Source organism: Arachis hypogaea, chromosome 1 (genome assembly GCF_003086295.3).
Source record: "Arachis hypogaea cultivar Tifrunner chromosome 1, arahy.Tifrunner.gnm2.J5K5, whole genome shotgun sequence".
Lineage (NCBI taxonomy): Eukaryota > Viridiplantae > Streptophyta > Magnoliopsida > Fabales > Fabaceae > Arachis > Arachis hypogaea.
The window spans coordinates 86,583,055-86,727,233 of record NC_092036.1 but is presented as its reverse complement, the minus strand read 5'-3'; the positions used below and the strand labels follow the sequence as shown (position 1 = coordinate 86,727,233).

General features: G+C 38.4%; 1 non-coding gene across 1 annotated transcript; it reads left to right on the top strand.

The window, feature by feature from the left end:
- Nucleotides 1-10,895: 10,895 nt before the first annotated feature.
- Nucleotides 10,896-11,002, top strand: LOC112715479 (small nucleolar RNA R71). Its single transcript, XR_003159715.1, has one exon. It is a non-coding gene; the product is annotated as a small nucleolar RNA R71 (small nucleolar RNA).
- The last annotated feature ends 133,177 nt before the right edge of the window (nt 11,003-144,179 follow it).

Genomic DNA, 144,179 nt, shown 5'->3' with positions numbered 1-144,179 from the left:
ACAGCTGTCAGAAAAATTACTGAATCAATATTTCCCTCCAAAACGATGACACAGCTAAGGATGAACATCCAAGGCTTTAAACAAGGAGATAATGAATCCCTTTATGATGCCTGGGAGAGATACAGAGAGATGCTAAGAAAATGCCCCTCTGAAATATTTTCAGAGTGGGTACAGTTAGACATCTTCTATTATGGGCTTATAGAGAAAGCTCAGATGTCTTTGGACCACTCAGCTGGTGGATCTATACACATGAGAAAGACAATTGAAGAAGCTCAAGAGCTCATTGATATAGTTGCCAGAAATCAGCATCTGTACCTAAGTAGTGAACCTTCCATGGAAAAAGAGGCTAAAACAGTAACAGCTGAACCCAATCCTGCAGAACAAGTTGCTGAATTTAATCAGCAATTAGATTTTCTAACAAAATAGCTAGTCGAATTCAAGGAGATACTACAAGAGACAAGAATGGTTAATATGAATATGGAAGTACAGTTGAAGCAAACAGAATAGCAGTTATCAAAACAAATAACAGAAGAGTACCGAGCAGTTCAATTAAGAAGTGGGAAGACATTAAATACCTCACTTCAAGGCAGCAGGAAGCCAAGAAATGAACAAGCTGCTACCCAAAATCCCTCTGAGGATAGTAAGAGCCCAGAGAGGAATAATTCTGGCACTCAAACGCCAGAAAAGGGTGTAGAACTGGTGTTAAACGCCCAATCCATACTCAGTTCTGGCGTTCAAACGCCAGAAACAGGCAAGGAGTTGGCATTGAACGCCCAAAGGAAGCTCAGTTCTGGCATTCAGATGCCAGAAACAGGTAAGGAGTTGGCGTCTAACGCCACTCCAGCTTCCACCCCTGGCATTCAAACGCCAGTGAGGGATCAGACACATACAAGTGCTGATAGCAACCCCTCTAAAAAGGCTTCTCAACCCACATTTGTAGGCAATAAACCTGTAGCAACTAAGGTTAAGGAATACAAAGCTAAAATGCCTTATCCTCAAAAACTCCGCCAAGCAGAATAGGATAAGCAATTTGCCCGCTTTGCAGATTATCTCAGGACTCTTGAAATAAAGATTCCGTTTGCAGAGGCACTTGAGCAAATACCCTCTTATGCTAAGTTCGTGAAAGAGATCTTAAGTCATAAGAAGGATTGGAGAGAAACTGAAAAAGTTTACCTCACTGAAGAATGCAGTGCAGTCATTTTGAAAAGCTTACCAGAAAAGCTTAAAGATCCCAGAAGCTTTATGATACCATGTACATTAGAGGGTACTTGTACCAAGCAAGCTCTATGTGATCTTAGGGCAAGCATAAATCTAATACCTGCATCTACTATCAGAAAGCTTGGTTTGACTAAAGAAGTCAAACCAACCTGGATATGTCTCTAACTTGCTGATGGCTCCATTAAATACCCATCAGGCGTGATTGAAGACATGATTGTCAAGGTTGGGCCATTTGCCTTTCCCACTGACTTTGTGGTGCTGGAAATGGAGGAGCACAAGAGTGTAACTCTCATTCTAGAAAGACCTTTCCTAGCAACTGGACGAACCCTCATTGACGTTCAAAAAGGGGAATTAACCCTGAGAGTCAATGAGGACGAGTTTAAGTTGAATGTTGTCAAAGCTATGCAGCATCCAGACATCCCAAATGACTGCATGAGCATTGATGTTATTGACTCTCTAGTGAAAGAGGTCAATATGACTGAGAGTCTCGAGTCAGCGCTAGATGATATCTTTAAAGACGCTCAGCCTGATTTGGAGAAACTAGAGAGAATAATAAAACCTCTGAAAATCCCTCAGGAAGAAGAGAAACCTCCTAAACTCGAGCTCGAACCATTATCACCATCCATGAAATATGCATTTCTGGGAGAAGGTGACACTTTTCCTGTAATCATAAGCTCTACCTTAGAGCCACAGGAAGAGGAAGCACTAATCCAAGTGTTAAAGACATACAAGACAGCTCTTGGGTGGTCCATCAGTGATCTTAAGGGCATTAGCCCAGCCAGATACATGCACAAGATCCTATTGGAGGATGACGCTAAGCCAGTAGTTCAACCACAGAGGTGGCTAAATCCAACCATGAAGGAGGTGGTGCAGAAGGAGGTCACTAAATTACTAGAGGCTGAGATTATTTATCCTATTTCTGATAGCCCCTGGGTAAGCCCTGTCCAAGTCATCCCTAAGAAGGGTGGCATGACAGTGGTTCATAATGAAAAAAATGAACTGGTTCCTACAAGAACAGTTACAGGGTGGTGTATGTGTATTGATTACAGAAGGCTCAATACAGCTACCAGAAAGGATCATTTTTCTTTACCATTCATAGACCAGATGCTAGAAAGACTAGCAGGTCATGAATACTACTACTTCCTGGATGGATATTCAGGTTATAATCAAATTGCAGTAGATGCCAAGGATCAAGAGAAAACAGCATTCACATGTCCATTTGGAGTATTTGCATACAGAAGGATGCCATTTGGTCTGTGTAATGCACCTGTAACCTTTCAAAGGTGCATGCTCTCTATTTTCTCTGATATGGTGAAAAATTTTCTGGAAGTCTTCATGGATGACTTTTCAGTATTTGGAGACTCATTCAGCTCCTGTCTTGACCATCTAGCACTTGTTCTAAAAAGGTGCCAAGAGACTAACCTGGTTTTAAACTGGGAAAAATATCACTTTATGGTGACTGAAGGAATTGCCCTTGGGCATAAAATTTCGAACAAGGGAATAGAGGTGGATCAAGCTAAGGTAGAGGTAATTGAAAAATTACCACCACCTGCCAATGTTAATGCAATCAGAAGCTTTCTGGGATATGCAGGATTCTATAGGAGGTTTATAAAAGATTTTTTAAAAATTGCAAAACCTCTGAGTAATCTGCTAGCTGCTGACACGCTATTTATCTTTGATAAGGAGTGTCTGCAGGCGTTTGAGATTCTGAAAGCTAAGCTGGTCACAACACTAGTCATCTCTGCACCAGACTAGACATTACCATTTGAACTAATGTGCGATGCCAGTGACCATGCCATTGGTGCAGTGTTGGGACAAAGGCATGACAAGCTTCTGCATGTCATTTATTATGCCAGTCATGTTTTAAATGACGCACAGAAAAACTACACAACCACAGAAAAAGAGTTACTTGCAGTGGTTTACGCCATTGACAAGTTCAGATCTTATTTAGTAGGATCAAAAGTGATTGTGTACACTGACCATGCTACTCTTAAATATATACTCACAAAGTAGGATTCAAAACCCAAACTCATAAGATGGGTGTTACTTCTGCAAGAGTTTGATATAGAAATAAGAGACAGAAAAGGGACAGAGAACCAAGTAGCAGATCACCTGTCCCAAATAGAACTAGTAGAAGGGGCATCCCTCCCTCTTACTAAGATCTCTGAAAACTTTTTGGATGAGCAACTCTTTGCCATCCAGGAAGTACCATGGTTTGTAGACATTGCAAACTACAAGGCTGTGAGATTCATACCCAAAGAGTATAGTAGGCAGCAATCAAAGAAATTGATCACAGATGCAAAGTACTATCTTTGGGATGAACCATATCTCTTCAAGAGATGTGTGGACGGAGTAATCTATAGATGTGTGCCTAAAGAAGAAGCACAGAAGATCCTATGGCATTGCCATGGATCACAATATGGAGGACATTTTGGAAGTGAGCGAACAGCCACAAGAGTCTTCCAATGTGGCTTCTATTGGCCTACTCTCCATAAAGACTCCCGAGAGTTTGTATTTAATTGTGACAGTTGCCAAAGATCTGGCAATCTGCCTCACAGTTATGCCATGCCTCAACAAGGGATCTTGGAGATTGAGTTGTTTGATGTATGGGGTATTAACTTCATGGGGCCTTTCCCACCATCATATTCAAAAACTTATATTCTGGTGGCAGTGGATTATGTATCCAAATGGGTGGAAGCTATTGCAACACCCACTAATGATACTAAGACAGTGCTGAAATTCCTCCAAAAATATATTTTCAGCAGATTTTGTGTCCCTAGAGTACTAATCAGTGATGGGGGCACTCATTTCTGCAACAAACAACTTTACTCTGCTATGGTTCGATATGGAGTCAGCCACAGGGTGGCAACTCCATATCATCCACAGACAAATGGGTAAGCTGAAGTCTCTAATAGAGAACTTAAAAGAATCCTGGAACAGACTGTGATTAACCATAGAAGGGATTGGGCAAGAAGCTTGGATGATGCTCTGTAGGCATACAGAACAGCATTCAAGACTCCTATAGGGACCTCTCCATACCAGCTTGTGTATGGAAAAGCCTGTCACTTGCCAGTGGAACTAGAACATAAGGCCTACTAGGCAACCAGATTCCTAAACCTTGATGCCAAGTTAGCTGGAGAAAAATGATTGCTCTAGTTAAATGAGCTAGAGGAATTCAGACTGAATGCTTTTGAAAATGCAAAAATTTACAAAGAGAAAGCAAAAAGATGGCATGATAAGAAGCTGTCATCCAGAGTCTTTAAGCCAGGGCAGAAAGTTCTGTTGTTTAATTCTAGGCTCAGATTATTCCCTGGGAAATTGAAATCCCGGTGGAGAGGACCATATATGATTACAGGTGTGTCACCATATGGATACGTAGAGCTTCAGGATAATGATTCTAACAAAAATTTCATTGTTAATGGACAGAGAGTTGGTGGACGAAATTGTGATCACTACAACTTCACACAACTAACCAGCAAGTGTACTGGGTCGTCCAAGTAATAAACCTTACGCGAGTAAGGGTCGATCCCACAAAGATTGTTGGTATGAAGCAAGCTATGGTCACCTTGTAAATCTTAGTCAGGCAAACTCAAATGGGTATGGTGATAAACGCATAAAACATAAAGATAAAGATAGAGATACTTATGTAATTCATTGGTAGAAATTTCAGATAAGCGTATGAAGATGCCTTCCCTTCTGTCTCTCTGCTTTCCTACTGTCTTCATCCAATCCTTCTTACTCCTTTCCATGGCAAGCTCAAGCAAGGGTTTCACCGTTGTCAGTGGCTACCTCCCATCCTCTCAGTGGAAATGTTCAACGCACCCTGTCACGGCACGGCTATCCATCTGTCGGTTCTCGATCAGGCTGGAATAGAATCCAGTGATTCTTTTGCGTCTGTCACTAATGCCCCGCCCTCAGGAGTTTGAAGCACGTCACAGTCATTCAATCATTGAATCCTACTCAGAATACCACAGACAAGGTTAGACCTTCCGGATTCTCTTGAATGCCGCCATCAGTTCTAGCCTATACCACGAAGACTCTGATCTCATGGAATGGCTGGCTCGTTTGTCAGGCGAGCACTCGGTTGTCAGGCGATCAACCATGCATCGTGTATCAGGAATCCAAGAGATATTCACCCAATCGAAGGTAGAACAGAGGTGGTTGTCAGTCACACGTTCATAGGTGAGAATGATGATGAGTGTCACAGATCATCACATTCATCAAGTTGAAGAACAAGTGATATCTTAGAACAAGAACAAGCGGAATTGAATAGAAGAACAATAGTAATTGCATTAATACTCGAGGTACAGCAGAGCTCCACACCTTAATCTATGGTGTGTAGAAACTCCACCGTTGAAAATACATAAGAACAAGGTCTAGGCATGGCCGAATGGCCAGCCTCCCAATGATCTAAGATAGCATCAGAACAAAGATAACTACCCAGATATCTCAATACAATAGTAAAAGGTCCTATTTATAGAGAACTAGTAGCCTAAGGTTTACAGAGATGAGTAAATGACATAAAAATCCACTTCCGGGCCCACTTGGTGTGTGCTTGGGCTGAGCAATGAAGCATTTTCGTGTAGAGACTCCTCTTGGAGTTAAACGCCAGCTTTGGTGCCAGTTTGGGCGTTTAACTCCCATTCTTGTGCCAGTTCCGGCGTTTAACGCTGGGAATTCTGAGGGTGACTTTGAACGCCGGTTTGGGCCATCAAATCTTGGGCAAAGTATGGACTATCATATATTGCTGGAAAGCCCAGGATGTCTACTTTCCAACGCCGTTGAGAGCGCGCCAATTGGGCTTCTGTAGCTCCAGAAAATCCACTTCGAGTGCAGGGAGGTCAGAATCCAACAGCATCTGCAGTCCTTTTTAGTCTCTGAATCAGATTTTTGCTCAGGTCCCTCAATTTCAGCCAGAAAATACCTGAAATCACAGAAAAACACACAAACTCATAGTAAAGTCTATAAAAGTGAATTTTAACTAAAAACTAATAAAAATATACTAAAAACTAACTAGATCATACTAAAAACATACTAAAAACAATGCCAAAAAGCGTACAAATTATCCGCTCATCACAACACCAAACTTAAATTGTTGCTTGTCCTCAAGCAACTGAAAATCAAATAAGATAAAAAGAAGAGAATATGCAATGAATTCCAAAAACATCTATGAAGATCAGTATTAATTAGATGAGCGGGGCTTTTAGCTTTTTGCCTCTGAATAGTTTTGGCATCTCACTCTATCCTTTGAAATTCAGAATGATTGGCTTCTTTAGGAACTTAGAATCCAGATAGTGTTATTGATTCTCCTAGTAAAGTATGATGATTCTTGAACATAGCTACTTATTGAGTCTTGGCCGTGGCCCAAAGCACTCTATCTTCCAGTATTACCACCGGATACATACATGCCAAAGACACATAATTGGGTGAACCTTTTCAGATTGTGACTCAGCTTTGCTAGAGTCCCCAATTAGAGGTGTCCAGGGTTCTTAAGCACACTCTTTTTTCCTTGGATCACAACCTTATTTCTTTTCCTTTTCTTTCTTTCTTTTTCTCTCTTTTTCGATTTTTTTTTTGTATTCACTGCTTTTTCTTGATTCAAGAATCATTTTTATGATTTTTCAGATCCTCAGTAACATGTCTCCTTTTTCATCATTCTTTCAAGAGCCAATATTCATGAACCACAAATTCAAAAGACATATGCACTGTTTAAGCATACATTCAGAAAACAAAAGTATTGCCACCACATCAAAATAATTAAACTGTTATAAAATTCAAAATTCATGCAATTCTTTTCTTTTTCAATTAAGCACATTTTTCTCTCTTTTTTTTTTTAAAAAGGTGATGGATTCATAGGACATTCATAACTTTAAGGCATAGACACTAAGACACTAATGATCACAAGACAGAAACATAGATAAACATAAGCATAATTTTCGAAAAACAGAGAAATAAAGAACAAGGAAATTAAAGAACGGGTCCACCTTAGTGATGGCGGCTCTTTCTTCCTCTTGAAGATCCTATGGAGTGCTTGAGCTCCTCAATGTCTCTTCCTTGTCTTTGTTGCTCCTCTCTCATGATTCTTTGATCTTCTCTAATTTCATGGAGGATGATAGAGTGTTCTTGGTGCTCCACCCTTAGTTGTCCCATGTTGGAACTCAATTCTCCTAGGGAGGTGTTTAGTTGCTCCCAATAGTTTTGTGGAGGAAAGTGCATCCTTTGAGGCATCTCAGGGATCTCATGATGAGTGGGGTCTCTTGTGTGCTCCATCCTCTTCTTAGTGATGGGCTTGTCCTCATCAATAGGGATGTCTCCCTCTATGTCAACTCCAACCGAATAACAGAGGTGACAAATGAGATGAGGGAAGGCTAACCTTGCCAAGGTAGAGGACTTGTCCGCCACCTTATAAAGTTCTTGAGATATAACCTCATGAACTTCTATTTCTTCTCCAATCATGATGCTATGAATCATGATAGCCCGGTCTATGGTAACTTCGGACCGGTTGCTAGTGGGAATGATTGAGCGTTGAATGAACTCCAACCATCCCCTAGCCACGGGTTTGAGGTCATGCCTTCTCAATTGAACCGGCTTCCCTCTTGAATCTCTCTTCCATTGGGCGCCCTCTTCACAAATAACTGTGAGGACTTGGTCCAACCTTTGATCAAAGTTGACCCTTCTAGTGTTAGGATGTTCATCTCCTTGCATCATGGGCAAATTGAATGCCAACCTTACACTTTCCGGACTAAAATCCAAGTATTTCCCCCGAACCATGGTAAGCCAATTCTTTGGATCCGGGTTCACACTTTGATCATGGTTCTTGGTGATCCATGCATTGGCATAGAACTCTTGAACCATTAAGATTCTGACTTGTTGAATGGGGTTGGTAAGAACTTCCCAACCTCTTCTTCGGATCTCATGTCGGATCTCCGGATATTCACCCTTTTTGAGTGAAAAAGGGACCTCGGGGATCACCTTCTTCAAGGCCACAACTTCATAGAAGTGGTCTTGATGCACCCTTGAGATGAATCTCTCCGTCTCCCATGACTCGGAGGTGGAAGCTTTTGCCTTCCCTTTCCTCTTTCTAGAGGTTTCTCCGGCCTTGGATGCCATAAATGGTTATGGAAAAACAAAAAGCAATGCTTTTACCACACCAAACTTAAAATGTTTGCTTGTCCTCGAGCAAAAGAAGAAAGAAGAGAGTAGAAGAAGAAGAAATGAGGAAGAAGGGAATGGCTTTGTGTTCGGCCAAAGGGGGGAGAAGTGGTGTTTAGGTTGTGTGAAAATGAAGGAGTGAAGGAGGGTTTATATAGGAGTGGGGAAAGGGTAGGGTTCGGTTAATGGAGGGTGGGTTTGGGTGGGAAAGTGGTTTGAATTTGAATGGTGAGGAAGGTGGGGTTTTGTGAAGGATGGATGTGAGTGGTGAAGAGAAAGATGGGATTTGATAGGTGAAGGGTTTTTGGGGAAGAGGTGTTGAGGTGATTGGTGAATGGGTGAAGAAGAGAGAGAGTGGTGGGGTAGGTAGGGATCCTGTGGGGTCCACAGATCCTGAGGTGTCAAGGAAAAGTCATCCCTGCACCAAATGGCATGCAAAAATGCGTTTTTAGCCATTTCTGGCGTTAAACGCCGGGCTGGTGCCCATTTCTGGCGTTTAACGCCAGCTTCTTGCCCTTTTCTGGCGTTTAACGCCAGTCTGGTGCCCCTTTCTGGCATTAAACGCCCAGAATGGTGCCAGACTGGGCGTTAAACGCCCAACAGCTAGCCTTACTGGCGTTTAAACGCCAGTAAGTTCTTCCTCCAGGGTGTGCTGCTTTTCTTCCTGTTTTTCATTCTGTTTTTGCTTTTTTCATTGATTTTGTGACTTCTCATGATCATCAACCTACAAAAAACATAAGATAACAAAGGAAAATAGTCAAAATATAACATTGGGTTGCCTCCCAACAAGCGCTTCTTTAATGTCAGTAGCTTGACAGTGGGCTCTCATGGAGCCTCAGAAATGCTCAGAGCCATGTTGGAACCTCCCAACACCAAACTTAGAGTTTGAATGTGGGGGTTCAACACCAAACTTAGAGTTTGGTTGTGGCCTCCCAACACCAAACTTAGAGTTTGACTGTGGGGCTCTGTTTGGCTCTGTTTTGAGAGAAGCTCTTCATGCTTCCTCTCCATGGTGACAGAGGGATATCCTTGAGCCTCAAACACAAAGGATTCTTCATTCACTTGAATGATCAACTCTCCTCTATCAACATCAATCACAGCCTTTGCTGTGGCTAGGAAGGGTCTGCCAAGGATGATGGATTCATCCATGCACTTCCCAGTCTCTAGGACTATGAAATCAGTAGGGATGTAATGGTCTTCAACTTTTACCAGAACATCCTCTACAAGTCCATAAGCTTATTTTCTTGAGTTGTCTGTCATCTCTAGTGAGATTTTTGCAGCTTGTACCTCAAAGATCCCTAGCTTCTCCATTACAGAGAGAGGCATGAGGTTTACACTTGATCCTAAGTCACACAAGGCCTTCTTGAAGGTCATGGTGCCTATGGTACAAGGTATTGAAAACTTCCCAGGATCCTGTCTCTTTTGAGGTAATTTCTGCCTAGAGAAGTCATCCAGTTCTTTGGTGAGCAAAGGGGGTTCATCCTCCCAAGTCTCATTTCCAAATAACTTATCATTTAGCTTCATGATTGCTCCAAGGTATTTAGCAACTTGCTCTTCAGTGACATACTCATCCTCTTCAGAGGAAGAATACTCATCAGAGCTCATGAATGGTAGAAGTAAGTCCAATGGAATCTCTATGGTCTCATTTTGAGCCTCAGATTCCCATGGTTCCTCATTGGGGAACTCATTGGAGGCCAGTGGATGTCTATTGAGGTCTTCCTCAGTGGCATTCACTGCCTCTCCTTCCTCCCAAAATTCGGCCATGTTGATGGCCTTGCACTCTCCTTTTGGATTTTCTTCTGTATTGCTTGGGAGAGTACTAGGAGGGAGTTCAGTAATTCTCTTGCTCAGCTGACCCACTTGTGCCTCCAAGTTTCTAATGGAGGATCTTGTCTCAGTCATGAAACTTTGAGTGGTTTTGATTAGATCAGAGACCATGGTTGCTAAGTCAGAGGTATTCTGCTTAGAACTCTCTTGTCTGTTGCTGAGAAGATGATGGAAAAGGCTTGCTATTGCTAAACCTGTTTCTTCCACCATTATTATTGTTGAAACCTTGTTGAGGTCTCTGTTGATCCTTCCATGAGAGATTTGGATGATTTCTCCATGAAGGATTATAGGTGTTTCCATAGGATTCTCCCATGTAATTCACCTCTTCCATTGAAGGGTTCTTAGGATCATAAGCTTCTTCCTCAGATGAAGCCTCCTTAGTACTGCTTGGTGCATTTTGCATTCCAGACAGACTTTGAGAAATCATATTGACTTGTTGAGTCAATATTTTGTTCTGAGCCAATATGGCATTCAGAGTGTCAATCTCAAGAACTCCTTTCTTCTGACTAGTCCCATTGTTCATAGGATTTCTTTCAGAAGTGTACATGAATTGGTTATTTGCAACCATTTCAATCAGCTCTTGAGCTTCTGTAGGCGTCTTCTTCAGATGAAGAGATCCTCCAGCAGAGCTATCCAAAGACATTTTGGATAGTTCAGAGAGACCATCATAGAAAATACCTATGATGCTCCATTCAGAAAGCCTATCAGAAGGACACTTTCTGATTAATTGTTTGTATCTTTCCCAAGCTTCATAGAGGGATTCTCCTTCCTTCTGTCTGAAGGTTTGGACTTCCACTCTAAGCTTACTCAATTTTTGAGGTGGAAAGAACTTTGCCAAGAAGGCATTGACTAGCTTTTCCCAAGAGTCCAGGCTTTCTTTAGGTTGTGAGTCCAACCATGTCCTAGCTCTGTCTCTTACAGCAAAAGGGAATAGCATAAGTCTGTAGACCTCAGGGTCAACCCCATTAGTCTTGACAGTGTCACAGATTTGCAAGAATTCAGCTAAAAACTGATGAGGATCTTCTAATGGAAGTCCATGGAACTTGCAATTCTGTTGCATTAGAGAAACTAATTGAGGCTTAAGCTCAAAGTTGTTTGCTCCAATGGCAGGGATAGAGATGCTTCTCCCATAAAAGTCGGGAGTAGGTGCAGTAAAGTCACCCAGCACCTTCCTTGCATTGTTGGCATTGTTGTTGTTTTCGGCTACCATAGGTTCTTCTTCTTTGAAGATTTCTGTTAGGTCCTCTACAGAGAGTTGTGCTTTGGCTTCTCTTAGCTTTCTCTTCAAGGTCCTTTTAGGTTCAGGATCAGCCTCAACAAGAATGCTTTTGTCCTTGCTCCTGTTCATAAGAAGGAGAAGGGAACAAGAAAATGTGGAATCCTCTATGTCACAGTATAGAGATTCCTTTAGGCGTCAGAGGAAAAGAAAAGTAGAAGACAGAAGTAGAAAATTCGAACTTATCAAAGAAGATGGAGTTCGAATTTTGCATTAAGGAATAGTGTTAGTCCATAAACAGAAGATTTTGAAAACATTTTTGAAAAACACTAATTGATTTTCAAAAATGAAAGTGGAAAAGAAATCAAGTGATTTTTGAAAAAGATTTTGAAATTAGAAATCAAAAAGATTTGATTGAAAATTATTTTGAAAAAGATGTGGTTAAGAAGATATGATTAGTTTTAAAAAGATGTGATTGAGAAGATATGATTTGAAAAACATTTTAAAAAGATTTGATTTTGAAAATTAAAAACTTGGCTAATAAGAAAAGATATGATTCAAACATTAAACCTTTCTCAACAGAAAAGGCAACATACTTGAAATGTTGAATCAAATCATTAATTGATAGCAAGTATTTTTAAAAATAGAAAGAAATTGATTTTGAAAACATATGATTGAAAAGATATGATTTGAAAAAGATTTGATTTTGAAAAAGTTTGAAAACTGAAAAAAAATCTGCATTAAAAACAAAATCTTCCCTCTTGTGCCATCCTGGCGTTAAACGCCCAGAATGGTGCACATTCTGGCGTTTAACGCCCAAAACTATACCCTTTTGGGCGTTAAACGCCCAACCAGGTACCCTGGCTGGCGTTTAAACGCCAGTCTGTCCTTCTTCACTGGGCGTTTTGAATGCCCAGCTTTTTCTGTGTAATTCCTCTGCTGTATGTTCTGAATCTTCAATTCTCTGTATTATTGACTTGAGAAGACACAAATTAAAAATATTTTTGGATTTTTAATAATAAGGAAAAATCAAAATGCAACAAGAATCAAATAACAATGCATGCAAGACACCAAACTTAGCAGTTTGTATACTACTGACACTAATGAGAATGCATATGAGACACACAAAACACTCAAGTCAAGAGAATTTAAAGATTAGAGTAAGAAATCATCAAGAACATCTTTAAGATCACTAAGACACATGAATGAATGCATGCAACTGACACCAAACTTAACATGAGACACTAGACTCAAACAAGAAATATTTTTGGATTTTATGACTTTGTAAATTTTTTTTTTGTGCTTTTCGAAAATTAAGTGGAAAAAGAAGATAAAGGTATCAAAATTCTTAATGAGAACTCCAGGAATCATGCAATGTTTAGTCTAAGACTCCGGTCCAGGAATTAGACATGGCTTCACAGCCAGCCAAGCTTTCAAGGAAAGCTTCGGTCCAAAACACTAGACATGGCCAATGGCCAGCCAAGCCTTAGCAGATCACTGCTCCAACAGCAAGATTGATAACAATCAACAAGCTCTTGTGATGATAAGTTGAAACCTTGGTCCAATGAAATTAGACATGGCTTCACAGCCAGCCAGACTTCAACAAATCATCATGAAACTCTAGAATTCATCTTCAAGAATTCCGAAAAAAAATACCTAATCTAAGCAACAAGATGAACCGTCAGTTGTCCAAACTTAACAATCCCCGGCAACGGCGCCAAAAACTTGGTGGACGAAATTGTGATCACTACAACTTCGCACAACTAACCAGCAAGTGTACTGGGTCGTCCAAGTAATAAACCTTACGCGAGTAAGGGTCGATCCCACAGAGATTGTTGGTATGAAGCAAGCTATGGTCACCTTGTAAATCTTAGTCAGGCAAACTCAAATGGGTATGGTGATAAACGCATAAAACATAAAGATAAAGATAGAGATACTTATGTAATTCATTGGTAGGAATTTCAGATAAGCGTATGAAGATGCCTTCCCTTCTGTCTCTCTGCTTTCCTACTGTCTTCATCCAATCCTTCTTACTCCTTTCCATGGCAAGCTCAAGCAAGGGTTTCACCGTTGTCAGTGGCTACCTCCCATCCTCTCAGTGGAAATGTTCAACGCACCCTGTCACGGCACGGCTATCCATCTGTCGGTTCTCGATCAGGCCGGAATAGAATCCAGTGATTCTTTTGCGTCTGTCACTAACGCCCCGCCCTCAGGAGTTTGAAGCACGTCACAGTCATTCAATCATTGAATCCTACTCAGAATACCACAGACAAGGTTAGACCTTCCGGATTCTCTTGAATGCCACCATTAGTTCTAGCCTATACCACGAAGACTCTGATCTCACGGAATGGCTGGCTCGTTTATCAGGCGAACACTCGGCTGTCAGGCGATCAACCATGCATCGTGTATGAGGAATCCAAGAGATATTCACCCAATCGAAGGTAGAACGGAGGTGGTTGCCAGTCACACGTTCATAGGTGAGAATGATGATGAGTGTCACGGATCATCACATTCATCAAGTTGAAGAACAAGTGATATCTTAGAACAAGAACAAGCGGAATTGAATAGAAGAACAATAGTAATTGCATTAATACTCGAGGTACAACAGAGCTCCACACCTTAATCTATGGTGTGTAGAAACTCCACCGTTGAAAATACATAAGAACAAGGTCTAGGCATGGCCAAATGGCCAGCCTCCCAATGATCTAAGATAGCATCAGAACAAAGATAACTACCCAGATATCTCAATACAATAGTAAAAGGTCCTATTTATAGAGAACTAGTAGCCTAAGGTTTACAGAGATGAGTAAATGACAAAAATCCACTTCCGGGCCCACTTGGTGTGTGCTTGGGCTGAGCAATGAAGCATTTTCGTGTAGAGACTCCTCTTGGAGTTAAACGCCAGCTTTGGTGCCAGTTTGGGCGTTTAACTCTCATTCTTGTGCAAGTTTCGGCGTTTAACGCTGGGAATTCTGAGGGTGACATTGAACGCCAGTTTGGGCCATCAAATCTTGGGCAAAGTATGGACTATCATATATTGCTGGAAAGCCCAGGATGTCTACTTTCCAACGCCGTTGAGAGCGCGCCAATTGGGCTTCTGTAACTCCAGAAAATCCACTTCGAGTGCAGGGAGGTCAGAATCCAACAGCATCTGCAGTCCTTTTTAGTCTCTGAATCAGATTTTTGCTCAGGTCCCTCAATTTCAGCCAGAAAATACCTGAAATCATAGAAAAACACACAAACTCATAGTAAAGTCCAGAAAAGTGAATTTTAACTAAAAACTAATAAAAATATACTAAAAACTAACTAGATCATACTAAAAACATACTAAAAACAATGCCAAAAAGCGTACAAATTATCCGCTCATCAAGAGTCAAACATTATCTTGTAAGCAATTTTGAGCAAGAATGCTCAAAACTGAGACTTGATTAAACCTCAGTAATAGTCAAACTAAAGACAATAAAGAAGCACTTGCTGGGAGGCAACCAAGCCATTTTGTTAATTAATTGAATTTTACAGGTTCATACTAATTATCTTCAAGGTAAAATAGCAATTGCATGAGTTCACAGAGTTACAGAAGGATTCAAAGGATAAAATAGCAAAAAGAAGCTCACTGGTGCAAAAAAGCCACTAAGAGCTGTTTTAGGCGTTAAACACCCAAAAGGAGCATCTACTGGGCGTTTAACGCCAGTAGAGATAGCCATCTGGGTGTTAAACGCCAGAAAGAAGTAATTTCTGGGCGTTTAATGCCAGATTTGCAACATCCTGGATGTTCAGAAAAACGCCCAGTGATAAAGGATTTTCTAGTGTTTAACGCCAGCCAGATGCTACAGCTGGGCGTTAAACGCCCAGGAGAAGCTACAAATGGGCGTTAAATGCCCAAAACATGCAGCGTTTGGGCATTTAACGCCAGGATTGTGGGGAGGAGGTAAATTCATTTTTCACTTTAAATTTTTTCCATTTTTCATGTTTCAATTCATGATTTCTTGCATAAACATGTTACAAACTCTCATCTTCCAACTTCAATTCCAAAAATTTTTAATCCTAAACATGTTTCTTAATTTTTCTTCAAAATCTTTTCAAACCTTTTTCAAAACTCAATTATCTTTTTGAATTCCTTTAAAATCCTTTTAAATTTTTCTCAAATCTTTTTAAACTCATCATATCTTCTTTTCAAAATTCAGATTTATCTTTTTCAAATATCTTTCATAACTTTTCAATTTTAAATTACATCTTTTTCCTATCATACTTATCTTTTACAAATCATATCTTCTATCTTATCTTTTTCAAAATTTTCGAAAACCCACCCCTCCCCTTTAAATCCACGTTCGGCTTCCCTCCTCTCCTCCACAATTCGAAATTGGCTCTCCTTCTATCCCTCTCCTTTCCTTTCTTTTGCTTGAGGACAAGCAAACCTCTAAGTTTGGTGTGTTTATCCGTGATTACTAAACCAATACCCACTAAGATCATGGCTCCTAAGGGAAAACAAACCACTCCAAGAGGCAAGAAAGAGAATATTCCAAAACCACTTTGGAATCAAGGGAAATTCTTAACCAAAGAATATTCAGACCATTACTACAAAATAATGGGTCTAAGGTCAGTGATCCCAGAAGTTAAATTCGATTTTAAAGAAGATGAATATCCGGAGATCCAAGAGTAAATTCGAAACAGGACTTGGGAAATCCTAGCTAATCCTGAAACAAAGGTGGGAAGAAACATGGTTCAAAAATTCTACTCTAATCTGTGGCAAACAGACAGGTAGAGAATAGCTGGAACCGCCTTCTATGACTATCGGACGCTGGTCAGAGGGAAGATTGTTCACCTCCACCCTGACAAAATCAGGGAGATCTTGAAGCTACCTCAGCTGCAAGATGACCCAGATTCCTTTAATAGGAGAATGATGAGAATAGATAAGAGCTTGGACAAAATTCTAGAGGACATATGCCTCCCTGGAACCAAGTGGACAACCAACACAAAAGGAGTTCCAAACCAACTCAAGAGAGAAGGTCTCAAACCAGTCGCCCGAGGCTGGTTGGACTTCATTGGGCATTCTATACTGTCCACTAGTAACCGCTCTGAAGTCACCATCAAAAGAGCAGTAATGATCCATTGCATTATATTGGAAAAAGAAGTAGAAGTTCATCAGCTGATCTCTTGTGAACTTTACACAATTGCAAACAAGAACTCTAAAGATGCCAAATTGGCTTATCCAAGCTTAATCTCTATACTATGTAAAGATGCTGGGGTAAAGATGGGAGTAACTGAGTATATCTCAGTTGAGTGACCAATCACCAAAAGGTCAATGGAAGGACAACAGTGCAGGACGACCCCATCAAGAGGAAAGCACAGGAGTTCCTCCGGGAAATCCCTCAAATTGAATATTTCTGTAATCCCTAGTAACTATGGAGCAACTAAAGGAAGAATAGCAAAATCAAAGTAGCATGCTTTGAAAACTACTTAGGGAACAAGAAGAGCAAGGGTGTGAACTGAAGCAACTGAAGCGCCAGAAGCTGTCTTTTGAAGGGCCTAGCACCCCACAGATTAAAGGAGCATCTACCTCCTAAAATAAAGGTTGTTGAGTCCTAATCTTAGCCTTAACTCTGTGATAATTGTTCTTATTAGGAATTTACCTTAGAAGTTATATATGAGTAGTAGTAACTAGTATATCTATTTTGATTTTATCTCCAATTGAGCTATACTTTATTTTTCTCATCATCATCAAACATAAATAAAATAGCAGATTTTTAGAATAAGGAGGCAATATTTTTTCGAGTTTTTAATGATGAAAATTTTAATTATTTATATGTGGTGGCAATACTTTTTGTCTTCTGAACGAATGACTGAACAGTGCATTTTTTTTATATTGAATTTTATGAATGTTAAAATTGTTGGCTCTTGAAAGAATGACGAATAAGAGAAATATTATTGTTGATCTAAAAAATCATGAAATTGATTCTTAAAGCAAGAAAAAGCAGTGAAAAAAAGAGAAAGAGAAGTGGAAAAAGCCAATAGCCCTTTAAACCAAAAGGCAAGGGTGAAAAGGATCTAAGGCTTTGAGCATCAATGGATAGGAGGGCCCAAAGAAATAAATCCAGGCCTAAGCGGCTAAATCAAGCTGTCCCTAACCATGTGCTTGTGCCATGCAGGTCCAAGTGAAAAGCTTGAGACTAAGTGGTTAAAGTCGTGATCCAAAGCAAAAGAGTGTGCTGAAGAACTTTGGACACCTCTAATTGGGGACTTTAGCAAAGCTAAGTCACAATCTGAAAAGGTTCACCCAATTATGTGTCTGTGGCATTTATGTATCCGGTGGTAATACTGGAAAACAAAGTGTTAGGGCCACGACCAAGACTCATAAAGTAGCTGTATTTAAGAATCAATGTACTAAAATAGGAGAATAAATAATAATATCGGAATTCTGAGTTTCTATGGATGCCAATCATTCTGAATTTCAAAGGATAAAGTGGGATGCCAAAACTATTCAGAAGCAAAAAGTTGTTAGCCCCGCTCATCTAATTAGAATCTGAGCTTCACTTGAAACTCTTGAGATATTATTGCTTCTTAATTTCTTTTTATCCTATTTTATTTATCTAGTTGCTTGGGGACAAGCAACAATTTAAGTTTGGTGTTGTGATGAGCGGATATTTTATACGCTTTTTGGGGGTAATTTCATGTAGTTTTTAGTATGTTTTAGTTAGTTTTTAGTATATTTTATTAGTTTTTAGGCAAATTTCATATTTCTGGACCTTACTATGAGTTTGTGAATTTTTCTGTGATTTCAGATATTTTCTGGCTGAAATTGAGGGAGCTGAGCAAAAATCTGATTCAGGCTGAAAAAGGACTACTGATGTTGTTGGATTTTGACCTCCCTGCACTCGGAATGGATTTTTTGGAGCTACAGAAGTCCAATTTGCGCGCTCTCAATTGTGTTGGAAAGTAGACATCCAGGGCTTTCCAGTAATATATAATAGTTCATACTTTACTCGAAGATAAATGATGTAAACTGGCGTTTAACGCCAGTTCCATGTTGCATTCTGGCGTTGAACGCCAGAAACAGGTTGCAAGTTGGAGTTAAACGCCAGAAATAGGTTACAACCTAACGTTTAACTCCAAAAATAGCCCAGGCACGTGAGAAGCTCAAGTCTCAGCCCCAGCACACACCAAGTGGGCCCCAGAAGTGGATTTCTGCACTATCTATCTTAGTTTACTTATTTTCTGTAAACCTAGGTTACTAGTTTAGTATTTAAACAACTTTTAGAGACTTATTTTATATCTCATGACATTTTAGATCTGAACTTTGTACTCTTTAATGGCATGAGTCTCTAAACTCCATTGTTGGGGGTGAGGAGCTCTGTAACGTCTCGATGAATTAATGCAATTATTTCTGTTTTCTATTCAAACACGCTTGTTTCTATCTAAGATATTCATTTGCACTTCAATATGAAGAAGGTGATGATCCGTGACACTCATCTCCATTCTCAACCTATGAACATGTGCCTGACAACCACCTCCGTTCTACATTAGATTGAATGAGTATCTTTGGATTCCTTAATCAGAGTCTTCGTGGTATAAGCTAGAATCCATTGGCAGCATCCTTGAGAATCTGGAAAGTCTAAACCTTGTCTGTGGTATTTCGAGTAGGATTCAGGGATTGGATGACTGTGACGAGCTTCAAACTCGCGAGTGTTGGGCTTAGTGACAGACGCAAAAGGATCAGTGGATCCTATTCCAACATGAGTGAGAAACAACAGATGATTAGTCGTGCGGTGACAGCACACCTGACCATTTTCACTGAGAGGACGGATGGTAGCCATTGACAATGGTGATCCACCAACACACAGCTTGTCATAGAAGGAACCTTGCGTGCGTGAAGAAGATGACAGCAGGAGAGCAGAGATTCAGAAAACAAAGCATCTCCAAAACTCCAACACATTCTCCATTACTGCGTAACAATTACTAATTTCATGCTCTTTTACTTTTTACAATTGAAACTAAAGAACCCTATTGGTATCCTGACTAAGAATAATAAGATAACCACAGCTTGCTTCAAGCCAACAATCTCCGTGGGATCGACCCTTACTCATGTAAGGTATTACTTTGACGACCCAGTGCACTTGCTGGTTAGTTTTGCAGAATTACATAGTGTTAGTGTAATTTTCGTGCATCAGTGCCGGAGTTCATTTCCCCTTTCTCCTTTGCTGGAACTAAACTTTGAACTCTAACGCTAGATGCAAACTAATTTTTGGCCCTGTGTGTCGAGAGCTAGTCTTATTTTTTTTTTCAAACGTGTTGAGCGCTGACAAGAGAACTATTGTATAGTTTGGAATCAATCAAAACCAGAATCAAATCATTGGAAGCACAGTCCAAACCAACAATGAATTCTCTTAATCAAATGTTAAATTTAAATTAAAGTAACTGATATCGAGAGTACTTCAACCTCGGGTCATTCTCCCTAGGAGTTGCAATGAAATGTACATTTATTGGCTATGGGAGAGAGCATGGGGACTTGGGAAAGCAAGAAATCAAGAAATCAAGAAATGTAAATAGCAAGGAAGCAACATTAAAAGAATGTAAATGGCAACTCTTGGTGAGAATTGGGTAATCAAGGATTCCTATCCTAGTTATGGACCACAAACATGGCAATTGTGTGGAATCAATCCAAATTAGTCAATCCTCCTTGAGAATTAGTCAAAAGAGTGTAATTAATCTCAATCCATAAGTCCTAGTTAACTCACTAATTACTTAGTGAAAGACTAGCGTCAATGGAAACCAAACCAATTAACTATTCTCACACAATGCGGAATAGACATCCACAACTCAATTCCACCAAACCACCCAATTTCTCAACCAAGAGTATGAAAAGTAAACATGCAAGAAATTAAATGAAAAGCAATAAAGGTCAAAGCAATTAAATGCAAGGAAAGGAAACTTCAAATGCAAGAAAACATCTTGCCATGTAATTGAGAGCTAAAGTTATCTATCCTAGTCATTGACCACAAACACATGATGATTATGAAGAGTTAATCCTACTTAGTCAACCTTACATCGAAGATAAGTCAATTAGGCATAGTTGATTTCAATCCCTAAGTCCTATGTCAACACTAATGGGTCATATAGAGTCAAGGGAGACCAAATCAACTAACTACTCTAATGTATCAAACAAGAATGGACATCAATGACTCAAGGATCACCAAAACCAACAATTTCAAGCCAAGAGTGAAGAAAAACTAAGTAGAAAATAAGCCAAGCATTTTATCAAACACTTGGTGTGCATAGAAATAAAATAACATTAAATTGTATTAAAAATAAAAGCTAACTACCAAAAGCAAGAAAATGACAATAAGAATTAAAGAAAGCATTAAATAAGCATAAAACATAAATTGCATTAATTGAAAATTAAAATAACAAGAGTGTGCATAAACATGAAAATGACAAAATAAAGGAAAATAACAAGAGAAATGAAGAAGAACAAAGATGCAATAACAATAAATGACAAGGAAAAGTAAATGAAAACAAGAATTAAAAATAGAAATTACAAGAAATTAAACTAAAGAACCCTAATTCTAGAGATATGGGGGAGCTTCTCTCTCTAGAAAACAATCTATATAATGCTAAACTAACCCTAATTTCTCCCCCCTTCACATGGAGTGAAGCCCTCTTAGATATAGGAAGAATCCGCTTCAAAAAGTCCAAAACTAGGCTCTGGAGGCCTAGAAATCACCCCCAGCGATTTCCATTAAATGAGTCACGCGCTGGGACCTGTGCGTACGCACAGGTGTGTGCGCACGCACACATGATGATTTTTCTCTTGTGCATACGCACGGGACGTTGTGCGTGCGTACACATGGCTTTGTACTTCTTGTGCGTACGCATAGTAGGTTGTGCGCATGCACACTCCAATGTGTGCTTCTCCTTTGTTTTCTTCATGTTTTCTCCCTTTGTACATGCTTTCTTCTACTTTTGCCTTGCCAAACTTGCCTCTAGGACCTAAAATCACTCAACAAACATGTATCGAATGGCATAAAAGTGGGAATAAAATCACTAATTTAAGCTCAAAATAACATGTTTTTATAATTAGGCACAATTTAGAGAGAAAACACAAAAGCATACTATTTACATGAATAAATATAGGTTTATGTGATGAAATCCACGCAAATCAAACCAAAATATATCGTCAAATATGGATTCATCAATTCTCCCACACTTAAACAATAGCATGTTCTCATGCTAATCACAATCAAAGGAGAAGGATAAAGGGGGAAAGTAGTTTATTCAATACAACTAACTACATGCATGCAACTACACTAACTACTATCTATCTATATGTACAATATGATTTCCCATGGAGTTTGGCAAAAACAAACAAGTGATTCCAATCAATCTAAAATAAACCTTAGGGCCAAGGCAAAGAGTCAATACCCTATGATCAAAATCCAAAGAATTGAATTGAGATTTTCAAAACTAACCAACAAACAACATGCAAGAAGATACAATATAAGGCACAAGAACATAGAATTGAGCGATCGAACCCCTCACCGGATGTGTATTCACTCAAATCGCTTAGTGTTTAGGGCTTAATCGCTCAATTCTCCTTTAATCATGTTTCTCAAAGATTTGCAAGTCATCTAACAATCAACAATTATTTAGTGCATGCATACAAATATCAAGAGGACTTATCCACGGGTTGTAATGGGGCTAGGGTCAAGGTAAGATTGTATTTGGTCAAGTGGGCTAGAATTTGAATCTTTGATCAACCTAAGCTTCCCACCTAACCTATGACAACTTGTACAATTCAAAGCTAACCTAACTACCCATTATTCAATTTTTCACACACTCATGTATTTTCTTTTTGATCACCACACATATGCATTGATTCTTATTTGAATTTCACTTTGGGACATTTTGTCCCTCTTTTTTTCTTTTCTCTTTTTTTTTTCTTTTTTTATTTTCTTTTATTTTCTTTTTTTTCTCTCTTTTTTTTTTCAATTGAACTAAAATATATACAAGAACATCAATGCATATAGTTTAACATTCAGTGCATGAGTATGTACCCAATTCCCAATATTTTGACAAAAATATAAAAACGCCCTTTTATCCCAACCAATGTTCCCAAACTTTCCAAACTTAAATGATAAACACATTCACTAGCCTAAGCTAATCAAAGATCCAAACAAGGGACATTTTTTTTTTTGCTTAAGGTTTATAATGTGTTAAAATTAAGAACAAATGGGTTTAGCATAGGCTCAAAGTTGGCTAACAATGGAGGATAAAGGGTAAGCTATTTGTGTAAGTGAGCTATTTAAAACAATGGCCTCAATCATATACATGCATGTATATACAAAATAATGGACATATAGAATCAAGCAAATCAAAGATTACACTCATAAAAGGAGTTTATCACATAAGAACAAACTTTATGGTTGGAAATGTACAACCATACAATTAAGGCTCAAATCTCACAAAGTTTGTTGTTCTAGCTCTTTTTCTATGTTCTATGAAAAAAAAAATACTTCAAGCAAGTTTGAAAAACAATTTCTCAATTCAATCAATGGCATGCCTTAAAAGGGGTTTCATGAAAATTTCTTGTTGTTTTACAAAACTTATTCAATCTAACACGCACATGCAAGTATTCTCTACCATAATACTATGAGCATTAAAGAAATATATACAAACAAAACAAGAAAAGTGCAAATAAGAACAAAACTACTCAAAAATTGAAGAAAAAGAACAAAAAGAATATTGCAAAGTGTCTAAGAAAAGGATTTTACCCCCTTGAAGTTGGTGATCCTCCCCCACACTTAAATTATGCACAGTCTTCCGTGCATGCACATGATCCGGAGGATGAAGGACTATGAGGCTCCACCTTCAGCTGGTGGACTCCGGGGGCTCCGGTTGCTTTGTAAACAAATAAACAACAATTGAGAAAAAGTAAGATGTGTGTAGTATGATAAAAAGCAATGTGTATATTCTAAATGCACGCACAATTTAGAACACAACACATTGGCTAAGCGAAAAATAAACCACATATCAAAAGAAATGATATGGTCCTCAATTAAATAGCCTAGGTTGCAAGTAAAGAATAAGCAAAACTTAAGACATAAGCAACCTTAGGTAACCACAAAAGTGAATTGAGTATTTGATATTGGTTATTGAAATTGTGCAAGTGAAAGCGAAAAAATTGGTATAAAATAGCACAATACATAATAACCAATCCATTAATGAATGGAAACTCCTTATTCATCATGAAACACAATGAAAAAGTCCCATGGGAAGGTACTTGTTACAAAAAGTGATAAGTTTGATAAGAATCAAGATAAGTCACCAAACAAATGCAAAGCATTAACAAGGAACAAGTACCAGACATGTGATGAATTTGATATGCAAATCAAGATGAACAAGTAATTTCAACTCAAATCACTTAATCCAATGCACTTATGTAATTTTTCCTAGTGGTACAATCAAAATAGGAGTATCCAAACCCACTAGGTACTTGGTAAATTAAGGCAAAGTATAAGTGCATTGGTGGAAACTTCAAGCAACAAGCAATCCAATCAATAAACAAACACTTGCAATTTATTTAATGAATAAACTACCAAACTAAAACTAATATAATTACTAAAATAATAATGAAATGCAAGAAAAACAAACAAGAACAAGTAGTAAATAGGGTGAAAGGAGAAGAAGAGGGAGGAAGAGAGAAGAAGGAAAGAAGCATAAAAGTGAGAAAACAGGGGCGTGCGTACGCACACTATGAGGAAAAAGAAAGGTGTGCGCTCGCACACTCTAAGCGAGCGCTCTTGGCAGAAGAGGGATGAAGAAGTGTGCATGTGCACAAGAGTTTGCGTGTGCACAAGAGTGTGCGCGCGCACAGAAGACTCTTGTTTTGGCATGAAGGATCATGTGTGCGCGCGCACACAGGTCCGTGCGCACACATAGAAGCAAAAGGGCTGGGGTTCACGTGCACAAGCCATGCCAACGCTCCCACCAGAGGGGTTGCGTATTGGCGTGCGGACGCACATGTCTATGCGGCCGCATAAAAAGTGCAAGAAGGGAGATGCGTGCGTACGCACACAGCAGTGTGCACGCATAGGTCAAAAAATGGAGGGAGGTGTGCGCGCACAAGTTGTGCTAGCACTGCAAACAGAGGACATATTCATTGGTGTGTGTGTGAACAGGTCGATTCGCATGCACAGGACGCTGAAAATTGAAGTTCTGTGCGCGCGCACAAATGCCCTATTTTCCAAAAAAAATTTCTTCAAAATTCTAAGGTACCAAGCCTTAGTTCAATCAAAATCTCAACACCAAACATGCAAGAACCCATAAATTCATGATCTAAACCAAAATTAACTTACAAATATCAAAATTAAACTAATTTGAAGCTAACCAACCAAATAAACATGCAATAAACCAAAATATATACAAAAAGAGAAGAGTAGGAACAATGTTACCAAACACTTTTATTTAATGTCTTTAAGTTAGACAATTGGGAGAGCCCCTTGCTATGGTGGCTTGTGCTTGACTTTCCCACCAAAAGCTAGAATGTTCAATGTCCTCCGGGATCCCAATCCTAACCATCAACAAAAACAAAAGATAACCAAAGAGAAAACTATTTACATATTAACATATATACAATAGCCAATAACAATACCATTGCAACTCCCTGGCAACGGCGCCAAATTTGACAAGAGAACTATTGTATAGTTTGGAATCAATCAAAACAAGAATCAAAATGTTGGTTGCACAGTCCAAACCAACAATGAATTCTCTCAATCGAATGTTAAATTTAAATTAAAGTAACCGAGATCGAGAGTACTTCAACCTCGGGCCGTTCTCCCTAGGAGTTGCAATAAAATGTACATTTATTGGCTATGAGAGAGAGCATGGGGACTTGGGAAAGCAAGAAAGCAAGAAATGTAAATAGCAAGGAAGCAAATATACAAGCAAGGAATGTAAATGGCAACTCTTGGTGAGAATTGGGTAATCAAGGATTCCTATCCTAGTTATGGACCACAAACATGGCAATTTTGTGGAATCAATCCAAATTAGTCAATCCTCCTTGAGAATTAGTCAAAAGAGCGTAATTGATCTCAATCCATAAGTCCTTGTCAACTCACTAATTACTTAGTGAAAAACTAACATCAATGAAAACCAAACCAATTAACTATTCTCATACAATGCGGAATGGACATCCACAACTCAATTCCACCAAACCACCCAATTTCTCAACCAAGAGTGTAAAAAATAAACATGCAAGAAATTAAACGAAAAGCAATAAAGGTCAAAGCAATTAAATGCAAGGAAAGGAAACTTCAAATGCAAGAAAACATCTTGGCATGTAATTGAGAGCTAAGGTTACCTATCCTAGCCATTGACCACAAACACATGATGATTATGAAGAGTTAATCCTACTTAGTCAACCTTACATAAAAGATAAGTCAGGTAGGCATAGTTGATTTCAATCCCTAAGTCCTATGTCAACACTAATGGGTCACATAGAGTCAAGGGAGACCAAATTAACTAACTACTCTAATGTATCAAACAAGAATAGATATCGATGACTCAAGGATCACCAAAACCAACCATTTCAAGCCAAGAGTGAAGAAAAACTAAGTAGAAACTAAGCCAAGCATTTTATCAAACACTTGGTGTGCATGGAAATAAAATAACATTAAATTGTATTAAAAATAAAAGCTAATTACCAAAAGCAAGAAAATGACAATAACAATTAAAGAAAGCATTAAATGAGCATAAAACATAAATTGCATTAATTGAAAATTAAAATAACAAGAGTGTGCATAAACATGAAAATGACAAAATAAGGAAAATAACAAGAGAAATGAAGAAGAACAAAGATGCAATAACAATAAATGACAAGGAAAAGTAAATGAAAACAAGAATTAAAAGTAGAAATTACAAGAAATTAAACTAAAGAACCCTAATTCTAGAGAGAGGGGAGAGCTTCTCTCTCTAGAAAATAATCTACATAATGCTAAACTAACCCTAATTTCTCCCCCCTCACATGGAGTGAAGCCCTCTTAGATATAGGAAGAATCCGCTTCAAAACGTCCAAAAACTGGGCTCTGGAGGTCCAGAAATTGCCCCTAGCGATATTCATTAAATGAGTCACGCGCTGGGACCTGTGCGTACGCACAGGTGTGTGTGCTCGCACACATGCTGATTTTCCTCTTGTGCGTACACACGGGATGTTGTGCGTGTGCACACATGGCTTTATACTTCTTGTGCGTACGCATAGTAGGTTGTGCACACGCACACTCCAATGTGTGCTTCTCCTTTGTTTTCTTCATGTTTTCTCCCTTTCTACATGCTTCCTTCCACTTTTGCCTTGCCAAACTTGCCTCTTTGACCTAAAATCACTCAACAAACATGTCATGGCATCGATAACATGTTTTCACAATTAAGCACAATTTGGAGAGAAAACACAAAAGCATGCTATTTACATGAATGAATGTGGGTTTATGTGATGAAATCCACTCAAATCAAACCAAAATATATCGTCAAATATGGATTCATCAAGCGCCAAGCTTGGCGTTTGACTTTGGACCCTTGGGAAGTGGACATTCATTGAAGTTGGGCGCCCCGTATAATGAAAAACTTGCTGAAGTTGGGCGCCCATGATTAAAGTTAGGCACCAGGCTTTAATACTCATTCGCATGATCTTAACTTCAATGTCTGAATTTATACTTTGGTTGCTAGCGCTGGACTTCAGCTGTTGAAGTTAGGCGCCAGCTTCCTTTCTTTTTCACTAAGCGTTTCAACTTGGGTTCTTTTAATAGTGCCTTCTCTATTTGCTTCTTTTCACCTGATTTTTTAGAGAATAATTCTGAATACACAATAATTCTAAAACAACTCCAAATGTGTAGATTAGCTATAAAAAATTCAATTAAAACATAAAAACTTCAATGTAATCATAAGAAAACTATTTAAAAATATATGTAAAAATCCCTTAAGATGCCAAGGCATCACCACGATTTATATTACAATAAAATCTTCTTATACGCACGCATGAGATTATTGCAAAGGAAAAAATATCACAAGTCAATGTTTTTTGGCCAAATGGCAACTAAAAGGTCATATCCTCATACTTTAAATTTGACTTATGTTAGGTTTCCCACCAAGTTTGTTTGAAAAAGAGGATATTTCTCAAGTGAAAGGTTGACCATTGATGAGCGGATATTTTATACGATTTTTGGCATTATTTTCATATAGTTTTTAGCATGTTTTGTTTAATTTTTATTAAGTTTTCATAGGTTTTAGTGTAAAATTCACATTTTTGGATTCTACTTTTAGTTTGTTTGTTTTTATGCAATTTCAGGTAATTTCTAGCTAAAATTGAAGAGCTGGAGCAAAAGTCTGATTCAGAGGCAGAGAAAGCATTGTAGATGCTGTCCGGATCTGACCTCCTTGCTTTCAAAAGAGCTTTTCTTGAGCTACAGAAGTCCAATTAGAGCGTTCTCAATGCTATGGAAAGCTAACATCCAGAGCTTTCCAGCAGTATATAACAATTTATACTTTGCTTCAGAATTGAAGGCCCAAAACTGGTGTCCAACGTCAACCTCCTACCCTATTCTGGCGTCTAGCACCCAAAGGAGAATAGACCAGCGTCCAACGCCCATAAAAGACCCCCAAGCCAGCGCTCTAGAGGCCTCCTAACACGTGGATCTCAATCAAGCCCCGCCCAAACACTCACTAAATGGGCCTCAGAAGTAGATTTTAGCACTAAAAGACTATTTTACCCTTCTTAATGTAATCATTCGTCATTAGTTTAGTATTTAAGGAATTTTACACCTCTCATCAAGAGGAGGACACACCTTTACATGTTTTTACCGTTATATTTTCTATCAGTATGAGTTTTCAAACCTCGAAGGTTGAGTGGAGGAGCCCTACTGAGTTTTATGGATTAAGAAAGTATTATTGTTTCTCCTCAATCTGTGTTTGATTCAATTCTAAGATGTATCTTCGTTCTTCAACTTGATGAATGGGATGACCCATGACAATCTTCTTTGTTCTTCATTCTAAAACCGCGTGCCTGACAACCACCCGTGTTCTTCTTGGGTTCATGTGAATACGTAATTGGAAAGCATTGAACCACTAGCTTGATTATACATCCCTTAGACGGCTAATCCATTACTTCGTTAGGGACTTCTCGAGACACCAGTTCAGTCGAGGTATGGGGAGGTTAGGGTCTCTGTGCTAGAGGCTAGAATCCAAAGGCACAACATTCTCTGATCTGAAAGATTCGACCTTGTCTGTGGCGTTTTATGTAGGATCATTAAGGAGAATGGACTGCAAAAGCTTCACCCTCAATCAAATGGATCCACACTAACCTTGGGGTTTAGATCTGGAGGAGTATTGGCGACCTCTCAAGAAAGGCATTGATCACAAACAGCCTGCCATTGAAAAAATCATTCACAGTTGAAGAAGACAGTAAGACCAGAGTTAATCAAGAAGGACCAAGCATCTCCAAGCTTTAACTATCTTCTTATCATTGCAAACATATCAACCTAGTTAAGATCTCTTTATTTCCTTTTATGCAATTAAACAAAATACCTATTTCATCTATTCACCTGACTAAGATCTACAAGGTAACCATAGCTTACTTCAAACCACAATCCTCGTGGGATCAACCTTGACTCGTTTAGGTATTACTTGGACGACCCAGTGCACTTGCTGGTTTGGTTGTACGAAGTGGGGGAATTTGTACGGCTACCAAGTTTTTGGCGTCGTTGCCGGGGACTGTTCGAGTTTGGACAACTAACGGATTATCTTGTTCCTTAGATTAGGTATTGTCTTTAATTTTGTTTGAGTCTTTTTATTTTCTTCTTCTTTTTTCGAAAAACATTTAAAAATTTTTCAAATTTTTTTTCTTTTCTTTGTTTAATCTTAGTTCTTGGTTTGAGTCTTTCTTTCAAAAAAAATTTCAAAAATAGTTTCTTTTGTTTAATCTTGTGTCAATCTTTAAGTTTGGTGTCTTCTTGTGTGTTTTCTTTAATTTTTTGAAAATTGTGTGTTTAGTTTTCAAAAATTTCAAGTTTGGTGTCTTTTGCATGTTCTTGTGTTCTTTGAATTCTTTGAGTTTTATTCTTGGTGTTCTTCTTGATCTTCAAAGTATTCTTGTTTTTCATTTTGTTTTGATCTTAAAATTTTTAAGTTTGGTGTCTCTTTGTGTTTTTCCTTCTAATTTTCACATAGTAGGTGTCTTAGATCTAAAAATTTTACGTTTTGAGCATTTTTGTTATTTTTCTCTTTCCTCATTAAATTCAAAAATAAAAAATATCTTTTCTTATTTTAATGAAATTTTCGAAAATCCCATCATAAATTTCAAATTTGATTTCAAAATCATTATCTTATCCTATCATTATCTTATCCTATCTTAATTTCAAAAATCAAATTTCAAATTTTATCTTTTTATATCTTATCATATCTTTCTCTTAATTTGATTCTTTCTTATCTTATCTTTCTTTTAAATTTTAAAATTCAAAACTTTTTCAAATCTTATCTTATCTTTTGTTATGTTTCATTAAGTTTCAAATTATTATCATATCTTATCTTAAATTTGAATTTCAAAATCAAATCTTTTAAAAAATTAAATCTTTTTCGAATCTTTATCTTATCTTGTTTTAAAATTTAAAAATTTAAAAATTCAAATTTTCAAAATCTTTATCTCATCTTAAATCAATTTCAAATCTCAAAATCAAACCTTTTTCAAAATTCAAATTTCAATTTCTTATCTTATCTTAATTCAATTCAATTTTCAAAAATTCAAATTTCAAAATTCAAAATTTAAAATCAAAATTTCAAAATTTCAAAATTCAAGTTTTCAAAATTCAAAATTTTAAAATTTCGAATTTCAAAATCAAATCTTTTTCAAAATCTTTTCAAATCTTATCTTATCTTGGTTGACTTATTCTTTCAAATCCTAATCTTTCTTTAACGTTTTTTAATTCAATTTTCAAAATTAAATCTTTTACTTTATTTTCAAATCTTGTTGATTAGTTATTTACTTATCTTATCTTATTCTCTTTTCTACTCTTCTTTCTCTTTCCTCTTTTTCAAAACATCCTCACTAATTTCTCTTTCTTCTTTTTCAAAAATTCTTATCTCTTTCTCCCTCTTCTATTTTCGAAAATCATCTACTTCTTTCTCTGTCTTCTTTTTCGATAATTCCCTCTTTGATTTTAAATCTTGTTAGTTAATTGGTTGTCATATCTTTTCTTGATCTTTCCTTTTCTTGTTTTTTTTTTCGAAATTTATTAATTATTTCTTTTATTTCCGAATTAGTTTTCCATTTTTATTTTATTTATTTATTTAATTTTCGAAAAAAATTTATTTTCAAAAAAAAATTTCATCTCTCTCCCTCTACCTCTATTCTTCTTGTCCTCTCAAGACATCTTACTGGAAGTGCTCTATACTCTGATATAGAGACACACACCTTCCCACTTCCTTGTTTACTGACTGAGTGTACAGGAATAGAAAGAGTTCACCATGAACCCGAATGAGGATGAACAATTCAGAAGAACTTTGGGGTCTTATACAGCCTACACTCCTGACTTCTATGGAAGCAGCATTAGCATACTTCCTATTGGAGTAGCTAACTTTAAGCTCAACCTACAGTTAATCATTCTAGTGCAGCAAAACCGTCAATTTCATGGACTTCCACAAGAAGAGCCCATGGAATTCCTTGCAAAATTCCTGCAATTAGCTGACACAGTATACACTGAGGGAGTAGACCAGGATGTCTACATATTGATGCTTGTTTCCTTTGCTGTTAAAGACCAGGCAAAGAGGTGGATAGATAACCTACCCAAGTCTAGCTTGAAAACATGGAATCAGCTGGTGGACAAGTTTTTAAATCAATACTTTCCTCCATGGAAGCTGACCCAGTTGAGGTTGGACATCCAAGACTTCAAACAAGGAGATAATGAATCCCTTTATAATGCTTGGGTGAGATACAAGATGATACTAAGAAAATGCCCTACTGAAATATTTTCAGAATGGGTAAAGTTAGACATCTTCTGTTACGGACTCACAGATATGGCTAAGACGTCATTAGACCATTCTACTGGTGGTTTAATCCACATGAGAAAGACAATTGAGGAAGCTCACGAGCTCATTGAGACAGTTACCAGCAATCAGCATCTGTACTCAGCTGTTGAGACTTCAATGAAAGGAGATGTTAAGACAGTATTCACTAAGTCAGACCCTCCTGAGCAAAGTGAGTCATTAACCTAGGAACTACACTCCATTGCACAACAAACGTTGAAATTGCAAGAGATGTCACAAAAAGCCCGAGCCTCTAACAAGATTATAGAGGCACAGTTGAGTCAAGCTAGACAGCACTTGTCTGAACAGATAAGAGAAGAGTGCAAGCTCTTCAATTAGGGAGTACCTTGAACACCCAGCCGTAGAACAGTAAGAGGAAGGGAAAGGAAGAAATGGCAGCAGATGAACAAGCTGCAGCCCAGGGTACCATTAGGGGCATTGAACGCCCAGAAAGAGATGGCAGTCAGGGCATCCAACGCCTAGAAGGTGACAGCCCAGGCATTGAATGCCAGCCCAAGGGAGACCAAACACGTGTAAATGCTGGGAACTCCTTTCCTAAGCAGGTTGGTGACCCTTCTTTAGGCACTATGGACACTCACCCTGCACCACTCATGGCCCTTGAGTACAAAACCAAGTTACCATGCACTCAAAGACTCCAAAAATCAGAAAAGGATAGGCAATTTTCCTAAGCAGGTTGGTGACCCTTCTTTAGGCACTATGGACACTCACCATGCACCACTCATGGCCCTTGAGTACAAGACCAAGTTACCATGCACTCAAAGACTCCAAAAAGCAGAAAAGGATAGGCAATTTGCCAAATTCTTAGAAGCTTTTAAGAAGCTGGAGATCAAAATTCTCTTTGCAGAGGCTCTTGAACAAATGCCTTCATATGCTAAGTTCATGAAGGAAATACTAAACAACAAGAGGGATTAGAAGGAAGTAGAGATAGTAGCTCTTACTAAGGAGTGTAATGCAATCATTCAGAGGAACCTTCCTCAGAAACTACAGAGACACCCTAACACTGGGAACACCTTTCCTAAGCAGGTTGGTGACCCTTCTTTAGGCACTATGGACACTCACCCTGCACCACTCATGGCCCTTGAGTACAAGACCAAGTTACCATGCACTCAAAGACTCCAAAAAGCAGAAAAGGATAGGCAATTTGCCAAATTCTTAGAAGCTTTTAAGAAGCTGGAGATCAAAATTCTCTTTGTAGAGACTCTTGAACAAATGCCTTCATATGCTAAGTTCATGAAGGAAATACTGAACAACAAGAGGGATTGGAAGGAAGTAGAGATAGTAGCTCTTACTAAGGAGTGCAATGTAATCATTCAGAGGAACCTTCCTCAGAAACTACAGAGACACCCTAACACTCTTCTCAGAGACATAGAAGTGAATCCAAGAGAAGAGTGTCTGGCCCTCATTAGTACCAAGGAGGTTGAGCCTCAAATGGTACACACTGTTGAGGAACTAAATGAAGAAGGAACTCAAGAAGAGGCTGGGAGCACATTGTGCACACCCCTCTTATGGGAAGAAAGCCTGAAGTACCACACTCTCAGATGCCCCAAAAGGAGACCTAGGATGAGCAATGCTCACAATCCTTAGAAGGCTCTGAAAAGATTCAAATCAATATTCCTTTTGTTGAAGTTGTGGAACACTGGTCTCTATCTACTGGAAGAAACCTCTCTAATGCTGAGAGAGGAAAATTAGTTATGAGGTTACAGAAGGATTACATGGTTATCAAGTTCCTTCAACCTCCAATACCCCCTGACAAAGGATGTACTTCCATGTAGAGTACAATACTGGAGACTCCTCCCCTGGTGAAAACACATACAGTTTCTCCAGACATCAAACTTAAGTTTAGTGTTGGGTAGTCGTAGCTGATGAGCGGATAATGTGTACGCTTTTTGGCATTGTTTTTAGTATGTTTTTAGTATGATCTAGTTAGTTTTTAGTATATTTTTATTAGTTTTTAGTTAAAATTCACTTTTCTGGACTTTACTATGAGTTTGTGTGTTTTTCTGTGATTTCAGGTATTTTCTGGCTGAAATTGAGGGATCTGAGCAAAAATCTGATTCAGAGACCAAAAAGGACTGCAGATGCTGTTGGATTCTGACCTCCCTGCACTCGAAGTGGATTTTCTAGAGCTACAGAAGCCCAATTGGCGCGCTCTCAACGGCGTTGGAAAGTAGACATCCTGGGCTTTCCAGCAATATATGATAGTCCATACTTTGCCCAAGATTTGATGGCCCAAACCGGCGTTCAAAGTCACCCTCAGAATTCCCAGCGTTAAACGCCGGAACTGGCACCAAAATGGGAGTTAAACGCCCAAACTGGCATAAAAGCTGGCGTTTAACTCCAAGAAGAGTCTCTACACGAGAATGCTTCATTGCTCAGCCCAAGCATACACCAAGTGGGCCCGGAAGTGGATTTTTATGTCATTTACTCATCTCTGTACACCCTAGGCTACTAGTTCTCTATAAGTAGGACCTTTTACTATTGTATTTTCATCTTTGGATCATTTTAGATCTTTTGATCATCTTTGGACATCTAGTTCTTAGATCATTGGGAGGCTGGCCTCACGGCCATGCCTAGACCTTGTTCTTATGTATTTTCAACGGTGGAGTTTCTACACACCCATTAAGGTGTGGAGCTCTGCTGTACCTCGAGTATTAATGCAATTACTATTGTTCTTCTATTCAATTCTGCTTGTTCTTGTTCTAAGATATCACTTGTTCTTTAACTTGATGAATGTGATGATCCGTGACACTCATCATCATTCTCACCTATGAACGTGTGACTGACAACCACCTCCGTTCTACCTTCGATTGGGTGAATATCTCTTGGATTCCTGATACACGATGCATGGTTGATCGCCTGACAACCGAGTGCTCGCCTGAAAAACGAGCCAGCCATTCCGTGAGATCAGAGTCTTCATGGTATAGGCTAGAACTGATGGCGGCATTCAAGAGAATCCGGAAGGTCTAACCTTGTCTGTGGTATTCTGAGTAGGATTCAATGATTGAATGACTGTGACGTGCTTCAAACTCCTGAGGGCGGGGCGTTAGTGACAGACGCAAAAGAATCACTGGATTCTATTCCGGCCTGATCGAGAACCGACAGATGGATAGCCATGCCGTGACAGGGTGCGTTGAACATTTCCACTGAGAGGATGGGAGGTAGCCACTGACAACGGTGAAACCCTTGCATAAGCTTGCCATGGAAAGGAGTAAGAAGGATTGGATGAAGATAGTAGGAAAGCAGAGAGACGGAAGGGAAGGCATCCTCATACGCTTATCTGAAATTCCTACCAATGAATTACATAAGTATCTCTATCTTTATCTTTATGTTTTATTCGTATATCACCCATATCCATTTGAGTTTGCCTGACTAAGATTTACAAGGTGACCATAGCTTGCTTCACACCAACAATCTCTATGGGATCGACCCTTACTCGCGTAAGGTTTATTACTTGGACGACCCAGTACACTTGCTGGTTAGTTGTGCGAAGTTGTGTTTATGCCATGGTATTGAACACCAAGTTTTTGGTTTCATTACCGGGGATTATTTGATTTGTGAAAAGTATTGATCACAATTTCGTGCACCAGTAGCCCACTAAGGAGGAAGGTCCCAAGAGGAAAATGCATAGGGGATGGAGAAACAATACAAGCCCTACCCTAACAAGCAATGAGAATCAAGCTCATCACACTAAAAGAAAGCTTGTTAGGAGAAATTCAAATCTGAGGGCACTAATCTCCTCCTCTTCTCCCATGGAGTCATTTCTGTTAACTAACTGGAAGAAGAGGAAGAAAGTCAGAAATCAAGTGTCAAGCTAATGACATTAAAGAAGCGCTTGTTGGGAGGCAACCCAACCATGAGTAAAGAATTTCTATTCTTATTTCTTTTGTTTATTTTCATTTGAGTTTATTTTAGTTTATTCTTAGAGATTTCCCTTACTTTTTAATGATTGTGATCATGTGCAGTGATGAGCGGATAATTTATACGCTTTTTGGTATTATTTTTACATAGTTTTTAGTATGTTTTAGTTATTTTTTAGTATATTTTTATTAGTTTTTATGCAAAAATCACATTTCTGGACTTTATTATGAGTTTGTGTGTTTTTCTATAATTTCAGGTATTTTTGACTGAAATTGAGGAACTTGAGCAAAAGTCTTATTTCTATGCAGATGCTGTTGGATTCTGACCCTCCTGAACTCGAAATGAATTTTTTAGAGTTACAGAAGCCCAATTGGCACGCTCTCAATTGCGTTGAAAAGTAGACATCTTGGGCTTTCCAGAAATGTATAATAGTTCATACTTTGCCTGAGATTTGACGGCCCAAACTGGCGTTCAAACGCCCACCAAAGACCCTTTTTTGGCGTAAAACGCCGAAACTGGTATCCAAGCTGGCGTTTAACTCCAAGAATGGCCTATGCACGTGAAAGCTTCAAAGCTCAGCTCAAACACACATCAAGTGGGCCCTGGAAGTGGATTTCTACACTATCTACACTTAGTTACTCATTTTTTGTAAACCCTAGTAACTAGTTTAGTATAAATAGAACTTTTTACTATTATATTAGGGAGCTTATGCCATTTTGCACATTTGGGAGGCTGGCCATTCGGCCATACTTAGACCTTTTTCTCTTATGTATTTTCCAACGGTGGAGTTTCTACACCTCATAGATTAAGGTGCGGAGCTCTGCTGTTCCTCATGAATTAATGCAAGTACTATTGTTTCTCTTTCAATTCACGCCTACTTCTTCTCCAAGATATACTCTCGTTCTTAATTCAGTTAAGTCAAAATGAAAGGGTGACCCGTGACAATCACCCACTATCTTCATTACTCGCTTAGCCAAGATCCGTGTGCCTGACAACCAAGTGGTCTACATGATGTTCAACATAGTCATTGGACGACAGCCGGAGTATAATCTCTTGGGTCTCTGATCCACAGATTTAACTCGCCTCTCCTGACAACAAAGCATTCGAATCTGTGCGATTAGAACCTTCGTGGTATAGGCTAGAACCAATTGGCAGCATTCCTGATATTCGGAAAGTCTAAACCTTGTCTATGGTATTCCAAGTAGGATATGGGATGGGATGACTGTGATAAGCTTCAAACTCGCAAATGTTGGGCGCAGTGACAGTGTGCAAAAGGAGAGAGATCCTATTCCGACACAAGTGAGAACCGATAGATGATTAGCCTTGCGAAAATGTACTTGGACCATTTTCACTGAGAGGACGGATGGTAGCCATTGACAACGGTGATCCACCAACATGTAGCTTGCCATGGAAGGGAGCACACATGATTGGATGAAGACAATAGGAAAGCAGAGGTTCAGAAGCAACAAAGCATCTCCAAACGCTTATCTGAAATTCCCACTAATGAATTACATAAGTATCTTTATTTTGTTTTATGTTTTATTTATCTTTTAATTATCAAAACCTCATAACCATTTGAATCCGCCTGACTAAGAATTATAGGATGACCATAGCTTGCTTCAAGCCGACAATCTCTATGGGATCGACCCTTACTCGCGTAAGGTTTTATTACTTGGACGACCCAGTGCACTTGTTGGTTAGATATGCGGAGTTGCAAAAGTGTGATTGCAATTTCGTGCACCAAGTTTTTGGCACCGTTGCCGGGGATTATTTGAGTTTGGACAATTGACGGTTCATCTTATTGCTTAGATTGGGTAATCTTCTTTCTTGTTTGAGTCTAGTGTCAAATTTTAAGTTTGGTATCAACTGCATTTTTTTAATTTAAGTTTCTTAAAATTTTCGAAAATTCATGCATTATGTTCTTCTTTGATCTCCAAGTTGTTCTTGATGATTTTCTTTGTTTAATCTTATGATTTTCTTGTTTTGTGTTTTATGTTGTTTTTCATATGTATTTTCGAATCCATAGTGTCTAAACATTCAAAATTTCTATGTTTGGTGTCTTGCATGTCTTTCTTTTCTAAAAATATTTTCAAAAATATGTTCTTGATGTTCATCATGATCTTCAAGGTGTTCTTGGTGTTCATCTTGACATTCAAAGTGCTCTTGCATGCATTCCTTGTTTTCATCTTAAAATTTTATGTTTTGTTTGATTTTGTTGTTTTTCTCTCTCCTCATTAAAAATTCAAAAGTAAAAAATATCTTTTCCTTTTTCTTCTCATAATTTTCGAAATTTTGAGTTGACTTAGTCAAAAAAATTTTAAAATTTAGTTGTTTCTTGTTAGGCAAGTCAAAATTTCAAATTAAAAAAAAAGAGCTCACTGGTGTTAAAACGCCAGTAAAGAGGCACTTTGGGCGTTAAACGCCAAAATGGCTATCATTCTGGGTGTTTAACACCAGTAAGGGTATCATTCTGGGTGTTAAACGCCAGAATGGGCAGCATTCTGGGCGTTTAATGCCAGAAATGGCAGCATTCAGGGTGTTTAGAAAAACGCCCAGTAAAGAAGGATTCCTGGCGTTTAACGCCAGCCAGGGTATCTAGCTGGCCGTTAAACGCCCAAAGAGGCAGCTAAGTGGGCGTTAAACGCTAGAATGGATAGCATTCTGAGCGTTTAACGCCAGGATGACACAAGGAAGGTAATTTTGTTTCTAATTCAAATTTTTTTTCAATTTTTCATGTTTTAACTCAACTTTTTGCATCAAACATATTTTAAAACGTTCATCTATCAATTTTTTTTATGTTTTCAAAAATTTTAAAACTAATTTTTCAAAACTTTTTTCTTAATTTTATTTCATATTTTCTAAAATCCTTGCTAACAATTAATGCTTTGATTCAAAAATTTCAAGTTTGTTACTTTCTTGTTAAGAAAGGTTCAATCTTTAAATTCTAGAATTATATCTTTTAGTTTCTTGTTAGTCAAGTCATCAAATTTAATTTTAAAAATAAAATCTTTTTAATTTCTTTTCAATTCTTTTAGTTTCTCTTTTTAATTTTAAAAAGTTTACTATTTTTTATCTTTTTCAAAACCACCTAACTATTTTTCCACTTCTAATTTTCGAAAATCACTAACCACTTTTCAAAAATCTTTTAGTTAACTAATTGTTTTAATTTTTAATTTTTTTTATTTCTTTTTCAAATTTTCGAACTTAACTTAATTAATTAAATAAAAATAAAAATATTTTTCTTTTTCCTCTTTTAAAATTTGAATTCTCCCTCTCTCATCTCTTTCTATTTAATTGCTAACACTTCTCTCTCTGTGTTCAAATTTTTCATCTCCTCTCTCTTCTCATTCTTCTATTCTTCTATTCTTATACTCAAATAAAGGAATCTCTATACCGTGACATAGAGGATTCCACTACTCCCTTTGTTCTCTTATTTTTCATATGAACAGAAATAGGTATAAAAACATTCTTGTTGAAGCTGATCCTGAACCTGAAAGGACTCTGAAGAGAAATCTAAGAGAAGCTAAACCACAAATACTATAGAGAGGACCTTACAGAAAATGTTGAAAAAGAAGTAGACATGGCAGCCGAACCCAACAACAATGCTAGAGATGCAAGCAAGATGCTTGGTGACTATACTGCACCAACTTCCAACTTCTATGGAAGAAGCATCTCAATTCCTGCCGTTAGAGCAAATAACTTTGAGCTTAAGCCTCAATTAGTTTCTCTAATGCAGCAGAATTGCAAGTTTCATGGACTTCCATCAGAAGATCCACATCAGTTGTTAGCTGACTTCTTGTAGATCTGTGATACTGTTAAGACCAATGAGGTTGATCCCGAGGTCTACAGACTTATGCTTTTCCCCTTTGCTGTAAGAGACAGAGCTAGGATATGGTTGGACTCACAACCTAGAGAAAGCCTGAACTCTTGGGACAAGTTAGTCAGTGCTTTCTTGACCAAATTCTTTCCACCTCAAAAGATGAGCAAGCTTAGAATGGAAGTCCAAACCTTCAAACAGAAAGAAGGTCCCTCTATAAAGCTTGGGAAAGATACAAGCAATTAACCAAAAGGTGTCCTTCTGACATGCTTCCAGAATGGAGCATCATATGTATATTCTATGATGGTGTATTGAGTTGTCCAAGATGTCATTGGACCATTCTGCTGGTGGATCTCTTCATCTGAAAACACCTTCAGAAGCCCAGGAACTCATTGAGATGGTTGCAAATAACCATTTCATGTACACTTCTGAAAGAAATTCTGTGAATAATGGGATGACTCAGAAGAAAGGAGTTCTTGAAATTGATACTTTGAATGCCATATTGGCTCAGAACAAAATATTGACTCAGCAAGTCAATATGATTTCTCAGAATCTGACTGGATTGTAAGCTGCATCCGGTAGTACTAAAGAAGCTTCCCCTGAAGGAGAAGCTTATGACCTTGAGAATCATGGAATGGAAGAGGTGAATTACATGGGAGAACCCTATGGAAACACCTATAATCCTTCATGGAGAAATCATCCAAATTTCTCATGGAAGGATCAACAGAAGCCTCAACAAGGCTTCAATAATAATAATGGTGGGAGAAATAAGTTTGGCAATAGCAAGCCTTTTCTATCATCTTCTCAGCAATAGACAAGGAATTCTGAACAGAGCCCCTCTGGCTTAGCAAACATAGTCTCTGATCTATCTAAGGCCACACTCAGTTTTATGATTAAAACAAGGTCCTCCATCAGAAATTTAGAGGCACAAGTGGGTCAGGTGAGTAAAAGAGTTACTGAAACTCCTCCTAGTACTCTCCCAAGCAATACAGAAGAGAATCAAAAGAGAGAGTGCAAGGCCATTAATATAACCAAAATGGCCGAACCTACAGAGGAGGAAGAGGCAGTGATCTCCAGTGAGGAAGACCTCACTGGACATCCACTGACCACTAAGAGGTTCCCTAATAGGGAACCAAAGGAATCTGAGGCTCATATAGAGACTATAGAGATTCCACTGAACTTTCTATTACCATTCATGAGCTCGGATGAGTATTCTTCCTCTAAAGAAGATGAAGATCTTGTTGAAGAGCAAGTTGCTCGGTATCTAGGAGCAATCATGAAGCTGAATGCCAAGTTATTTGGTAATGAGACTTGGGAGGATGAACCTCTATTGCTCATTAATGAACTGAGTGCCTTGGTTCATCTGAAAATACCTCAGAAAAAACCAGATCCCGGAAGGTTCTTAATACCTTGTACTATAGGCACCTTGACCTTTGAGAAGCTCTGTGTGACTTGGGGTCGGGTATAAACCTCATGTCACTCTCTGTAATGAAGAAACTAGAAATCTTTAAGGTACAAGCTGCAATAATCTCACTAGAGATGGCAGACAAATCAATGAAACAGGCTTATGTACTTGTAGAGGATGTCTTAGTGAAGGTTGAAGGCCTCTACATCCCTGTTGACTTCATAATCATATACACTGGGAAGGAGGAGGATGAATCCATCATCCTTGGAAGACCCTTCCTAGCCACAGCAAGGGCTGTAATTGATGTGGACAGAAGAGAGTTAGTCCTTCAATTGAATGAGGACTACCTTGTGCTTAAGGCTCAAGGATCTTCCTCTGTAAACATGGGAAGAAGCATGAAAAGCTTCATCCAATTCTCTCCATACAGAGTCAAGCAGATCCTCCACACTCAAACTCTAAGTTTGGTATTGGGAGGCCACAATCATGCTCTGAGCATCTCTGAAGCTCTGTAAGAGCTTCCTGTCAAGCTATTGACATTAAAGAAGCGCTTATTGGGAGGCAACCCAATCTTATTTATCTATATTAATTACTTTCTCATTTTATTTTCCAGTGTTAGCCTATGTTTTCTTTAGGTTGATGATCATGTGGAGCAACAAAAATAGCTGCAGAATTAAAAAAGCATAAAAAATAGCACACTTTGGAGGACAGGCTTACTGGCGTTTAAACGCCAGTAAGGATAGCAAAATGGGCATTTAACGCCCAGTCTGGCAGCATTCTGGGCGTTAAACGCTAGAAATGGCACACAGACTAGCGTTTAACGCCAGATAGAGGCATCAGCCTGGTGTTTAACGCCAGAAATGGTACACAGAGGGCGTTTAAACGCCAGAAAGGTGCAGGGATGAGAAATCCTTGACACCTCAGGATCTGTGGACCCCACAGGATCCCCACCTACCCCAACTCACTCTCTCTCCTCTTCACACCTTTCCATAACACTTTCCTCCAAACACCATTCACCTATCAAATTCTACCCTCTTCCCCATAATCTCTCCACCACTCACATCCACCCACTCTTCCCCAAAAACCCCTCATAAAACCCCACCTACCTCACCATTCAAATTCAAAATATTTCCCTCCCAAACCCACCCATTCTCACACGGATTCCCTCTCTCCTTCACCCCCTTGGCTGAACCACTCATACACTTCCATCTCCTCCATTTATTCTTCTTCTACTCCCTTCTTTCTTCTTTTGCTCGAGGACGAGCAAACTTTTTAAGTTTGGTGTGGGAAAAAGCTCTACTTTTTTATTTTTCTATAACCATTAATGGCACCTAATGCCGGAGAAACCTCTAGAAATAGGAAAGGGAAGGCAGTTGCTTCCACCTCCGAGTCATGGGACATGAAAAGATTCATCTCAAAGGTCGATCAAGACCACTTCTATGAAGTTGTGACCAAGAAAAAGGTTATCCCCGAGGTCCCTTTTGATGAGGGAAAATGATTCCACACAAAACTCACCGGCAAGTGTACCGGGTCGCATCAAGTAGTAATTACTCACATGAGTGAGGTCGATCCCACAGGGATTGATGGATTGAGCAATTTTAGTTAGGTGATTAGTTTAGTTAAGCAATCAGTTGATGATTTGAGTGAATTGTGATCAACAGAAGCTAAATTGTATGAAAATAAAAGGGAGAGGGGAAATTGACAGAAAAGTAGAGTGAAGAAGAGTAAATTGCATGAAACTTAAAGTGCAAGAAAGTAAAAGAGCTGAAAATTAAAGTGCAAGTAATGTAAATGACTGAAACTTAGAGTGCAAGAAATGTAAATAGCTGAAGCTTAAAGTGCAAGAAATCTAAATCACTAATTCTAAATTGCTAAGGAACTTAAATTGCTTAAAGATTAAATGGATTTGGGTGTTGGGATTCAGAATTTAACAGGAAAATGTAAAGTGCAATCAATCAGAGAAGTAAAAGACGAAATGAGTTACAGAAAATCTAAACAAAAAGGAAAAATTGCTTGAAGAAACAAAACAGAAGAAAACTTAACTCAATTGTGAAATCTGAAAGAGAAATTGAATATCAAAGAGTTGCAATGAGATTAGATAACAAATCTAGATCTCAATTTCTCCCTTGAATAAACAGAAAATAAATTGCAGAAGAAATGTAAATGAAATAGCAAATAAAAACTCAGATCCAATTCCTCAATTCTCAAAATTATGCAGAATAAGAACAAAGATGAATTTCAGATCAAGAATTGAAACAGAATTTCTTCATTCTCAATCCAAAATTCAAAACAGAAAGTAGAAGTTGCCAAAGCAAGAAAAATCAGAAAAGAAAACTAGATCTTGATCCCAATTCCCAAATTCAAAGACAAAATGAAAACTAAAAATGAGCTAAAGGTAAAAGTGAAAGTAAAATTCAGCAAAAAAAGCCTTTTCAAATAAAAAAAACTCCTATTTATACACTTTCTATTTTCGGGATTCAGAATTTGGAATGAGTTTTTCAAGTTGGTGAAGAAGTGGATCCAAGATGGCTTTTGATTGAAAAGTGGTCCAGGGGCTAGCTCCACTGGAGCGCTCAGTTAAGTGAGGTAACGCAGTGCTCACTAGCCCCCTTGTGTGCCTTCAATTTGTCTCGTGCCAAGCTCACATAGCACTCAGTGAGTTGTTTTAACGTAGCGCCACTTGCTTCCTCTTGTCTCCCTCTTCGAATCTTAGCTCTCCCATTTTATCCAAGTTCCTTGTGCAACTAGTAGCGCTCAGTGAAAGGCTTCAACGTAGCGCCCTTCTTTGATTACACAAGGTCCCTATTTCGAACATTGCTGGCTTCATTTGCTAGCAATTTCTTTGTGATGTAGCGCTTTCTCTATGCCTTGTGTGCATGGTTCGAACCTTGGCTGCCCAATTCATGAGAGTGTCGCGCCTTGTTTTTTTTATGGGAGCCCGATAAAGTTAAACAAGTTAATAGAGCACTCCTTGTTTGAGTGCCTCCTTGTAGCGCTCAATTACAAAACTCAATGTAGCGCCCATGGCCTTGTGCCTTGGTGTTGGCGCTCGTTCCTAGCGCTCGATTAGAGAGCGCTATGCTTGGTTCCTTGAGTGCTACGCCTTGCTTCCTTGGTTGAGCGCCACGCTTTATTTTCAAAAGCGTGATCTAAGGTCAAAAGTGTGCTCTAAGATTCCTTTTTCCTTTTTTTCATCATTTCTTCACGTACAAGTAATCAAAACAACCAATCAAAGCATCACCAAATTCACAAGATCTCTAATTTATTCAGAAACCAACTAATTCTAACTTAAACCTTATGATTTTGTGTCAAATAAATGATGGTTGATTGAATTGACATAACCATGCAAATCCACTCCAAATTACTTACTTATAATGCAAGAAAGTGCATAAAACCTAATGAAACAAGTGAAAAATGCTTGAAAAGCTAGCATAAGATGACTTGTCATCACAACACTAAACTTAAATCTTGTTTGTCCCTAAGCAAGCACTAAACATAAGAAGAAATGAAATGAAACAGAGAAGCATACTTGCCCTTATTTAGTAGATAATTGAACTTGGTTCATGGGGTTTGATGCAGACAAATGTAGCTTACTTATTCTTTGCTGATAGATAAGAAATGTTTCCTTAAAGGTTCACTAGAGTTGCTGCTATACTGCCTTGCTTTTCGATTGATCCCTTGCTAGCTTTTTCTTTCTCTCTTTTGCTTTGAAAGATTATTTGTTAATGAAATCTTGGTGCAAGTGTTGCACCAGCCCTTTTTGGCTCAATTTTGCTCAACACTTCTTCACCGCAGACACGTGGCTCACAATTTCTTCCTAGGAACATTGATGCCCAGCATCTCTTTGGATTACTAAATGCTTTGTAACTAGGTTGCTCTTGATAATGGACTTTCGGTTGGCAATCCCGGATTAGTTAATCCAAGTGGCCAAGTTTTAAAATACTCATCAGAACCTAATTGTCCAAGCATATCCTAGTACAAAAACAACACAGGCATATGTCCTAAGGTCCAAGCTATTGGTGCCTAGCCTTATTGTTTGTTTCTTTGCCACTTCTTGGCTTTTCTTTTTCTTTTTCTTTCTTATTTTGCTTTATTCTCAAGGGATATTCATTGATAAAAGGTTTTATAGCAGTAACCTAATTCACACTTCAAAGGACATTTTATTATGCAGCTTTTATCATTGAGCTAATCATTAAATCAAACAAGTACCACCACTGAATTTCATTCTAATTCCTACAACATTAGACAATCACTTCCTGTTTAAAACATTTTTCTTTTATTCATGCAGAAGGGAACAAACTAGAATTTAGGCTAATGAGTAATGACAAGCATAGTATGCAGGTTAGCATCCTTAGCAAACATTTACACTTACACCTAATTGAATACTTCAGCAAGACAAATATGAATCTTCAAGTTAAAACACAGCAAAAGGATTAAGTGTCAATATAACCTGTTGGGACTGTCTCTTAGCTTTTTCTTCTGTCATCATTATTTCTCTTTGTTGTACTTCTTTTGGACAATGATGCAGACCCCCCTCCACAAGTTGAATATTTTCCTGCATAATCCTTAGAAGTTGCTTGTTTCTCAAGCCCTTAGGCAAATGGTTAGCATGCACGATTTTTTTTGCGGGCTTTTGAACTTTCTTTGGTGGTGAACACCAAACTTAGTCCCTTGCCAATGCTTCTTATGCAACAAGTCAACTATTTAACTCTTTACGCAGTTTCATAATGTTCTTCACCAACAATCCGAGGTTGGAGCATAGTTGACGATAGGCCTCCTATCCTGCTGTAAGGAAAGGCCCGCTATCCAATTCCATCAATGACTGCCATCTTGTACTGATGTTTTTTAGTAGGTTAGTGATGGGTTTTTTCTAAATGCTTACGAGACAGAGAGGAGATACGCTAGTGAGATGCGCAGGTGTATGAGCTCTGAGATGTGTAGGTAGAAAGAGAAGAAGCCGTTCCAACTGGTCCTATAATCCTCCTTAGCAAGAATAGTTTGCGAGCCAGTTGCAGTGTACTGCAACTGAAAGCCAGGGTATCTTACCATAAAAGGAAATGAATATTGTGTACGCTGGAGCTGAAACAAGAGCTTTCACGGGTGACCTATGACTTGTTCCCAGAAACCTGCCCTAGAAAATCTTTATTTGACCGATGCAATGAAGCAGGTCAAGGATCGATGCATGGCTTTGAAATAAGTCAATCTAGGCAATGATCAGGCGATATCTACCAACCACACCGGTTTGTTTGGCGGTAGGATTGGGGCGAAGAAATCCCATGTCCTTGTAAAAGCCCTAGTGAGCCGATAGGTGGGAGCGGGAGGGTCGAGCACAAACCGTAGGCCAATAGGCTCGTGGTACCAGCTGCCCAACCAGCCTCCTCTGCTTTGAGAACTGTGTGAACGGAGAGTCAATCAGAATCAGAAATAGCTGTCTTCCGATGATTCATTATTCCGAAAGAGAGGGCTGCGCTAAACCTTACGTAAAAACCAACCACTTAGAAGAGAAAAAGGAGTGCTTAGGCGCATATAGATATGGCTCCGCATGACTTGCCGCTCTGTCATTGTCTGATTTTTGGTTGTCTGATTACAGTCGAAATTATGTATCTACTTATCGTCTTTTTGCCCCTTATCGGTAGTTTCGTCACTTCACCATAGCAGGAACCTCGCTAACCTTACTCTTCCTTATCCAGTGAAAGATTCATTTTTTGAGTTAGATCGAGTGCCGAGAAGAGGTGCCAATCCAGGGCTTCTTCCTCGAGTCCTGTCATGATCGCGCACTCGACGAAAGAGCTTTACAAGCGGCATTGCCCTCAACGAGGTTTATTGCCAGCGATGCTCAAAGACGAATCGTTCCATCCTTGGAGCGAGCCTATAAAAAAATGAAAGTGAATTCAATGAATAGATAGAGTACTAGAAAACAAATAATGGCCAAGTAGTTTCTCTGATTGCTTGGAGCTAGCAACTATTTATGCAGAAGGTGAAAATGTGTTCTCAAATGAGATTTTTTTTGTTGGAATACCAAACTTATCATCCTTCATTCTCCCTTAAATTATTTTTGGTGTGCACATCAAACTTAGCTCTATGCAATATAGATAAAGCCACTCAACCCGTTTTATTGAAATAGTTAGGAAAAGAAAACTACCTCTGGTTGGGTTGCCTGCCAACAAGCGCTTCTTTATTGTCACTAGCTTGACATGTCATCCTTTGATCATAGGGGTTGAAAATCATAGTGCCTCAGCTTTTCTCCTCTTACTGTGAACTTCCTTCTGGTCTCCTCTTTGATGATCTCTAGGTGTTCAAGTGAAAGGACCCGGTTCACAGTGTAGTATTCAAATAATTGTGGAGACACCTTCATTGGTTGGGTGTTTAACACCACTTTATCCCCTGGTGAAAAGCCTTCAGTAGGGATCTTCTTGTTTCTCCACCCCTCTTAGCCTCTTTTTCTTTTCTTTCTTAGAAGATAATCCATGCCTTGGTGGTTCTTTATCTGGGGTGTTGAGTTTCTCATCTGGGGGTTTTGGATCTAGTTCTTCCTTGATTTCTTTGGTCTGTTTCACCATCTCTACTTCTTTCAAGCATGGATTTGGAAGTCTTGGAGTTAACTCATTGACTACCTCCTTCAAGCTTTGATCTTTGGTCTTATCCTTCATACAATCTTCTTCTTGAGTGGGCTTATGCAGGGTTTTAAAAACATGAAATGGTAAGTACTCATCATGCACTCTTAGCAATAATCCCCTTTTTCAACATCTATCAATGCTCTGCCCGTAGCCAGGAAAGGCTTCCCCAGGATGATGGGAGTGTCAGGGTCCTCCTCCATATCCAAGATGACAAAATCAGATGGGAGAAAGAATTTTCCCACTTTTACCAGCATATTCTCTACAACTCCAAGTGCTTGCTGAATGAACTTGTCAGCCATTTGAAGAAGTATTCGTGTGGATTTCAGCTCAAAAATTTGGAGTTTCCTCATTAGAGACAAAGGCATCAAGTTTATGCTTGCACCAAGATCACAGAATGACTTCTCAATTGTTATGTTTCCTATGGTGCAAGGTATATAAAAACTCCCAGGATCATCTTTCTTCTCTGGCAACTCTCTTTGGAGAATAGCACTACATTCCATTGTCATCTCGACAATTTGTCCTTCTTTTAGGGACTTTTTCTTTGTCAGCACTTCCTTCATAAATTTAGCATACAATGGCATCTGTTCAAGTGCTTCTAAAAAAGGAATATTGATGCTGAGTGTCTTGAATATGTCCAGGAACTTTGAGTATTGCTTATCCTCGTTTTCTTTTATGAACCTCTGAGGGTATGGAAGTTCGGGGATATATGGCTTCACCCCTTCCTTCTTCTCTTGTAGCTGTGGCTCAAGGATGTTTTTGTCTCTCTTTGAGATTTGTGCCTTCTTGATTTTCTGATCATCTTCACTTCTCCCCTCTATCTCTTCTTGTGGAACTTCTCTGTTGTGTTTTTCCTTATTGATGGCTTCCTTCTTCATAGTCTTCTCACTTCCCACTGTGATTGCCTTGCACTCTTCCCACTTTGTAGCTTTTCCTTTGCCTCTTGGGTTTTCTTCAATGGCATTGGGGTAGGTATTTGCTCTTTTCTTACCTATTTCTGAAATTTGCTTAGCCATTTGCTCCATATGCCTCTCAAGATTTTTGATTGAAGCTTCTTGGTTTTACTTGTTATGGCTTGATCTTTTCTTGCTATTTCTTGATCTTGTCTGGCCATCTCTCGAGTTTTGATGAGTTTCTCCATTAATATTTCTAAGCTGGAGATATTTTGAGAGTCCGGATTTGGTTGTGATTATGTGAGATGAGATTATTGTTGCTGAAAGTTGTTTGAATTATGTGCGGGGATATTTTGTGGGTAGAATGTGGATGTGGAAAAGTTATTCTAGTGGTTTTGTGAGTTGTTATGAGGTTGGTGGTATGTGTTTTGTGGGTTTTTGAATTGGTTAGTATTATTGGATGAATGGCTTTGGTTGTTTGTGTTGCTAAGGCTGCTATAGTTGAAGTCCCTTTGTCCTTGATTCTGGTGCTCACCCCACCTCATGTTAGAATAATTCCTCCAGGATGGATTGTGTGTATCAACATGGAAGTTGTGTTGGAACGAACTTGAGGTGTTATTCATATATTGTACCTACTCAGGGCTTTATTGCTCATAATTGAATGTCCCAAAACCTTCTTCAGATTGCTTCCACCCATGTGAGGTTTGAGATTGGCTTTGTGTATTTACTGCAGCAATTTGCAGTCCATTAATTTTCTTGGCCATCATTTCCATTTGTTGCTGAAGTTGTTGATGCATCTGTTTGTTTTGTGCCAAGAGAGCGTCAACACCTTCAAGCTCCAAGACATCTTTCTTGGGAGTTGGTTGGCATTGCCTTTGATGATTATAAAAGTATTGATTATTTGCCACAGTGTCTATGAAGTTCTGAGCTTCTTCAGCTGTTTTCATTAGTTGTAATGAACCTCATACGGAATAATCAAGGGCCTCTTGGGCTTTCAGAGTCAAGCCCTCATAGAAGTTTTGAAGTCTGTCCCATTCACTAAACATCTCAAGTGGACACTTTCTGATCAGGGCCTTGTATCTTTCCCAAGCCTCATAGAGTGAGTTTACATCCATTTGAGTGAGTGTTAGCACTTTTGTCTTCAATCTAATGATCCTCTGAGGTGGGTAGAATTTGGCTAGGAATTTGCTCACTAAGTCTTCCCAATTATTGTTGCTTTCTTTGGGAAATGTCTCTAGCCATTGAGAGGCCTTATCCTTCAGAGAGAATGGAAACAGCAGCAGCTTGTAGATGTCTGGATGCACACCACTTGTTTTGATAGTTTCATAAATCCTGAGGAAGATGGATAAGTGTTGGTTTGGATCTTCAAGTGGACCTCTTCCATAGGAGCAATTGTTCTGCACCAGAGTAATAAGTTGAGACTTCAACTCAAAGTTATTTGCATGAACGTTGGGAGTGAGTATGCTACTCCCGCAGTTTCTTGCATTGAGGATAGTGTAAGAGGCCAACACCCTTCTTGCAGGTTGAGCATTGTTGCTCACTCCCTCTTCACGCACCTCAGCCTCCATGACTTGCAAAAAATCACAAACAAACCAAATGAAACCTGGACATTCTGATGCTAGAATGTGGTTAGAAGGTTAGGTGACACAATGTGTCAAATAGTTAATGTGCTTAGTAAAAATAAAAAAGAAAAAGTGCTTAATCTAGATTATCACCCTACTTAATCATTGTCAATCTAGATCAATCCCCTGCAACGGCACCAAAAACTTAATGAGGGAAAAATGATTCCATACAAAACTCACCGGCAAGTGTACCGGGTCGCATCAAGTAGTAATTACTCACATGAGTGAGGTCGAAACCACAGGGATTGATGGATTGAGCAATTTTAGTTAGGTGATTAGTTTAGTTAAGCAAACAGTTGATAATTTGAGTGAATTGTGATCAACAAAAGCTAAACTGCATGAAAATAAAAGGGAGAGGGGAAATTGACAGAAAAGTACAGTACAGGATAGTAAATTGCATGAAACTTAAAGTGCAAGAAAGTAAAAGAGCTGAAACTTAAAGTGCAAGTGATGTAACTGACTGAAACTTAGATTGCAAGAAAAGTAAATAGCTGAAGCTTAAAGTGCAAGAAATCTAAATCACTAAATCTAAATTGTTGAGGAACTTAAATTAATTGAAGAGTAAAGGGATTTGGGTGCTGGAATTCAGAATTTAACAGAAAAATGTAAACTGCAATCAATCAGAGAAGTAGAAAATGCAATGAGTTGCAGAAAATCTAAACAGAAAGGAAAAATTGCTTAAAGAAACAAAATAGAAGAAAACCTAACTCAATTGTGAAATCTGAAAGAGAAATTGAATATCAAAGAGGAGCAATGGGATTAGAAAACAAATATAGATCTCAATTTATCCCTTGATCAAACAGAAAATAAATTGCAGAAAAAAATGTAAATGAAACAGCAAATAAAAACTCAGATCCAATTCCTGAATTCTCAGAATTATGCAGAAGAAGAACAAAGATGAATTTCATATCAAGACTTGAAACAAAATTTCTTCAATCTCAATCTAAAATTCAAAATAGAAAGTAGAAGTTGCCAAAGCAAGAACAATCAGAAAAGAAAACTAGATCTCGATCCCAATTCCCAAATTCAAAGATAAAATGAAAACTAAAACTGAGCTAAAGGTAAAAGTGAAAGTAAAGTTGAGCAAAAAATGCCTTTTCAAATCAAATAAACTCTGATTTATACACTTTCTATTTTTGGGTTTCAGAATTTGGAATGGGCTTTTCAAGTTGGTGAAGAAGTGGATCTAAGATGGCTTTTGATTGAAAAGTGGTCTAGGGGCTAGCTTCAGTGGAGCACTCGGTTAAGTGAGGTAACGCAGCACTCACTAGCTCCCTTGTGTGTCTTCAATTTGTCTCGTGCCAAGCTCACATAGCGCTCAGTGAGTTGTTTTAATGTAGCGCCCCTCGCTTCCTCTTGTCTCCCTCTTCGAATCTTAGCTCTCCCATTTTAGCCAAGTTCCTTGTGCCACTAGTAGCGCTCAGTGAAAGGCTTCAATGTAGTGCCCTTCTTTGATTGCACAAGGTCTCCATTTCGAAAATTGCTGGCTTCATTTGCTAGCAATTTCCTTGTGATGTAGCGCTTTCTCTATGCCTTGTGTGCATGGTTCGAACCTTGGCTGCCCCATTCATGAGAGTGTCGTGCCTTGTTTCTTTTGATGGGAGCCTGATAAAGTTAAACAAGTTAACGGAGCGCTCTTTGTTTGAATGCCTCCTTGTAGCGCTCAGTTACAAAACTCGGCGTATCGCCCTTGGCCTTGTCCATTGGTGTTGGACGCTTGGTGTTGGCGCTCCTTGCTAGCGCTTAATTAGAGAGCGCTGCGCTCGATTAGAGAGCGCTATGCTTGGTTCCTTGAGTGGTACGCCTTGCTTCCTTGTTGAGCGCCACGCTTTATTTTCATGGGTCACGCTTTTCAAAGTGTGGCCTAAGGTCAAAAGCGTGCTCTAAGTAATCAAAACATCCAATCAAAGCATCACCAAATTCACAGGATCTCTAATTTATTCAGAAACTAACTAATTCTAACTTAAACCTTATGATTTTGTGTCAAATAAATGATGGTTGATTAAATTGACATAAGCATGCAAATCCACTCCAAATTACTTACTTATAATGCAAGAAAGTGCATAAAACCTAATGAAACAAGTGAAAAATGCTTAAAAAGCTAGCATAAGATGACTTGTCATCACCCTTCATGCTCAAAAAGAGTGAATATCCGGAGATTCGACGTGAAGTGCGAAGAAAAGGTTGGGAAGTTCTCACCAACCCCATCCAACAAGTCAAAATCTTAATGGTTCAAGAGTTCTATGCTAATGCATGGATCACTAAGAAACATGATCAAAGTATAAACCCGAACCCAAAGAATTGGCTCACAATGGTTCGGGGGAAATACTTGGATTTCAGTCCAAAAACCGTGAGGTTGGCATTCAACTTGCCAATGATGCAAGGAGATCCTCATCCTTTCACTAGAAGGGTCAACTTTGATCAAAGGTTGGACCAAGTCCTCATGGACATCTGTGTGAAAGGAGCCCAATGGAAGAGAGACTCTAAAGGCAAGCAGGTTCAACTGAGAAGGCATGACCTCAAACCCGTGGCTAGAGGATGGTTGGAGTTCATCCAACGCTCTATCATTCCTACTAGCAACCGGTCCGAAGCAACTGTGGATCGGGCTATCATGATCCATAGTATCATAATTGGAGAGGAAGTGGAAGTTTATGAGATCATACCCCTAGAACTATACAAGTTGGCTGACAAGCCCTCCACTTTGGCAAGGTTAGCCTTTCCTCATCTCATTTGTCTCCTATGCAATTCAGCCAGAATTTTCATAGAGGAAGACATCCTCATTGAAGCAGACAAGCCCATAACTAAAAAGAGGGTGGATCAAACAAGAGAGCCCACTCATGGACCTCAACAAGAGCATGAGGAAGTTCCTCATCAAGAAATCCTTGAGATGCCTCAAGGGATGCATTTTCCTCCACACAACTATTGGGAGCAACTTAACACCTCTTTAGGAGATTTGAGCTCCAACATGGAGCAACAAAGGATGGAACACCAAGAGCACTCCATTATCCTCCATGAAATTAGAGAGGACTAAAGAGCTATGAGAGAGGAGCAACAAAGGCAAGGAAGAGATATCGAGGAGCTAAAGCACTCCATAGGGTCTTCAAGAGGAAGAACTAGCCGACGTCAATAAGGTGGACCTGTTCTTTAATTTCCTTGTTATTTGTTCTTTTGTTTTTTCGTTTCCTATGCTTTATGATTTGACTATGTTTGTGTCTTCATTACATGATCATTAGTGTTTAGTGTCTATGCATTAAAGCTATGAATGTTTCATGAATCTTTCACCTTTCTTAAATAAAAAATGTTTCTATTTGCAAAAGAACAAGAAGTACATGAATTTCAAATTTGATCTTAAAATTAGTTTAATTATTTTGATGTGGTGGCAATACTTTTTGTTTTCTGAATGAATGCTTGAACAGTGTATATTTTTTATAGTGAAGTTTATGAATATTAAAATTGTTGGCTCTTGAAAGAATAACGAAAAAAGAGAAATGTTATTGATAATCTAAAAAATCATAAAATTGATTCTTGAAGCAAGAAAAACCAGTGAAAAACAAAGCTTGTGAAAAAAAAAGAAAAAAAAAGCGAAAAATAAAAAGAAAGAAAAAGAAAAAGAAAAAGCAAGCAGAAAAAGCCAATAGCTCTTTAAACCAAAAGGCGAGAGCAAAAAGGTAGTAACCCTTTAAACTAAAAGGTAAGGGTAAAGAGGATCCAAGGCTTTGACCATCAGTGGATAGGAGAGCCCAAAGGAATAAAATCTTGGCCTAAGCGGCTAAATCAAGCTGTCCCTAACCATGTGCTTGTGTCATGAAGGTCCAAGTGAAAAGCTTGAGACTGAGTGGTTAAAGTCGTGATCCAAAGCAAAAAGAGTGTGCTTAAGAACTCTGGGCACCTCTAACTGGGGACTCTAGCAAAGCTGAGTCACAATCTAAAAAGGTTCACCCAGTTATATGTCTGTGGCATTTATGTATCCGGTGGTAATACTGGAAAACAAAATGCTTAGGGTCACGTCCAAGACTCATAAGTAGCTGTGTTCAAGAATCAACATACTAAACTAGGAGAATCAATAACACTATCTGAATTCTGAGTTCCTATGGATGCCAATCATTCTGAACTTCAAAGGATAAAGTGAAATGCCAAAACTGTTCAGAAGCAAAAAGCTACTAGTCCCGCTCATCTAATTGGAACTAAGCTTCATTGATATTTTGAAATTTATTGTATATTCTCTTCTTTTTATCCTATTTTGTTTTTGGTTGCTTGGGGACAAGTAACAATTTAAGTTTGGTGTTGTGATGAGCGGATAATTTATATGCTTTTTGGCATTGTTTTTCATAGTTTTTAGTATGTTTTAGTTACTTTTTAGTATATTTTTATTAGTTTTTATGGAAAAATCACATTTCTGGACTTTACTATGAGTTTGTGTGTTTTTCTATAATTTTAGGTATTTTCTGGCTGAAATTGAAGGACCTGAGCAAAAATCTGATTCAGAGGCTGAGAAAGGACTACAGATGCTGTTGGATTCTAACCCTCCTGCACTCGAAGTAAATTTTCAGGAGCTATAGAAACCCAATTGGCGCCCTCTTACTTGTGTTGGAAAGTAGACATCTTGGACTTTTCAGCAACGTATAATAGTCTATACTTTTCCCGAGATTTGACGGCCCAAACTGGCGTCCAAACTCCCACCAGAGACTTTTTTCTGTCGTAAAAAGCCGGAACTAGCATCCAAGCTGGCGTTTAACTCCAAGAATGGCCTATGCATGTGAAAGCTTCAAAGCTCAGCCCAAACACACATCAAATGGGCCTTGGAAGTGGATTTTTGCACTATTTGCACTTAGTTACTCATTTTTTGTAAACCCTAGTAACTAGTTTAGTATAAATAGCACTTTTTACTATTGTATTAGGGAACTTATGCCATTTTGCACATTTGGGAGGCTGGCCATTCGGCCATGCTTAGACCTTTTTCTCTTATGTATTTTCCAATGGTGGAGTTTCTACACCTCATAGATTAAGGTACGGAGCTCCGCTGTTCCTCATGAATTAATGCAAGTACTATTGTTTCTCTTTCAATTCACGCCTACTTCTTCTCCAAGATATAATCTCGTTCTTAATTCGGTTAAGTTAGAATGAAGGGGTTACCCATGACAATCACCCACTATATTTGTTGCTCGCTTAGCCAAGATCCGCGTGCCTGACAACCACAAGCGGTCTATATGATGTTCAACGTAGTCATTGGACGACAGCCGGAGTATAATCTCTTGGGTCTCTGATCCACAGATTTGACTCGCCTCTCCTGACAACAGAGCATTCAAATCTGTGAGATTAGAACCTTCGTGGTATAGCCTAGAACCAATTGGCAGCATTCCTGAGATCCAGAAAGTTTAAACCTTGTCTGTGGTATTCTGAGTAGGATCTAGAATGGGATGACTGTGATGAGCTTCAAACTCGCGAAGGTTGGGCGCAATGACAGTGTGCAAAAGGATAGAGAGATCCTATTCCGACACAAGTGAGAACCGACAGATGATTAGCCGTGTGAAAACGTACCTGGACCATTTTCACTGAGAGGACGGATGGTAGCCATTAACAACGGTGATCCACCAACATATAGCTTGCCATGGAAGGAAGCACGCATGATTGGATGAAGACAATAGGAAAGCAGAGGTTCAGAAGCAACAAAGCATCTCCAAACGCTTATCTGAAATTCCCACTAATGAATTACATAAGTATCTTTATTTTGTTTTATGTTTTATTTATTTTTTAATTATCAAAATCTCATAACCATTTGAATCCGCCTGACTAAGAATTACAAGAAGACCATAGCTTGCTTCAAGCCGACAATCTCTGTGGGATCGACCTTTACTCGCATAAGGTTTTATTACTTGGACGACCCAGTGCACTTGCTGATTAGTTGTGCGGAGTTGCAAAAGTGTGATTGCAATTTCGTGCACCATGCAGTAGTCAGAATAGAGAACAGAAAGGTTCAATAATGAAAATAGAACACTCTGGATGGAGTGTTTTGCTGGCATTGAATGCTAGCCAGGGGCAGACCCTGGGCGTTCAACACCCTAATTGGCAGCAATGCTGGCGTTGAACGCCAGCCAGGGAGCCAGGTTGGGCATTCAACCCCCAAGAAAGAAGAAGACCTAGTGTTGAACGCCAGGAAGGAGTCCCTCCTAGGCATTCAACGCCACAACTGGGAGGAAAGCTAAAGTTGAACGCCAGCCATGGGGTAGTAGCTGGGCGTTCAACGTCCATATAGAGGGCAGGGAATTCAATTGCCCTAGCCTCTCAGGACCAGTAGGTCCTACAGAATCTCCACCTACACCACCCTCTTCTACTCTATTCTTCCCTATTGTTCATATTTGCTCGAGAACGAGCAAAACTCTTAAGTTTGGTGTTGTAAAAGCTTTGCTTTTTGACTTCTACCACTCCTAAGTATGGCACCAAAGACTTGTAAAACCTCAAGGAAGAGGAAGGGAAAGTCACTTGCCTTCACTTCCCTCACCTCATTTGTCACCTATGCAATTCAGCTGGAATTGTCATAGAAGAGGACAAGCCCATCACTAAAAGAAGGATGGAGCATGTTAGAGAGCCGGCACATGGACCACAGCAAGAACATGTGGAGCTGCCTCAATAGAAATCCTTAAGATGCCTCAATGGATGTATTTTCCTCCCCAAATTTTTTTGGGATCAACTGAATACCTCTTTGGGAGAGTGGAGCTCAAACTTGGAGCAACTGAGGTTGGAACATCAAAAGTCCTCCACCATCCTCCATGAAATAGAGAAGATCAGAGAGCTATGAGGAAAGAACAACAGAGACAAGGGAGTGACATTGAAGAGATCAAGCACTACATTGGATCCTCAAGGAGGAGTAATAGCCGTCATCACTAAGGTGGATTCTTTCTCTTAATTCCCTTTTCTCATGTTACTTTTTTCTGTTTTCTATTATGTTTTATTATCTGTTCTCTTGTTCTTGATGCATGATCATCTATGTCTTAAGGCTATAAAATGTTCCATATATCCCTCACATTGTTTAAAAGAAAATTTTTAATTGAAAAATAATTAAGAAATACATGAACTTCACGTTATATAATAAGAATAGTTCAATTATCTTGATGTGGTGGCATTGCTTTTGTTTTCTGAATGTATGAATGAACAGTGCATATTTGAAATTGAAATTAAGAATGTTGGCTCTTGAAAGAATGATGATAAAAGAGAAGTATTATTGGTAATTTGAAAAATCCAAAAAAAATTGATTCTTGAAGTTAGAAAAAGCAACAAAAAGAAAAAGAAAAAGCCTGTTGCAATAAAAGAAAAAAACATATATATGCATACAAAAAAAAAAGTGGCGAAAAAAATAAATAAATAAAAAGCAGAAAAAGCCAATAGCTCTTTAAACCAAAAGGCAAGAACAAAAAGCCAATAACCCTTTAAACCAAAAGGAAAGGGTAAAATGATCCAAGGCTTTGAGTATCAATGGTTAGGAGGGCCTATAAAGAATAAAATCCTGGCCTAAGCGGCTCAACCAAGTTGTCCCTAACCATATGCTTGTGGTGTGAAGGTGTCAAGTGAAAAGCTTGAGAATGAACAGTTAAAGTTGTAGTTCAAAGCAAAAAGAGTGTGCATAAGAACTCTGGACACCTCTATCTAGGAACTCTAGAAAAGCTGAATCACAATCTGAAAGGGTTAACCCAGTGAAAGTGTCTGTGGCTGATAAACCACTATTTTACGGTTTATTTTGTACTGAATTCAGTGGATTTTATCCATTATTCTCACACTTATTCATAGAATTCTCATGTTTTACATTTTTCTTCCTAATTTTGTGCTATGATTGAAAACATGCTTCTTTGGCCTTAAATTTGCTAATTTAATCCTCTCTTATTACCATTCGATGCCATGATATGTTTGTTAAGTGTTTTCAGGGTTTATAGGGTAGGAATGACTTAGAGGATGGAAAGAAAGCATGCAAAAGTGGAAGGGACACAAGAAATTGAAGGAATTGCTAAGTTGTCAATCCTGACCGCTTCGTACTAAATTGATCATAACTTAAGCTACAGAGGTCTGAATGAGGCGGTTCTAATTGTGTTGGAAAGCTAACAACCGAGGCTTTAAAATGATATGTAATTTTCTATAGTTGCCTTGCAGTTAGGTGATGCATACGCATTGCCCATGCGTGCGCGTCACAAGATCAATGTGACCAGTGCAAGAGGCAGTCGACGCGTACGCGTGGATGACATGTACGCGTGGCTGACGCGTGCGCATGACAGAGCGTCATGTGCTGCAATTACAAAAAACTCTGGGGGCGATTTCTGGGCCACTTTTGACCCAGTTTCAGGCCCGAAAATACTGATTAGAGGCTGCAGACTGAAGCTGGAAGGGAGGATTCAATCATTCACACTTCATTCACATAATTTTAGGTTTTTAGATGTAGTTTTCTAGAGAGAGAAAGGCTCTCTCATCTCTCTAGAATTTAGGGTTTTTAGTCTTATTTCTTCTCCAATTTAGATTTCCATCTTGTTTTAACTTTGTTTATCTTCTACATTCTATTATTCTAGCATCTTAGTTTATTTTTTCTTGTTGATGTCTTTATTTTCCCCGTTTAATTTATGAATTCTTCATGTTAGATTCTATTTCTTTATTAATTCAATTTGAGGTATTTCATATTTATTGCTTCTTTCTTCAATTGTTATTATTGATTCCTTGCAATTGTTGGTCTTAGATGTTACATTCTCTTATTGCTTTTCTATACTTTTATTTTGTGCCTTCCAAGTGTTTGATAAAATTCTTGGGTGGATTTTAATTTAGCTTTTTGTATTCTTAACTTGGATTGAATAATTTGGAGACTCTTGAATTGTCAAAGTCTCTTGTTGGTTGGTGATTGAAAGTTGCTAGTTGGCTTGGGCATCACTAACTCTAGTATTTGATTAGGACTTGTGAACTCAAGTTGATTTACTCACTTTACTTTTCTTCAATTGTTTGAGGTTAACTAAGTGAGAGTATTTTGCTGTTACCTTCACAATTGACAATGATAATGAGGATAGGAATTCCGATTCTCAACCCTTGCTAGGACTTTTCTTAGTTGTTAGTTTATTTTCTTGTCATTTACATTCCTTGTTCAACATTTAAAAAAACCCCAAAAATATACTTTCTCATAATAATAAATACACTTCCCTGCAATTCTTTGAGAGATGATCCGAGGTTTAAATACTTCAGTTAATTTTATTAGGTTTGCTTAAGTGACAAGCAATTTAAATATTGATTGAGGTTTAATTGTCGGTTTAGAACTATACTTGCAACGTGATATTTTTGTAAAAGTTTTTACCGACATTTTTTCTCCGTCAAATTTTTGGCACCATTGCCGGGGAATTGCAAATGTGTGCATTACTATTGGTTATTGTGAATATTGTGAATATGTTTGCCTTTCCGTTACTTTGTTAGTTGTTTCTAGTTTTAGGAGTTTATTTTCATTATTTCTTATTACTTTTTGTTTTTGTTTTCTCTCGTTACTATGAATTCTCACCCTTTTGGCTGAGTTTGGTTCAAATTATGTTGTAGGGAATGGAAGCTACAATGAGAACATGCATCAAGGATGGGACAATCAAGGATGAGAAGAGCCACAAGGATTTGATCAACCCTTTTGGCAACAACTTCCTCCAATGTACTATGAGCAACAACCATTCCATGATGCATACCAAGACAATGGTTATGGTGGACCTCTTCGTGACAATCAACAACCACCACCATATACCTATAAACCCCCTCCTCAATATTGCTCTCAACCACCATACTCAGAAGTCCCATTTTACCAAACACCTTCATATGACCCTAACCCTTATCCACCATACCAACCACCACATGAACCATATGAAGAACCACCACCACCTCAATATACACTGATGAGCGGATAATTTGTACGCTTTTTGGCATTGTTTTTAGTATGTTTTTAGTATGATCTAGTTAGTTTTTAGTATATTTTTATTAGTTTTTAGTTAAAATTCACTTTTCTGGACTTTACTATGAGTTTGTGTGTTTTTCTATGATTTCAGGTATTTTCTGGCCGAAATTGAGGGACCTGAGCAAAAATCTGATTCAGAGACTAAAAAGGACTGTAGATGCTGTTGGATTCTGACCTCCCTGCACTCGAAGTGGATTTTCTGGAGCTACAGAAGCCCAATTGGCGCGTTCTCAACGGCGTTGGAAAGTAGACATCCTGGGCTTTCCAGAAATATATGATAGTTCATACTTTGCCTAATATTTGATGGCCCAAACCGGCGTTCAAAGTCACCATCAGAATTCCCAGCGTTAAACGCCGGAACTGGCACAAGGATGGGAGTTAAACGCCCAAACTGGCACCAAAGCTGGCGTTTAACTCCAAGAAGAGTCTCTACACGAAAATGCTTCAATGCTCAGCCCAAGCACACACCAAGTGGGCCTGGAAGTGGATTTTTATGTCATTTACTCATCTCTGTAAACCCTAGGCTACTAGTTCTCTATATATAGGACCTTTTACTATTGTATTTTCATCTTTTGATCACTTTAGATCTCTAGATCATCTTGGTTCTTCTGGTTCCCTCTCTGGGGCCGAAGCCAATGATCACTTTTGTTCTTATGTATTTTCAACGGTGGAGTTTCTACACACCATAGATTAAGATTGGGTGGATATCTCTTGGATTCTTTAACCGGAATCTTCGTGGTATAAGCTAGAATTGATGGCGACATTCAAGAGAATCCGGAAGGTCTAAACCTTGTCTGTGGTATTCTGAGTAGGATTCAATGATTGAATGACTGTGACGAGCTTCAAACTCCTGAAGGCTGGGCGTTAGTGACAGACGCAAAAGAATCACTGGATTCTATTCCAACCTGATTGAGAACCGACAGATGAATAGCCGTGCCGTGATAGGGTGCGTTGAACATTTTCACTGAGAGAATGGGAGGTAGCCACTGACAACGGTGAAACCCTTGCATATAGCTTGCCATGGAAAGGAGTAAGAAGGATTGGATGAAGACAGTAGGAAAGCAGAGAGACGGAAGGGACCAAGCATCTTCATACGCTTATCTGAAATTCCTACCAATGAATTACATAAGTATCTCTATCTTTATCTTTATGTTTTATTCATCATCCATAACCATTTGAGTTTGCCTGACTAAGATTTACAAGGTGACCATAGCTTGCTTCATACCAACAATCTCTGTGGGATCGACCCTTACTCGCGTAAGGTTTATTACTTGGACGACCCAGTACACTTGCTGGTTAGTTGTGCGAAGTTGTGTTTATGCCATGGTATTGAACACCAAGTTTTTGGATTCATCACCGGGGATTATTTGAGTTGTGAAAAGTATTGATCATAATTTCGTGCACCATACACCATCTCCATTTCCTTTTCAAGAAGAACCACCTTCATATTATGAGCCCTTTCTCCCAACAAATGAACCCTCCTATCCATCCTAAGCTCCTATAGATGATACCTTTAGTGTTATTCGCCAAGGGCAAAGAGAGCTTCAAACCATATTTACCTCTACTCTCAATGGTCTCACCTTTACTCTCCAATCTCTTATATCACGTGTGCATCCACATAATGATCTCTTCATCCCACCACCACCCTCCATGAAAAAACACCCGTGTCCATCAATCCAAGAACAACATTATCCCTAGTATGCTAGTGACATGGAAAAAGAGAGAAGGGATCGTCTTAGGGACTTAATGGATTGGATTCACACATCCATACTTGAAGAGAAGTAAGAGGAGGCCCAAAAGGTAGAGGAGGAATGTATACACTCTCCAACACATGACTTGATCAATGAGGAAGAGTTAGAAGAAGTTAACAAGAAATAGGGAATTGAAGAAAGTTGTCAAGACGTGGAAGTCATCAAGGAGGAGCTGGATTTTGTACTAGAGAAAGTGAAGAAAGCCGAAATTATAGAAGAAGAGGAAGTGGTTGAAGACTTAGGAGATGCGGAACCTCCATAGAAAACTCAAGTCATAGAGCCTCCTTCCAAGACGTTTGAATTTGATGTTGAGGAAGGTGTACAACCTCCAAGGCATATCATGGTTGAAGACTTTGAGGAGGTTGATCATGAGATGGATTCAATAATTCATGAGTGATGATTGGATTTTTGTGTGGTCTATAATTTTACAATAAATTCTTGTTGAAAGTATAGCTTCTAAACCAAGAATAATCCTTTCACACAAAAGTTTGGTTGTCACAAGTAACAAACCCCTTAAAAATAATAACCGAAGTATTCAAACCTCAGGTCGTCTCTCAAGGAATTGCAGGGAAGTGTACTTATAATTGGTTATGGAAAAGTGTATTTTTGGTGTTTTGAATGAGAAACAAGAAAAGTAAATTGCAATGGAATTTAAATGATAAAACGGTTTTGGCAAGGTTTGGTGGTCAAGGATCTCTATCCTTATCACTAACCACAAGATGAGAATTGGCAAGGATCAATCCCATTAATTCACCCCCTAACTAGTAGTAAAGAAAAGTTAAATGAGTTATATCAATCTAAGTCTATAAGTCTCCACCGATTCAATTAATGAGAACTAGAGTCAATGGCTACCAATCGTCAATTACTTGGACATTAGTAACTCAAGAGTTCCTACGTTACCATCCCAAGCCAAGAACATAAAATCTACTCTAACATCCTTTCAAGAATTTTATCAAACACTTGGAAGGCATAAAATAAAAGCATAGAAAAGTAATAATAGAATATAAAATCTAAAACTAACAATTGCAAAATCAATGATAACAAATAATAAAAGAGGCAATAAACATGAAATAATTCAAATTGTATTAAAAGGAAGTTGAATCTAACATGGAGTTCATAAACCAAATTGGGAAAATAAACAACTTAACAAGGGAAATAGATAAACCAAAGTACTAGAATAAATAAAAGTAGAAGAAGAACTAAATTAAAGCATAATAGAAATCTAAAATTGAGAAAGACTAAATCTAAAATCCTAAAACCTAGAGAGAGGAGAGAGCCTCTCTCTCTAGAAACTACATCTAAAACTTAAATTGTGAATAATGAGAAGTTGTCTTTCTGATTCTCCCACTCTGCAGCCTCTAATAAGTGTTTTTAGGCTTGAAACTGGGCCAAATGCCTCCCTGAAATCGCGGGGTGTGATTTCATTAAGGGTGTCAGCGTGGGTGTCGACGCGTATGCGTACATCGCGCGTACGCGTCCCTGGCGTAGTGCACGATCCACACGGAAACGTCTTGTATGTGCACACGTCCGTAGGGTAGTGCGCGATCCATGCGCACGCATGCTTGGCGCGCGCGCGTCCATAGGTGCGTCCCAAATCCTTGACTTTTCATGATTTCTCCACTTTGCATGCTTTCTCTTCACTCCTTTGATCCCTTCCTAGCCCTTTTCAATCTGAAACCATTAACAAATACATCAAGGCATCTAGTGGAATCAAAGGGAAATTAAAATTATCAATTGAAGAGTCTAAAAGCATGTTTTCACACTTAAACACAAATTAGGGGAAAATCACAAAACCATGCTATTTCATTGAGTAAATGTGAGAAAAGGTTGACAAAACATTCTAAATTTAACACAAGATAAACCTTACAAAAGGGATTTATCAACCTCCCCACACTTAATCCTTAGCATGTCCTCATGCTAAGCTCGAGAGAAACTATAAGAGTGAAGAGGAATGGTAGAAAGTATGAAATGCAACATATCTATATGAATTCAACTACATGCAAAATGTTTCTACCTACTTGGTTAAAAGTAAACAAATCCTTCAAGAACAAATATAAACTGGATTTTACTAATTCAAATCATAAAAATGAAGTACAAATAGACTTGCAGAAGAAAATAGCTCATGAAAGCCAGGAACAAAGAATCGAGCATCGAACCCTCATCGGAAGTGTATATACTCTAATCACTCTAGTGTTTAAAGTTCGATTCTCTCAATTCTCTACTAATCTTGCTTTCTAAGACTTGCTCTTCATCTAACAATCAACAAAGAATTTAATGCACAAATACATAAATCAAGAAGTCTTTTAAGGGTTGTAATGGGGTCAAGTGGACTAAAATCTGAATCCTTAATTAACCTAAACTTCCCACCTAACTTAGGACAATCCATATAATCAAAATGCAAAATCTAACTACCCATTAACTATGTTTTCCACATATTCATGCATCTGAATTTGAGTACAACTCATATGCATTGCTATCATTTACTTTGGGGCATTTTGTCCCCTTTTTATTTATTTGCTCTTTTCGTTTTCTTTTCTTTTTTTGTATTATTTTTTTCTTTGTTTTTCTCAATACATATGATTAAGGTATTGAATGCATAAACATGTCCTCAACATTCTTTTTCACATTTTCACAAGAATATACAACACCCAATTCTCAAACCAAATGCTCCCAAACTAATTTCCCCACACTTAAATCATGAGCATTTTCACTAGTCTAAGCTAACCAAGGATTCAAATTAAGGACATTATTGTTTTCCGCTTAGAGTTAGTGATGAGCTAGAGTAAAGAATAAATGGGATAGGTACGCTCAACATTGGTTTACAAAGGATAATGAAAAGGTTAAGGCCATATGAGTATGTAAGCTCAGTGAAACAAGACCTCAATCATATAAGTGCATGCATACATCAAATAATGGAAATATAGATTCAAGCAAGACAAAGATCACAATTTTAGAGAGAACAATACACACCAAAACTAAAACATTGGTTGATAAAATGCAACCAATCAATTAGGCTCAAAATCTCACGGGTTTTGTGTGTTCGAGCTCTAAACCATGTTCCAAAATAAAATTTCTTGAAACAAGTTTAACAAAAGTTTTAATTCAAGTTATTGAAATGCTATAAAAAAGTTTCTTGAAAAAAAATTTATTACTTCAACTAAGTAGTGGTAAAATATGCACAAAATCAAACAAAAATGCAATCAATCATGTAAATGCAACAATGAACTAACAAGGGAAATTAAACATTGGTGTTGAGAAGGAACTATCTAACCCGTAGAAGTCGGTATCGACCTCCCCACACTTAAAGATTGCACCATCCTTGGTGCATGTAAAGACTTGCAAGTGGGCGGGGGATGTGAGCTATGACGAGAGGACTTTTGCCGGTAAAGAATTTCACAAAAATAATCACATTGTAAGTATAGCTTCTAAACCAACAAAAATCCTTTTGTACAAAAAACTTGTTTGTCACTAAAGCAAACCCAGTAAAATTTATAACCGAATTATTTAAACCTAGGGTCATCTCTCAAGAAATTGCAGGGAGGTATGATTTATTATTAGTTATGGAAAAGTATCTTTTGAGTTTTTTGAAAAGTTTGAACAAGGAATTTATATGGCAAGAAAATAAATTAATAACTAGAAAAACTCTTGGCAAGGTATAAGAACTGAAAATCCCATCCTAGTTATCCTTATCAGTTGTGATGAGAATTGTTTATTGCTCCCACTTAGTTAACCCTTACTAAATAAAGGAAAGTCAAGTGGACTAATCAGTTTGATTCCTCAAATCCTAGTCAACTCCTATGGAAAGACTAGCGTTAGAGGAATCCAAATCAATCAGCAAATTCCAATTTTCAATCAGCACCGAGTTTGATAACTCAAGTGTCACCAATTACTCAACCAAAGCTAAAGGGGAAAATCCAAATTATTTATATCATAAATAAAAGAAAGCAATCATAAATCTGAAATACCTCAAATTATATTAAATATAAAATCAAATCTAACATGAGAATTCATAAATCAAAGTAATAGAATAAATAAAAATAGAAGAGAAACCAAAATAAAGTAACATTGAACCTGAAATGAAGAAGCAGTATACCTAACCTAAGAGAAATCCTAAATCCTAAAAACTAAGAGAGAGGAGAGAGCCTATCTCTCTAAAAAAAACTACATCTAAAACTAAAATTGTGAATAATGAATGATGTATCTCTCCATGAATGGATGCATTCCTCCATTTTATAGCCTCTAATCTGATACGTCCAGCACGCGGCAAAGTCACGCGTACTCATCCACGCGTACGCGTGGATTGAGTTTTCTCCAGGTCACGCGTATGCATGATCCATGCATGCGCGTCACCTATATTCAGAGCAACTATAGTAAATTATATATCGTTGCGAAGCCCCCGATGTTAGCTTTCCAACGCAACTAAAACCGCGTCATTTGAAATTTTGTAGCTCAAGTTATGGTTGATTTAGTACCAAGAGCTCAGGTTGGACAGCGTTAGCAGTTCCTTCAGTTTCTTGTATTCCTTCCACTTTTGCATGCTTCCTTTCTATTCTCTAAGCCATTTCTGCCCTGTAATCTCTGAAAACACTTAACACACATATCACGGCATCGAATGGTAATAAGAGGGGATTTAAACATAGTAAATTTAAGGCCAAAGAAGCATGTTCTCAATCATAGCACAAAGTTAGGAAGGGAAAATGTAAACCATGCAATTTACATGAATAAGTGTGAGATTAGTGGATAAAATCCACTCAATTAAGCACAAGATGTACCACGAAATAGTGGTGCATCAAATCTCCCCACACTTAAACATTAGCATGTTCTCATGCTAAGCTCAAGAGAAGCTATAAGAGTGAAGAGGAATTGTAGGATGTATGAAATGCAACCTACACTACATGAAAAAAGGCCTATGGCTACGCTTTTTTCTTGCCACGCTTTAAAAGCATGGCCAAAAGTGGTCAATGGCCACGCTTTTATGAGGGTGACGAATGATTAGAGATTTGGCTACAGTTTTTTTGCTACGCATAAAAAGCGTGGCAAAAAGGGTCTATGGCCACGCTTTTATGAGGGTGGCAATTGATTAGAGATTTGGCCACGCTTTTTTTGCCACGCTTAAAAAGCGTAGCCATAGAGAGAAACAGGCACGCTTTTAAAGTGCGGCAACAAAGTTTTGTTTTAGTGTCATTTTAAAAACGTGGCCGTTTCTTACAACTCTTTTGGCACGCTTCAAAAGCGTGGCCAAAAAGTCCTTTTAAAAATAAAACGCTGTGTTCCTTTATAAATCAAAAAGCTGCGTTCTCTCCTACATTATTCGAAATTAAAGAACCCCCTTTTTCTCTTCAAAGAACCCATAACCAGAAGTTAGCAATTGACCCATTGTTACATAAATAATTCTCTTCAAATAACAATATATGAAATTAAAGAACCCTCTTTCTCTTTCAAAGAACCCAGAACCCTAAAAGCTTCGAAGAACCGCAGCCCTCCACGAAGAACCCCAGCCCTCTGAAGAACCCAGCCCTCGCAATGCCTCCGCCATCACTCTCTCTTTCGGAACTCCCACCATGGCAGCAGATCCGTCAACCGAACCGCCTCGATAATCTTCTTCAGCGCCTTCAAGTCCTCATAACACCGTTGTAGCGCTCCGAGAAGCTGTCGTCTCTTCTCCGCCACTGATTCCGCCGGAGTAGCTTCCGTTGCTTCGTCCAGTCCCATCAACCTCGCCACCAAAGCCGGTGAGCGACTCTCCGCAGTCGGTGATTGAGGCTTTGTCGCACGAGATCGGCGAATCTCCACGGGTAACGTCGGGCTTCTCAGCACCTCGCACGGCGATATCGATTTCTAGCCGGCGGCAACTTCGGAAGTCTTCTCCTTTTTTGATATTTCTCCAGTGGCGATAAAGGAAATGGCAGAAAAAGAATTATTCTTAGGATTCTTCTTGTTACCTGATAATGAGGTGAATTAAAAAAGAAAAAGAAATGATTAGTTATGTGAAAGATCGAAAATTTAGTGAAGAATGAAAAGGATTTTGGTGTTTTACAGGAGAATGTGAAACGGACCGAAGGTATAATTAATTTTTTTTATCTTTGTATTAATTTAGGGAGGACCTTCTCCTACTCTGGTCAAGGCTGAGGTGCCATGGTCCACTAGAAGGGGAAATCTCTCTGAAAAGGATAGTGTCCTGAAGACTTTTAAAGGGTAACATTTTTTTTATCATCTTAATATTTATTGATATTTGAGTAGGTATCCATTGATGTTAACCCGATGTATATTTTTTAATTGTAGAGTATGCATTACTGTTAACTTTCACACCTCGGTAATAGTAGTTTGAACGGTAATTTGAACCAAGGAACAATTTGAGCGATAATCATCATATATTAAATGGAAACAAATCATGTTTGATGTTTGTTAGTTGTGATAATTTTATTTACTTTTCCTTATTTCCTGCTTAAACTATAGAATTAGCTTCTGAGCATCGTTATATTTTCTATTTTTATTTTAATCATGTACACAAACTTTGTTTGGAGTTCAGAATGTGTGGCTTGTGCTACTACTTACTAATGTTGTTAACTGTTTCATAGAATACTAAATAAGTTGACTCCTAAGAAATTTGACCTTCTAAAGGGTCAGTTGATTGATGCAGGCATAACATCAGCTGACATACTCAAGGTGTTTTTTTATTATTTTTAATTTTGCTGTTGTAATAACATTTTATGTTTCCTTGTTCCTAATTAACTTTGTTTGTAAATGCAGCGGGTCATTTCGCTTATATTTGATAAGGCAGTGCTAGAGCCAACATTTTGCCCCATGTATGCTCAGCTCTGTTTTAATCTTAATGAAAATATGCCTCCTTTCCCATCAGATGAACCTGGTGGGAAAGAAATCACTTTTAAGCGAGTACTCTTGAATATCTGCCAGGAGGCATTTGAGGGTGCAGATAAGTTGAGGGTAGAATTTAGGCAAATGACTTCTCCTGATCAAGAGATGGAGCGCCGTGACAAGGAGAGACTGTCAAGCTTCGTACCCTTCGAAACATCCTCTTAATTGGAGAGCTGCTGAAGCAAAAAATGGTTCTAGAAAAGATTGTCCATCACATTGTTCAGGTTCTAGCATGACTTGAGACTTCACTGATGTAATATTATTTCTTGTTTTGGTGTGTAATATCAAGTTTTATTTGATTGGTTAACTGTGATTTGGAACAGGAGCTTCTAGGACCTCCTAACAGCAAGATGTGTCCAGCTGAGGAAAATGTTGAAGCTATATGTCAATTTTTCAACACCATTGGTAAGCAGCTCGATGAAAGTCCAAAATCACGGTAGAAAAGCTAAGACCATTACTGAAATTCATTCCGAGGCCGAAAAGAATCTTGGTCTGCGTCCAGGTGCTACTGCAAGTATCAGAAATCCCCGTGGTGTAGTTTTTGGTGTTCTTGGAAATACCAACCCTGGGGGATTCCCCATTGCCCGACCTGGCATTAGGGGATTGATGCCTGGGATGCCTGGGATGCCTGGGACAAGGAAGATGCCTGGGATGCCTGGAATTGATAATGACAGTTGAGGATGTTATTAATTTTTATAACTACTTTGTCTATAAGAAATTGATATAGCTAATTTGGTTTGAATTCTACTAATGTAATACTAATTTTTATTGATTAATTTTTAAAAATAATATTCACATATTTTTGTTAATGTTTTTTATTGTTTTTAGAGTGTATTAGAGTACATGTAAAAGTATATACTAGGATTTTTTTTTAAATTTGATAAGGATATTGGCACGCTTTTAAAGCGTAGCCATATGTAATTCTATTGGCACGCTTTTAAAGCGTAGCCATATCTGGCACATATGGCCACGCTTTTAAAGTGTAGTGATATTTAAAAGCATGGCGATAGGTTACCAAAAGCGTGGCAATAGAGCAACCGGCACCCTTTCAGACATGACCCTTTCAAAAGCGTGTCAGTAGCTCAAAAAGCATGGTGAAAAGCTATCACTACGCTTATTTCAACTTTTCGCCACGCTTTAAAAGCGTAGCAAAAGACGTGTTTTCTTGTAGTGCTATTTATATGAATGCAACTAAATACAAAATGCTTTTACCTACTTGGTTAAAGGTAAATAAATCTTCAAGAACAAAAATGAACTTGATTCCACTAATTCAAATCATAAAAATGAAGTAAAAATAACTTGAAAGAAGAAGATAGCTCATGAAAGCCGGGAACAAAGAATCGAGCATCGAACCCTCACCGGAAGTGTATACACTCTAATCACTCAAGTGTTTAAGGTTCGATTCTCTCAATTCTCTACTAATCTTGCTTTCTAAGGCTTGCTCTACATCTAACAATCAACAAAATTTAATGCACCAATACATAAATCAAGAGATCTTTTGAGGGTTGTAATGGGGTTAGGGTCAAGGTAGGATTGTATTTGGCCAAGTGGACTAAAATCTGAATCCTTAATTAACCTAAACTTTCCACCTAACTTAAGACAATCCATGTAATTAAAATGCAATATCTAACTTCCCTTTAATTGTGTTTTTCACATATTCATGCATTCTAAATTTAAGTACAACTCATATGCATTGATATCACCAATTACTTTGGGGCATTTTGTCCCTTTTTTTATTTGCTATTTTTCTTTTCTTTTTTTTCTTTTATTTTTCTTGTATAATTTTTTTCTTTTCTTTGTTTTTCCCAATGCATATGATTATGGTATTGAATGCATAAACATGTCCTCAACATTTTTCATATTTTCTCAAGAATATAGAACACCCAATTCTCTAACGAGATATTTTCAATCCCAATTTTCCCACACTTAATTCATGAACACTCTCACTAGTCTAAGCTAACCAAGGATTCAAATTAAGGACATTATTGTTTTCCTCTTAGAGTTAGTGATGTGCTAAAGTAAAGAACAAAGGGGTAAAATAGGCTCAAAATTGGTTTGCAAAGGATAATGAAAGGGATAAGGCCATATGGGTATGTAAGTTTAGTGAAAGAAGGCCTCAATCACATAAGTGTATGCATACAATAAACCATGGAAATATAGAATTAAGCAAGACAGAGATCACAATTTTAGAGAGAACAACACACACAACAAAACAGAATATTGGTTGATAAAATGCAACCAATCAATTAGGCTCAAAATCTCACTAGTTTTGTGTGTCCGAGCTCTAAACCATGTTCCAATATAATACTTCTTCAAACAAGTTTAATAAAAGTTTTAATTCAAATTAGTGAAATACTATAAAATAATTTCTTGAAAAAGAAAATATTACTTTAACCAAGTAGTTGGTAAAATATGCACAAAATCAAACAAACATGCAATCAAACATGCAAATGCAACAATGAACTAACAAAGGAAATCCCACATTGGTGTTGAGAAAGAACTAACAAACCGTGGAAGTCGGTATCGACCTCCCCACACTTAAAGATTTCTCCGTCCTCGGTGCATGCTGAGATGCGCAAGTGGGTCGGTTACTCCAACTGATGCTCTTTCTCTAATGGATTATGCAGATGGACTTGTTGTTCGCCCCATTTAAAAGCTTTTCCTTTTTCTTTCTTGATGGCCATCCTGAAAGAAGAGAGAAAGGAAGAAGAGTAACCCACAAACAAAGATAGGAAAACAAATAGAATATGGGTGGGTTGATGCCAAATAATGAGGATCTCAACTACATGGTAGCTATAACATGCAAGTGAGAAAACAGTAGAAGCAAATGGCATATGAATAGTGCAAAAATTGCAATAATGGGTGAGATAGTGTGGGTAATGAAAGATAATATAAGTGCGTATCAATGCAAATGGAATACAAATGTCGTAAAAGATTAGCATTGACATATAGATAATATTACCCAACAATGGAAACAAGTCACGAAGCACCAAAAGAAGGCAAGAGAAGTGTAACATTGGAATAAGAAAATTTAACACCAATAGAAAAATAATAAACATAGAAAAGAAAATAAAAACATGCATACAGTTAAAATGCAATGAATGAAAGTATGTAAATGAAATGAGAAAAAAAAATGAGAGGGAAAAGGGAGGAGATGAAAGTAGGAAAAGAGGAGGAAAGAATGCGAAAGGAGAGAGAAAAGTAGAAGAATGGAATCTGCGAAGCAATGCGTAAGCGTCGCCCATGCGTATGCGTGGGTGTTCAAAAGAGAGTCGACACGTAAGCGTCGTCCACGCTTACGCGTGGGTGAGCAAGAATCCAAGTGATGCGTAGGCGTTGGTCACGCGTACGCGTGACCATTGGTTGTGCTAAATGCACAACACCAGCACCAAGGCAGCACAACTCTCGGCCAAATCACCCATTGACGCCGATTTTCCATCCACACGTACGCGTTGCTAATGCTTACGCGTGGTTAACTAAAATACGGGTGACGTGCATGCGTCGCCCACGCGTACGCGTGGGTTGGCTTGTGCGCAAGGCACCCTTCCTGCACAGCTCCCGTGTAACCTTCTGTAAGGTTTAGCGTCGCATGTGACGCGTGTGCGTGGTCCACGCTCACGCGTGGAATGCACTTTTCTCTTGTTTTTATGCAGAATGCAGGGGATGAATGCAGACTATATGCAGTAATAATGAGAAGAATCAATAAAATGAAACTAAGAAGGGAGAAAGGAATGATCATACCATGGTGGGTTGTCTCGCACCTAGGACTTTTAGTTAAAGTCCTTAAGTTGGACATTCGGGGAGCTCTTTGTCATGGTGGCTTGTGCTTGTACTGATCCTTGAATCCCCACCAATGTTTGCAATTCCAATAACCTCCAGGATCCTAAACTAGGCGCATACAGCCGTCAAGCAATCTAAAGTAGGTGACAAGGCCCCAAGAGTGTTGATTGCTAGAATAAATTCTAGGGTCCCAAACCTTGCTTTTGCACCCGTCTTCTTGTTAACCATCTTTGTTCCAACCGGGTGGTAAGCAATCCGAATTCTCACTGAGGCATCTAAACAGCTTTCCAGACCCATACAATTTAGTATTCTTACAACCATGATAATTCAACCATGAGCTTCCTACAACAATGAACCTAGGATTGTGTTGCCAACCACTAACCTTCTCCCTCTTACTCTTATAGCCACAAAGAGCTCTAAGCTGCCCATCCATCTTAAGCAAAACATATTCAAGTAGGCTAATTAAGTTTAGAGATGATAGATTTACCCACTTGAATGAAGGGATGTATGGTGATGGCTTTGGGGGAAAGGTCTCCGGTAACCTTGGCAAGGTGATTTTGCCTCCATTCTCTTGGGCTCTTCTTTGACAACTTCCACCTCTTTGCAAGCCTCTTCAACTTCAACTGCTTCCTCTTGGTAGCTTTCTCCCAATTCAATCTCTTCTGCATTGCCTACCAAGAGCATGGGAGGCTGTGCTTCTTCTTCTTTAATCTCCAACTCTTAATCAACCTCTACAAATTCTTCAACAATGATCTGCCTTGGAGGTTGTACGCCCTCCTCAATATCAACATCAAACACCTTGGAAGGAGGCTCTATGACTGGACTTTCCAATGGAGGTTCAGCATCTCCTAAGTCTGCAACCACTTCTTTCTTTTCAATAATTGCTGCTTTGTCTAGTTGTTTAAGTATAAAATCGTACTCCTCCTTGATGATTTCCTTTCCATGACAACTCCCTTCAACAACTCCTTCATCTTCAAGGGTCTCTCCTACCTCCACCTTTAGGGCCTCCTCGAGCTTCTTATGAAGTATGAATTCATGAAGACGATTCCTTCTCTCTTGTTCCATGTCAATAGCATAATTGGGATCATCTTGCTCTTGGATTGATGGATGTGGGTGCTCTTCCATTGAATGTGGTGATGGGATTTAAAGATCATTATGTGGTTGAAGAGGAAGTGCACTAGAGCTTGAGAGTTGAATATTAGAGGTAGAGGGTTGGTCCATGCGGGATATAAGATGTTGGAGTTTAGAGGTGAGACCAATGAGAGAGGTAAGTGCGTTCTCCATGGAGGTTTGGGATGGATAGGAGGGTTCATTTGATGGGAGAAAGGGCTCATAACACGGAGTTGGTTCTTCTTGATAAGGATATGGAGATGGTGAATATTGAGGTGGTGGTTCTGGGTATGGTTCATATGGTGGTTGGTGTGGTGGATAAGGATTAGGGTCATATGGAGGTGAATGGTGGAAATGGGCTTGTGATTATGGTGGTTCAGAGTTATGTTGAGGGGGTGGTTCATAAGCATATGGTGGGGCTTGTTGGTAACTACAAGGGGGTCCACCATATTCATCATCTTGGTACGCTCCCTGGAATGGCTCTTGACCATAGTAATTTGGTGGAGGTGGGTTGTCACGAAGAGGTCCACCATAACTATTGTCTTGGTATGCATCATAGAATGGTTGTTGGTTATAGCGCATTGGAGGGGGTTGTTGCCAAGAGGGTTGATCAAATCCTTGTGGCTCCTCCCATTTTTGATTCTTCCAACCTTGATACATGTTCTCATTATAGCTTCCATTCCTTATAACAACATTGGAACCAAACTTAAAGCCAGAGGGGTGAGAATTCATAGTAGTTAATAAAAATTGAAAACAAAAACGAAAACAAACAAACAAGCAAAAGCAAATATTTACAATAACCAATAATAAGGCACACGTTTGTAATTTCCCGGCAACGGCGCCAGTTTGACGAGAGGACTTTTGCCGGTAAATAATTTCACAAAAATAATCACGTTGTAAGTATAGCTTCTAAACCAACAAAAATCCTTTCGTACAAAAAACTTGTTTGTCACCAAAGCAAACCCAGTAAACGTTATAACAAAAGTATTTAAACCTCGGGTCGTCTCTCAAGGAATTGCAGGGAGGTATGATTTATTATTGGTTATGGAAAAGTATCTTTTGGGTTTTTTGAAAGGTTTGAACAAGGAATTTAAATGGCAAGAAAATAAATTAATAACTAGAAAAACTCTTGGCAAGGTATGAGAACTGGAAATCCTATCCTAGTTATCTTTATCAGTTGTGATGAGAATTGTTTATTGCTCCCACTTAGTTAACCCTTACTAAATAAAGGAAAGTCAAGTGGACTAACCAGTTTGATTCCTCAAATCCTAGTCAACTCCTATGGAAAGACTAGCATTAGAGGAATCCAAATCAATCAGCAAATTCCAATTTTCAATCAGCACTGAGTTTGATAACTCAAGTGTCACCAATTACTCAACCAAAGCCAAAGAGGAAAAAGTATAAATTATTTATATCATAAATGAAAGAAAGCACTCATAAATCTGAAATACCTCAAATTATATTAAATATAAAATCAAATCTAACATGAGAATTCATAAATCAAAGTAATAGAATAAATAAAAATAGAAAAGAAACAAACGTAAAGGAACATTGAACCTAAAATGAAGAAGTAAACCAAACCAAAGAGAAATCCTAAATCCTAAAAACTAAGAAAGGGGAGAGAGCCTCTCTCTCTAAAAAAAAAAACTATATCTAAAACTAAAATTGTGAATAATGAATGTTGTATCTCTCCAAAAATGGATGCGTTCCCCTACTTTATAGCCTCTAATCTGTGTTTTTTGGGCCGAAAACTGGGTCAAAAACAGCCCAGAAATTGTTCTCAGCAATTTCTAATACGTCCAGCATGTAGCAAAGTCACGTGTATGCGTCGTCCACGCGTACGCGTGGATTGAGTTTTCTCTACGTCATGCGTGCGCGTGATCCATGCGTGCGCGTAGCCTATCTTTGAGGCAGATATGGAAAATTATATATTGTTGCAAAGCCTCAGATGTTAGCTTTCCTACGCAACTAGAACATCATCATTTGGATCTTTGTAGCTCAAGTTATTGTCGATTTAGTACCAAGATGTCAGGTTGGACAGCTTTCACAGTTCCTTCAGTTTCTTGTATTCCTTCCACTTTTGCATGCTTCCTTTCCATTCTCTAAGCTATTCCTGCCCTGTAATCTCTGAAAACACGTAACACACATATCACGGCATCGAATGATAATAAGAGGGGATTTAAACATAGCAAATTTATGGCCAAAAGAAGTATGTTCTCAATCATAGCACCAAGTTAGGAAGGGAAAATGTAAAACCATGCAATTTACATGAATAAGTGTGAGATTAGAGGATAAAATTCACTCAATTAAGCACAAGAATGAAGAAGAAAGAAGAAAGAAGATAGAAGGAAGAATTAGTATTGAGAGAGAATTAGGATTTGGGGGGTGGAAAGAATGAAAACTGGTGGCGCTGGGATTTAGTGGTGCCGCGCAACCGACGCGCACGCGTATTGCATGCGTCCGTGTGGGTTGCGCAAAAGGAGAGGGATGCGGAGGCGTCCAGTACGCGTACGTGTGATCGAAGCAGTGCCTCTAGCGCGAATCCATTGCGAGGCCAGCACAACTTTCGGCCAAAACACTCAATTACGCCGATTTCCAGGGGCACACATGCGCGCCATGGGTCGCCGAAACTGCGAGGGACGCGTACGCGTCAGGTACGCGTCCGCGTGGGTGAGCTTGTGCGTTGGGCATGCTTCCTGCACAGCTCCTACAGAACCCTCTGTAACTTGGGCATTAATTCTATTCCCCCAAGGATGCGTGCGCGTCATAGACGCGTAAGCGTCGAAGGATCTCTCTTTTTTTTGTTATTATGAAGAATGCAGATGATGTAGAACTTTTGAATTAACACTGATAGAAATAAAATAAAATAAAACTAAGAATAAAAATGGACGATCATACCATGGTGGGTTGTCTCCCTGGTGCACGAAATTGTGATACACAGTGGCGCCAACAACTTGGTCGCACAATTATAATCTCACTTCTTTGTCACAACTTCACACAACTAACCAGCAAGTGCACTGGATCGTCCAAGTAATACCTTACGTGAGTAAGGGTCGATCCCACGGAGATTGTCGGCTTGAAGCAAGCTATGGTCACCTTGTAAATCTCAGTCAGGCGGATTCAAATGGGTTATGGAGTTTTAATAATTAAAAGATAAATAAACAGAAAATAAAGATAGAGATACTTATGTAAATCATTGGTGGGAATTTCAAATAAGCGTATGAAGATGCTTCATCCCTCTTGAATCTCTGCTTTCCTACTGCATTCATCTAATCCTTCATAGTCCTTTCTATGGCAAGCTGTATGTTGGGTTTCACTGGCGTCAATGGCTACTTCCTGTCCTCTCAGTGAAAAAGGTCCTTTATGGTTTTCCGCATGGCTAATCAGCTGTTGGTTCTCAATCGTGTAGGAATAGGATTTACTATCCTTTTGCGTCTGTCACTACGCCCTACAGTCGCGAGTTTGAAGCTCGTCACATTCATCCCTTTCCAGATCCTTCTCAGAATACCACAGATAAGGTTTAGACTTTCCGGATCTCAGGAATGGCTGCGATAATTCTAGCTTATACCACGAAGACTCTAATCTTTCGGAATGGAGACTAAGAGATACACGCTCAATCTTAAGTAGAACGGAAGTGGTTGTCAGTCACGCATTCATAGGTGAGAATGATGATGAGTGTCACGGATCATCACATTCATCAGGTTGAAGTGCGAGTGAATATCTTAGAACAAGAATAAGCATGAATTGAATAGAAAACAGTAGTAATTGCATTAATACTCGAGGAACAGCAAAGCTCCACACCTTAATCTATGGTGTGTAGAAACTCCACCGTTAAAATACATAAGAACAAGGTTCAGGCATGGCCGTGAGGCCAGCTCCCAAAATGTGATCAAGAGATCAAAAGATGATCAAAAGATGAAAATACAATAGTAAGAGGTCCTATTTATAATGAAACTAGCTACTAGGGTTTACAGAAGTAGGTAAATGATGCAGAAATCCATTTCCGGGCCCACTTGGTGTGTGCTTGGGCTGATCATTGAGCTTCACACGTGTAGAGGCTTCTCTTGGAGTTAAACGCCAGCTTTGGTTCCAGTTTGGGCGTTTAACTCCAACTTTTATGCCAGTTCTGGCGTTTTGACTTCAGAATAGGGCAGAGAAGGGGCGTTTGAACGCCAGTTTGCATCATCAAAACTCGAGAAAAGTATGGACTATTATATATTGCTGGAATGCGCTGGATGTCTACTTTCCAACGCAATTAAGAGCGCGGCATTTAAAATTCTGTAGCTCACAAAAATCCATTTTGAGTGCAGGGAGTTCAGAATCCAACACCATCAGCAGCCCTTTGTCAGCCTCTGAATCAGATTTTTGCTCAGGTCCCTCAATTCAAGCCAGAAAATACCTGAAATCACAGAAAAATACACAAACTCATAGTAAAGTCAAAAAATGTGAATTTTGCATAAAAACCAACAAAAACATCTCAAAAAGTAGCTAGATCCTACTAAAAACTACTTAAAAACAATATCAAAAAGCATATAAATTATCCGCTCATCACAACACCAAACTTAAACTGTTGCTTGTCCACAAGCAACTGAAAACAAAATAGGATAAAAAGAAGAGAATATACAATGAATCCCATAGTATCAATGAAACTTAGTCCTGATTAGATGAGTGGGGCTTGTAGCTTTTTGCTTCTGAACAGTTTTGGCATCTCACTTTCTCCTTTGAAATTCAGAATGATTGGCATGTATAGGAACTCAGAATTTTATATAGTGTTATTGATTCTCCTAGTTCAGTGCGTTGATTCTTGAACACAGCTACTTTATGAGTCTTGGCCATGACCCTAAGCACTTTGTTTTCCAGTATTACCACCGGATACATAAATGCCACAGACACATAACTGGGTGAACCTTTTCAGATTGTGACTCAGCTTTGCTAAAGTCCCCAATTAGAGGTGTCCAGAGTTCTTAAGCACACTCTTTTGCTTTGGATCACGACTTTACCACTCAGTCTCAAGTTTTTCACTTAGACCTTCATGACACAAGCACATAGTTAGGAACAGCTTGATTTAGCTGCTTATGCCTGGATTTTATTTCCTTGGGCCCTCCTATCCATTAATGCTCAAAGCCTTGGATCCTTTTTACCCTTGCCTTTTGGTTTAAAGTGCTATTGGCTTTTTCTGCTTGCTTTTTCTTTTTCTTTTCTCTTTTTTTGCCATTTTTTCTCTCTCTTTTTTTTCACTGCTTTTTCTTGCTTCAAGAATCAATTTCATGATTTTTCAGATTATCAATAACATTTCTCTTTGTTCATCATTCTTTCAAGAGCCAACAACTTTAACATTCATAAACAACAAGATAAAAAATATGCACTGTTCAAGCATTCATTCAGAAAACAAAAATTATTGTCACCACATCAAAATAATTAAACTAATTTCAAGATAAAATTTGAAATCCATGTACTTCTTGTTCTTTTGTAATTAAGCACATTTTTCATGTAAGAGAGGTGAAGGATTCATGGAATTATTAATAGCTTTAAGACATAGACACTAGACACTAATGATCATGTAGTGAAGACACAAACATAGATAGAACATACAGCATAAAGCCGAAAATAGAAAATAAATAGACAAGGAGATTAAGGAATGAGTCCACCTTAGTAAGGGTGGCATCTTCCTCTTGAAGGTCCAATGGTGCTCTTGAGCTCCTCTATGTCTCTTCCTTACCTTTGTTACTCCATCCCTAGTGATTTTGGTGCTCCTATCCTTAGTTGCTCCCAATAGTTGTATGGAGAAAAATATATCCCTTGAGGCATCTCAGGGATTTCTTGATGAGGAACTTCTCCATGCTCTTGTTGAGTGCCATGAATAGGCTCTCTTGATATGCAGTCAAATGCTCTACTACTGAGCTATGGACCCTAGAGATAAATCTCTCCATCTCCCATGACTCGGAGGTGGAAGCTTTTGTCTTCCCTTTCCTCTTTCTAGAGGTTTCTGCAGCCTTAGGTGCCATAAATGGTTATGAAAAAACAAAAAGCAATGCTTTTACCACACCAAACTTAAAAGGTTTGCTCGTCCTCGAGCAAAAGAAGAAGAACAGAAGGGGAAAATGGAGGAGATGGAAGGTGTATGTGTTTCGGTCAAGGGGAGGGGAAGGTGTGTATGATGTGTGAAAATGAAGGAGTGAAGAGGGGTATTTAGGGAAGAGATATGGAGGTGATTGGTGAAGGGTATTTGGGGAAGAGTGTTGTAGCAAGGTGTGAAGAGGAGAGAGAGTGAGTTGAGGTTGGTGGGGATCCTGTGGGGTCCATAGATCCTGAGGGCTCAAGAAATTCTTCATCCCTACTCCAATTAGGCATTCACAACGCCTTAGAGTGCAATTCTGGCATTTAAACGCCAGTTTGCTGCCCTGTTCTGGCGTTTAAACGCCAGTCTGGTGCTCTGTTCTGGCCTTTAAACGCCTAGAAAGGTGTCAGATTGGGCGTTTAAACGCCCTTTTTGCTACCCTTACTGGGGTTTAAACGCCAGAAACGCCAGTAAGTCCTTCCTCCAAAATGTGCTATTTTCAATGCTGTTTTTGATTTTTTTTCTTTATTTTTGTAATTGTCTTTGTGACTTCACATGATCATCAACCTTAAAAGAAAACAAAATAATATAGATAAAATTAAAATAAAATTGGGTTGCCTCCCAATAAGCGCTTCTTTAATGTCAATAGCTTGACAGTGAGCTCTTATGGAGCCTCACAGATGATCAGAGTATGGTTGAGATCTCTCAACACCAAACTTAGAGTTTGGCTGTGGCCTTCCAACACCAAACTTAGAGTTTGAATGTGGGGACTCTGTATGACTCTGCATTGGGAGAAGCTCTTCATGCTTACTCTCTATGGTTACAGATGGAGAACCTTGAGTCTTTACTACAAGGCATTCTTCATTCACATGAAGGATCAACTCTCCTCTGTCAACATCAATCATAGCTCTTACTGTGGCTAGGAAGGGTCTTCCAAGGATGATGGATTCATCTTCATCCCTCCTAGTGTCTAGGATTATGAAATCAGCCGGGAAGTAAAGGCCTTCAACCTTCACTAGCACGTCCTCTATTAGTCCATAAGCCTTTTTCATAGATTTATCTACCATCTCCAATGAGAATTTGGCAGCCTGTACCTCATAGATTCCCAGCTTCTCCATTACAGAGAGTGGCATCATGTTTATCCCTGACCCCAGGTCACACAGAGCTTTTTCAAAGGTCATGGTGCCTATGATACATGGTATTAAGAATTTACCAGGATCCTATTTCTTTTGAGGTAAATTTTGCTGAACCAATGTATGCAGTTCATTGGTGAGCAAGGGAGGCTCTTCCTCCCAAGTCTCATTACTAAATAGCTTGGCATTCAACTTCATAATTGCTCCTAAATATTGGGCAACTTGCCCTTCAACAATGTCTTCATCCTCTTCAGAAGATGAATAGTCATCAGAGCTCATGAATGGAAAAAGGAGGTCCAAGGAAATATCTATGGTCTTTGTATGAGCCTCAGATTCCTTTGATTCCTCATTAGGGGATTCCGTACTGACCATTGGACATCCCCTGAGGTCTTCCTCATTGGGATTCACATCCTCATCCTCCTCTAAGATTTCGGCCATGTTGATTATATCAATGGCCTTACACTCTCCTTTGGGATTCTCTTCTGTATTGCTTGGGAGAGTGCTAGGAGGAGTTTCAGTAACCCTTTTACTCAGCTGGCCCACTTGTTTCTCCAAATTTCTAATAGAGGATCTTGTTTTAGTCATGAAACTAAGAGTGGCCTTAGATAGATCAGAGACTATTGTTGCTAAGCTACAAGGATTCTGCTCAGAATGCTCTGTCTGTTGCTGAGATGATGATGGGAAAGGTTTGCTATTGCTAAACCTGTTTCTTCCACCATTGTTATTATTGAAGCTTTGCTTCTGTTGATCCTTCCATAAAAAATTTGGATGATTTTTCCATGAAGGATTATAGGTCTTGCCAAAGGCTTCACCCATGTAATTCACCTCTGCCATTGCAGGATTCTCAGGATCATAAGCTTTTTCTTCAGAAGATGCTTCTTTAGTACTGTTGGATGCATTTTGCAATCCATTCAGACTCTGAGAGATCATATTGACTTGTTGGGTCAATATTTTGTTCTGAGCCAGTATGGCATTTAGAGCATCAATTACAAGAACTCCTCTCTTTTGAGGCGTCCCATTACTCACAGGATTCCTCTCAGAGGTATACATGAACTGGTTATTTGCAACCATTTCAATAAGTTCCTGAGCTTCTGCAGGTGTTTTCTTTAGCTGAATGGATCCATCTGCAGAGTAGTCCAGTGACATCTTGGAAAATTCAAACAGACCATCATAGAATATATCTAATGTGGTCCATTCTGAAAGCATGTCAGAAGGACACTTTTTGGTCAGTTGCTTGTATCTTTCCCAAGCTTCATAGAGAGACTCACCATCTTTTTGTCTGAAGGTCTGAACATCGACTCTAAACTTGCTCAGCTTTTTAGGAAGAAAGAACATGGATAAGAAAGCCATGACCAGCTTATCCCAAGAGTCCAGGCTATCTCTAGGCTGTGAGTCCAACCATATTCTAGCTCTATCTCTTACATCAAAAGGGAAAAGTATAAGCTTGTAGACTTCAGGATCAACTCCATTGGTCTTAACAGTATCACAGATCTGCAAGAACTCAGTTAAGAACTAATAAGGGTCTTCTGATGGAAGTCCATGAAACTTGCAGTTCTGTTGCAGTAGAGAAACTAATTGAGGCTTTAGCTTAAAATTGTTTGCTCCTATGGCAAGGATTGAGATGCTTCTTCCATAAAAGTTCGAAGTTGGTGTAGTAAAATCACCAAGCATCTTCCTTGCATTGTTGTTTGGTTCGGCCATAATTGTTTCTTTTGCTGCTTCTTTTTCGAAAATTTCAGTGAGGTCCTCTTCAGAGTTTTGTGCTTTAGCTGCTCTTAGCTTCCTCTTTAGAGTCCTTTCAGGTTCAGGATCAGCTTTAACAAGTATGCCTTTATCTTTGTTCCTACTCATATGAAAGAGAAGAAAACAAAGAAAATATGGAATCCTCTATGTTACAGTATAGAGATTCCTTGAGAAGTCAGAGGAATAGAAGAAGGAGGTAGGTAAAATTTCGAACACACAAAGAGAGATGGAGTTCGAATTGACAATGGAGGAGGAATTTTCGAAAAAACCTTATAACTAAAAAATGAAAATTTAAAAGAATTTTGAAAAATTGGTTGTGGTTTTCGAAATTGAAGTAAAAAAATATGATTAGGTGATTTTGAAAAAGATGAGAAATAAATTTGAAAAGATAAGAAGTTAGAAAAAGATTTTTGAAATCAAATTTTTGAAAAAGATATGAATTGAAAAAGATATGATTAAAAAGATATGATTGAAATTTATTTTGAAAAAGATTTGAAAAGGAAATTAAAAAGATTTGATTTTTGAAAAAGATATGTTTGAAAAGATTTGATTTTGAAAAAGATATGATTGAAAATATTTGATTTGAAAAAGATTTGATTTTGAAAAAACAGAAGATTTGAAAAAGATTTGATTTGAAAACAAAATTCCTCTCCTTGTGTCATCCTGGCATTAAATGCCCATGAGCTGCATGTTTTGGGCGTTTAACGCCCAATTGCTGCATGGTTTGGGCATTTAAACCCCCAGCCAGGTACCCTGGTTGGCGTTTAAACGCCAGTTTTCCTTCTTCACTGGGCGTTTTGAACGCCCAGCTTTTTCTCTGTAATTCCTCTGCTTTATGTTCTTGAATCTTCATTTTGCTAAATCCTTTATTCAAGAAGATATGTTTTCAATTTTGAAAAACAACAAAATGAGTCGAAACATATAATTCTTGGATCAAAACACAAGATATATGCAAGAACATTATGAATGTCAAGATGAACACCAAGAACAATTTTGAAGATCAAGATGAACATCAAGAACTCAGTTTTCAATAAAAGAAAACATGCAAGACACCAAACTTAGAATTTTCTCATGTTTGGGCCATATGCTTTGCAAGAATGCACATGTAAAACATCATGCAGTGCAAAACAAGAAATCATGAAGATTAAACAGGGCAATTCATCAAGAACAGCTTGAAGATCATCAAGAACACGATGAATGTGTTTCGAAAATTGCAGGACAATCAAAATCATGCAATTAACACCAAACTTAGAATTTAGCACTAGATTCAAACAAGAATCATGAAATATTTTTGGATTTTTTATGATTTTATGAATTTTTTTTGGGTTTTTTCGAAAATAATTTTGGAAAAACGAAAAAGAAGAAAAATTTTAAAAGATTTTTGAAAACTTTTTGAAAACAAAATATGAAGAAAATTACCTAATCTGAGCAACAAGATGAACCGTCAATTGTCCAAACTCAAACAATCCCCGGCAACGGTGCCAAAAACTTGGTGCACGAAATTGTGATACACAATGGCGCCAACAACTTGGTCGCACAATTGTAATCTCACTTCTTTGTCACAATTTCGCACAACTAACCAGCAAGTGCACTGGGTCGTCCAAGTAATACCTTACGTGAGTAAGGGTCGATCCCACGGAGATTATCGGCTTGAAGCAAGCTATGGTCACCTTGTAAAACTCAGTCAAGCGGATTCAAATGGGTTATGGAGTTTTAATAATTAAAAGATAAATAAGCAAAAAATAAAGATAGAGATACTTATATAAATCATTGGTGAGAATTTCAGATAAGCGTATGAAGATGCTTCATCCCTCTTGAATCTCTGCTTTCCTACTGCATTCATCCAATCCTTCATACTCCTTTCTATGGCGAGCTGTATGTTAGGTTTCATCGGCGTCAATGGCTACTTCCCGTCCTGTCAGTGAAAAAGTTCCTCTACGGTTTTCCGCATGGCTAATTAGCTGTTGGTTCTCGATCGTGTAGGAATAGGATTTACTATCCTTTTGCGTCTGTCACTACGCCCTACAGTCGCGAGTTTGAAGCTCGTCGTAGTCATCCCTTTCCAGATCCTACTCGGAATACCACAGATAAGGTTTAGACTTTCTGGATCTTAGGAATGGCCACCAATAATTCTCGCTTATACCACGAAGACTCCAATCTTTTGGAATGGAGACTAAGAGATACACGCTCAATCTTAAGTAGAACGGAAGTGGTTGTCAGTCACGCGTTCATAGGTGAGAATGATTACGAGTGTCACAGATCATCACGTTCATCAGGTTGAAGTGCGAGTGAATATCTTAGAACAAGAATAAGCATGAATTGAATAGAAAACAGTAGTAATTGCATTAATACTCGAGGAACAGCAGAGCTCCACACCTTAATCTATGGTGTGTAGAAACTCCACCGTTGAAAATACATAAGAACAAGGCCCAGGCATGGCCGTGAGGCCATCCCCCAAAATGTGATCAAGATATCAAAAGATGATCAAAAGATGAAAATACAATAGTAAGAGGTCCTATTTATAATGAAACTAGCTACTAGGGTTTACAGAAGTAGGTAACTGATGCAGAAATCCACTTCCGGGCCCACTTGGTGTGTGCTTGGGCTGAGCCTTGAGCTTCACATGTGTAGAGGCTTCTCTTGGAGTTAAACGCCAGCTTTGGTGCCTGTTTGGGCGTTTAACTCCAACTTTTATGCCAGTTTTGGCGTTTTGACTTCAGAATAGGGCAGATAAAGGGGCGTTTGAACGCTAGTTTGCGTCATCAAAACTCGAGCAAAGTATGAACTATTATATATTTATGGAAAGCCCTGGATGTCTACTTTCCAACACAATTGAGATCGTGCCATTTAAAGTTCTGTAGCTCCAGAAAATCCATTTCGAGTGCAGGGAGTTCAGAATCCAACAGCATCAGCAGTCCTTTATCAGCCTTTGAATCAGATTTTTGCTTAAGTCCCTCAATTTTAGCCAGAAAATACCTAAAATCACAGAAAAATGCACAAACTCATAGTAAAGTCCAGAAATGTGAATTTTGCATAAAAACTAATAAAAACATCCCTAAAAGTAACTAGATCCTACTAAAAACTACCTAAAAACAATGCCAAAAAGCGTATAAATTATCCGCTCATCACTTCCACCTAGCACTTTTTATTAAAGTCCTTAAGTTGGACATTTGGTGAGCTTCTTTTCAGGGCGGCTCATGCTTGAACTCTTCCAGGAATCCCCACCAATGCTTGCAATTCCAATAGCCTCCGGGATCCCAAACTAGGCGCATAACGCCTTCAAGCAAGTTGAAGCAAGTGACAAGGCCCCTAGAGTGTTGATTGCTAGAATAAATTCTGAGGTCCCAAACCTTGCTTTTTCACTAGTCTTTGTGTTGGTCACCATTGTTCCAACCGGGTGGCAAACAATCTGAATTCTCACTGAAGCGGCCAAACAACTTCCTAGACCCATTCAATCGAGCTCTACACCAACCTTTGCATTTCAACTTGGAGCATACAACCATATTGAACCTTGCTGACAACTCCAACAACTAACCATCTTCCTCTTACTCTTAACGCCATAAAGAGCTCTAAGTTGACCATCTGTCTCAAGTAACCCATATTCAAGTGGAATGAGAAAGCTAAGGAATATGAATTTTACCCACTTGAATGTTGTGAAGAATGGTGGCGACTTAAGGGGAGGGGTCTCCTACAACTTTGGCAAGGTGATTTCAAGCTTCACTCCCATGTGTTCTTTCTTGACAACTTCCACCTCTTTGCAAGATTCTTCAATATCAACCTCTTCCTCTTGGTAGCTTTCTTCCAATTCAATCTCTTTTTCATTGCTCACCAAGGGCTTGTGAGGTTGTACACCCTTCTCAACATCAATTTCAAACTTTTAGAAGGAGGCTCTATGACTTGACTTTCCCATGGAGGTTCCGCATCTCCCAAGTCTTCAACCACTTCTTTCTTGTCTTTATTAATCATAGGTTCCTTCAATTGTTCCAATCTCTCCTTCATGCTATACTCTTCATTTGATTCCCCACATGTAGCCATCGGGGCACTTTAAGTGCTCAAGCATTAGGAGGCTAATTGATGCACTAACTCTTCCAAGGCGGCGACGGATTCTAGTGCCTCTCTTTGGATTTCTCTTTGTTCTTGAAGTAGCAAAGAGAGAGAATCATCAATTGGGGTTTGGGGTGGATAGAAGGGTTCATTATTTTGGAGGAAGGAGTGATGATTAGATTTTTGACGGTTTAGAATTTCACTAATGAAGTCACATTGTAAAGTATAGTTTCTAAACCAAACAATAATCCTTTCATACAAAAAGTTGTTTGTCACTAGTACAAACCCCTAAAATTTATAAACCGAAGTATTGGACCTCGGGTCGTTCTCCCTAGGACTTGCAATGAAGTGTCTTGTTATTGGTTGTGAGTTATTTTGGGGTTTTTATAAGAAACATGAAAGATAAATGGCAATGGAATTTTATTAACAAAACGGTCTTGGCAAAGTTTGGTTGTCAAGGTTTTTCATCACTATCACTAGCCACAAGTATGGTAGTTGCAAGGATTAATCCCACTTAGTTATCCTTAAATCAATTAACAAAGGAAAGTCACGTGAGCTATATCAATCCTAGTCCATAAATCCTAGGTTCTCATTAATTGGATTAATGAAGGCTAGAGTCAATGGCTATCAACTATCAATCAATTGGACACTAGTAATTCAAGAAATCCTAAGTTACTTTCTCAAGCCAAGAACATAAAATTCTATTCTAACATTCTCCCGAGCATTTCATCAAACACTTGGAAGGTATAGAAGAAAAGCATAGTAAATCACAACAAAAATGAATTCTAACAACAATTGAATACAAAGAATTAACAACAACAATCAAGGAAATCACAATTATCATGAATTACCTCAAATTACATTATTGAAAAGAAAAATAAAGGAACAACAATCTATCCAAAACAAAGTGAAGAATCACAATCATCAAAGCACATAACTAGAAAGAGGAAGATGAGGAAAGTAAGAATTGATATAGGAGAAGTGAATTAAAGCATGAATTAAACCTAGATCTAAGAAGAGAGATTAACCTAAACCTAATCCTAATTCTAGAGAGAAGTGAGAGCTTCTCTCTTTAAAAACTAACTAATCCTAATCCTAATGATGCTAAATGATAGATTGATGCCTTCCCCTTCATCCTTGGTCCTTTTAGTTCATTTTGGCGCCAAAATTGGCTACAGAGACCCCCCAAAATCGCCAGGCACGTGTTGCTTTAATGAGATCACGTGTGGACTGCGACGCGTGCGCGTCCCTGGCCGATTCTGCAATGTGCGCGCGAGCGCCTTGTGTGCATGCGCGTGCTTGGCTGATTTCACTTCTTTGACTTTTTATGCTTCTCTCCACTTGTATGCTTCCTTCCTTGCTCCTTTGATCCATGCCTAGCCTAATCCAATCCTGGAATTACTAGCAAACACATCAAGGCATCTTATGGAATCAAAGAGGAATTAGGATTCATCAAAATAAGGCTTAAAAGGAATGTTTTTACACTTAAGTACAAATACGGGAGAGATAATAAAACCATGCTAATTCATAGGTTAAATGTGAGAAAAGGTCATCAAAATACTCTAAATCCAATACAAGATAAACCATCAAATTAGGGTTTATCAACCTCCCCATACTGAAACCTTAGCATGTCCTCATGCTAAAATAAGAAGGAACTAAGGGGTATGACATTTATTAAATGCAACTAAACTATATGAACCTATCTAAATGCAACTACCTAAAGTGAATGCAAATGCTTGGTTCAAACAAATCAATTCCAAGGAAACATGTGTAAGCACAAGAACTAGAGCAATAGGAATCAAGTCCAAACCACAATTGTATTGAAACTATCAAAAGAAATTCAAGCTTGAAAGAATATAGATAATATGAGTGAACACATGTGATTGAACTTTTGAACCCTCACTGGATGTGTATCCGCTCTATTCACTCAAGTGTTTAAGGGTTAATTCACTCAATTCCCTTCTAATCATGCTTTCCAAAATTTGATTTTCTTATAACAATCAACACCTATTCAATGCATGCATACATTCATCATGAGATCTTTCATTTAGGTTGTAATGGGGTTAGGGTCAAGGTAGGATCATTTACGGTTAAGTGGACTAAAGTTTAGACCTTTGATTAGCATAGACATTCCCACCTAACCTATATAATGACCTATACAAGTTCAAACTATTCTAACTACCCATTCTTCACTTTTTCTTACATATTCATGCATTCTATTCCTTGATTCATAACACTTATGCATTGATTCCCTTTTATTGTGCTTCACTTCGGGGTGTTTTGTCCCCTTTGGTTGCTTTCTTTTCATTTTCTTCTTTCTTTTTTCTTCTCTTCCTTTTTTCTATATTTCTCTCTTTTTTTTCTTTTCATTTTATTTTTCTCTTCTTTTTTTCTTTTCTTTTTATACTTTGTACAAGGACATCAATTGCATAAGGTCTTATACATTCAATCAATACATGAATATATTCCCAATTCCTAAATATGGAAGTGTACTACCTTTTTTATCCCATCCAATGTTCCCAAGCCTTACCAACCTTGAATAATAAGCACTCTCACTAGCCTAGACTAATCAAAGATCCAAGCAAAGGACTTTCATTGGTTTTCCGCCTTGGACTTGTAATGTGCTAAAATGAGAACAAGTTAGTTAAGCATAGGCTCAAAATTGGCTAACAATGGAGAGTAAAAGGTAGGCTATTTGGGTACGTGGGCTAATGAAATAATGGCCTCAATCATACAAATGCATGAATACAAGAAATAAATGGACATATAGAATCAAGCAAATCAAGGATCACAATCATAGAAAGAGAACAATTACACATACGAATGGAAAATAAGTGGTTATAAGATGTAACCACATCAATAGGCTCAAGTCTCACAAGCTTGTTTTCTTAGTCCAATACATGTTTTCACAAAATATAGATAATTCAAGCAAGTTACCTAAAAATATTTTTTTCAATCAACTAGGTTGGTGTCCTATAATTAAGTTTCTTGGAGAATCTCAATATTTGACTAAACATTGTTGTGATTGAGAAATTTAAAAAAAATTTCAAAAATTTCCTTAGTTTACCCTTTCCTTTTTCACTTAAAACCAATTTCTTATGCGAAAAGGGTGACTAAGTTTTAACAATTCCAAACATGGTTTCTAATCACAACCACAAACTAAAAAGAAAGGTATGTAAACTAAAAAAAAAAGATATGCAAAAGTGTATAAAGAAAAATCCAACTAAAAGCATGGAATCTATCATCCAAAACATCTAAAAATATCCAAAAGCATCAAAATATCTAAAATATCAAGTATATACAAAATGAGATAACTAGGCAGCATAACTAAAGTGTTCACCGGTCTCCTAAAGGTGCCACCGGCTACCTCTCCACACTTAAGATCAAGCATCGTCCTCGATGCTAATCCTGAGGATCAGGGGTAGGTACACCGGTAGGTGCTGACTCTAGCTGAGGCTGTGGGACCGGCTCCTCATGGGACTGCTGAATCTCTGTGGCGGCAGGTGCAGCTGGAGGCGCATCCTGCTGAGGTGGTGCATCAACATCCTCCTCCTGATGATCCTGCTCATCGGAGGCTAGAGAATCTGGAAGCGGAGGTAACTCAGTGCCCAGGGAGATGAGCGCCTGATCCATCTGATCCAGGCGGTGCATGATCTGGCGCTTTTCGTGCTCCAAAAATCGAAACAGACGCTGAACCAGTAGGTAAGTCGGCTCAGGTGCTGAAGAAGGGGCTGTCGAAGAAGATGGAGCTGCTGCTGTAGAAGAGGATGGGGCTGCTGTCGAGGCTGAAGGTCCAGCTGCCCCTACAACTGCTCTAGCCCTAGATCGGCGTCTAGTCGGGGGCTTCTCGTGCACCCAGCCAGCCCAAGGAATAGTAACCTCCTTGTCATCGTTATTTGGGGGTGGTGGTACCGCATCATCATCCAACCAGGGGACCTCGGCTAATGCGGCCATACTGGTAACCAAGGTGGGAAACGGAAGTAGGTCACGAATATGTGCTCGCCACATACACTGTCGAACCAATCGAGGAAAATAAACCTCCTTACCCTCCATAACACAACCAATCAGAAGTAGCATCTCTATAGGGATCTCAGAAAAGTAAGTGGTGGGTAAGACATAGTGGGCAAATATCATCTGCCAAGTCTTGGCCTCTCTAGTCAGATGAGCAAAGAGCATCCCTTTAGGCTTAGTGTTGTTCGCATCCATGACCCAAGGAGCATCTGGGAAGGCAATCACGCGCTTAAGCGCCTCATAGTCAAAGGTCATGCAGTGGATAGCGACCTCAGCCTGCTGATGAGCGCAGGTGCCCTCAAAAAGATGGCGGCACTGCAATGCCTCCTCAATAGCAGTCTTGGTAATCATAATCTCTCTTCCCCGTAGCTGTACTGAATCCAGAGTAGGACGGAAGAAGTTGCAATAAAACTCCTTGACCCATGAGACATTGATGTTTCCCAAATCCCTATCAAGAAAGTCCATACCCAACTCAAGAATACGAGAGGTGATAGCACACCTCACATCATTGGGAGGGACAAGATTCTTCTCCATATTCAATTTCTTCGTCCGATACTTGGGAAGGCGAAGCTCACAGTAAAGGTTGGGAAATTTTTCTGGCTCATTGGAAGGTAGCAACTAATTTGCCTTATCAATTTCATTTAGTGGATTCTTAGCATAGTTCGCATAGGGGGAAGGAGTGGAGGTCTCAGAGCGTTTCCTTTTCCGGGAGGTAGCGGCCTTGGCCTTTCCCTTGTCTGACATCCTGAAAATAAGGGTAGAATAGAATATAAGCAATTAAGCACGTAGCACGAAACAAGTAAACAATGTTCAGGATGTAAGATAGACAGCAAGCAAACATGATAAGAGTGAAACTTGAAAACTTGGATAGCAAGTAAGAATGGAAAACATAGCCATAAACCAAGAATTCAATGCTCAATAAAATCAACAACTCTTACTCATTAAGCAATAAAAGCATCATACCTTGAAAGAATGGTGAAAGAGGGGTAAGTGTAAGTAAAAGTGAAGTGGTGAAAGGAATTAGCGAGTTAGGGAATTTGGAAGTAGAGATTGATGGTATGATGAAAGATAAGCCGAATAAAGTAAAGGTTGTAACTAAGCATATAAATCATGTTCACAAAGGTTAATGCAAATTCTGGGAGTAAAAATGAAACGGAAAGCAGCCCAAATTTGCAATAGAGATTAGAAATGAAAATAGTTTCTTGAAAATTGGGCAGCATTCCGGCTTGAAATTGGACGTTCCCGAATAGCAATATAGCACAAACAGCATGGTTACAGTCTCATTTAATCACAGCAGCAATGGTATAGCATTCAGGCAACACAAATTGAACATAGAGCGGTCCAAAATCAGCATACAACAGACAGGTAATCAAACAGAGAATGACCACAAACGGAGCACTTATCAGGCCTAGAATCCTCTAACCACAACCTAGCTACCTAACAACAGTTATTTCTAACTAACCTAACATGCAAAATTCAAATACTAACTAACTAAAATTAAGCTAACAGTAAGGAAAATTAAAGGAAACAGAGTTGAAGCATGGAACCTGGGAGCAGAGTAAAAAGAAATGGAAATGGAACTGGGAAGTAGGGGCGGCAGAGAAATGAGCTGGACGCAGGACGCCGCCGCGGAGGGTGGCGGTTACGGCGGTGGTCACAGACGGTTGGCGGAGAGAGTGAGGGTGAGTGGTTGTGAGAGAAAGGGAGCGAGTGAGAGGGTGGATAGGGTGAGGGTTAGTGATGTGGTGGCAGCGATGGACGGCCGCTGTTGAAAGGAGAGAAGGGACGGAGATGGTGAAAGGGGGAGAAGAAGAGATGTGCGCTGCTGCGCAGTAGTTCTTGCATAATAGGGTTATCCATTTCTTGAATTGACGCGGGCGCGCACCGTGCGCGTCCGCGTACATTGATGAGATTGGGGACCTATGCGTGCGCGTACGGTGCGCGCACGCGTACAAGGAGTTGGGCTGGAGGCTTAGAGTGGGCTCAATACGCGCCCAACTCTCTGGACGAAAGCTGGGATGGTGGCATCAGCCAGTGGACGCGCAAGCGGTACGTGCTCTTCCGCATACATTGGCAATTTATCTTAAAGCGGGCAGGCGCGATGCGTGCGCTCGCGTCCTTTCCTCCTTTTGTAGATGGGCGCGCACGCGACAAGTGCGCGTCCGCACGAGGTGAGTTGGGCTGGGGGCTTAAAGTTGGCCCTGATCCAGTGCAACTCTCTGGATATTGGCTCAAAAGTTGCAGCAGCAGATCGACGCGGACGCGGCAGGTGCGTGTCCGCGTGCATTTCCTTATAGCTGTATGGACGCGCACACACATAGTGCGCGTCAGCGTGTAATGAGTTGGGCTCGAGGCACAACGTTGGCCTAGGAGAGGCCAAACTCTATGGAATTTGGGTAATGATGCACCTACTCAGGGACGCGTGCGTGTACATCGTGCGCATGCATCCACCTCTTTTTTTATTGCTCTTTAAGCAGAAAAATTGTGCTCAGGTGCTCCCTATACTGCTCACAACTCTTTATTCAATCAACCATCATACAATTCACAAAAAATGCAATTTGATTTTATTCATCTACTACTAAACACAACATACATGTGACTATACTAACAATGAAGTTGTACAAACAAATCTATATGAAACATCTACCTACAATGGCAACTCAAATCACTTATTAAGCAAAATTAAAAGAGAATGGAAAGAGTTTACCATGGTGGGGTGTCTCCCACCTAGCACTTTTATTTTAAGTCCTTAAGTTGGACATGTTGAGAGACTCATTATTATGGTGGCTTGTGCTTGTACTCATCCTTGAATCTCCAAGGGTCTTTGCTTCTCAATTGGTTGACAGAATTTCCAACCATCTTCATCAAGCTTGGGTAGAGTTCCACCCAAGATATGAGTCCCCATAGTTGATCGTCATATGGCGAACCGGGATCCCATATCTTGTCTTCACACCCATCCGTGAGTTTAATTTCATGACTATTCCATACGGGTGGTTGACTTAAATGTGGTTGACACGTAGAATCCTCTTTAGTCCACCAATGCTTCCTTCTAGACCCATACAAAGTGATTCTTGTCTCAACATCATCCTTATACCTTGAAGCCTTGACCTTGATGAGCTTAACACCGAAATTCCAACCACTACACAACTCATTCTTACTTTTAATTCCACAAAGAGCTCTAAGATGACCATCTGTTTCAATCAAACCATATTCAAGTGAGAAATTAAGGCTTAGGGATAGAGATTTTACCCACTTAAATGTTGTATTGGATGGTAACTTGGGAAGGGAGACTTCCCCACACTTAGACAATGCAAGGTCCACTTCCTTGCGCTCTTCTTTGCGTATTTCCACCTTTTGACAAATTTCTTCAATTGCAACCTTTTCTCTTTTACTTGGCTTGGTGTTGTCTTCAAGAGCTTCGGTTTCTTGCCCGATGAGAGGTGATTCGATATTGGTTAGGAATTCATTAATGAATGAATCCATCTCTTGATCAACCTCTTCATATTCTTTAATTTCAATATACATCGTACCAACATTCTCTCCCTTGTGGATCTCCTTCGGTTTATTCTCTTCTTCATTGTTTACCAAGGATATGGGTGGTTGTGCACACTCTTCTATTATCCCAATGGAGGGGGATTTAATTGTAGATAGAAATTCCTCCATGATTGAATCTATTTCTTGAGTAGCCTCCTCATATTCTTCAATTTTGATATGCTCCGGAGGTTGTTGGGATTCACATGGGGGTTCCACATCTCTTAGATCTTGAACCACTTCCTTCTTTGTTTTAATAACCGTGGGCCTCTCCAATTGTTCTATTACTACTACCGATTTTTCCTTTTTCACCGTATTCTCCGATATCTTCTTCACGCTTTGCTCTTCCTTAGGTTTTCCCCATGTGGCTACGGGGAGAACTTGAGTATTCAAACATTGGTGGGCTAAGGCATGCACCACCTTGGTCAAATTGGTCACAAACTCAAATGTGTCCCACTTCATGGCTTCTTATCCTTGAAGTAACAAAGTGAGAGAATCGTCTATTGGGGCTTAGGGTGAGTATGAAGGTTCATTGTTTTGGAGAGAGGATTCATGGTAGGAAGGTGGTTCTTCTTGGTAAAATTGTGGAGGTGGTGTGCATTGAGGTGGTTCTTGGTAGTAATCTTGATAGGGTTGTGGTGGTTCTAAAGGTTCTTGCTCATAATGGTCATAAGAGTATGGCATGAATGATTGGTGATATGGTGGATATGGATCATAGGAAGGTGCTTGATGTGGGAAGGCTTGTGAGTATGGTTGAGGTTCATGTTGAGGATAAGATTCATAGGTATATGGTGGTGGTGACTGATTATCACAAAAAGCTTCACCATAGCTATTGAATTGACATGCATTAGGGTGAGAATTATACCTATAAGTGTCCGGAGGTTGTTGCCAATAGGAGTGATCAATTCCTTGAGGCTCCCCCCATCTTGGAGTGTTCCATCCTTGGTACATGTTATCATTGAAGTGCACATTTCCTACAACACAATTAGAACCAAACTCATAGCTAAAGTGAGAATTCATTATGGAAAAACAAAATAAAACTAACAGAAACTAGAAAACAAGCAAAAGACAAGCTATTCACACTATTCACATATGCACAATAACCAATAACATAACACCATTGCAACTCCCCGGCAACAGCGCCATTTTGATGATTAGATTTTTGACGATTTAGAATTTCACTAATGAAGTCTCGTTGTAAAGTATAGTTTCTAAACCAAACAATAATCCTTTCATACAAAAAGTTGTTTGTCACTAGTACAAACCCCTAAAATTTATAAACCGAAGTATTGGACCTCGAATCGTTGTCCCTAGGACTTGCAATGAAGTGTCTTGTTATCGGTTGTGAGTTATTTTGGGGTTTTTATAAGAAACATGAAAGATAAATGGCAATAGAATTTTATTAACAAAACGCTCTTGGAAAAGTTTGGTTGTCAAGATTTTTCATCACTATCACTAGCCACAAGTATGGTAGTTGCAAGGATTAATCCCACTTAGTTATCCTTAAATCAATTAACAAAGGAAAGTCAAGTGAGCTATATCAATCCTAGTCCATAAATCCTAGCTTCTCACTAATTGGATTAATGAAGGCTAGAGTCAATGGCTATCAACTATCAATCAATTGGACACTAGTAATTCAAGAAATCCTAAGTTACTTTCTCAAGCCAAGAACATAAAATTCTATTCTAACATTCTCCCAAGCATTTCATCAAACACTTGGAAGGTATAGAAGGAAAGCATAGTGAATCACAACAAAAATGAATTCTAACAACAATTGAATACAAAGAATTAACAACAACAATCAAGGAAATCACAATTATCATAAATTACCTCAAATTGCATTATTGAAAGGAAAAATAAAGGAACAACAATCTATCCAAAACAAAGTGAAGAATCACAATCATCAAAGCACATAACTAGAAAGAGGAAGATGAGGAAAGTAAGAATTGATATAGGAGAAGTGAATTAAAGCATGAATTAAACCTATATCTAAGAAGAGAGATTAACCTAAACCTAATCCTAATTCTAGAGAGAAGTGAGAGCTTCTCTCTCTAGAAACAAACTAATCCTAATCCTAATGATGCTAAATGATAGATTGATGCCTTCCCCTTTTATCCTTGGTCCTTTTAATGCATTTTGGCGCCAAAATTGGCTGCAGAGACCCCCCAAAATCGCCAGGCACGTGTTGCTTTAATGAGATCACATGTGGACTGCGACGCATGCGCGCACTGTACGCGTGCGCGTCCCTGGCCGATTCTGCAATTTGTGCGCGAGTACCTTGTGCGCGTGCGCGTGCTTGGCTGATTTCACGTCTTTGACTTTTTATGCTTCTCTCCACTTGTATGCTTCCTTCCTTGCTCCTTTGATCCATGCCTAACCTAATTCAATCCTGGAATTACTAGCAAACACATCAAGGCATCTTATGGAATCAAAGAGGAATTAGGATTCATCAAAATAAGGCTTAAAAGGAATGTTTTTACACTTAAGTACAAATACGGGAGAGATAATGAAACCATGCTAATTCATAGGTTAAATGTGAGAAAAGATCATCAAAAGACTCTAAATCCAATACAAGATAAACCATCAAATTGGGGTTTATCAAGGAGTCATAATAGGAAAGTGGTTCTTTTGGTAGGGTTGTGGCGGTTCAACACTCTCCAATGTTTCCACTTGATGCACAACACACTCCACGGTTGCTCCTCCACGCTCATCCTTGAACATGTTTTGCTTGGGGCATGAATCCCATTGATGGATGGTTGCTTGAAGCCAGTCCATTGTTTCCTTGAGCGCGTTGCAAGTAGAAGTAAGATCATCTTGCTCTTGGATCAATGGACATGAATATTCTTCCATGGAGGGTTGTGGTGAAAAGTAGCACTTATCTTGTGGTTAAAAATTTGCATACATTGGAGGTGGTCCATCTTGGTAATAGTATGGAGGGGTGGTTCTTATAGGTGTTGAGGTTGGAATAGTGGTGGTTCTATATATGGTTTATATGGCTCATATGGTTGTTGGTATGGTGGGTAAGGATTAGGGTCATATGGGGGTGTTTGGTGGTAAAGGGCTTGTGAGTATGGTTATTCAGAACTATCTTGAGAAGGGGGTTCATAGGCATGTGGTGGTGGTTGTTGACACGTACAAGAAGGACTACCACATCCATTAGATTGGTATGCATTAGGATTGGAGTTATACCTATATGAGACCGGAGGAGGTTGCTGCCAAGAAGGTTGAGCATATGCTTGAGGCTTCTCCCACCTTTGATTGTTCCATCCTTGATGCATATCCTCATTGTAGCTTCCATTTCCTGCAACATAGTTTGAACCAAACTCATAGCCAAAGGGATGAGAATTCATAGTAGCAAATAAAAACAAAAAACTAACAAAAATAAGCAAAAAAGTCCTAAAACTAACAAAAACTAACAAACAAGCAAAAAGCAAATATTTACAATAACCAATAATAAGGCACACGTCTGTAATTCTCCGGCAACGGCCCCATTTTGATTATCGGATTTTTGTGTTGTCTAGAATTTTACAATAAATTCTCGTCGAAAGTATAGCTTCTAAACCAACAATAATCCTTTCATACAAAAGTTTGGTTGTCACAAGTAACAAACCCCTTAAAAATAATAACCGAAATATTTAAACGTCGGGTCGTCTCTCAAGGAATTACAGGGAAGTGTACTTATAATTGGTTGTGGAAAAGTGTATTTTTGGGGTTTTGAATGAGAAACAAGGAAAGTAAATTGCAATGGAATTTAAATGATAAAATGGTCTTGGCAAGGTTTGGTGGTCAAGGATCTCTATCCTTATCACTAACTACAAGATGAGAATTGGCAAGGATCAATCCCATTAATTCATCCTCTAACTAGTAGTAAAGGAAAGTTAAATGAGTTATATCAATCCAAGTCCATAAGTCCTAGCTCTCCACCAATTCAATTAGTAAGAACTAGAGTCAATGGCTACCAATCGTCAATTACTTAGACATTAATAACTCAAGAGTTCCTACGTTACCATCCCAAACCAAGAACATAAAATCTACTCTAACATCCCTCCAAGAATTTTATCATATACTTGGAAGGCATAAAATAAAAGAATAGAAAAGTAATAATAGAATATAAAACCTAAAACCAACAATTGCAAAATCAATGATAACAAATAATAGAAGAGGCAATAAACATGAAATACTTCAAATTGTATTAAAAGGAAGTTGAATCTAACATGGAGTTCATAAACCAAATTGGGGAAATAAACAACTCAACAAGAGAAATAGATAAACCAAAGTACTAGAATAAATAAAAGTAGAAGAAGAACTAAATTAAAGCATAATAGAAATCTGAAATTGAGAAAGACTAAACCTAAAATCCTAAAACCTAGAGAGAGTAGAGAGCCCCTCTCTCTAGAAACTACATCTAAAACCTAAATTGTGAATAATGAGAAGTTGTCTTTCTGATTCCCCCACTCTGTAGCCTCTAATCAGTGTTTTTGGGCTTGAAACTGAGCCAAAAGCCTCCCTGAAATCGCTGGGTACGATTTCATTAAGGGTGTCAACGTGGACGTCGACGCGTACGCGTACAGTGCGCGTACGCATCCCTGGCATAGTGCACGATCCACACGGAAACGTCTTGTGCATGCGCGCGTCCGTGGGGTAGTGCGCGATCCACGCGTACGCATGCTGTGCGCGCGCACGTCCATAGGTGCATCCCAAATCTTTAACTTTTCATGATTTCTCCACTTTGCATGCTTTCTCTTCACTCCTTTGATCCATTCCTAGCCCTTTTCAATCTGAAACCATTAACAAATATATCAAGGCATCTAGTGGAATCAAAGGGAGATTAAAATTATCAATTGAAGAGTCTAAAAAAAATGTTTTCACACTTAAGCACAAATTAGGAGAAAATCACAAAACCATGCTATTTCATTGAGTAAATGTGAGAAAAGATTGACAAAATATTCTAAATTCAACACAAGATAAACCCTACAAATGAGGTTTATCAATGAGTTTTTATCTACAATTGAATCCTCTCCTATTGGACATAAAAAAGAGATTAATGTTGAAGAAGGTTGTCAAGAGGTGGAGATCATCAAAGAGGAGCCCAAGAGAGTGAAGCATACATTGGCAAGGCCGCCATTCGAGACACCTCTCCCGAAGCCATCCCCATCCGTCCTTTCATTCAAGTTAGTAAATATCTTCCTCTTAAGCTTTAATTTCTCGCTTTCATACGGTTTTCTTGAGACAAATGGAAAACTTAGAGCTCTTTGTGGTTTTAAGAGTAAAAGGGGGATGGTTAGTGGTTGGCAATATAATCCTAGGTTCGTTATGGTTGGATGTTCAAGGTCTAAGTGTAATGGTTGGTATAGTTCTCAATTGATTGGGTCTAGGAAGTTTTTGGGATGCCTTAGTGAGAATTCCGATTACTGGCCACCCGATTGGAACAATGATGATCAACTTGAAGACGGGTGTAGAAACAAGATTTGAGATCCCGGCATACAAGAAGATCAACTTTGGGAGCTCAAGGCTTGTCAAGAACTTCTTCAAGGCTTGGTGAATTCACTTGGAAATGTTGGAGCTTATTGGAAGTCTAAGCGTTGGTGGACGTTCCAAGATGAGTTCAAGCATAAGCCACCATGACAAGGAGCTCATCACATGTCCAACTTAAGGACTTTAACTAAAAGTGCTAGGTGGGAGACACCCCACCATGATAAACTCTTCCTATTTTCCCTTTGATTTATGTTGGTAATAAATTGAATTTTTTTTTAGTTAGGATTATTTGGTTTAAGTTGTGATTTTACTGGTTTAATAATGTTTGGCATTAATTTGATAGCTTGTTGATATAAAAAAAATGTCCCCCGCGTGCGCATGGCCGACGCGCACGCATCATATTGGAGTTTTCTCTCTGGTGCATTTTTCCTGAGAGTTGTGCTGGAATTGTGCGGGTGGTAAGCTTGGCGCACAACCCACCCGACGGGTATGCATACGCATCACCCAGCCATTTCATCTTTTCACGCGTACTCATGAGCGACGCTTACGCGTCGTATTCTCAACCTACTACCCACGCATAAGCGTGGGCGATGCTTACGCGTCGTTTCCCGTTTTCCATTCTTCTTCTTTCTTCTCTCCTTTCTTATTCTTTTTTTCCTTTCTTACTTTCTTCTTCTTCATTTCTCCTCCCTTCTCATCCTTGTTCTCTTTCATTTTCTTTTACTTATTGCATTTGCATACTTTAATTCATTGCATTTTAATTTTGTGCATGTTTTTATTTTCTTTTCTAAGTTACTATTTTTCCATTGGCGTTGCATTTTCTTAATCACCTGTTGAATTTTTTTCCATTGTTTTGGTGCTTAGTGACTTATTTTCTACTGTTGGTGATATTATTTATCGGTTAATGCTAATCTTTTATTACATTTGTATTCCTTGCGCATTGATATGACCTTATATTGTCTTTCATGACTCACTCTCTCTCCATCATTGTTACAATTCCTGCACTATTGATATGCCATTCGCCTATATTGCTTTCTCACTTGCATGTTGTAGTTACCATGTAGTTGAGAACCTCATTATTATTTGGCATTAGCCCACCCATATTTTATTTGTTTACATATCTTTGTTTATGGGTTACTCTTCTTCCTTTTTCTCTTCTTTCAGGATGGCCATTAAGAAGGGAAATGGAAAACTTCTAAATGGGGCGAACAACAAGTCATTCTGCACAAGCTTTTGAAGGAACTCCGCTGTTGTAGCAGCCCGTCCACTTGCACATCTTTGCATGCACCGAGGATGGTGCAATCTTTAAGTGTGGGGAGGTCGATACCGACTTCCATGGGTAACTACTTCCTGTTTCAACGCCAATGTTTAGTTTTCTTTGTTAATAAGTTGTTGCATTGCATAGTAGATTGCATGTGTAGTTAATTGCTTGCATGTATGTACTACTTGGTTGAAGTAATGAATTCTTTTTCAAGAAAATATTTTATAGCATTTCACTAACTTGAATTAAAATTTTTGTTGAACTTGTTTGAAGAATTTTATTTTGGAACATGGTTTTAGAGCTTGAACACACAAAACTAGTGAGCTTTTTGAGCCTATTTGATTGGTTACATTTTATCAACCAATATTTTATTTTAGTGTGTGTTGTTCTCTCTAAAATTGTGATCTTTGTCTTGCTTGATTCTATATTTCCATTGTTTGATGTATGCATGTACTTATGTGATTGAGGCCTTTGTTTCACTAAGCTTACATACGCATATGGCCTTACCCTTTCATTATCCCTTGCAAACCAATGTTGAGCCTTTTAACCCCATTTATTCTTTACTTTAGCTCATCACTAACTCTAAGCAGAAAGCAATAATGTCCTTAATTTGAATCCTTGGTTAGCTTAGACTAGTGAGAGTGTTCATGATTTAAGTGTGGGCAAGTTGGGTTTGGAAACATTTGATTTGGGAATTAAGTGTTGTATATTTTTGAAAAATGTGAAAAAAATGGTAGAGCACATATTTTTGCATTCAATTCCTTAAGTATATGCATTGCGAAAAATAAAAGGAAAAAAAAGAGAAAAAAAAGAGAAAAAAAAAAGAAAAGAAGAAGAGAAAATAATAAAAGGGGACAAAATGCCCCAAAGTAAATGGTGATAGCAATGCATATGTACTGTACTCAAAATTGGGATGCATAAATATGTGGTAAACATAGTTAATGGGTAGTTAGATTTTATATTCTGATTACATAGATTGTTCTAAGTTAGGTGGGAAGTTTAGGTTAATCAAGGATTCAGATTTTAGTCCACTTGACCAAATACAATCCTACCTTGACCCTAACTCCATTACAACCCTTAAAAGACTTCTTGATATGTGTATTTGTGCATTAAAATTTTGTTGATTAGTAGAAGAAGATCAAGTCTTAGAAAGCAAGATTAGTAGAGAATTGAGAGAATCGAATCTTAAACACTAGAGTGATTAGAGTGTATATACTTCTGGTGACGGTTCAATGCTCAATTTTTTGTTCCTGGCTTTCACGAGCTTTCTTCTTGCAAGTCTATTTGTACTTCATTTTATGATTTGAATTAGTGGAATCTAGTTTATAATTATTCTTGGAGAATTTGATTTACTTTTAACCAAGTAGGTAGAATCATTTTTTGTATGTAGTTGCATTCATATAGTAGGTCGCATTTAATAAGTCTTACCATTCCTCTTCACTCTTATGGTTCTCTTAAGCTTAACATAAGGACATGCTAATGTTTAAGTGGGGGGAGATTGATAAACCGCTATTTTACAGTTTACTTTGTACTGAATTGAGAGGATTTTATCCATTATTCTCACACTTATTCATAGAATTTGCATGTTTTACATTTTTCTTCCTAATTTTGTGCTATGATTGAAAACATGCTTCTTTAGCCTTAAATTTGCTAATTTTAATCCTCTCTTATTACCATTCGATGCCGTGATATGTTTGTTAAGTGTTTTCAGGGTTTATAGGGTAGGAATGGCTTAGAGGATGGAAAGGAAGCATGCAAAAGTGGAAGGAACAAAAGAAATTGAAGGAATTGCTAAGCTGTCAATCCTGACTGCTACGTACTAAATCGATCTTAACTTGAGCCACAGAGGTCCAAATAAGGCGGTTCCAGTTGAGTTGGAAAGCTAACATTCGGGGCTTCAAAATGATATGTAATTTGCCATAGTTGCCTTGCAGTTAGGTGATGCATACGTGTCGCCCATGCGTGCACGTCGCAAGATCAACATGACCAGTGCAAGAGGCAAACGACGCGTACGCATGGCTGACGCGTACGCATGACAGAGCATCACGTGATGTAATTACAGAAAATGCTGGGGGCAAATTTTGGGCCACTTTTGACCCAATTTCAGGCATCAAAATACTGATTAGACGCTGCAAAGTGAAGCTAGAAGGGAGGATTCAATCATTCACACTTGATTCACATAATTTTAGGTTTTTAGATGTAGATTTCTTAAGAGAGGGGCTCTCTCCTCTCTCTTGGTTTTAGGTTTTATAGTCTTATTTCTTCTCCAATTTAGATTTCCATCTTGTTTTAATTTAGTTTCTCTTTTACATTTTATTATTCTAGCACATCTTAGTTTATTTTCTCTTGTTGATGTCTTTATTTTCCCCATTTAATTTATGAATTCTTCATATTAGATTCAATTTCCTTATTAATGCAATTTGAGGTATTTTATGTTTATTGCTTCTTTCTTCAATTGTTATTATTGATTCCTTGCAATTGTTGGTCTTAAATGTTACATTCTCTTATTGCTTTTCTATGCTTTTATTTTATGCCTTCCAAGTGTTTGATAAAATGCTTGGGTGGATTTTAATTTAGCTTTTTGTATTCTTAGCTTGGATTGAGTAATTTGGAGACTCTCGAATTGTCAAAGTCTCTTGTTGGTTGGTGATTGAAAGTTGCTAATTGGCTTGAGCTTCACTAACTCTAGTCTTTGATTAGGATTTGTGAGAGCATTTTGCTATTACCTTCACAATTGACAATGATAATGAGGATAGGAATTCCGATTCTCAACCCTTGCTAGGACCTTTCTTAGTTGTTAGTTTATTTTCTTGTCATTTACATTCCTTGTTCAACATTTAAAAAAACCCCAAAAATATACTTTCTCATAACCAATAATAAATACACTTCCCTGTAATTCCTTGAGAGATGACCCGATGTTTAAATACTTCGGTTAATTTTATTAGGTTTGCTTAAGTAACAAACAATTTAAATATTGATTGAGGTTTAATTGTCGGTTTAGAACTATACTTGCAACATGATATTTTTGTAAAAATCTTAACCGACATTTTTCCTCCGTCAGTGGCATTTATGTATCCGGTGGTAATATTGGAAAACAAAGTGCTTACGGTCACGGCCAAGACTCTAAAAGCTGTGTTCAAGAATAAAAAAGAACTGAACTAGGAAAGTCAATAATATCATCTGGATTCTAAGTTCCTAAAGAGACCAACATTTTTTAGTTCCAATAGATAGTGAGATGCCAAAACTATTTAAGAGGCAAAAGGCTAATAAGTCTCGTTCATCTAATTGAAAACGAGCTTCATTGGAAACTCTGAGATTTATTGTATATTACTCTTCCTTTTATCCTATTGTATTTTTAGTTGCTTGGGGCAAGCGACAGTTTAAATTTGGTGTTGTGATGAGCGGATATTTTATACGCTTTTTGGCATCATTTTCATATAGTTTTTAGTATGTTTTGTTTAATTTTTATTAAGTTTTCATAGGTTTTAGTGTAAAATTTACATTTTTGGATTTTACTTTGAGTTTGTGTATTTTTATACAATTTCAGGTAATTTCTGGCTGAAATTGAGAAGCTGGGGCAAAAGTCTGATTCAGAGGCAGAGAAAGTACTGCAAATGCTGTCCACATCTAACCTCCTTGCATTTGAAAGAGTTTTTCTGGAGCTACAGTGGTCCAAATGGAGCATTCTCAACGGCTATAGAAAGCTAACATCCATAGATTTCTAGAAACATGTAATAGTCCATGCTTTGCTTCAGAATTAGAGGCCCAAAACTGGCGTCTAACGCCAGCCTCCTACGCTATTCTAGCGTCCAGCGCTCAAAGAAGAAGAGACCAGCGTTCAACGCCCATAAAGGATCCCCTAGCCAGTGTTCAATGCCCTATAGTCCTCCTAGCACGTGGATCTCAATCAAGCTCAGCCCAAACATTCACCAAGTGGGCCCCAAAAGTGGATTTTAGCACTAAAAGATTGTTTTACCCTTCTTAATGTAATCCTTAGTCATTAGTTTCATATTTAAAGACTTTTACACCTCTCATCAAGAGGAGGACGCACACTTTACACGTTTTTACCATTGTATTTTCTATCAGTATGAGTTTCTAAACCTCCTAAGGTGAGGGGAGGAGCCCTGCTGAGTTTTATGGATTAATAAAGTATTACTATTTCTCTTCAATCCGTATTTGATTCAATTATAAGATGTATCTTGGTTCTTCATTCTAAAACCGCGTGCCTGACAACCACCCGTGTTCTTCTTGGGTTCAAGTGAATACGTAACTGGAAAGCATTGAACCACCAGCTTGATTATACATCTCTTAGACAGCTAATCCATGACTTCGTTGGGGACTTCTCGAGACACCAATTCAGCCGAGGTGTGGGGAGATTAGGATCTATGTGGTAGAGGCTAGAATCCAAAGGCACAACATTCTCTGATCTGGAAGATTCGACCTTTTCTGTGGAGTTTTGAGTAGAATCATTAAGGAGAATAGACTGCAGGAGCTTCACCTTCAATCAGAATGGATCCACACTAACCCTGGGGTTCAGATCTGAAGGAGCATTGGCGACCTCTCAAGAAAGGCGTTGATCACAAACAGCCTGCCATAGAAGAAATCATGCACAGTTGAAGAGGACAGTAAGACCAGAGTTAATCCAGAAGGACGAAGTATCTCCAAGCCTCAACCATCTTTTTATCATTGCAAACATATCAACGTAGTTAAGATCTCTTTATTTCCTTTTATGCAATTAAACAAAATACCTACTTCATCTATTCACCTGACTAAGATCTACAAGATAACCATAGCTTGCTTCAAACCACAATCCTCATGGAATCGACCCTGACTCACTCGGGTATTATTTGGACGACCCAGTGCACTTGTTAGTTCGGTTGTACGAAGTGTGGGAATTTGTACAGCTACCAACCATGTACTTGCAAGTAATCATAAATTTATGTTCACCTTTCTTTCGTATGTTTAATAATTCAAATTCGATGTCTTAATAACATGTACTTCACATAACAATTAGTTATACATATGTAACTGCTTTATAAATGTCTTGAAAGTATAATTTTAACTAATATTTTTTTAGAAAATGGTAAAGATTATTACCACCGACTTCTGTTAGAATATTTAAAGAGGATGTATAAATTTTGAAAATATAAGGACAACAAGAGTAATGCTTCATGCTACTTATAAGGATACATATTTTACTTTTGGATTGTTATAATATGACAGGGAATTCATAAATGTCAATAAAGAAGAAAGTTTATAGGCTTCAAAATCATATGACAGGAGATTATTTATCATTCTACTAATTTTTAATAATATCTTAATATCATAACATATCTGGAATAACTGTTGGTATGAACTCTTAGATGATGTTTTGTATCAATGAAGAATAATATTGAAATAATAGAAATTTATAATTATTGATCATTGTAAGTCAATTAAATTTTAATATTATTATGTAGTATGTGTAGAGTTAATCATGAAGAATGATAAGATTAAGTAGTAGTTGAGTTTATTTGATATAAATAAAATCATACAATTCTATGGTAAGACCTTGAAAGATTATCATTTTATTCTTTAGCAACTAAAATTGATAGTTTTTGGTTAGATAAAATAATTTCTATAAAAAAACTAAATTTTGAGAGGGATGAGCTAAACAAATAACCTTAACCACATTGACTTTTAAAATATATCTAAGCAGAAAAACTTATATTTCATAAAGTTATTATGATTTTGTACCTTAGATAAGGGATTTTGGCTTTTTTTTCTTACTGAAGATAGAGAGACTCGAACTTGCAACCTCTTAAGTGAGTATGGGGAGACTATGCCATTTGAGCTATAACTCATCGACGATTTTGGCTTTATTTATGATCATGAGGTTATGACAACAATATTTCTTTGGAGCTTGATTTCAGTTGAAATCCGCTCATATGTGACATATACGAAATTTTACTTTTAAGTGATATTACATTTTTGTTCTTTTTCAATAGAAAAATAGTATACGCTTAGGTTCAAAATACCACTAAATACAATTGAGATGCTTTATTCAAAATTTAACCTTATTCCTTTCAGCAATGTTAGTGAGAACTAATTTATAATTTGAGAAGAGAATCCTATATAGTTAGTAGGTATTGTTGTGAGAAAATTGATAAATAATTGAGCGATACATCATATTTTTTCTAACATATAACAAAAATTTGTCTTTTAGAGAAAAAAGTGGTTGTACTAGGCAAGGACTTTAGACAAATATTTTTTATTATTCCGTGAAGATCAACACAAGATATTATGCATTCAATCATGTATTCATCTTATCTTTAGCAATTTTATTAGGTGTTCAAACTAACAAAAAAATGAAACTATTTCTAGGTATAAATACAAGTATACAACTACTTCAACTCAAGAGGGGATAAAATAAGTTGGTAAGTTTCAACAAGTAACGACGTTTATTGTATTATTTTGATTCTAATAATAAATATAATACCAATAAATAAAACAGTCCCAGATAAATTTCAATAAAAATGGTTATCCATAATAGTATCTTTTGCCATTAATAAAGAAGGTTTAAGGGTAAACTTTATCTCATGTTAGATTGTACTTTATCAAATTGATTTTAATGTAAAAGTAATGGTTTAAAAATTTTAGTAATGATTCATAAGAAAATATTACAAATTCAAACACCAATATTGTTTAAAGATAAGTCTTTGAAAAGATAATGTCCTAATGTAAATATTTCAATTTGATAAAAAAAGCTATATAATACTACCAATGAGTAATTGTTTCTACTTTGAAGACAAGTAAAATAAGGATTATGTACTATTTTAGTCTTTATGATTTTGACTGAAAATCGAATCGTCTCTAATGTTTTTCTTTTGTGTGTTCAAAATTGTCTTTACCATTAACTTTAGAGTTCAAATCATTCTTTCAGTTTCAAACGTTTTTCTAGAGATAAAATTTCTCTTTTGTTTCATTTACTTTTTATCATTTTTGCAAAAATTTTCATTCATCCTTCATCACTTATAACGTAAAAAAAATCGTCAGGATAATTGCTTGAATGCTTAACACCAGTGCTAATTGTAGAGAATTCATGTTAAGGCTTTAAGCAACCATCATGGTGAGTGTTTTATTTTGTTACATTTCTGAGCAATGAAGGATATACAAGATTTTGTGAGGATGAAAAAAAAAACAAAAAGACAATTTTGTCTTTTAAAAAATGTTTGGGAACAAAAATATGACTTTAAAACTAAAATTAATGTTAGGAATGATTTTGAACACAAAAAAAAAAATTAGAGACTGTTTTAATTTTTAATCAAAATTAAAAGGACCAAAAAAATACTCAACCTTCACTACAAGAAGAAAGGACTATGGCCATGCTTTTTTTTGCTACGCTTTAAAAGTGTGGCTAAAAGTGGTCTATGACCACGCTTTTATGAGGGTGGCGATTGAATAGAGATTTGGCCACGTTTTTTTTTGCTACGCTTCAAAAGCGTGGCGAAAAGGGTGAATGGCCACGCTTTTATGAAGGTGGCAATTGATACGAGATTTGGCCATGTTTTCTTGCCACGCTTAAAAAGCGTAGCCATAAAGAGAAACCGGCATGCTTTTAAAGCGTCGCAACAGGGTTTTATTATTGTCACGTTTGAAAAGCGTAGCTGTTTCCTACAAGCCTTTAGGCACACTTCAAAAGCGTGGCCAAAAGGTTTCCCCAAAAAAAATAAATTTTATAAAGCTCGTACCCTTCAAATTAAAATGTCTCTTTCTTGCTTCTTCTTCATTCAAAGACCCGCCGTAAGCCTTAACTCCTCCTTCAAAAGCCCCAACTCGTTCAGTGGTGATAACCTTAACCCTCTCTTCATTGTGCCTCACCCTCACCGCTCCGACAACGCTCCGACGATACTCTGTGAAGAACGTCGCTGCGCTCGCAATGCCTCTGCCGGCAATCCCTCTTTCGGCACCCCTAACCCTCCTTCTTCGGTGACTCTCTCTGGCAGTGACTCCCTCCGCTCACTTGCCGTCGCAAACCCGCTGTCGATGCTTCCTCCGCCGTCGCTCCCTTCCGTCGATGCAAAATCCCTAACCCCTTTCCCTTTTTCGCTGTGCTATCGAGCCAGCAGGTAGCAGCGTCTTCATCCCCTACGCCATCGCGACAAACCCCTTTGCCCTCCATCGTCGAGCCCCGGCCAAGCGTCATCGTCCATCACCTCTCCCTTTCTGGCAGCCACCGCGTCTTCCTCCACTCCTCCCTGCATCCTGCCACTCTTTGTCTGCATCATCAAGAATGGAGCCTCTGACTTAGGTTGGTTCTTGATTTTTTTTTGTCTGGTTTTTCACTACTTCTATTTGTTTTTCTATTCTGTTCTTGAGTTAATTCTGGTTTGTTCCTAAGTATTTTAGTTCTTGATTTTAGTTATAATTTTTAATTTGTTCTTGATTCTCGGTTGGTATATTTTCTGTAGTTCTCTAGTATTCTCTTGGTTGCTATTCTTGATTCTTGATTTTTGTTATGATTTTTTAATGCTTCTATTTTTTCCTGTTCTGTACTTGAGTTGATTCTGTTCTTTGATTTTTGCTTCTTGATTTTTCACTGCATCTATTATGATTCACCATAGCACGCTATTTGATGTTATTTTATATACGAGTGTTTCATTTATATCATAATTGGTAATACAACTCTAAATCTATTGCTACACTTTTTTAGACTTTTTGCCACGCTTTAAAAGCGTAGCAAAAAGCTTGTTTTCCTGTAGTACTTTAAATAAAATGATTACTCATTATTTTTAATATTAAAACAATCTAACTTTAAATTTAATTAACTTTTGTAAAGTTTTTGTAGCTGTAATTGTTATATGTATTTTTGTTATATATATATATATATATATATATATATATATATATATATATATATATATATATATATATATATATATATATATATATATATATTACTCTCTACCTTAGTACGGGTGCATACATTAGTATTAATTAAATTTGAGAAAATTATTCTAGACATTTGAAGGAAACGCTTTTCTTTTGTTGTAATAATAATAATATTAATATTATTTCTTCTTCTTCTTGCTAGAGTAGTTTTATTCACTTTATTAGGAGGATAAATATATAACGTATTTTACAAGTGTGTAATAGCATGGTTAATGAAAGAGGACAATGTATCTGAGATCTCAAGCAACCATTTCTATTGAGTTAATCGTTATTTAACTCTGAAGCAAAATTTTCATGATTCTTTAGAATGATAGCAATTCATTTAGAAGGTTTAATCTATCACACTCATGAGTCATAAGAATTGTTTCCTGGTAAAATTTCAGTTCCGAAATAGGGAGGATAAATATATAACCCGGTTATTATATTATTCTTATGGTCAATGTCCTTAAACTGAATTAATTAGTTTCATGGTTCCTAACTTCCTATCATCATCATGCAGAAAAATATAATATCTTACAGTAGCCCCATTCTTTTTCTTGAGTTTTATGGTCAGGGGGAAAAGGCCTAATTCAAACACACAGTTTTACCCCCCACAAATTAAAAGAGGAGCAGCAACAACCACAACACACAAATTAGAAGTGATTGGGTTGCCTGGTTACATATATGTTTCTTTTAAGTAAATGGTCAAACCCAAGAAAATATAAATAGGTTCAATTAACTCGAGCAACTGTTTGAACAAAAACATAAAAACATTATTATTATTATTTATTGTCCAGCAAAATACTCTTAAATAGAGTTTAAATTTGTGACAAATTAATTATTGACCTCTCAAGTTGGAAATACCTTAAAAAACTAAAAAAAAATAAAAAATAAAAACATTAAAACCCACTCGAGCATCTTGCTAACCCATAAAAAAAATACCTGGGAACTTTACTTCACAGTCACACAACCAATTATTTGTTACAAATTTAAAATAATTAATCGATGAGTCACATGATTGTAATTAGACTTCGTTAAAAATTCTTAACTTTTCAAATGCAATTATATTTTGGTTAAAAGAAAATCATTTAACACTTTATTTTATGAATTTAATTTTGATATACTATACGTACAAAAAAATCTTATACATATATTTTAATTATAAATATTATATCGGTAAGATTCTGAATTTTTAAAAATTAAATAATAAATTATTTATAATTTATTTTATTTATTTGAGAATATATTTTTAAAATTTTTTATATTAATTAGATATTTTTTATTATTGAATTAAAGCTTTAGTAATTAAAAAATAATAAAAAAATTAAATTTTTTAATTTAAATAATTAGATTTTAAACTTTATTTTAAGATTTTAAACGAAATTAATTTGATTATCTCTAATTATTGAATTAGAGTATTTATTTGAAAATAATTTGCAAGTTGATAATAAAATAGTATTTCAAAGATAATTATTTTTTTATTTAATTTAGTTTTAAAATTATTACTTTACCCTTCAAATTTTATTAAAGTTCTTACTTTACCAAAATCTCCAATTTCATACACAAACCCTAATTTTAACACACACAATCCACTCTCTTCTAACCCTAGCCGCCACATCCCTCCAACCATTCACCCCCTCACCAACGCACACACACGGCACACACCACACACAACCACCGTGAAAGAGAAGAAGAGAGGAAGGAGAAGAAGAGGACGTCGTTGGCGGGGTTGGGAGCGCCGTCGCCATCGCCGCTGAAGGAGGAGGGCAGAGAGAGGGACGCCGTCGCACACTAGAGGAAGAGAGAGAGCGTTCGGGCAGAGAGACGAAGACAGAGGGAGAAGGAGGCGCTGCTTGTGCCGCCGCACCTTGTCGCCGTCAATGGAGAAGATGCCGCCAAGCTTGCCTTCGTCGTGGCCGTTGATGTAGAAAACGCCACCGAGAATCAGTGAGCCCTTGTTTTGTGCCAGTCACGACGAATCTACCACGGTTGTTGCTGTCTCGCCTCCACTAAGGTACATCGCCGCTGTGCTCGTCACCTTGTCTGTCCACGGAATTGCAAGATGCCGCCATCGGAAAAATTGAATTCCGCATAAACTAACCGGCAAATGTACCGGGTCGCATCAAGTAGTAAAACTCATGTGAGTGAGGTCGATCCCACGAGGATTGATGGATCAAGCAACTTTAGTGAGGTGATTAGTCTAGTCAAGCGGATATTAATGAATTGAATGAAATTGGATTAACAGAATGTAAATTGTAGGAAATTTAAAATGCTGAATGTAAATTGCTTGAATCGTAGAGAGCAAGAAAGTAAAAGAGCTGACTGTAAATGACAACAGAATGTAAATTGCATCAAATGTAAAGGGGCTTTGGGGTGTAGGTGGTGCGGTGTTTATAACCCACAAACTAACCGGCAAGTGCATCGGGTCGTACCAAGTAATACCTCAGGTGAGTGAGGGTCGATCCCACGAAGATTGATGGATCAAGCAACAATGATTGATTGATTGGCTTAGTTAGACAAACAGAAAAGAGTGTTTGAGTGTTCAAAGAGCATTAAACAATCGTTCAGAAAATAAAATAGTAGAGTAAATAAGTTGGGAATAAAATATGGAGAGGGCAGTTAAGGTTTTAGAGTTATCTATTTTTCCGGATTAACTTTTCTTACTAACTATTTTAATCATGTAGGATTTAATTTATGGCAAACTATATGTGACTAGACCTTAATTTCTTAGACCTTTCTAGTCTCCTCTAAAATTCATCAACAGCCAATTCCTTGGTCAATTAATTCCAATTAGAGGGTGATGATCAAACTCTAGTTTATATGCCACAAAAACTCTAATTACCCAAAAATAAGGGAATTATATGTCACGTATCCTGTTAAATCCAGATAGTTAAAATTTAGGAGAATATGTTTTTAAGCTGTTGTTCAAGTAAAGAGCTTTTCCAAGTTATACAAGAACTCAAATAGAAAGAGGGGCATACTTCCGTTCCACCCAAATTCATAAGATGAAGAGCGAAAATAATTCTTAAATTATAAATCCATACATGAATAAAAATAGAAAAAGCAATAAAATCAATCCATACAATAGACAGAGCTTCTAACCTTAACAATGGAGGTTTAGTTGCTCATGGCTCAAAGAGAAAATAAGGATTCAGGTAAAATGTACAGAGTTCCAATTTGATCGGCTCTCAAGTTAACTAATGGAATCCCTTTTTATAACTAATCCTAATAAATTTAAAATCTAATTATCTAAAACTAAAAAGAATATCTTTTCCTAAAAATAACATTTGAATTTAAATCATAATAATCAGCAGGTCTTCAGTTGATGGGTGGGGACCACATGTTTTGTCCATTCTGCAGCTTCTAATTTGTGTTTTCTGGGCTGAAAACTGGGTCAACACAGCCCAGAAATTGCCCCCAGCATTTTTCTACATTTTTTGCACGTGGCGCATGTCACGCATACGCGTTAGTCACGCGTACGCGTGGATGATCTTTTTCGCAAGTCATGCGGACGCGTCGGTCACGCGCACGCATCGCTGTGCAATTCTTCAAAACACGCGTACGCGTTAGTCACACGCACGCGTGGCCATGGAAAGCTCTAAATCTCGGACACACGTCAGTCACGCGTACGCGTCGCTCTTCGCTGGTGTCTCCTTTAATTCTTGAGCTGTAGAAACTCCATCAAATCCAGTCGAATGCTACCTAAAATAAACAAAATTGCAAAAGACTCAAGGTAGCATCCATATTGGCTAAAAGATAATTAATTCTTTATTAAAATCAACAAATTAGATGCAAATTCACTAGGAAAAGATAGGAAAGATGCTCACGCATCACAACACCAAACTTGAATTGTTCCTTGTCCTCAAGCAACCAGAATTAATATAGGCTTAGGATGTGAATTTGCATGAGAATGAGAGTTTGATTAAGCCCATGTCTCTTCTTATAGTGGGGTTTACAATTGCAATCCTGAATAGTTTTGGCATCTTACTCTCCTTTGAATCAAAAGGATGTCACAGTCATTCGGAATTAGAATCCGGATAATATTATGAATTCTCTGATCTTTTGTAACTTAATTTAATCTTTGAACATAGCAATTTTTTTCTTTGGTGCTTTGCACCTTGAGTCTAGCCGTGACTTGAAATATTTTGTCTCAACCTTTACTTGACACAGAAACACCACAAGCATTTAACTGTGGGAACTCTCTTTAAGTTCTAAATATTTTTATTTATTTTTTAAAATTTTTTTTATTATTATCCCCAGACAGTGGTGTTAAAAGCCTTTGGCGTACTCTACAATTGATCTCGACTCTAAATATTTTGTCTCAAGGATTACTTGACACAAGAACACCACAAGCATGTGACTAGGGAAACAACTCTTTGAGCTTTTAATCATGTCTGACCTCCCTAGTCATTGATGCTCAGAGCCTTGGACCTTGCTTTTATTTTTCTTTTGTTGTTTCTTTTGTTTCAAGGATTAAACTTTCCATTAATTTCAGAGAAATCATAATAATTCTCTAAATTCCTGTTCTTTGTACATCAACACTCTTTGATTCAAATTTAAATATGCACTGTTCATATCATGCATTCAAAATTACAATTAATACCACCACATTTAAGTAAATAAGACTACTCTTAAAATTAACTCAATTTCTCATGCAATATATCACTTCTGTATTTTTTATTTGAATTCAAGCTCAGTGAGTAATACATGAGACATCTTTTCAGAATTAAGGCAAGTAAGAGAAAAACTAAACTAGTCCTAGGATTCTAACTAATAAAGGATCATGCAACAAACAAAGCAAAATAGCAGAAAGCCGGAACATAACATAGAAAAAAGAGGGGATGAATAAAAAATGAAAGGAACTCAACCACCTTAGTTATCCTAGCGGTCGTTTTATTCTTCAGGTTGTGCTCCTTAGTGAAGATGATTCACCTCCCTTTTGGTGCCATAGGAATAAACAGAAAACCCTTAAGCGAAGCATCAACACCAAACTTAAAGGTTTGCTTGTCCTCAAGCAAAGAAGAACTGAAATAGAAAGAAACAAATATTATGATGAAAGAAAAAGAAAAGGATAAAAGAACAAGAGAGAATTAGGATTGAGAGAGGGGGAAAGAAAATTAAAACTGGGCGGCAAACTAGTGTAGTTGTGCGGCGCAGGCGACGCGTATGCGTGCAGCACGCGTACGCGTGGGGGGCAAAATTTCCTTAATGACGCGTAAGCGTCAGGCACACGTCCGCGTGCCCTGGGTTTTGTGCGATTTGCATGAAGCCAGCCACGCGCATGCACAACACTCCGTTCGCGTGGCTTGGGAACCCAGATTTTCAATCGACGCGTGTGCGTCATGCACGCGCACGCGTGGATGGCCATTTGTGCAAACGACAAGTTTTGTGCTTCTAGCACACTTCCAGCCCCAAGCCAGCACAACTCTCTGCCCAAACACATATTTACGCCATTTTTCCAGGTCACACGTACGCGTGAGTTTGTCTGTGTGAAAGGCTTCATTCTGGCGCCACTCCCGCGCAACTCTCTATTTATTTTTATTTTTTACGCACACCCATCTGACGCGTACGCGTTAGCGACTCTTGCGCGTCGTGTGCCCTTTTTTTTATGTTCGACTCCTGTTCTAATAGAGCTGCATGATCTGAAAAATAGAAACTTAGTAAAAAATCAAATAAGGAAGAAACCTACTACTACGAAAAAATAGCTAAGGATATGAATTTATCGGGTTGCCTCCCGATAAGCGCTTCTTTAACGTCACTAGCTTGACAGTCAATTCTACTAGTTCAGCAGATGAGTGGACCTCTGGCGATGAATCTCGCCTCCAAGATAGTACTTCAGCCTCTGGCCATTCACGGTAAATTTCCTGTCAGAATTCTCTTCCTGTATTTCCACATGACCATAGGGTGAAGCTCTGGTAACCACAAACGGTCCTGACCACCGGGATTTCAGCTTCCTGGAAAAGAATTTGAGCCTTGAATTATACAGAAGCACTCTTTGTCCTGGCTCAAAAACTCTGATGGAAATCTTCTTGTCATGCAGTAGCTTAGTTCTCTCCTTATAGAGCTTGGCATTCTCATAAGCTGAATATCTGAATTTATCAAGCTCATTCAACTGAAGCATTCGCGTAATTCCTGCAGCTTCTGAATCAAGATTCAGATACCTAATTACCCAGTAAGCTCTGTGCTCCAACTCAACTGGCAGGTGACAGGCTTTGCCATAGACCAACTGATAAGGGGACATGCCGATAGGAGTTTTGTATGCTGTCCGGTATGCCCAGAGAGCATCTGATGCAAGTGGAAATTGTCTCTCAACAAATTTCCTTCGGCAAGTGTACCGAATTTATCGTCAAGTAAAAACTCACAATAGAGTGAGGTCGAATCCCACAGGGATTGATTGATCAAGCAATTTTAATTAGAAGAAAGTTCTAGTTAAGCGAATTCAGAATTTGGGTTGAGATTTACAGAAGTTAAAATGGCAGGAAGGTAAATAACAGAAAAAGTAAATGCTAGAATTAAAGTGCTGAAAGTAAATGACTGAAAGTAAATTGCAGAATTGTAAATGGGAATGGGGTGTTTGCTCATGAAAGTAAATGCAGAAATTAAAGAGAACGGGTGAGATCAGAATTGGGGAGTTCATTGGGCACAGGGGATGTTGCAATTCTCCGGATCAAGTTCATTTTCATCTCTTCCTCAATCAATGCACTCATTGATCTCCTTGGCAATCTTAATTGATTGAATTACAATTTCTTGCAATTCAATCTCTCAAATCTTGATTAATAGCCAATTCCTAGGTCAATTGCTCATGAGAAGAGATGAAGTGTGGTCACTGATTATACCACATGCATTTCCCAAATCAAGTATTGAGAGGATTATAGTCATATATCCATCCAAACCCAATTTGGTCCAGCATGAGAAAGCATTTCTTGCTTGATCTCTTCATTCCTCTTTCAAGGTTCAGAAGAGATCCAAGTTTGAATAGTTCTTTTTCCAAAATAACTACCTAATGGGATGAAGATCGAAAGCTTTCAAGTAAAATCAAGAGAAAAGATAGAAGAAGAAGAATGAAAATTAGTATTGATCCATCAACTTACAACAGAGCTCCCTAACCCAATGAAAGGGGTTTAGTTGTTCATAGCTCTAGAAAATGAAAACAAAGATGGAGAATACATCATGGAACTAGAAGAGCAGAGTAAAAATACAGAGAGTAGTGCTATTTTCCCCCAACTTTTCTGAACTGCTCAATAATTCAAAGCTACTCCTATATATACTACTCTTCTCAGCTTCTAGTTAGTTCTTCAAGTCTTGGGCCTTTAGATCTTGAGTTTGAAGCAGTTCTCTTCTTCATTTGGGCTTGGGTTTACTTGCAGAGAGAAAGTGTGAAGTGGGCAGAGACTTTAGCTCAGGACGTTAGGGGTGTTAACGTTTTAGTGAAAGAATGAGTTCGAGAACGTTAGTGACACTCAACATTGTCACTAACGTTCCAATGTACCCCTTTGCCTCACGTTAGATCCCACGTTAACTAGGTTAACGTGGCTTCTAACGTGGCCTTGCCATCCTTCGAGAACGTTAGTGACACTCAACATTGTCACTAACGTTCCAATGTGCCCCTATGTCTTACGTTAGAGTCCACGTTAACTAGGTTAACGTGGCTTCTAACGTGGCCTTGCCATCCTTCGAGAACATTAGTGACACTCAACATTGTCACTAACGTTCCAATGTGCCCCTATGTCTCACGTTAGAGTCCACGTTAACTAGGTTAACGTGGCTTCTAACGTGGCCATTCTTAGCCATCCCCAACGTTAGTGACAATGTTGAGTGTCACTAACGTTGGCTCATCTTTCACTCATCATCGTTAGCTTTCCACGTTAACTCAGTTAACGAGGAAGTTAACGTGGCTCCTTAGGGTTTTGTGGTTGCTTCCAACGTTAGTGACAATGTTGGGTGTCACTAACGTTGTCGACCACCCTTGCCTCTTACGTTAGCTCCCACGTTAACCAAGTTAACGTGGGAGTTAACATGGTATATTGCACCTTAGGCCAACGTTAGTGACAATGTTGAGTGTCACTAACGTTGGCTTCCTTCCCCCTTTTAACGTTAGAGGCCACATTAACTAAGTTAACGTGGACTCTAACGTAGCCACTTATGATCATTGGCCAACGTTAGTGATAATGTTAAGTGTCACTAACGTTGGCTCAAAGTCCCTTCTTCACGTTAGAGTTCATGTTAACTTAGTTAACGTGACTCTTAACGTGGGCAATGATGGCTTCAAGAGCGTTATTCGCAATCACTTTTCTCATTAACTTTGCAAGTTACCTCCCATTCGACGTTAGTGGTAAGGTTAATTAGATTAACGTGACTGCTAAGTGGTTCTTCCTTGCTTCCTTTGGTCCTGAAATCAAGCAATAGAGTGCATCAAAGTTCTAGTCCAAGTCATGGGTAATGCAACATACAATTTGTTACTAAACTCATGCAAAATCCTCATGAAATCATGTAAAATTCACAATATATGCTTGAATCAAGGTGTAAGTTAATATCTACCCAAAACTAGCTTATTTCCTAAAGAAATGCATGAAACTACCTTAAAAATAGTAAAGAAAAGGTTAGTGAAACTGGCCAAGATGCCCTGGCATCACAACACCAAACTTAAAGCTTGCTTGTCCCTAAGCAAGTACTGGAACAAGAGAATGATGAATGGAATGCCAAGAGAAATGAGTCATTCTTGTGGAAGTCATGTCACTGATTTTATGGTGGTTTCATGCATAGCAACTTAGGTTCATTCCATTCCTGGCTTTCAGACCTTTATCATGTCCTAAAACACTGACTCTGCTTACATCCCATGAGACTTTTATTGATCCTTTTATTGGCATTCCAGGGCTTATTTGTGTTTTTCAAGCTAAGTGCTCTGTAAGGGGGCAACTCTTTAAGATAAGCTTTCAGCCAACACTCCCGAACCAGTTGGTTCAAGGTGCTAGGTGTTGATACACCCCTAAGGACTTACTCCCTCAAGTCTCTCCTCCATACATATACACCACATGCATCTGGTTCATTTATTTTCCTTCTTGAGACCTTGGTGTCCAGCACCTCTTTGGGTTACTAAATGCTCTGTAGTGAGGGTTACTCTTGATAGTGGACTTTCAGCTGATAATCCCGAGTTAGTTAACCCAAGTTACCAAGTGATAAGGCACCCGTAAGAGCTTATTCATCCAAGTAAATCGCTCACACAGGAACACCACAGACACATGCCTTAAGATTAAAACCATTGGTGCCTAGCCATATTGCTTACTCTTTTTCTTTTATTTTTCACTTTAAGTGTTCTTTCCCTTTCTCTTATTAGGATCTTGTTATTTACTTAGTCTCATGGGTATATTCAAAGTATAGTATTCAGGCCAGATAGATGTCATCCTCACCTTATGGTTGAACCAACTTAGCTAACTTATGATCACACCAAAGATTCATGAATGCACTTCCATATTATGAACTCCACTCTGGTCTATTTAAAACACAATCATTCTCTTTTTCATTTGATTTAAAAGACAAGCATACAATAAGTAATGGCATGATGCAGTAACACTTAAACCAGAAGTCATAGACCTAAGCAATAAAACTTAAAATGCATAATTGAAAAGGTTCAAACTAACACATGACTATTAATTAACAGTGCATTCGGACTTCCCATTTTTAACACGATGAGTAGATGGAGTTAAGTAGCAATACAACCTTTGGGAGATGGTTTGCCACACCATTCAGTTGCCCTCTTGTTGTCATTGTCATAGTTATTGATGCCTCACTGTCTTAGTTGAACGTGCACCATCTCCTCATGAGCTTCCTGCACGGTTATTGGAAGTTGCTTGTTTTCCAAGCACTTGAGGAATAGTCAACTTGCATGTATGCTTATGACTTCTGAACTTATTTTGGTGTGTGAACACCAAACTTAGTCCCTTGCCTACTACAAAACCTTACATGCATGCGTAAAACCTCGTATCTTGCTGTTAGCAAACAATTAACTAAAGACTAATCTATATCCAAGTGGTTCCCTTGATTGGTCAGAGCTAGCAATGTGCTTTGAGAGTGTAGTGTGATTCTAACTAGCATCCTTTGGTGGGACACCAAACTTAGAATCGCACTTTCACTCTTGAATTGTTTTGGTGTGGAACACCAAACTTAGCTCCTTGCAATACAGGGGAAACAACTTGTGATCTTCATTGAAATGCAGCTAAAAAAGTAGTTACCTAAGGTTGGGTTGCCTCCCAACAAAGCGCTCTTTTATCGTCGCTAGCTCGACGGGTCCTTACTTCACTTGAGATGATATTTTACTCTAGGGTTTTCCCCCATGTTGCCCAGATAATGCTTGAGTCTTTGTCCATTCACTGTAAAAGTCTTCTCTAACCTTTCATCCATGATTTCGATGTGTCCATATGGTGAGACTTTTGTGACAATGAAAGGCCCGGACCACCTCGATTTGAGTTTTCCTAGGAACAGTCTCAATTTGGAATTGTAGAGGAGTACTTGCTGCCCCTTTTCGAAATCCCTGGGTGCAAGATGCAGGTCATGTCTCCTCTTTGCCTTCTCTTTATATATCTTAGTATTTTCATAGGCTTGTGACCTGAATTCCTCCATCTCTTGCAGCTGCAAGATCCTCTTTGCACCAGCAGCAATGCTGTCAAAGTTTAGTATCTTGATGGCCCAGAGAGCTTTGTGTTCCAATTCTAGTGGTAAATGGCAAGCTTTCCCATAAACCAGTTGATATGGGGACATTCCCAGTGGTGTTTTGAATGCTATCCTGTATGCCCAAAGAGCATCATCCAGCTTCGTTGCCCAATCCTTTCTTGATGCACCCACAGTCTTTTCCAGAATCCTCTTTAGCTCTCTGTTGGATATCTCCGTTTGTCCACTTGTTTGGGGATGGTAAGGTGTGGCTACCTTGTGTTTCACCCCATATCATAGGAGAAGAGCCTCTAGTGGTTTGTTACAAAAATGGCTCCCTCCATCACTGATGAGGGCTCTTGGGACTCCGAACCGGCTGAAAATATTCTTCCTGAGGAAGTTCATGACCACTTTGTTGTCATTTGTTGGGGTTGTAATGGCCTCTACCCATTTGGACACATAATCCACTGCTACCAAGATGTACTTGTTTGCATATGAGGTTAGGAATGGTCCCATGAAATCTATTCCCCACACATCAAATACTTCCAGTTCCAAAATGAAATTCTGTGGCATGGCATTTCTTTTGGGCAAGTTCCCAGATCTTTGGCATTCATTGCAGCTCCTTACCAGTTCTTTGGCATCCTTGAAAAGGGTGGGTCAAAAGAATCCACTTTGTAACACCTTTGCTGCAGTCCTGTCCCCTCCAAAGTGGCCTCCGTAGCATGAGCCGTGGCAATTCCATAGTACCTCTCGTCCTTCCTCTTCTGAGACACATCTTCTAAGGATTCCATCTGAACACTTCTTGAAGAGATAAGGCTCATCCCAGACAAAGTATTTTGCATCATTCATGAGCTTTTTCTTTTGATGTTTATTGATCCCTGGAGGTAGAGCCCCAGTTGCCTTGAAGTTGGCAATGTCTGCAAACCATGGGGCATTATGCACTGTCATTAACTACTCATCAGGGAAGAGCTCGTTCACACTCATATCATGTGTTCCTCCTTCCTTATGAGGAATCCTGGATAGGTGATCTGCCACCTTGTTCTCCACTCCCTTCTTGTCTCTGATTTCAATATCAAACTCCTGCAATAATAAGGTCCATCTTATTAGTCTTGGTTTTGATTCTTGCTTGGCAAATAAATATTTAAGTGCAGAGTGATCTGTAAAAACAATGACTTTAGCACCAATGAGGTATGATCTAAACTTGTCAAATGCAAAAATTATGGCTAGCAATTCCTTTTCAATGGTGGTATAATTTCTTTGAGCATCATTGAGGACCTTGCTAGCATAGTATATTACATGGACTAAGTTATTTTTCCTCTGCCCTAACACTGCCCCTACTGCAAAGTCAGATGCATCACACATCAATTCAAAAGGTATGTTCCAATCAGGTGGGGAGATGATAGGGGCAGAGGACAATCTTTCTTTCAAATGCTCGAATGCCAACATGCAGGTTTCATCGAAGATGAATGGTGTATCTGATACAAGGAGATTACTCAAGGGCTTAGCTATTTTTGAAAAATCTTTAATAAATCTTCTGTAAAAGCCAGCATGCCCTAAAAAGCTTCTAATTTCCTTGACATCATTGGGTGGAGGAAGCTTTTCAATAAGTTCCACTTTAGCCCTGTCCACTTCGATTCCTTGGTTAGAAATCTTATGGCCAAGAACTATTCCTCCTGTCACCATAAAGTGACATTTCTCCCAGTTCAAGACCAAATTGGTCTCTTGGCATCTTTTCAATACCAAGGCTAGGTGATTCAAGCAACTAGTAAAAGAATCTCCGAATACCGAAAAATCATCCATAAAAACTTCAATGAATTTCTCTATCATATCTGAGAAGATAGAAAGCATGCAGCGTTGGAAAGTCGCAGGTGCATTACATAGCCCAAATGGTATGCGCCTGTAGGCAAACACTCCATATGGACAGGTAAATGAAGTTTTCTCTTGGTCTCCAGGATCAACCACTATTTGGTTATATCCTGAATAACCATCAAGAAAACAGTAATAAGCATGTCCTGCGAGTCTTTCCAACATCTGATCCATGAATGGGAGAGGGAAATGATCCTTTCGTGTAACTTCATTGAGTTTCCGATAGTCAATGCACATCCGCCATCCCGTGACGGTCCTTGTAGGTATCAGTTCGTTCCTCTCATTGGGAACCACAGTGATTCCTCCCTTCTTGGGCACAACATGCACGGGACTGACCCAAGGGCAGTCTGAGATCGGGTATATTACTCCTCCTTGCCAAAGCTTCATAACCTCTTTCTGTACCACTTTCTTCATGATTGGTTTCAGCCTTCTTTGGGATTGAATGGATGGTTTTTCATCATCTTCCAACAGTATTTTATGCATGCATATAGCTGAACTGATTCCCTTCAGGTCAGCAAGGGTCCATCCGATGGCGTCCTTATGCTCCCGCAGCACCTTGAGCAGTTTATCCTCTTGATCTTGGTTGAGGCATGAGCTTATGATTACTGGGTAGTTTTCATTTTCTCCTAGGTATGCATATTTGAAAGTGGGTGGCAGTGCTTTGAGTTCAACCTTGGGTGCCTCTGACTTTTCAGTCTCTTCCTTTGGTGCATCTTGAACATGACTCTCTGCTGTTGCAACATCCTCACTTGATATATACTCCTCCTCCATTGATCTGTCAGGCTCTTCATGCTCTTCTTCTTCAAAACACTCCTGCACTTCTTCTTCAAGTGCGTCTAACCTCATGCCTTCCCCCAATTGTTCTGGTGGGTAACTCATGGCCTTAAACGCATTGAATGTCATCTTTTCGTTGTGTAATCTCAAGGTAAGATCACCTTTTTGGACATCAATGATAGCTCCAGCAGTAGCCAAGAACGGCCTTCCCAGAATAATGGAGGTCTTGGCTTCCTCATGCATGTCCAACACTACAAAATCTGCCGGGAATATGAAGTCTCCTACTTTCACCAACAAATCCTCTACTATGCCATGAGGGAACTTGAACGATCGGTCTGCCAGTTGTAAGGCCATTTTTGTTGGTTTAGCCTCCTCGATCTTCATCTTCCTCATCATTGCTACTGACATCAAATTGATGCTGGCTCCTAAGTCACAAAGGGCCTTCTCTACTGTGATTTCCCCTATAATACAAGGGATCTGAAAGCTCCCAGGATCCTTCAACTTCTGGGGTAGTTTGTGCTGGATGATAGCACTACATTCTTCGGTTAGTATCATAGTCTCATTGTTCTTCCAGCTTCTCTTCTTAGTCATTAGCTCCTTCAAGAACTTGGCATAGAGTGGCATTCTATTGCTTCAGCAAAGGGTATGTTGATTTGTAGTTTCTTGAAGATTCCCAAGAATCTCATGAACTGGTTGTCATCTTCTTTTTTCTTCAACTGCTGAGGATATGGAGCTCTTGAGATGTTCAGTTTTGGCATCCCTTTTTCTTTTTGTGGACTTAAAGTGGGAGTTTGAACTCCCTCTTGCTCTTCTCCCTTTTTATTTGAGCCTTCTTTTTGTGGTTTTTGGGAGAGTTCCTTAAGTTCCTTCCCACTCCTAAGTGTTATAGCTTGACACTCCTCCTCCTTGCTTGAATTGTTATCATTGCAAAGGTTATGGTTAGAAAGCTGCTTGAATAGATAACCAATTTGTGTCTCCAGTTTCTTGATGGCAGCATTTTGATTTTGCATGTTTGACTGCACTTCCTCTCTAAATACTTTACTGTTTCGGACGTCTTTGCATACTTCCTCAAGTAAGGTTTCAAGCTTAGAGATTCTGTCATCAATAGAGGTGGAAGGATGAGAGGTGTTGTTATGGTTTTGATATGGGTGTGGAGAAGTGTTATTGTGGGGGTGTTGATATGTCCTTTGTGTGAATTATTGATGAGCTGCATTGTTGTTGGAGTTGTAATGTCTCTGGTCTTGGCTTTGATCTTGTTGATTCCCCCACCCAAAGTTTGGGTGGTTCCTCCATCCAGGGTTGTATGTCTTGGAGTATGGATCATGGTTCTGTCTAGGTGAATTCCTAATGTAGTTGGCTTGCTCAAGGTTACCCTCTACTTCTTCTTCAACTCCTTCTTGGGTTGTTGAGGAGGTGGTGATTGCTGCCACTTGGTTCCTCTCCATCTTCTTGGTGAGGTCAGCTAGCTGCTTGGTAATGAGCTTGTTCTGAGCCAGCAGAGCATCTACATTGTTTAGCTCTATTACTCCTCTAGTGTTCCCTCTTTCGGAAGCATAGAAGTAGTCATTCTCAGCTACAGTCTCAATTACATCTATGGCTTCTTCAATGGTCTTCTTCTTGTTCAATGATCCTCCAGAGGAATGATCTACTGCTTTCTTTGATTCATATGACAAGCCTTCATAGAAGATGTGCAACTGCACCCATTCATTGAACATATTTGGTGGACACCTCATTGTTAGGTCTTTGAACCTTTCCCAAGCTTCATAACGTGTCTCCCCATCTTGCTGTCTGAACGTCTGCACTTTAGTTCTCAGCCTATTGATCCTTTGAGGGGGGTAAAACCTTGCCAAAAACTTATTCACTACCGCCTCCCAATTTGTCAGGCTTTCTTTTGGGAAGGATTCAAGCCATTTGGATGCCTTGTCCCTTAGTGAAAAAGGGAATAAGAGCATCCTATAGACATCCGGGTGGACTCCATTGGACTTCACTGTGTCACAAATCCTCAAGAAGATGGTCAAGTGTTGATTCGGATCTTCTTGAGCACCTCCTCCAAATGAGCAATTATTCTGCACAAGAGTGATGAGCTGAGGTTTTAGCTCGAAATTGTTGGCATGTATGGTGGGCTTCTGAATGCTACTCCCACAGTTGCCTGGGTTTGGATTGATGTAAGAGCCTAGCACTCTTCTATCCTCCTCAGCATGATTTGCTCTACCTCCTCCACCATGGTTATTAGCCTCTTCTTCATGTTGGTTTTCCATGTTGCCTTCCATGTTTAGTTCAAAGTGTTCCTCCTCCTCTTCAGCACCGATTTCACGTTTTCCTCTTGCTTCCCTCCTTAATCTAAGGAGGGTCCTCTCTGGTTCAGAATCGAAGGAAGTTGAAGCCCCGCTTCTTTTCCCTGTCATACAACCAACAAGTACAAGCAAATAACAATATGTGCAGATAGTATTGCTGTCAGAATTACTGTTAGTTGTCAGTGATGCAATATATCAAACAGTTAGTGGGTTAGCAAACTGAATGGTAAATAATAAAGACAACGAAAGAGTAGAGGGGGAGGAGGAGAGGTTAACTAAGACAGAAGGTAAATTACTCAAACAGAAAATTAAATCAACAAAACAAAAATTTTCAATCTAGTGATCTCCTAATTTAATCATTGTTGATGCACAATCAATCCCCGACAACAGCGCCATAAACTTGATGCAAGTGGAAACTGTCTCTCAACAAATTTCCTTCGGCAAGTGTACCGAATTTGTCGTCAAGTAAAAACTCACAATAGAGTGAGGTCGAATCCCACAGGGATTGATTGATCAAGCAACTTTAATTAGAAGAAAGTTCTAGTTGAGCAAATTCATAATTTGGGTTGAGATTTGCAGAAATTAAAATGGCGGGAAGGTAAATAACAGAAAAAGTAAATGCTAGAATTAAAGTGCTGAAAGTAAATGACTGAAAGTAAATTGCAGAATTGTAAATGGGAATGGGGTGTTTGCTCATGAAAGTAAATGCAGAAATTAAAGAGAATGGGTGAGATCAGAATTGGGGATTTCATTGGGCACAAGAGATGTTGCAATTCTCCGGATCAAGTTCATTTTCATCTCTTCCTCAATCAATGCACTCATTGATCTCCTTGGCAATCTTAATTGCTTGAATTACAATTTCTTGCAATTCAATCTCTCAAATCTTGATCAATAGCCAATTCCTTGGTCAATTGCTCATGAGAAGAGATGAAGTGTGGTCACTGATTATACCACATGCATTTTCCAAATCAAGTATTGAGAGGATTATAGTCACATATCCATCCAAACCCAATTTGGTCCAGCATGAGAAAGCATTTCTAGCTTGATCTCTTCATTCCTCTTTCTTGGTTCAGAAGAGATCCAAGTTTGAATAGCTCTTTTTCCAAGATAACTACCCAATGGGATGAAGATCGAAAGCTTTCAAGTAAAATCAAGAGAAAAGATAGAAAAAGAAAAAGGAAAATTAGTATTGATCCATCAACTTACAACAGAGCTCCCTAACCCAATGAAAGGGGTTTAGTTGTTCATAGCTCTAGAAAATGAAAACAACGATGGAAAATACATCATGGAACTAGAAGAGCAGAGTAAAAATATAGAGAGTAGTGCTATTTTCCCCCAACTTTTCTGAACTGCTCAATAATTCAAAGCTACTCCTATATATACTACTCTTCTCAGCTTCTAGTTAGTTCTTCAAGTCTTGGGCCTTAAGATCTTGAGTTTGAAGCAGTTCTCTTCTTCATTTGGGCTTGGGTTTACTTGCAGAGAGAAAGTGTGAAGTGGGCAGAGACTTTAGCTCAGGACGTTAGGGGTGTTAACGTTTTAGTGAAAGAATGAGTTCGAGAACGTTAGTGACACTCAACATTGTCACTAACGTTTCAATGTACCCCTTTGCCTCACGTTAGATCCCACGTTAACTAGGTTAACGTGGCTTCTAACGTGGCCTTGCCATCCTTCGAGAATGTTAGTGACACTCAACATTGTCCCTAACGTTCCAATGTGCCCCTATGCCTTACGTTAGAGTCCACGTTAACTAGGTTAACGTGGCTTCTAACGTGGCCTTGCCATCCTTCGAGAACGTTAGTGACACTCAACATTGTCGCTAACGTTCCAATGTACCCCTATATCTCACGTTAGAGTCCACGTTAACTAGGTTAACGTGGCTTCTAACGTGGCCATTCTTAGCCATCCCCAACGTTTGTGACAATGTTGAGTGTCACTAACGTTGGCTCATCTTTCACTCATCATCGTTAGCTTTCCACGTTAACTCAGTTAACGAGGAAGTTAACGTGGCTCATTGGGGTTTTGTGGTTGCTTCCAACGTTAGTGACAATGTTGGGTGTCACTAACGTTGTCGACCACCCTTGCCTCTTACGTTAGCTCCCACGTTAACCAAGTTAACGTGGGAGTTAACGTGGTACATTGCACCTTAGGCCAACGTTAGTGACAATGTTGAGTGTCACTAATGTTGGCTTCCTTCCCCCTTTTAACGTTAGAGGCCACGTTAACTAAGTTAACGTGGACTCTAACGTAGCCACTTATGATCATTGGCCAACGTTAGTGATAATGTTAAGTGTCACTAACGTTGGCTCAAAGTCCCTTCTTCACGTTAGAGTTCACGTTAACTTAGTTAACGTGACTCTTAACGTGGGCAATGATGGCTTCGAGAGCGTTATTGGCAATCACTTTTCTCATTAACTTTGCAAGTTACCTCCCATTCCACATTAGTGGTAACGTTAATTAGATTAACGTGACTGCTAAGTGGTTCTTCCTTGCTTTCTTTGGTCTTGAAATCAAGCAATAGAGTGTATCAAAGTTCTAGTCCAAGTCATGGGTAATGCAACATACAATTTGTTACTAAACTCATGAAAAATCCTCATGAAATCATGTAAAATTCACAATATATGCTTGAATCAAGGTGTAAGTGAATATCTACCCAAAACTAGCTTATTTCCTAAAGAAATGCATGAAACTACCTTAAAAACAGTAAAGAAAAGGTCAGTGAAACTGGCCAAGATGCCCTGGCATCAGCATCATCAAGCTTCCTAGACCAGTCCTTTCTTGAAACACTGATGGTTTTCTCTAGAATCCTCTTGAGTTCCCTATTGGAAACTTCAACCTGTCCACTTGTCTGAGGGTGATAAGGGGTTGCCACTTTATGACGGACTCCATATCTCTGCAGAAGAGAGTCTAGCTGTCTGTTATAGAAGTGACTTCCTCCATCACTAATGAGTGTCCTTGGGACACCAAACTGGCTAAAGATATATCTCTGAAGAAAACTCATTACCACCTTGGCATCATTGGTGGGTAGATCCATAGCTTCCACCCACTTGGACACATAATCAACTGCCACTAGAATATAGTTATTTGAATATGAGGGTGGGAAAGGTTCCATGAAATCAATACCCCACACATCAAACAACTCAACCTCAAGGATCCCCTGCTATGGCATTTCATGGTTGGCAGGGAGATTTGTGGCTTTTTCACATCTATCACAGTATTTCACAAATGCTCTTGAGTCTCTGAAGAGAGTTGGCCATTAAAACCCGCTTTGAAGGACCTTTGTAGCTGTCCTTTCACCACCAAAGTGGCCTCCATACTTAGAACCATGACAGTGCCAAAGAATCTGCTGTTTTTCTTCATCTGTGACATATCTCCGGATGATTCCATCTGAACACCTTTTAAAAAGGTATGGTTCCTCCCAAATGTAGTACTTTACATTAGTCAATAGCTTCTTCACTTGTTGCCTACTGTACTCCCTTGGGATAAAATTCATGGCTTTATAATTTGCAATGTCTGCAAACCATGGAGCCTGCTGAATGAGAAATAACTGCTCGTCCGAAAATGTCTCAGTCACAGCTATGGGTGGTTGTACTCCTACTTCAGGCTCAATTCTGGAGAGATGGTAAGCTACCTGATTTTCTGACCATTTCCTGTCTTTTATCTCAATATCAAACTCCTGAAGGAGCAACACCCATCTGATTAATCTTGGTTTAGAATCCTGTTTGGTTAGAAGGTACTTCAAAGCAGCATGATCAGTATAAATAATAACCTTAGAACCAAGTAAATAGGACCTAAACTTGTCAACAGCATACACAACAGCTAATAATTTCTTTTCTGTAGTTGTATAATTCTTTTGGGCATCATTTAACACACGACTAGCATAGTAAATGACATGTAGAAGCTTACCATGCCTCTGTCCTAAAACAGCTCCTATAGCAAAGTCACTAGCATCACACATTAATTCAAATGGTAGATCCCAGTCAGGGGGAGCTATAATGGGAGAAGAGGTAAGGTTTGCTTTCAGAGTTTCAAAAGCATGCAAACAATCAGAATCAAAAACAAAAGGAACATCAGCAACCAACAGGTTGCTTAGAGGTTTAGCAATTTTAGAAAAATCTTTTATAAATCTTCTATAAAATCCTGTATGACCCAAGAAACTCCTGACTGCCTTAACATTAGTTGGTGGTGGTAATTTTTCAATTACCTCCACCTTTGCTCTATCAACCTCAATTCCCTTACTTGAAATCCGGTGTCCAAGAACAATTCCTTTTGTAACCATAAAATGACATTTTTCCCAATTTAAAACAAGGTTTGATTCTTGACACCGTTTCAAGACAAGAGATAAATGCTTAAGGCAGGATTTAAAAGAATTACCAAAAATAGAAAAGTCATCCATAAATACCTTAATAAACTTTTCAACCATATCAGAAAAAATTGAGAGCATACACCTCTGAAAAGTTACTGGAGCATTGCAAAGTCCAAAAGGCATTCTTCTGTAGGCAAATACTCCAAAGGGGCAGGTGAATGCTGTCTTCTCTTGATCTTGAGGGTCCACTGCAATTTGATTATATCTAGAATATCCATCTAGAAAATAATAAAAAGCATGACCAGCTAACCTCTCAAGCATTTAATCAATGAAAGGCAGGGGGAAATGATCCTTCTGGGATGGTGAATCATCAACTTCAACTAATTCATACTCAGAAATAGGATCCAAAATGTCATCAAGCACCTCAGCTTTCAGTACCTCTTGAACAAGTGGTTCAATAACATCTATTTTCATACACCCTTCAGAATCATTAGGGTGCTTGAAAGCTTCAAAAACATGAAGGACCACCTGTTCTTCATTGACCCTTAGGGTCAATTCACCATTTCGTACATCAATCAGAGCTCTACCTGTAGCTAAAAAGGGTCTACCAAGTATAATAGAGGATTTTACCTCCTCTTCCATGTCTAATATAACAAAATCAACAGGAAAGATGAATGGTCCTACTTTAACAAGTAAATCCTCAACAACACCCACAGGTAATTTAATAGAAAGATCAACAAGTTGAAGAGAAATACGAGTGGGTTTTACCTCCTCAATTTGATGGTTTTTCATCACTGAAAGTGGCATGAGATTGATGCTAGCTCTAATGTCACATAAAGCTCTCTGAATGGTGACATCTCCAATGGTGCAAGGAATTACAAAGCTCCCTGGATCTGGCATCTTCTCAGGAAGGTTGTGTTGAATAATGGCACTGCATTCCTTGGTTAACACCACTATTTCTTGTTCCTTCCAATTCCTCTTATGGGTCAACAGTTCTTTCATAAATTTAGCATAGAGAGGCATTTGCTCAAGAGCCTCTGCAAAGGGAATGTTGGTCTGTATCTTCTTGAAGACATCTAAAAATTTAAAAACTATTTTTCTTTGGAAGCCTTCTGAAGCCTCTGAGGATATGGCATTTTTAGCTTGTATTCAGGAGCCTTTGGCAAGGTGGGATAGGTGTCAAGAGAATCAGGGAATGGGTTGTCTGCACACTTAGGAGGGGCACGTTCTACCTCTTCCTTCTTCTCCTCTGCCGCTTCTTTTTCAACTAACTCTTTATTGACCTTGGTCTCAGAGCCAGCTACTTTACCACTCTCAATTGAATAACCTTACAGTCTTCTCTAGGGTTCACCACTATATCACTTGGGAATGTACTAGCAGACCTCTCAGGTATTTGCTTGCTCAGTTGACCCATCTGCACGTCCAAGTTTCTAATGGAAGCCCTGGTTTCCTGCATAAAACTCCTCATCATCTCCTAATTAGAATCTTCTTGGGATTTAGAGTTTGCTTGCTGCGGTGGTTGTTGTTGATGAGACTGAAATTGACGGTTATTGTGATTGTTCTGTTGGAATCCATCCTGAGAATTATTGTTAAAGTTCTGAGGTCTCTAAGGTTGGTCCCTCCACCCAAAATTTGGGTGATTTCTCCATCCTTGATTATATGTCTTAGAATATGGATCATTGTTGGAATTTCTCTGGCCACTCCCCGTGTAATTGATCTGTTCAAAAGAGGATTGAGCATAATCATAATTATTATTTTTGTACAAAATTACCTGCCATGTCATAAGAGGCTTCTTGAGGTGAATTTTGGGTGTTGATAGCTGAGACTTGCATGCCACCCATCTGTTGAGAAAGTAGACTTATTTGTTGAGACATAAGCTTGTTCTGAGCAAGAAGAGCATTAACAGCTTCCACTTCCAACATGCCTCTCTTTTGAGAGGTCTCAGAGTTCACAGGATTCATGTTAGATGTGTATAAGTATTGGTTGCTAGCAACCAATTTAATAAGCTCAATAGTCTCCTCCAGTGTCTTCTTCTTATGCAATGAACCTCCTGCAGAATTATCTAAACACATCTTGGACATTTCACCTAAACCTTCATAAAAGTTGTCTAGTTGGGTCCACTTGGAGAACATGTCCGGAGGACATTTCCTAGTCAGTAGCTTGTATCTCTCCCAAACTTCATAAAGAGTTTCACCATCCTTCTGCCTGAAGGTCTGAACCTCCACCCTAAGCTTAGTCAGCTTCTTTGGTGGGAAAAATTTAGTAAGAAACTCAGTAACAACCTTGTTCCAAGTATCCAAACTCTCCTTCGGTTAGGAATCTAGCCATAGCTTTGCTTCATCCCTCAGAGCAAACGGGAAGAGCATGAGTTTGTATACCTCTGGGTTCACTCTATTTGTCTTCACAGTATCACAAATCTGTAGAAAACTAGAAATAAACTGATTTGAATCTTCATGGGGAAGACCATGATACTGGCAGTTTTGTTGCACCAGGGTGACCAGTTGAGGCTTCAACTCAAAGTTTTTCGCAGCTATAGGAGGCACCACAATGCTTTTTCCATACAGATCTGCTGTAGGAGCAAAGAAGGAACCAAGTACTCTCCTTTGTTGTTCATTTCCATTCAGATTTGCCACATTGGCATTATCAGCATTGTTAGGATCCATAGTGGATTCTACCTCCTTGTAAAGTCTTGCTTGTTGCAAACGCCGCCTGAGAGTTCTTTTAGGTTCAGGATCAAAGTCTAAGAGATGTTCTTTGTCTCTGTTCCTGAGCATAAACAAATAGAAGACGAAAAAAATGTAACTCCCTATGTCAGAGTGTAGAGAATTCAAAGTGAGGTAATCTGAACAGCGGCAACACCAAACTTAATATCAGAAATTACTGAAAATATTAGTGTTATTAAAAATTATATATATATATATATATATTTTGAAAATACTAAAGCAAAATTTAAATAAAATTAAAACTAAAATGCCTAATCTAAGCAATCAAATAACTAATAGTTGTTAATCACTATCAATCCCCGGCAATGGCGCCAAAAACTTGGTGCGGTTTTTGCAACCACAGACTAACCGGCAAGTGCACCGAGTCATACCAAGTAATACCTTAGGTAAGTGAGGGTCGATCCCACGAGGATTGATGGATCAAGGAACAATGATTGATTGATTAGCTTAGTTAGACAAACAGAAAAGAGTGTTTGAGTGTTCAAAGAGCATTAAACAATCGTTCATAAAATAAAATAGTAGAGTAAATAAGTTGGGAATAAAATATAGAGAGGATAGTTAAGGTTTCAGAGTTATCTATTTTTCCGGATTAACTTTTCTTACTAACTATTTTAATCATGTAGGATTTAATTTATAGCAAACTATATGTGACTAGACCTTAATTCTTTAGACCTTTCTAGTCTCCTCTAAAATTCATCAATAGCCAATTCCTTGGTCAATTAATTCCAATTAGAGGGTGATGATCAAATTCCAGTTTATATGCCACAAAAACTCTAATTACCCAAAAATAAGGGGATTATATGTCACGTATCCTGTTAAATCCAGATAATTAAAATTTAGGAGAATATGTTTTCAAGCTGTTGTTCAAGTAAAGAGGTTTTTCAAGTTATACAAGAACTCAAATAGAAAGAGGGTCATACTTCCGTTCCACCCAAATTCATAAGATGAAGAGCGAAAACAATTCTTAAATTATAAATCCATACATGAATAAAAATAGAAAAAGTAATAAAATCAATCCATATAATAGACAGAGCTCCTAACCTTAACAGTGGAGGTTTAGTTGCTCATGGTTCAGAGAAAAAATAAGGATTCAGGTAAAATGTACAGAGTTCCAATCTGATCGTCTCTCAAGTTAACTAATTGAATCCCTTTTTATAACTAATCCTAATAAATTTAAAATCTAATTATCTAAAATTAAAAATAATATCTTTTCTAAAAATAAGATTTGAATTCAAATCAGAATAATTAGCAGGTCTTCAGTTGATGGGTGGGAACCACATATTTTGTCCATTCTGCAGCTTCTAATCTATGTTTTTGGGCTGAAAACTAGGTCAAAATAGTCCAGAAATTGCCCCCAGCATTTTTCTGCGTTTTCTGCACGTGGCGCATGTCATGCGTACGCGTCAGTCACACGTACTCATCGATGGTCTTTTTCGCAAGTCACGCAGACGCGTCGGTCACGCACACGCGTCGCTGTGCAATTCTTCAAATCACGCATACGCGTCAGTCACGCGCACGCGTCGCCATGGAAAGCTCTAAATCACGCGCACGCGTCAGTCACGTGTACGCATCGCTCCTTGCTGATATCCCCTTTAATTCTTGAGCTGCAGAAACTCTATCAAATCCAGCCGAATGCTACCTAAAATAAACAAAATTGCAAAAGACTCAAAGTAGCATCTATATTGGCTAAAAGGTAATTTATTCTTTATTAAATTCAACAAATTAGATGTAAATTCACTAGAAAAAGATAGGAAAGATGCTCACGCATCAACAGGAAAATGTAAGAAGCAGAAATAACAGATGGAAAGATTCATTAGGGATTGGAGATATCATAATCTGTCGTGAATCAAATAGGTCTCAACTTCTTTCTCAATCATATGAGTAGATCTATGGCAGATTGAAATTGATTGGATCCCAATTCCTTGGTAATCCGATCTCTCTAATCACAATCAATCTTGCCAATTCCTTGTTCTAATTGTCATGAGAAAAGGTTCAGTACATGTCTCTCATCCATAAGCCACACTAACTCTCAAGATCTCAATTCCTCCCGAATGGTGTTGATCAAGAGAGTAGTGAAGGATAGAGCTTCAATTCTAATGCTCATGATTCCCCTTCTGAGGCTCACACAAGCATTTACATATTCAAACCCCCTACTGAAGTGAATGAATCATTAATCAAAATAGGGGATATCCAATAGCTACTCAAATGAATTAAGAAGAAGAAGAAGTTCACTCAATCATGTGAATTATAATAGAGCTCCTTCCCTAATGAAGTGGTGTTAATGGATCATCACTCTAAAAACACTTGCAGAAAATGTAAATTGCATGAAAAGTTAACTCAGCTCAAAGCAAACTCAAATGTAACATTGCAGAGGAGAAGAATTGCAGGAAATGAAATTTCATAAACCAAACTGAATTCAATACCATTGAAATGTAAGAAGTGCAGCAAAGATAAAGTGTATCAAACTAAAATTCTAAGCTGAACTCTCTGGAGTCTCTAATCCTCCAAGAGAGTTCTCTACCAGAGCCTTCTACCCTACTCCTACTCCTACTCCTACTACCAGTCTCTTCAGAGCCAAGCCTCCGTTCTTTTCTTTAAACCTTCTTCTATTTATACTCTTTTCTCATCCCCAAAAATGGGTCTTTAGTGTACTTGAATGTGGGCTTTTGGCCTTGGTTGAAGTGGGTCAGAATGGGTCTTCAGTTGGTATGGTGGAAGTCAGCTTCAGGAGAACGTAGCGCTCTTGAATGCAAGGTAGCGCTCGTTAACCAACGCGTACGCGTCTCCTGTGCTTGCGCGTCCTTTACATTTTGGCTCATCGATGCATACGCATCACACACGCGTACGCGTCCCTTGTAGCGTTCACTATTCCAGCGTAGCGCTCGCAATAGGAGTGCTCTCCCACGTGTACGCGTCACCCACGCGTACGCGTGGATTGCACAATGCAAATTTTACGCTGCTGCTTCATCCGCGCGTTTGCATACTTCTTCACAAAAATCACACCCACATGTACGCGTCACTGACGCGTACGCGTTGATTGCCAACTTTGAATCCCAAATTTTAAAATTGTTGCAGGCACTCGTTGATGAAGAGCATGGTGCTCTTAGCTTGAGAACGCTGATCACACCCACGCATACGCATCATGCACGTGTACACGTGGATCTCCAAAAATGCTTGCTCTACGCGTAAGCGTTCTGTACACGTGCACATCGCTAGAGAGCGTAGTGTTCTTTGAAATGGAGCATGTCGCCAATGTTTATGTTACAAGGAAACGTAGCATTCTCTAAATGAACCTAGCGTTCATTTGCCCTGCTTCTTCCTTGCTTCTTTTTGCCTATCATCAACCAAACAAAAATGCATCAACGTCTTGGAATAATCATCAAATCGTGCATCATTTATTTCATCAAACAATTCTTACAAAAATCTCATGAAAATACATAAAATTAACAATGTTTAACGGAATCAAAACAACCATGAATTTCTCATCCAAACACTTACTTATTTTCTAAGAAATGCATAAAAACCAAGTAAAATAGATGAAAAAGGCTTGTGAAACTAGCCTAAGATGACTTGTCATCACAACACCAAACTTAAATCTTGCTTGTCCCCAAGCAAGCAGTAGAACATAATGAGAATGAATGAAAACAGAGAGAGGTATAAGTCTTTATTGGAAGACATTCAATTCTAGTTAATGGGGTTTTCATGCATGGTATCTTAGTGATTTTTATTTGTGGCTGAAGTATAGACACTCTTTTGGATCCTTACTTAAATTACACAAAAAATGAGACTTGGTATGGATTGGTCCTTAGTTTTATTTTTCTTTTATGACTGAGATTTATTGCTTGTTGAGGCTAAATGCTATGTGTTAAGACAGCTCTTTAAAGTAAGCTTTCAGCCAGCATTCCCACCCCAGTTGGTTCAAGATGCTAGGTGTTGAAACACCCTTAAGGACTTACTTGCTCAAGCCTCTCCTTAACACACACACATCACAGGCATTTAGCTTGTTTTATGCTTTGGACCTTGGTGCCCAGCACTGATGAACGGATTTTTGTCAGTATAGAATTCACAAATAAATTCTCGTTGCAAGTATAGTTTCTAAACCAACTAAAATCCTTCCATACAAAAAATTGTTTGTCACAAGTACAAACCCCTAAAAATAATAACCGAAGTATTCAAACCTCGGGTCATCTCTCAAAGGAATTGTAAGGTAGTGTTCTTGTTATTGGTTATGGACATGTATATTTTGGGGTTTTGGATGAGAAACAAGAAAAGTAAATTGTAATGAAAATTAAATGATAAAAAGGTCTTGGAAAGGTTTGGTGGTCAAGGATCTCTATCCTTATCACTAACCACAACATGATAATTGCAAGGATCAATCCTATTAAGTCATCCTCTAACAAGTAAAGGAAAGTCAAATGAGCTATATCAATCCAAGTCCATAAGTCCTAGCTATTCACTAATTGAATTAATGAAGACTTGAGTCAATGGCTACCAACTATCAATCACTTGGACATTAGCAACTCAAGAATTCCTACGTTACCATCCCAAGCCAAGAACATCAAAAGTCTACTCTAGCATCCTTCCAAGCATTTTGCCAAACACTTAGAAGGCATATAAGGAAAGCATAGTAAATTGGCAACACGAATAAAATCTAACAACAACTAATTGCAAAGAATCAACAACAACAATCAAAGAAATCACAATTAACATGAATTACCTCAAATTGCATTAAAAGAAAATGAAAGGAACAAGAGTAGATCAATAACAAAATATAGAAACAAAATAGAGGAAATTGCAACAAGAGAATAGAAAAACAAGATGTAGCAACAAAGAATTGAAAGGTAGAAGTAGATGAAAGCAAGAATTAAAACCTAGATCTAAGCTTATTCTAATCTAACCATAATCTTAATTCTAGAGAGAAGAGAGAGCTTCTCTCTTTAGAAAACTAACTCCAAAACTAGATCTAAACTAACTAATTCTCATGTGAGTCAATGATGCCTTCCCTTTCAATCCTATGTCCTTTTCCCGCCAAAATTCAACTCCAAACTGGGCCAGGGCACTTCAGAATTTGCCAGGCACGATTTTACTACAGAAGTCACGTGCGGACATCAACACGTACGCATACAGCATGCGTGCGCATCCCTGGAGATTTTACGTCCACGCGTGCGCGTCTGTTGCGCGTGCACGTGGATGAGTGCATCCCAAATATTTGGCTTTCCATGATTTCTCCATTTTGCATGCTTTTCCTTTTACTCCTTTGATCTATTCCTAGCCTTTTCAACCTGAAATCACTAACAAACACATCAAGGCATCTAGTGGAATCAAAGGTAAATTAGAATTTGCAAATTAAAGACCTAAAAAGCATGTTTTCACACTTAAGCACAAATTAAGGGAGAATCACAAAATCATGCTATTTCATTGAATAAATGTGAGGAAAGGTTGATAAAATACTCTAAATTCAATACAAGACAAACCCTAAAAATGGGGTTTATCAACCACCTCTTTGGGTCACTAAATGCTTTGTCTCAAAGTAGCTCTTGATAGTGGACTTTCGGTTGGCAATCTCGGGTTAGTTAACCCAAGTTGTCAGGTGATGAAGCACCCCTTAGAAACTAGTTATTGATGACCGGAATTCACTCCTCATATAAAAAATGATGAATCCGTTCTTTTGGCATGCACACCAAAATTGTCGTCAAATAATAACCCACAGTGGAGTGGTATCGTATCCACAGAGATTGGTAGATTTGAGCAATTTTAATCAATGGGTGAATTAGTCAAGCTGAACAATATAGAGTGTGATTACAGAATTGTAAATGGGCAAGAAAGTAAATGACTCAAAGTAAAGAGAAGCAGTAAAGTGCAGAAAAGGAAATGGCTAAAAAGGTAAAGTACAGAAACATAAATGACTTAATTATAAATGGGAATGGGGATTGACAGAATTGTAAAGAAAGCTATAAAGAATGTGGAAGATAAGAATAGGGCGAATTCATTGAGATCAGAAGTTGTTATTCTCTTTGGATTAAATCCAGCTCATCTTATCTTCAATCATGCAACTCATTAACCTCTTGGCAATCATGATTGATTAAGCCCCAATCACTTGGTGACTCAATCTCTCAAATCTTGATAATCAGCCAATTCCTTGGTCTAATTGCTCATGAAGAGAGATATGCTTGGTCCCTGATTATACCACACATCATCATAGGTCCAAGTAATGGGTGGATTATATGTCACCATATCCAATCACCAAAACCCAGATTTTACTCAAGTGTGAGAAGGGATTTCAAGCATGGTTTCATGTTTCCTTTTCCAAGGTTCCCATGAAACCCATTTTGCATTCAACCTCTTTCCCAAGATGATTGAACACTAGCATGAAGAATGAAATTCCTTCTAGCAAATCAAAGAGAGATAAAAAGGAGAAGAAATTCACTATCATTAATCCATCAAGTATAATAGAGCTCCCTCTCTCAATGAGAGGAAATTTAGCTACTCAAAGCTTAAGAGAAAAGTACAAGAGATGGAAGAGATGATTTGAAAAGTAAATATAACTATGCTTCAACGAAACTACTACTCAACAACCCCCTTTTTCAGTACTTTCAGGGGTTATTTATACCACTCCTAGCTCTAGAATAAAGAAAATACAAAAGAGAAAAGAGAAATTACAATTGGAGGGAAAAGAAAACTCAAAAAACGTGACCTTCCAGCTCGGTGTGTGACAGACGTTTAAGTGGCATGCCACGCCCAGCTCCAAATTTGGCTTGGCGCGCCATGCCCAGCTCTGCAAGTGGCACACTGAAAAACTGAAGATTGACGGTTTAGAAGTTATAGTAAACTCTCGTTGTAAGTATAGTTACTAAACCAAGCAATCAACCTTTCTTACAAACGTTTTGGTTGTCACAAGTAACAAACCCCTAAATAAATTGATAACCGAAGTATTTAAACCTCGGGTCGTCTTCTCAAGGAATTGCAGTGAGGTATGTTCTTATTATTGGTTATGAAGATTTGTAAATCGGGGTTTTGAAGATGAGGGAGAAGTAATTTAAATGGCAGATAAAATAAATAATTAACTATAAAATAAACTCTTGGCAAGATATGAAAATTCGGAAGTCCTATCCTAGTTACTCCTATAAGAATGGAAGTTAATCCCACTTAGTTAACCTTTGCGTAATCAAGGGAAAGTCAAGTGAACCAATTGGTTAGATTTCCCAAGTCCTAGCCAAATCCTAAGGAAAGACTAAAGTTAGTGGAATTCCAGTTAATTAGCCGACATAACAATCAATCATGAATAGTTGGTAACTCAAGAGCTTCTAGTTAATCAATTAAAGCCAATAATATAAAAAGCTAAATAAGAATCATAAATATCTAGAATACCTCAAATAACATACATTCAAAGCAATAAAATCTAACATGGACAATATTCATAAGCCAATTGGGCAACATAAATCAAACATAAATAAAAGCATTAAAGTATCTCAAAGTAGAAGAAAAGTCAAAATAAAGGAATATTAAACCTGATGTAAAGATGAGATAAATCCCTAATTTCTAAAAATCCTAATCCTAAATCCTAAGAGAGAGGAGAGAGCCTCTCTCTCTAAAAACTATATCTAAAACCTAAAATTGTGAATTATGAAAGCATAATTATGAATGGATGCATTCCCCCACTTTATAGCCTCTAATCTATGTTCTTCGAGCCGAAAACTGGGTCAGAAACAGCCAAGAAATTGCTGATTGTGAAATCTGGTCTGTACAGGTTGCGGCAAAGTGACGCGGAGGCGTCATCCACGCGTCCGCGCGGATTGAAGTTCACAGATGTGACGCGTCCACGTGAAGCACGCGTTCGCATCGCCTATCTGTACGGCTACTATGGCAAATTATATATTAAATCGAAGCCCCAGACGTTATCTTTCCAACGCAAGTAGAACCGCACCATTTAGATCTCTGTAGCTCAAGTTATGATCGTTTTAGTGCGAGAGGGTCAGACTGACAGCTTTTGCGTTCCTTCAACCTCTTGTATTCCTTCCACTTTTGCATGCTTCATTTCCATCCTCTAAGTCATTCCTGCCCTGTAATTCCTGAAATCACTTAACACACATATCAAGGCATCTAATGGTAATAAGAGAGGATTAAATAAAAGGAAATAAAAGCCAAAGAAGCATGTTTTCAATCATAGCACAGAATCAGGAAGGAAAATATAAAACATGCAAATCATATGAATAAGTGGGTAAAGAGTTGATAAAATCCACTCAATTAAGCACAAGATAAACCATAAAATAGTGGTTTATCAACCTCCCCACACTTAAACAATAGCATGTCCTCATGCTAAGCTCAAGATAAGCTATAAAGGGGTGAAGAGGGATGGTAGAATGTATGCAATGCAACCTATGAATGCAACTACATGCTAAATGCTTTTACTTACTCGGTTAAGAGTAAATAAGTTCTTCAAGACAAATATAAATCAGATTTCACTAATTCAAATCATATAAAATAAAGACAAGTATACTTGTAAGAAGATAGCTCATGAAAGCAGGGAACATAGAATTAAGCACTGAACCCTCACAGGAAGTGTATATGCACTCTAATCTCTCAAGTGTATAGGGTAATTCACTCTACTCTTCTCTAATCATGCTTTCTAAACTTTGTTCTTCATCTAACCAATCAACAAATATTTAGTATACCAATGCAAACATCATGAGGTCTTTTCAGGGTTGTAATGGGGCTGAGGTAAAGGTAAGGATTTACATATAAGGCTAAGTGAGCTAACAGAGTGAATCTTTGATTAGTCTAAGATCTCACCTAACATATACATACTTTATAAAATTTAAAATTCTTTACCTAGCTACCCAAATTTTTCCCACTTTTGTATTACATGCTCATGTATCAAACTTATTTTTAAATTTTGTCCCATGTGTATTGCTTTATTTTGCATTTTGGGGAATTCTTTTGTATCCCCTTTAAATTTTTTTTCTTTCTTTTTTTTTATATACACATGGTAATTTAATTACTTTGATTTCACATGAGCATGCTTCCCAAAAAATTTTTTATTTTGAAATATCTTTATTCTTTTCAACTTTCTACCTTGTTTCTATCATCCATGTTCCCATAAAGTTTCTCCACACTTAAACAATTATACAATTTCTATCTTAAGCTAACCAAGGATTCAACTTGGGATTTTTATTTTATTTTTCTACTTAAGGCTAGTAATGTGGTTATAAAACAAGGGGGAATTTAAAAGCTCAAGGGGGCTAACAAGGGTGATGTAGAAGGTAGGCTTTATTTGGGATAAGTGAGCTAAAATCAAACAATGGCCTCAATCATATGCAAGCATGTAAATATACTAAACATTTGACATATAGACTGAAACAAAGTAAAGATTGCAATTATAGGGAAGAAAACACACAAGAATAAAATATTATGGTTAAATAATATAACCATGCAATTAAGCTCAAAATCTCACAGGTTGTGTGTTCTTTGGCTCAAAAACCATGTTCCAAACACAACTTCAAACAAATTTAACAAAAAAAATTTCAATTTAAAGTAGTGAAATACTATAAAAATTTCTTGAAAAAGAAAATATTACTTCAACCAAGTAGTGGCTAAATGCATAAAATCAAACAAACATGCAAATACAACAATTAACAAATTAACATTGGTGTTGAGAAGGGATTAACTAACCCACGGAGATCGGTATCGACCTCCCACACTTAAAGATTGCACCGTCCTCGGTGCATGCTGAGATTTGCAGGTGGATGGGGGTTGTGGTTCCTCAGCTGGTGCTCTTTTTGTTCCTTTCCTTACCAGTGGTTTGGGAGTAGCTTTCTCTCTTTACCCTTCTTGGTGGCCATCCTGAAAGGGGAAAAGGAAAGTAACAAGTAAAGTTAGGGGTTCCAGCAAGGAAGAGAACGGGAAAGGTGGTAATCAATGCACAGTAAAAAATGACGTTAACACATGGTCATGACTACATGTGAAAAGTCATCAATGGAAATATAGCAAGTGCATGTAATAACAATTAAATGCAAGATGTTTATTGGTATGCTGGCAAAGGCATGAGTAGCATAGATCAAGCATTCAATGTCCAAGTTAGATTACCAAGTCTTCCAAACTAACAATATGTTTGTAATGACAATTATAAATAATTAATAAAATATAAAAAGGGTTTTGTGAAAAACAGGCATGAAAGTAGAATAACAAAAAAGTAGTGCGTGATGCCATACGGGCTTTTTCACAAATGCATAGCATGCATGGTAAATAAGTTATTGAAAATGTTAAATTGAACATGCAAGAAATCCTATAAAAATAATATATAATTGTCAAATAGTTCCTTTTAATAATTCACAAGCAAAATGTGGAAAATAACGATCCAAATAAATTTCCAACACCAACATAAAAATGCATGAAAATAAAAAAAAAAGAAGGAGAAAGAAGGAAGAAGAAAGAAGAAAAGATAAAAGAGATTAGGATTTAGAGAAAAAAATAAGATAATTAGCGCTGATCTGGATAAGTTGTGCGACTCAGGTGACGCGGACGCGTGGGGTGTGATGAATTCAAGTGACGCGGACGCGTGGGGCACGCGGACGCGTGACTCGAATTGTGCTAGTGGCGCGAAAGTAGCCTCGCGCACGCACAACTCTCTGTTTAAATGCATTTTTGCCAAAAATCTAGGGTGACGCAGTCGCGTGGTCGACGCGATCGCGTGGATGGCGTAAACTTGAAATCGGCGCAGACGCATAGGGCACGCGTACGCGTGGCAGGGCTTGTGCTTCTAGCACGAATCCAGCCCAATTCTAGCTCAACTTTCGGCCATACACCCTTTTTACGTCGATTTCAGGGCACGCGTTCGCGTGGGTGACACGAACGCGTGGGAGGCATTTTTCCCACATGACGCGGACGCGTCAGTGATGCGGTCGCGTGGATTAATTTGTGCCAAAGGCACGTGATGAGCGGATAATTTATACGCTTTTTGGCATTATTTTTAGGTAGTTTTTAGTAAGTTCAAGCTACTTTTAGGGATGTTTTCATTAGTTTTTATGTTAAATTCACATTTCTGGACTTTACTATGAGTTTGTGTGTTTTTCTATGATTTCAGGTAATTTCTGGCTGAAATTGAGGGACTTGAGCAAAACTCTGAGAAAGGCTGACAAAAGGACTGCTGATGCTGTTGGAATCTGACCTCCCTGCACTCGAAATAAATTTTCTGGAGCTACAGAAATCCAAATGGCGCGCTCTCAACGGCTTTGGAAAGTAGACATCCAGAGCTTTCCAGCAATATATAATAGTCCATACGTTATTCGGAAATTGACGACGTAACTCGGCGTTGAACGCCAAGTACATGTTGCTGTCTGGAGTTAAACGCCAGAAACACGTCATCATCCGGAGTTGAACGCCCAAAACACGTTATAACTTGGCGTTCAACCCCAAGAAACGTCTCAGCTCGTGGATAGATCAAGCTCAGCCCAAACATACACCAAGTGGGCCCCCGAAGTGGATTTATGCATCAATTACTTACTCATGTAAACCCTAGTAGCTAGTTTAGTATAAATAAGACTTTTTACTAGTGTATTATTCGGTCTTTTGACCATTCGGTCTTTTGACCACGTTTCATCTTTGGTCTCATTTTTGTTTTATTCTTCATCTTAAGAGGCTATTGATCACGTTTTATGGGGGCTGACCATTCGGCCATGCCTGAACCTTTCACTTATGTATTTTCAACGGTGGAGTTTCTGCACACCATAGATTAAGGGTGTGGAGCTCTGCTGTACCTCAAGTATCAATACAATCACTATTACTTTCTATTCAATTCTCTTTTATTCTTATTCCAAGATATACATTGCACAACACTTTGATGAATGTGATGATCCGTGACACTCATCATCATTCTCACCTATGAACGCGCGTGATTGACAACCACTTCCGTTCTACTCTAGGCCGGGCGCATATCTCTTAGATTCTCCAACAGAATCTTCGTGGTATAAGCTAGATAGATGGCGGCATTCATGGAGATCCGGAAAGTCTAACCTTGTCTGTGGTATTCCGAGTAGGGTCCTGGGAATCCGGAAAGTCTAACCTTGTCTGTGGTATTCCGAGTAGGATTCCGGTATTGAATGACTGTGACGAGCTTCAAACTCCTAAAGACTGTGTGTGATGACAAACGCAAAAGAATCAATGGATTCTACTCCAAACTGATTGAGAACCGACAGATGATTAGCCGTACTGTGACAGAGCATTTGGACCATTTTCACTGAGAGAAT